Genomic DNA, 121,896 nt, shown 5'->3' on the forward strand with positions numbered 1-121,896 from the left:
CGCTGGGCTGGCCTGTCCCTGCAGAACTGCTCCTGTGCCCTCCTGCCGAGCTGTAAACAGGTTTAGTGTCCACGCTGCCGGTGCCGCTGATCCGTTGGCTCCCAACTGGAGAGCTGCTGCTGAGTCGGCCGCCGCTGCCCACGCTGCTGCTGCGCTTCAACACACCACCAGAGGTCAGTCTACCGCCGGCATTGCTGGGCCTCGGGCCCCTCCCAGTGTAGCTGCCTGGTGGACTGATTACCCCCTTTTCTGAGCCGGCCGGACCACTCAAACGCCCACTTCCTCCGTAGACCCTCCACTCTCCACTGCCACTACCAAACCGCATCGATCCTGGAGGACTCAGTGAGAGCTGCATGGCGGCTGTTGGGTGTTCGCTCCCCTCTGGTCTGCGGGAGTCATCACCACCAGTGCCCCCATAAACAATCCAGTCACTGCTGCTTCTCTTTGCAAACCTGCCTGTTTCTGGGGGGCTCATTGGTCGCAGGTGTTCTTTGCTCCCTGCCTTGGTTAAACCTTCTTTGCTTTTCTGTGCAACACTTCCTCCATAAACCAGCCACTCTTCGCTCCCGCTGCTGCTTCGTCTTCCAAACCTGCCTGTCTCTGGGGGACTCAGTGGTGGCAGGTGTTCTGTGCTCCCAGCTTTAGTCAAACCTTCATTGCTTTTATGTCTAACACGTCCTCCATAAACCAGCCAATCATCACTCCCACCACTGCCCCTTCTTCCGAATCTTCCAGTTTCTGGTGCACTGGTCCCAGGCTTTGACATCTTTTCATCATTTCCCTCATTTGGTGAAGCACCATCCAGGCTACTTTTACGTCGTAGGTTCCCTCCATATACTATCCACTCCCCACTCCCAAATCTCCCTGGCTTTGGTTGGCTGGTTGAAAGTGGAGATCCTCCTGATGGGTTTCCATTGGTTTGTCTCAGACTGCCTCCGTAAACTAGCCACTCCCCGCTGCCTTTCGTAACCCCCCCAGCTGTTACATCTGCAGTTTTGCTGGTCGAAGTCGTTCCTCCTGACACACTAACTCTGTTTGCAATGTCACCTTTACTTTGGTACACTCCTGGAGAGCCTCCAGCTGTTCTCACAGGTTTACGGTACAGACCTCCAAACCCGAGCTGTTTCTCTTTGTCTGCGATGATGTTCTGAATGTTTGATCCTCCAGATTCCAAACCTCCACCACTGCTGCCCTCCTTCAGGCTGCTCTCCCAACTGATTTGTCTTTTGATAACGTTCTGGGTCACTTTACTTCCCTGGCTACCTTCAAATACTTTAAATTTGTCCTCCTCTGCAGTATTTATACGTTTGTCTGTCTCAGGTGTAACTTTGTCCTCGTCTTTAGTAGACAGGACGTATTTCTCAACAGGTCTCACATGCACATGTGCAATCGCCTCAGTTAAACTTTGGCATGCATCATCATCATCTTCCTCATTAACTGGAAGAACTTCTGGACTCAGGCAGGTCTCTGGGTCACTCAGGCTGGGGAACATTTCCAGATATTTTGCATCGTTTTCATCCAGGTCTACAGGAAAAAGCATCGGATCATTCAGACTCATGAGCTCCTCAGCTGGACTCAGACTCATCTCCAAACTGACTGCTTGGTTTTCTGATATCATGGGTTCTGTTGGACTCAAATTGTCTTCTTTGGAGGAGAAACTCAAGGCAATACCAGAGTCTGAGAGACTGGCCAGCCTTTTTGACTCCCGTTGATCTGACAGTTCAACCAACTCATTGTCTGACTCAACTGAGTCTTTCAAACCATCCTTGGAATCAGTGAGCTGCTCTTCCACCACATCCACTTCCACATTCACACTGCCTGCACCTGCACTATGAGTCTCTTTGCCTTCTGAGCCAACAGGCAGATCTTTGTTCTCCATCAGCCTCTCTGGTTCACTGTTGGACTCTTTACGCAAAGTCTGCTCCAAACGGTCAACAAACACATCACTTCCCGTCTCTTCTTCTTCCCTTTTTACTTGTCTTTCTACATCCTTGTTATTCATCTTAGTCTGATCATCAGCGGGGCTGAAATGTGTCTCAGGGAGAGTGAGAGCCTCTGCCGGACTCAGGTCAACCCCAGAATCACATGTACTTGTCGAAATCTTGGACTCTTTCCTGTTTATCAACACGGCCTCCTCTAATGGATCAACAGTCTTATCGTCATCCTCTGCAGGGATTTTCTTTACATCGTATTTCTGAGCAACTTCCTCTTCATCAACCTCTACCTTTGAAATCTCAACACTTTCCGTTTCTTTCTGAACATTATCTTCTCTGTCCAAACTGGGGAAAGAAGCAGCTACAACATCAGACCTGATAACTTCTTCTTGAGTGACTTTGCTTTCTGTTACTGACACATCAGACTCCACTAAACTCTGACCAGGTGTCTGGACACTTTCTCCACTGACTATATCCTTTATGTCTTCATTCGGAAGAGTTTGCGGGATGGAGGAACTCAAAGCAGAATCCATCACAATAGTAGAGGTTTTGGCATCCTCCTGACTTGCCGACTCAGTGTTTGCCTTTGGAGGGTCCTCCACCACCTCAATGATCTCCACTTTGTTTACTTCTACCCTTAAGCTCTCTCCACTTTCAGCTTGACTCTCAGAGTAATCTCTGCTCTCTTGGCTCTCCTCCATGTTTGGTTGACTTTCAGACACTTCGGTCAGAGCTGGACTCTGCTCGGAGCTGAGAACGTCTTCTATCTTTATGCCTACCTGATCATTAATGTCTTGAGCTCTTGTACCTTTGTCATCCAACGGATTGAGCTCATCAGAGACTCCAATTTTAATTGTTGACTCACAGATTTGAGTTTCAGACAGCTTGACTGATTCAGGAAGCATTTTCCCTTCTCTGACCACTTCTTGAGGAGCGACTGACTCTTGGGAAATATTCTGTGTTGGATTTATGTTGGTAGCTTGGGAAAAGATTTCTGTTGAAGCTGAAGTCATAGTATCTGCAGCTGAAGGTTTGACGGTATCGATTTTTGACTTGTCTGTTACTAGGTCAAGTCTTTCCATGACTTTTGGTATTTCATTTGAAACAATTTGTTTAACCTCGGTTTTTGTGAAGGTAGAATTTTGTGGTTTGCTTAGAGGAGCAATGGTCTGGGAAGGTTTGGTATCAGAGAGAATGGAGGAGGATGTTTGTGGTTCAAAAGCTTTTTGGTCTGACTCTTTTGCCTGAGACTGAACAGGTGATGAGTTCTGGGCGCTGATCAGGTTTGTATGACTATTGGATTCCCACCCTGTTCTAGAAAGTGACGTTTGAAAGGAGTGGCTCTGGTTTGAAGAGTTTCTAGATATTATTGCCATTTTCTTTGGTCGCATGTTGTGATCAGCAGCACTGGAGACCATTTGGACCACGTTTGATCTTCTTCCCCAAGCAGCCTTTGGTGTGTGGATTGGGACAGTTTCACGGCTGACAGTAAAACAGGAAGCAGCAGGTTTGGAGTTGAAGTGTACAACTGAAGCCCTGTTGGGACACAAGCAGAAGAATGGCACAAACAAAACAGAAGGCATCAACAACAGTAGGTGTTATTCTGTCCTTTGGATTTGCATGTTCAGTGAGTTGGCGCCGTTGTATCTGTCGGGTTTGATCCTCTCTCCTCTCACCCCTGGTGGCTCAGTGAATCAAGCAGCCTCATGTAGTCCTGGATCTCGGCCTCCAGCCGGCTCTTGACGTCCAACAGGGCCTGATGGTCTGCAGCTTGCTGAGCAGCAGCCTGAAGGACCGAGTCCAGGTCCAGACAGAGATGGTCTGCAGTCTCCTGCAGGACCGTCAGCTGCACCATGAAGTTCTCAGTCTGCTGTCGACCTGAAGCCTCCAACACGGCAGTCTGCAGAAGACAGGACACAGGAAAAGTTACAAATAACAACTTTTATGATAGCTACATTATTCGAAACCCGAAAGTTCAGTCCTTGTTGTTGTACCTTCTAAAATAAAAAGTCTTGCTGCAGAGAGTTAAACTGAAACCTGTGAACCGCTGTGGACTCACAGCTCAGGTTTGGCCTCACCTCTCTCTGTAAATGTTTCAGATCTTCTGTCAGGTTTGTTGAAGTCCTCCTCAGATGCTCCAGCTCAGCCACCTCTGATGATGCAGCCAGGTCAAAGGTCACATCTGGAGCCTGCAGTATGGGCACCTGAAGAGAACACACCTGCTCACATGCAGATCACACTATTTCTGCCTCATGTAAGGAGGCCGATCGAGAAGAGTGAGGCGCACCTCGGTCCAGGATTCAGCAGCACTGATCTGTCTCAGCACGTCCAACTGCTGGATCAGATCTGACGACTCGGCAGTCTGCATCGCCACAGCAACGCCGCCCGACACCTGGTTCAGCAAAGCCTGCTCATCCTGACAGGTGGACGCCACAGAGGGCATCAGTGTGTGTGTCTCTGTGTGTTACCTGTGTGTGTCGTCTGCGTGTGTTACCTGTAGGTGGCGCTCCTGCAGCTCCTGCAGCTCCTGCCTCTGCTCCCTCAGCACCTCCTGGAGCTCCGGCAGCTTGTGGAACTTCAGCACCTCGTGCAGGTACCGCAGGTCACCGAGATCCGCCTCCACTCGGCCACGCTGCTCACGCTCCTGCTCGCACCTGCTCACACAGCAGAGCGTCACGGCACATGTGCGCCTGATCGGGGGTGGGCGGGGCTTAGGCTGCGTGTGGGTCTACCTGCTGTTCAGGTCGAAGATGGCGAGTTCGCAGGCGAGTAACTGAAGGTTCAACAGACCCCGAGCTGTGAGACAGTCCCCGATCTGCACGAGAGGGGCGGGGTTACACTGAGGAGTGTGGCCTCTACCAACATAAACTTTTCAGTGTAGAGATTCAATGAAGGTTCAGAGAGAACATGTTGTTGATGCCAGTGATCCATCTGATCACAACTGACAGGATGTTCTCTCCACCCAGATTACAGGCTTCTCTGGTCAAACTGGATTTTGTCATGAAATTTGGTTTGGTTTGGTTTGGTTTATTTGTTTCTTTCGTTTAAAACAACATAAAGACAAAAAACAAAAAAGATGAAAATACATCAATGTCATCAGTCTAGACACCAAACAAACGAAAGAAAAGGAGCAGAAAGAAGAACAATCTTATTATATCTGCCCCTTTACATACAGTATTTGAACAAATGCAAATTAACAATACTCAAAAACTCATATTCATTAAATCAAAAGATTTTTTCACCCGCAACAACTTAGTTTTCATTTTCATATTTTTCCAGTGTGGAATTTTTTATATGTTTCTTAAATGTCATAATTGTTTTACACTCTTTGATTTCCTGTTTCAGAGCATTCCATAAGTTCACTCCTTTTACCACAGTGTTTCTTTCTTTGATTTTGGTTCTGAATCTGGGTTTTTTGAACACATCTATTCCTTTAAGATTGTATATACTGGTTCTTATTTCGAATATATTCTGAAGGTTTACAGGCAATAAATTCCACTTTGCCTTATACATTATTTTTAGGATGCTTAAATCAACAATATCGGGAAATTTCAAAACTTTCAGTTTAATAAATAATGGGTTAGATGGCTATCGATAGTGATTATTTGTTATTATCCTTATAGCCCTTTTTTGTAGAATGACAATTGCCTGTAAATAAGTTTTACATGTCGTTCCCCACACTTCAACACAATACATGAGATAAGGTAAAATCATAGTGTTATACAATGTTAACAAAGCACAACTATTCAGAAAAAACTTGACTCTATGTAACACAGAAATGGCTTTCCCAATTTTCCCTTTGGTGTAATTAATGTGAGATTTCCACTTTAGATCGTCGTCAATCATCACTCCTAAGAACTTTGTTTCTGTTACACGATGAATTTCAACTCCATCTATTTCGAGTTTTACTTTCACTTTTTCCTTTTTATTATTAAACAACATAAAATTTGTTTTTTTGGCATTTAGGATTAATCCTTTTAAATCAAACCAGTGTTTTATTACTTTCAATTCTTCATTCACTACTTTTGTGACTTCTTGTATGCTTTTACTTGAATGAAATAATGTGGTATCATCTGTGAATAGAATTTTCCCAAGGTTGGACACTTTAGCGAAATCATTCATATACAAAATGAATAACTTTGGCCCAAGTATCGAACCTTGGGGCACACCACATTTAATTTGCCATAGTGCAGATTTAGTGTCATTTATATTGGTTTCTGTTTTCCAAATAACTTGATTTATTTAGAAGTTTAGTGCTGAGTCAGTTTGGAATTTTGAGGCTCCTCCAGCACTGCTCCCTACTGGCTGAGACACTAACGGCTTCTAACTGGCACCAGTGACACACAGATGCAACAGCGTCCGTTTACAAGATGGCAGTGCGACTTCGGACTCAATGAAAACAGAACTTTCTGAAAACAACTCCCGAGGTGGAACTTTTCAACAAAGCTCCATCTCATGGTAAACAGGAAGGAAATGCCCTGCCTGGTGGCCCAACATGCTCACTACGTTGTTTTCAGAATTTCTGCCATTTTCATGAAAATGGGAATTTTCCTTTAATAGTTGCAGTGTGAACACAAATCTTTTCTGAAATAAAAACACAAAAACGGTGTGCTTTCAACTGAAATGTTGCGTAAACAGGGCTTGTTTGTGTGTCTTTGCACTGTCTGAATAAAAAATACGGCCCTCTGCAGTGACAGCTTTTATGGTTGAATCATTTAAATTTGTAGCAGAGTTCCATGTATAAATATAAAGATTTAGATTTAAAAACTGCAGAGTTAGGGTTAGGATTAGTAACCCTAACTCTAACTCTGCAGTTTTTTGGTGATGATTTACGAATTTGAACGTCTGGGTCTCTCTGAACCAGAATCCCTGGACATGTCCATGATCTGAATCTAGTTCTGGACCTGGACCAGAGTCACCTGTTGATGTTTGAGCTTCGGACTGTTTCAGGTACCTGCCGGTTTCAGTTGCACAGAATACTGTATCTGTCATGTGTTTGTGACTTATCTGTAACATATTTGTCATGTATTTGAAATGTATTTTGGATTTTTTTCCCCACATATTTGTGATGAATGTTTCTTGTATATTTGTAATGCATTTTGTGTGCGAACAGTGTTTTGGTGCTGCCTCCAGCCGAGCCCTTCGGATGAGTCACTCTGATTCAGGATTTGAATCCAACTCAACTGTAATTAAAGAGACAAACATACGAGTTTGTTGGTTCAAGGAGGAGGATTTCCGTTTGTTTGTTATTAATGTTGTCAAAGTAAATTGTTTAATTCTTTTGAAACTGGCGCAGCCTGTTTGACCTTTAAAGGTCGCAGAGTCTCTGAGGATCAAACTGTGTTCTCAGCAAGAGAAAAACAAACCACAAGCTCGCTAATGGTTAGTTAGTTAGTAGCAGTGTTTCCTGCAGTCTCTTTTAGACTATTCAAAGATCATCCCATCCCACTTCTAACTCCATTCTACATAAAAAACACTTTTTTCATAAACAACAAAAAAATAGAAACAGGCATTTGCTTGTATTGAATTCGAATTTGATTGATTGTCAGTGTGACTCTTGGTTGTTTTTCTTGTTTTTTTGCAATATTTCGGAATAAAAAAACAAATTCGGATTACTGGTTTCCCAGTTGGAACTTCGGTTTTGTTAACACGGTGTACTACAATCAATGGATCTACTAAAATAAAGTCAAACAAGCTAAGGCAAAAAATAAAAACAGCATGAAATAAAAGAAATGTGCTTGAATTCAAACAAAGTGCAGAGTGAAGCAGACAACTGTTGCCATGGCGGCAGCAGCAACACAGCGCTCTGATTGGCTGTTTCTGACCTGCTCCTGCAGGAAGGAGGCGCTCCTCAGAAGTCCATCCAGCTCCTTCATCTCTGTGGGGGACCTTCTCTTCAGCTCCTCCTGAATCTCACGCTCCAACCTCCGATTGGTCGCCTCCAGAAGCTCCACCTTCATCCAACCAATGACAGCCAGGCGGTTCAGCCAATGAGACTTAAGTTTTAATGAGGTCATAACACACAGACGATAATGTTATCATAACCTAAGACAAAATTAACCATGGAGTTCCACAGGGTTCTGTGTTAGGACCCTTTACTTTTCACACTTTACATGGTTCCTGTAAGGAAGATTATTCTTGTTGCGTCCTTCCATTGCTATGTAGATGATTCTTGAGGAAAGACATCTGGGAATTTTTACTCTAATAATATAGGAGTAGAAAGCACAGCAGAGGGTAAAACAAATCACAGAATTCATTTCCTTTGCTGTGTTCCCGGTATTTCTGTGGCTTAAACATGCCTCAAAACAGTTGTTGCTTTGTTAACCGTAGCCTAAAGTGGTGCAGCGCTGGCAGTCTCTATGCGCTCTTGTTTGTTTCACCCTTTGGAAAGATGGTCGTCAAGGAAGTGACGTCACGCCGTCCTGGAGAACTCACCAATCCATCAAGCTATTAAACTGGATGATACTGGTTAACTTGGCAAACTAGAAGATTGTCTTAAATAACCTGGAATTTTCTGTTCCTGAACTCAAATAAAACAGAAGTTATTACATTTGACTTTTGGAGCAAAAGTGCTGGCAGAAATGAGAAGGAGAGATGACGTTACTTCAATAGCAGCTTCTCTTCAAAGGCTTACGAAATCCCTCTTTTCACCGATAAACCTCTTAGCAACCAGGTTCCATCACATCTCACAGAGCTGTTCGTCCCATTTTATCCTGCAGGTTCCAAGGTTTTCAAAAAGTAGAACATGAGACAGAGCTTCCAGCTATCAGGCTCCTCTCATGAGGAACCAGGTCCCAGTTCCAGTTAGGAAGGCCGACAGTCTCTACTATCGAGCTCAGGATGAAGAGTTTTCTGTTTAATAAAGGTTACAGTTTGGGCTGGTTTGGGCCGCTCTGGACCGTTTTCACTCTTTAACACTCTCTCTCTCTCGCTCTCTCACACACAGTCACCTGGACTAATTCAGCTCTTTGTTTTTGATACATGTAAATAAGGGTGCAGAGGGTTCGGCGGCGCTCCCTGTCAGATCTCACATGTTCTCATTCATCTCAAAGCCATGATCATTCATGTGTTGATCATGTGTGCTGATCGTGCATGTCAGAAGATGTTTGTCTGCTGAACCGTCTGTCCTCGTCGCTTTGTGTGGTTCACTGGGCTCTTTGTCTGACTTCAGGGATTAAAGCTCTGTCACAGTGGTTTTAAGGTGCGGTTAAGAGATGCTTCGTTGTGTTCACATCACCTGCATTGTGGTTGTATTAAGTCAGGCATTTAAACAGTTTTTGTGTTTTGTCCTTTTGTCATATGTGGTGGCAGAGAACCTGAAGATCCAGATGAAATAAAAAGACGTTCTTTAAGTATTTGTACAGTATTGATATCAGCATCAAGAAATTTGATATTGTGTGAACCCCTTGCCTGATAATAGCGAGTGATGTTTGGTTCTGGATGCAGTTTTCCTGGCTGTGGGTGATCTCTGACCATTTTTACAGGATTAGACTCTTTACTTGTTAAGTTGTTCTTCACAAAGGCTGAACTCAGTAAATGCAACATGGTTTACGTGACATCCTCTATGTATTAAATGCAAGGCACTGAAATTATGAGGAATTGTCTAAAACAGCAGATGACTCAGAGGAACTGTGAGCAGCAGGAAACATTGTTCTTAAACTTTAAGATCTATTGGAGGAAGTTTTTCAGGCTTCCTCCTCCTGGACGTCCTACCTGCTGCAGATAAGAAGCCAGCCTCAGGTTCAGCTGCTGCATGGTCTGTTTCTCTGAGGACGGACTCCAGCTCCCGCTGACCGTGCAGCCTCCTGCAGGAGCAGCGGGAGCCGTGCTGTAATGCACCGTGGTGGCGGCTCCACGCTGCAGCTGGTAACCCAGAGCGGCCCGGGGTGACCGGTGAGCACGGAGAAGCCGCCAGGGACTCATTCTGCAGGCCGACCTCACATGTGCACAGAGGAAACACTTCTTCACTGCTTCTTCTTCCTCTTACTTCCTGTCTCTTCTTGTATCTCCTCACTCCTTCCTCCTTCTTCTTGTTCCTTCGGGCATCTCCTTCTCTCTGCTTCCTCCTGCTTCCTGCTGCTTCCTGCAGCCCCTCTGGATGCTTGGGCTCCTGCAGCCGAGACTGCGGCCTCCTCTCCGAGCCTCGGAGCCTCACCTCTCCTCTCTCAGGTGTGCCACACTGGGTTGGGTCTGATGATGACCTTTGAATATAAGAGATTTCGAAACAGGTCTCGGCAGGACGGCGTCCCGGCGTGTACGCCGCAATTAATCCTGAAGGCACTCATGTTCGCACTCGTTCTGCAGGTGTTCAGGATTACAGCGAGCCATCACCCGAGGCCCACACGCTGTCGAGCAGCCAGAGTCGTGAAACAGGAAGCGCGTGGGAAGGAACATCTGTAAAGGTCAGCAGATTATCTGCATGTCACTCTGCGGTTACACCTCTTACACACCTTTTACACACATTTCACACGGTTTGCACATGTGCTCCACTGGCGTTGCGCATGGGCTGCAGTGACGTGTGTTGCACGGTTGTGTGCATGCATCACAGAGATTTTGCACATTTTATAACCGGTTTGCACATCTTTTCAAAAGTTTTGCATGTCTTAACTGATATTGCACCAGTTTTAAAACAGCTTTGCACATTTTTAACACAGTTTGCATAAGCTATATGGTTTTGGCGTCGCTACACAGCGACATTGGTGGATGACACTGTAGAACCGAAGAAATTAGCTTCAAATGTTGTCAAATATATCTCATGTTAGTGCGGTTGTTGATCATTGCATCCACTAGGGTGTGGAGCGCATTGTTGGCTTCATGAGGGACAGACAACCCCAGAGTCAGTACTGGCTCCAGGAAGGTTTCACATCGTGAAATATGAATAAACACTGAACGTATTTTTATTATCATGGCACACCACAGTACTATTCAAAATGATTAATCACTCTTGGCTCAGAAGGGATTCAAAGAAATGTACAAGTAAAATTGGGAACATTAGCTAAAACGACAAAAAAGGGGAAAAAAATTATAAAACAACTTGAAAAACCAGAAATCTGTGGCATTTCTAAAAGAAGATTAAATGTGGCTTTGGAAAGTATAAAAACTGCGTGAAAAAAGTAGTTAAAACAGCTAATATTTTCAAAATTGTTAACAAAAATGCTTAAAAAGAGGAGCAAAACTGTTAAAATAAGGTTAAATATAATAAAATGTTCATCACTCTGAACTGTAGTTAAAACTTCATAATGGTATCTCAAGATATAGGCTTTGTTTGTGCATGTAAACTAAATATGAAACTCCATAAGCCTCATTTTATAGGATAATAATAATAATAATAATAATAATAATAATAATAATAATAATAATAATAATAATAATAATAATAGTACATTAAATTTCCAAGTGTCTTTTAAGACACTCAAGGTCGCTGTACAAAGATGAAACAACAGATAAATAAAGTTAACTTCAGTTAGTTGGTTAAATGTGCTTTACTTCTGGGGGCTGCTGGGGATGTGGGACAACTTTTATTCATCCGAGTATCTATGAAAAAAATAAAAAACAACTGAAATAAGTACTCAAGTCCCTAGTAGTGTTTCCAATTTAATCTTGAGTGATGGATGGTTTGTTTTCAGCTTTGCTCGTGAAGCTTCTGCAGCTTGTTTGAAACGCGCAGGCGTCCACACACACTCACACACACCTTCACCTGCAGGCTGCAGCCAGCGGCTCCTCCGTTCACCTGGCGTGTGTTCGGCCTTTGATGTGCTGCAGGAGAACCAGTTGTCCAGCAGGTGTCGCTGCAGGACCGCCGAGTGTCCTGCAGGGTAAATAAAGCGCTGCAGCTCTTTTATCTCACGCGAAGCAGAAGCGGCAGCCAATCGCGGCGCGGCGTGGCGCGGAGCTCGGAGCAGAGATGTCTGCCGCTGGATGCTGACGGAGCCTCCCGCGGACTCCTGAGGACTCCCTGCGGGCTCCCGCGGGTTCCCGAGCCTCGCAGAGCCCCGGTGTCCCTCCCCGGCCCGGCCCGATGGAGAACCCCAGAGACCTGGTGAGTCCGCCGGCTTCACAGCGCCCGCTGACAGGGAGTCCGAGCCAAACTCCGAAGGGAAATCCGCGGATTTAACCTTCAATTGCTCTCTGACACAAAACGCGATTAATTGAAGCAACAACCAAAGTTTTTCCTGTATCGGACACATGAAGGTTGTCCATCGGCATGCATGTCTTACTTTCTATCTCTCATAAATGAGGTAAAAACTCTATAAATGTCTTCGTTTTGTCTGCTGTCCCCAAAATCTCTGAACGGTACTCCACTGACAAACAAGCGACTTTACACTCAACAGCCTGTTTATAAAGACACACATTATAAAGGACACTGTTATAAAGTATCTATTGCAGTTTGTGATATAACGTTTCAATCGGTGCGTAAACATTCTGATGATCGGGTTTTAATGAAGAGAAAATGCATTTTGTTATTGTATTTCTGTTGTTCCTCTGCATTCGCTGTAAATCGCGGGTATTTATCGGGATAATTAAACGAGGTTTCATTGTTCTTGCTCCGTTATTACGCACCCTGGAGCGTGTTTTTAATGTCAGCCGGGTTCCGCGGTGCTTCCAGCTGAGTGACAGGCAGCAGAAGGCGGTGTACCGCCGGCTTCACCCGGCTGTCGGGACCCGGAGTGACCTGAAGTCACCGGAGTGCTGGAGGTCATCTGCAGCACGCTGCAGTCCGACGGTCCCTGAACGCATCGCGTGCCAGCCAATGAAGACAGAGACAAGTGGTGTCACACCTGGCCGTGTTCTGGTCTCAGACCGGGTTCAGCATTGGTTTTCAGACCTGGATCCACACGTGGGTTCAAGATATGATTCCACACTTTGACCTTTGACCCTCAGGTTGAGCGTCCATCCAGGAAGAGGCGGGACTCGTTCGGGATGATGGACAGTGTGGAGGAGGAGCGCAGCAGCTGCAGCAGTGACTCCAGCGGGGGCAGCGGGGGGTCCAGCCCCGAGGACAGCGAGGACGACGAGTCGGGGGGAGGAGAAGGAGGAGACGGGCTGACGGCGCTCACCCCCTCCTCTTCCTCCTCTTCCTCCTCCTCGCTGACACTCGTCAAAACCAACGGGCAGCTGTACACCTACCCTGACGGGAAGGCCGGCATGGGTCAGTCTGACGGGAACGCCGTGGCGTCCTCCGCTCGCCGCCCACCGTGTGTGATGGTGCGTCTGTATCTGTGTCCTCTCAGCCACCTGCGAGATGTGTGGGATGGTGGGCGTCCGTGACGCCTTCTACAGCAAGACGAAGCGTTTCTGCAGCGTCTCCTGCTCCAGGAGTTACTCCTCCAACTCCAAGAAGGCCAGCATCCTGGCCCGGCTGCAGGTAGGTAGCACCAGGTGTGTCGGGGGGGAGCTGGTGAAGAGGCGTCCTCCTCTTCCTCCTCTGACTTCTTCGTTGGTGCTTTGCAGGGGAAACCTCCCACCAAGAAGGCCAAAGTGCTGCAGAGGCAGCCTCAGGTGACCAAAGTGTCCTACGGCCAGTCGGGCCAGCAGGGCTCCATCAGGAGGAGCGGTGAGTCCGTCAGTATGAGGGTTTGAGGGTTTTCCTGTCCATAAAGTTATGGTTACCTGGTCCCTGAAAAGGGGGCGGAGCCTCATTTCAGTGGCCTCTTCAGTAACGCTGTCTGCGATTGGCTGCAGCTCCCGCGGATGTGTTCGACTGGGGCCGTTACCTTGGAGACGGAGAGGTGGCGGGAGCGCCGGTCAGCTGCTTCAAACACGTGGGTAGACGATACACAACGTACACCGAAAACACACACATTCATGCATACACTGACTTTTTTCCAAGTAGGAGCATCTCAAAGAACTGAATCATGGCTTTGACTTTGGGGGGGGGGGGGAAAGCTAATTTCTCATTTTTTCCACGTTGTGTTGTGTTTTGTTTCCATTGCGAGGTCTGAATGAGTTTTGACGGGTTTTGGTCCGTAGGTCCCGATGGGGAAGTCGTGGAGCGACATCAGCGAAGGCGTCAGAGTCGAAGTCCCGAACACTGACAGTGGTCTGTCTATGAAGGTTTACTGGATCGCTGGGATCATCAAACTGGCTGGTATACACACACACACACACACACACACACACACACACACACACACACACACACACACACACACACTCACAGGCTGGGACAGACCAGACACGGGTGTGTTTGTGTGGCAGGTTTCAAAGCCCTGATGAGGTACGAGGGCTTCGACTCCGACCCCACCAGAGACTTCTGGCTGAACCTGTGCGTCCCCGACATTCATCCTGTGGGCTGGTGTGCAGCTGGTGGGAAACCCCTGGTCCCCCCGCAGAGTAAGGGACACTTCGCATCGGACCGGGAACAGACAGCCGTTGACAGGTTACCATGGTGACCGTGTGTATGTGTCTGTGTATGTGTGTGTTCAGCCATCCTGCACAGGTTCACCAACTGGAAGAATTTCCTCATCAAAAGGCTGACTGGCACCAAAACTCTGCCCCCAGACTTCAACTATAAGGTACACACACACACACACACACACACACACACATGCGCACAGATCTTTTAAAGTGTGTGTTTGTTTAACTATGTGCAGCAGTTTAGAGAAAATCCAGGATCAATGCAGACTAAAAAGTCAGTGAATGTTCAGGATGTCCTACACTCAGCATGGCACCTGAATGCACCCTGTGCATCCCGACACACACACACACACACACACACACACACACACACACACACACACACACACACACACACACACACACACACACACAGGCTCATGCTTTGACCCCCCCAGGTGCAGGAGAGCATGCAGTTCCCCTTCAAGAAGCAGATGAGGGTGGAGGTGGTGGATAAGACTCACCTGTGTCGGACCCGAGTGGCTCTGGTAGAAGAGGTGTGTGTGTGTGTCTGTGTGTGTTTAGGTGTGTAAATGTGTGTCTCACTCTGTTGTGTGTGTGTGTGTGTCCTCGCAGGTGATTGGCGGTCGTCTGAGGCTGGTGTACGAGGAGTGTGACGACGGCTCGGATGATTTCTGGTGTCACATGTACAGTCCGCTGATCCACAGCGTCGGCTGGTCGCGCTCCATCGGACACCGGTTCAAACGCTCCGGTGGGTCCTCGCTCTCCCCCGCACCATCACGCTGTCACCTGACCAGGGTCAGCTCACTGTGTGTGTGTGTGTGTGTGTGTGTGTGTGTGTGTGTGTGTGTGTGTGTGTGTGTGTGTGTCTTCAGATGTGTCAAAGAAGATGGACGGCGGTCACATGGACGCTCCTGGACAGCTGTTTGCTCAGGTGAGGCTCCTCTGACCTCTGACCTCTGTGATGTGGAGTTCTCTACAGCAGTTCTGGCTGTGGCCACAGGGGGCAGTGTCGCCCAGACTCTGTACTCAGATGGTGCGTTCAGGAGTAAGATGTAGGTGGGAAAGTTCCCTCAACCATCTCCATCTGGAAAATAGAAAGCAGGGAAGTGGGAGAACTCCAGGAAAGTCACCTAACAGGGCCTCTGTCTGACCTCCGGGGGTAGCTTCGGTCTGACCTTTGACCTCGGTGTTTGTGCTCAGGTGAAGGAGGTGGATCAGAGCGGGCGCTGGTTTGAAGACGGGATGAAGCTGGAGGCCATCGACCCTCTGAACCTGTCGGCCATCTGCGTGGCCACCGTGAGGAAGGTGAGAATGCCGCTGCAGCGTGCAGGGGGTGGCGGCGGCGGAAGTGGCGGCGGCGGCGTCTCGGTGTCGGTTAACGGCTGTCGCTGCTCTCCTTCAGGTTCTGGCCGACGGTTATCTGATGATCGGCATCGACGGGTCGGAGGCCGCCGACGGCTCCGACTGGTTCTGCTACCACTCCACCTCCCCCTCCATCTTCCCCGCCGGCTTCTGTGAGATCAACAACATCGAGCTGACGCCCCCCAGAGGTCAGGTCATGTGAGCGCGTGTTGTGTGAATTGAAACGCGGCTTTTGAACGCACCGTTTAAAAGTTTTCTCCCCCCTCAGGTTACAAAAGTCTTCCGTTCCGCTGGTTTGAGTATTTGAAGGAGAGTCAGTCTGTAGCTGCTCCAGTGGGCCTCTTCAACAAGGTGACACACACACACACACACACACACACACACACACACACACACACACGATGGCGATGTGGCCTGCCAGTGTTCAGTTAGCGTAGCGTGCTAGCGTTAATGACTCCTCCGTCCTCAGGACGTCCCGGACCACGGCTTCCGTCCCGGGATGAAACTGGAGGCGGTGGACCTCATGGAGCCCCGCCTCGTCTGCGTTGCCACGGTGACGCGCATCGTCCACCGGTTGCTACGGATACACTTCGACGGCTGGGAGGACGAGTACGACCAGTGGGTGGACTGTGAGTCGCCCGACCTTTACCCGGTGGGCTGGTGTCAGCTGACTGGGTACCAGCTGCAGCCGCCAGCAGTCAACACAGGTACACACACACACACACACACACACACACACACACACACACAGCTGTAAACACGCTGAGAGGTGTGTGTGTGTGTGTTTCAGGTTGCAGAGACGTCCACTCAGCAGCAGCCAAACAGAGGAAAAAGTCCCAGCAGTACAAAGGACAGAAGAAAAGTCAGTGTGTCCCTTTAAGATGACATCATCGCCCATCGGGGCGTCTGATTGGCTGATGTGAATCGTGATCTTCGACTGTTGTTGTCCCATCAGAGAGGAAGCTGCCCGTTGCTAAGCGACCGGTCAGTCTGTCCGGCGCCGTGGTAACCGGCGTCCCACGGAGCCTGTCGGGAGACGAGAACGAGACTCTGCCCGATTACCCATCACCCCCTGCTCCCAACATGGCCGCCCAGCCGGCGTCTGTGGACCCGGACAGCAGCCCGCACAGCGAGGAGGGGACAGGTGAGCAAACAAACAACAAAACTGCACAAATAATCAACAAAAGCAAACAGTAAAGAATGACGCCATGTTGTTTCGTCGCAGGTCTTCATGTCGCGCCGGCGAGCGGCGCCGTGACCGACGTGTCGACTCTGAGGAACCAGAGCGCAGCGCTGAGCGGCTCCGAACGTCAGTGAACGCCTCACCAGCCAGATCCAGACTGATCTACCTGAGCCGCAGTGAAAGCGCCCCCTGCAGGCCGGGATGGAAACCACGCCCGGCTCATGCAGTGTGTGTGTGTGTGTGTGTGTGTGTGTGTGTGTGTGTGTGTGTGTGTGTGTGTGTGTGTGTGTGTGTGTGTGGATGATGCTGACAGCAGGGGGCGCCGTCACATTCTGTGTGAACCGTCCCTCACAAACCTCTCCGAGGGCCCGAAATCTGAAACACACCCGAGGCAGATTCTACAGAATTTATTCAAAAGTGTTTATTTAAAGCAGACAGTTTTATCAGACGGACGTTTTACTCACATGTTTTATTTATGAGAGCGGCGGCACATCCGAATGTCACAGACTCTTTCGGGTAAAGTCGAGAAACGACTAAAAAAACAAAGAATGAAGCAAAAAAAAAAAAAATTTTAAAGCATAAAATCACATTTCAGTTTATTAACAAAGAAAAAAAAACACATGAACTTTTTTATCTGAAATGTGGATGTTGTCAGTTTTAAACTCGTGATGCTGTTTTTAAAAAGGTTTGTTGTTGTTTGTCGTCTTTTTATATGTGACTCTTTGTATCGTGGTGCCGTCTGTGGACGATAAACAGATCTGAAAAGCGTTTCTATGGAGGATTTGGACAAACTGTGAAGCAGTGTTTGTGTTTTGTACTCAGGGGAAGTGGAAGCAGCTTCCTGTTGGTTTGTGTCGTGTGTCTGTTTGTGGTTTTTACGTGTCGAACGGACAGAAAAAGGTGTTCGGGGGGGGGGGGACGTTTGGAGCTTTGATGGATTTACTGCATGTGTTTTTGGCCGTCGGGGGACATGAACCTGGTTCGATCCTAACGAAGCACTTACTGCGACGTGCAATTTTCTGGCAGCATGATTGTAAAGACGTTTAAATGTTAAAGAAATCTACTCACTTCACAGTTTTATGCAATAAAATATTCGAAAAAAAAGGTTCTTTGAATCTATTTCATGTAAAATTTTAAACCTTATTTTAATGTGTTCATTTAAAAAAAAAATTCTGCCACTAAGTGGCGTAACTTCAGCTGATTTTAATGAGTGAATCTGTCTAATTAGACCAGTAGATCAGAGAATGAATTCAGATTTTAGATTTCTGTCATCAGTCACAACATATTCTGTAAATCTAAATTTGTATTTCTTGATCCGGGACAACGTGTGAACCTGGATGTTGACAGACGCCGACTTTACTGACAGTTTGGCTCTCAGCGTTAAAAAGCTGTGAGATCAGCTGAGCCGTCATAAACGTCAGAAGTGAGCTGGACGTGGTTCAGGTCTGTTTCTGTCCCCCGGAGGGGGGCGGGGGCTGTAACAGGACCTGGTCCTGGTTCTGGGCCTGAGCCTGATGTGTTCGCCTGCTGGAACCTCTGGACCAGGCCCAGGGTCAGGCGGCGTTTCAGGTGGGGATCAGCTGAGATGGTCTAAAAGCAGCTTGCATACATGAGATCCAGCTAAATGACCCAGTTACGTGACCTACAGGACTTACAGTCACTAACTTAACACCTGACTTTAGACCATGGGAGGAGACACACGTGGAGAATATGCAAACTCCACCCAGAGCCGTCTGGCCCATCATCACCGCTCTGCTGAGCCACATGTCCACCCAGCAGCTCTGTGAGAGTCCTGTTCCTCTCTGTCCAGAAGGTCCAGCCTGAGGACCGACCCGATCAGAGCCTGTCAGGCCTCCAGGACGTCCTGGTCCACAGCAGAACTACCGTCACAAACAGAGTCCTCCAACAAGGACAGTCACCGGAGGTCCCTCCTTCCTGTGGACGTCAAAGTCTTCTGCATCAATACTCTTCATTTCACTGCCACGCCTTCCATATTTACAGAATGTGTGATTTTACATTCTACATTATTATTTCCTTCCTGGAATAATTCTGTATTCTATTATATCAACCGAGATTTCTTTTATTTAACTTCTTTTTTTTTATCTCATTACTCTCAACATGTTCAACACCAATAAATCTATGTGCCAACGTGATTTCTCAAGAATAAAATGAAATAAGTGTACTATATCCACTCAGCAAGGAACCAGAGAAATATGAAAGGAGCCCTCGACTTTGTGGTATTTATGTGTTTGGAGAGAAACCCACTAAAAAAAGGAGAAAGAGGAGAATATGGACATGATCATGTCTCAGAAACTTGATAATTTAACTTGAAAAACAATTTTGCATATTTAGTTGGAAGGAAGTACTAGTGTGGTATTGATTAGTGTTTCATTTCTTACTGCTTTCTATTGGAAAGCTGATGTAGCTCGTAGCAGCAGTCACGATCAGGACAAGCGTCTAAAACTGTCAGAATGTTATGACAGGTTGTTTTCTGTGGTCCCTCGTCCATGACAACAGCCGTTAGTAAACCTGCTTCCTGGTGCGTCCTGTGCGTCCTGGTTCAAAGTACCGTAACTCCCAGGTTCCTCACAGTGTTACTGGAGGTTGAAGTAACACGACCCGGTGTTTCTCTCTCTGATGTTTTGGGTCAAATATTATGTTTTCTATTTTATCTGAGCTCAGAAGCAGCAAATTACAACTTATCCAGGTTTTTATGTCTTTAAGAGAAGTTTGTATCTTGACAAACTGATCAGAATTATCCGGTTTCATAGATAAATAGATTTGTGTATCATCTGCATAACGATGGATGTGAAGTGTTTCCTAATGATATTCTCTTCAGGAAACACGCACAATGTGAAGGAATGTGGAAGTGATCTGTCAGGAGGATCTCTGTCATAATCATCTGAATGAACTCTGACCTTCACTGACAGAACGAAGTAAAAACTGATGGGCAGACTGTTGAATAGCATTTCTGCCATGCTGCTAATGATCCGGCTGCAAACAGTGTGAGGAACTGACAGCAACAGCATGAGGTTACCATGACAACACTTTATTGATCAGTGCGACATGTTGTGGGTTTATTGATGAAGACGAAGTCAGAGGTTCGACTGCAGGGGCGGAACCGAGGGTTGTGGGGGGGGAGTGGGTGGGGCTCCAGCTGGATGTGGTGTTCTGATTGGTTGCTTTACTCGTACAGGAAGGGCTGGAAGACGGGGGTCCAGTTAACGAACTCCTCGGCCTTGAACCACAGGTCGACCTCGGTCTTGGCGTTCTCCAGGGTGTCGCTGCCGTGGATGATGTTCCTGAGGGGGGCGGGGCATACCAAGGAGGATTCCAGTTAATGGGTGACAAAGTACCAAGAGGCGACAGCGCTGCACTGAGCTGATCGCTGCTGTTCATTAGGTATGAGGTGCAGAACAGAGCTGTTAGCTGGTGCTAGCTTGTCCTTCACGGTCAGCTCACCTGCCGATGTTGATGCACAGGTCTCCACGGATGCTGCCGGGCTGGGATGCAGCGGGGTCGGTCTCACCCAGCATCGTCCTGACCAGCTTCACGACGTTCTGACCTTCCCAAACCTGAAACACAGTGCCCACTGTTAGCTGAACGCTCCAATCAGAGGCCGTGTCATCCAACATGATGCAGTCTTTCATCCAGGAACACATCCAACTGTCCAACCAGCAACAAGTAGAAAACAGTCCTGCAACAGACCATCTGAGCCGTCTGGGGTCTCAAGATCACACAGTGAGAAACCAGCCAGAAACCAGGTTCACAACCAGTTCTAAGTCTAGAATCTAGTCCAAACTAAAATCCAGTTTGATTCTCATCCAGAAACAGCTAGAAAACAGGCAGACAACCAGTTCTAAAGTAGTCTTCAGGAATCTGACACTACTGTCTAAATAAGATTAAAGATTTAATCCAGGATAGTCTTGAAAGCAAATGAGTCTAAAACAAATCAACTTATTGTCAAAGTTGTAAACCAGTGTGAACGAATTAAAGCTGATCAGAAACCAGGGAAAACATGTCAGTATTGAACTCATATTGAGAGACAGAGAGGGACGGGTGCGTTACCATGGCGAAGATGGGCCCAGAGGACATGTATTTGCAGAGACCAGCGTAGAAGGGCATGTCCTTCAGGTCCTGGTAGTGCTTCTTCATTTGGTCCTCAGAGGCCTGAAACACATGAAGACCGATTCATTCATCTACCAAAATCAGCTTCTGCTGAAAGATTCTGATTCTTCTATCGGACACTAAGAACCCTTGATCACTTGGCAATGAATAATTGATCTGATTACAAATCTCCCAATAATTCTTTTAATCGAGCAACATTGCTGAAAAAGGAAACCATCAGGGGATCTGCTGGCTCCGCCCACACCGGTTCATTGGCCACTTCACAGCATTAAATTCCCCCCCGATCAGCTGTAGGCCCCGCCCCTGCTAGCGGCAGGAAGTACAGCCAAATTGTGGGCGGAGCTGAGTTCGACTGGTTCTTTCTCTCTGCGGTGAAGGCGTGGTCATCGGTCGTCATGGTTACCTGGATGAACTTGGCAGCAACCAGTTTGAAGCCTCTCTGCTCGAATCGCCTGATGATCTCGCCACTGAGACCACGCTGCACGCCATCGGGCTTCACGGCTACGAAAGTACGCTCCATGTCTTACGAAGAGGCTGCGGCGCAAAACAAACAAACAATAAAGAGTTAAACAAAGGTACCGTCTTTCTCCGTCTCCTGCACCATGTGGCCTGTTGTGGCCTCTGATTGGCTGTTGAAGACGTGCCCCATGGCCGAAAATTCTGGATCTGGTCTCCGGTTTCTGCTGCTCGGAGGAACTTCTCCAACTGTACTTGGACAGCTGCTCGCAGGACACAAAGCTCCGGCTGCTCGGAGGCTAATTTTACAGCTGACAGCTGTCGGCTCACACATGGCCGATCCGCCATGCTCTGCACTGCTAACGCCCCCAAAGATACCCCCAAACTGGAAAAGACTGGAGACACTGCACCGGGATCGGCTTCACTAACACCAAAAAGAAGCTCCTCAGTGACTCTGAGGCAGGTTAGAAACTGATTTGTGTCTAAAATGAGGAGGTGCAGGAGGCAGAGCGAAGGAGATGTAGCATCATCAGGCTAGTTAACGTCAACATTCTTAAACAGTTAAGGAGCTGTTACTCTGTCAGACCACCGTCAATTTATTCAGCTAATTAACAGTTTAGGATGTTTAGTTCAGACCTTTGAGGCCAACTTCAAACCACATTTCAGACGATCACATTAAATAATCAGTTTTAGATTTCGGATGTTTCTCACTGTGTTCATTTTCCGAAACTGTTTTCATTAGTTTGATTTATTTATTTCTCCAAGAAAGCTACAAGTAGATTTTAAGTTTACTGAAAGTTTCCGGTTTGTGAAATTAAAGATAAGAATATATGTTATTTGCAGCAGTTAGGTTATGCTTGGTTTGTTACTTTTTGTTTGACGTGTTTATTAGAAAGTCGGTTTTAAAAGTTGAAATTATAAGAACAGAAGAAAGAAGCAACATTAATGCACACAGCGTGTAGCTCAAAACTGACTGGTGTGAAGTCAGTAAGAAACCTCTGACACACTCTGTTGTCTGATTTCAGTGTGTGTGTCTGTTTGTGTGTATGAGTGTGAGTGTGTGTGAGAGAGCGAGAAAGAGAGCGATATCTACCTTGGTTCGGAGGAGAACGTGTGAAGTTGATGTGCCGGCGGCTGGGAAGCGATCACCGAGGCCGAACAGCCAGAGAGGAGCTCTATTTAAAGGCTGAACTGAGGGGGAGGATCCCTGTGCACGTGTGTGTGTGTGTGTGTGTGTGTGTGTGTGTGTGTGTGTGTGTGTGTGTGTGTGTGTGTGTGTGTGTGTGTGTGTGTGTGTGTGTGTGTGTCTGTCCGAATCTGTCGGTTGCTGACAGATCTGAGGAGCCAAGTTAGTTTTAGACCACGTTCCTGAAGAAGTGTCCTTGGACAGTGAAGCTTATCTCAGTGGAAAGACAAAAGACTTAAACCTGAGACGACATTTAGAATGTAAAAAAACAGAGTCTTAATATATACAATCTGCATTTAGTTCAAACACCTGACAGTCTCATTGTCTGTGAACACTTCTGTAAACCATCGTCTAAGAATACTTTAAAAAACCAATGTCTGTGAGCACTGCAAGAAAGCCACTGTCAGAGCAGACCTTTCAATACCATCCATCGTCTATGGACACTTTATGAATCTATCATCAGTGAACACTTGTTTGCAAACAATTAAAAAAAAAAAACCATCACCTCTGCACACTTGTGAAAACCACTGTCTGTGAACACTTTATAAAACCATTGTCCCTGAACACCCTGGGAAGACTGTGAAGATGCGAGCAGGTCTCTGAGACATCACATGTCAAAACTAAACAAAACTAACTGTTTCCACACTGACCAATCCTATTTCTAGGCTGGGGATGTGCCCTGGTGACCTGACGGGGGTCAAAGGTCATGGTTAGGGACCTACAATGGTGACAAATCACCTGTGGGATTCAAACCTGTGAACTCAAGGTGCCAAGTCCACTGCTCTGATCCCCAGGCCACCACGGTGCCCATGTCTCTGAATACTACACTACCCATGAGCCCCTGCTCTCTGTTGCCATGGAGACAGTCAGCTGTGTGTTGGATGAAATGCAGATCCATATGGCTGAAGGGACAGTGTGTGATAACATGATTACGCTTCTGTTACAAACGTGTCAGCAGGTTAAACTTAGACTGAACTCAGTGACTGCTGCACACATCTCCTGCTGTTTCACCGAGTCATCCCTCACTGAGTAAGCATTAATAGAATTCACTCAGTCATCATCTATTGAATCAGAATTCATTTTATCATTCCTTCAATTCATTTCAAATTCTGTTCTATTTCTATTGTGCCAAATCAACACAGCCATCTAAAGACACTTTCACAGAGTAAAACCCGGCAAATATACATGAAGAGGTAAAGGCAGCGATGGAAAGGAAACCTGCAGAGCCAGTGGGGGGAACCAGAGTCTGAGCTGCAGACGTCCTGCAGAACCAGACATGGAGGGTGCATTTTTGTGCAGAACCAGACTCAGAGCTGCAGATTGCTGCAGAACCAGACTCAGAAGTGCTTACATTCTGCAGAACCAAACTCAGATCTGCAGATTTTTGCAGAACCATGCAAACTCAGAACTGCAAACCTCCTGCAGAACCAGACCCAGTGGTGGAGACTTTCTGCAGAGCCAGACATGAATGGTGGAGATTTTCTGCAGAACCAGACTCAGAACTGCAGACTTCCTGCAGAACCAGACATGGAGTGTGCAGATTTTGTGCAGAACCGCACTCAGAGTTTCAGACTTTCTCCAGAACCAGACATGGAGGGTGCAGGTTTTGTGCAGAACCAGTGTCAGAGCTGCAGATTGCTGCAGAACCAGACATGGATTGTGCAGACTTTGTGTGTGTGTGTGTGTGTGTGAGAGAGAGAGAGAGAGAGAGAGAGAGAGAGAGAGAGAGAGAGAGAGAGAGAGAGAGAGAGAGAGAGAGAGTTCGCATAATGTTTTCCACATGCAGCTCAGTGCAGTAAAGCACCAGGTGTCCTAACTCAGCTTCAACTGTAAGCTTTACTCAATAGAAAGGTCTTCATCCTAACATTGGAAGCAGAGACCGTGTTGGCCTCCATAACTGAGACATGACAGGAGCCTGATAGCTGAAAGCTCTGCCTCCTTTTCTACTGATGGGAAACATAGGAACAGCCAATAAGCAGCACTCTGGGAACCAAGTGTCCTGCTGGGTAATGTAGAACTAACAGCTCTTCAAGATATGATGGAGTCTGGTTGTTCGGAGGAGATGGATTTTTAGAAAGATTTTGTGAACGGTGAAGAGAAGCCAATACTGGGGTGATGTGATCTCTGTCAGTTCTCTCACTGCTGCATTTTGAAACAAATGAAGACTCCTCAAACAGTTGTTGGACACTGATAATTTCATCAGTATCATCTGGTTCCATAGATAAACAAAAGTGTGTATCATCCGCAAAACAATGGATGTGAATGGCGTGTTTCCTCGTAATGTTCCCTACAGGAAGCATGCACAATGTGAAAAGTCCTAAGACAGAATCCTGTGGAACTCCATGTTTAACTTTAGTCTGATCTGAAGGAACATAAAGGAGGTGGAGAAAGTTCAGTGTAGTAAGTGAAGTTTATCGTATCAAATGCAGCACTGAGCTCTGCTGCAGAGGCCTCTCCTGTCTGCTCCTCTCATGGTGGAGAACATGCTCGTGTTGTGGTTCCAGGTTCTCGCTCTGGGCTGCAGGTGTGTGTTGGGCTGATGGCATCGCGATGGTGGACCTGCTGACCCGAGGTCACCGGTGGTTCTGCTATGACTGGATCCCTGAGAGCAGCAGGTCTGCGGTGTGTTTAGGGGCCTGCTGTGTTTTCCATCACTGTCAGAGGAACTGGTGTGATATACTTATATCGGAGCAGCTGTTAATTTAAGATATGAAACCCCACCAAAAGCTGCAGCTGAGACTTCCACCCTCCCCGAGATTGACCCTAAATATAAACCTTCTCCGTATGAGGGATGGAAACAGTGCTCCCACGGGAGGAGGGGGGGCGCCGCCCCACACCTCAGTCCTTGGGGGAGATACCAGGACCCTATCAGCCAAAGTCACTGGAAACACACCCCCAATCGCACAATCTCACACATCAACAGGTGTAGAGCTGCTGATCCCCAACTGTGAGACGGCTGCTGGAGCAGAGCCTGAAAATACACAAAGCTGTTTTAATTTACACAATAACCACACAAACCCACACCAGTTAACAAAACAACCTGCATAAACCTGCACCAGTTTACACAAAACTACACAAACCTGCACCAGTTTACACAAAACCTGCACAAACCTGCACGGGTTTACAAAAACAACATAAATCTGCACTAATAACTTCTCCAGTGGAGTATACTGTTATTGTGTTATTTTATAGCTACATTTTTCTGTTGCTTCAAACGATACATTGTTGCACTCCAGCGTTGTGTCGCAAAATAATGACTTCAGTACAGCGAGATAAAGTTACATTGTTACTGTGTTTCAATCACACACACACACAGTTGTGTAGATGTTGTTCAGAGGTTTATTAGTGTTGGGTTTGTGCAATCGGATGGAGCAGAGGCCTGCAGACACACACGCACATGCACACGCACACGCACACACACACACACTTTCGGGATGGATATGAAGCAGAAACACAGAATTAAGTTTTGGATTTAAAGAAATCAGCATGAAACTGTTTCGACAATTTAAAAACAAAGAAAACTTTCAGGACTTTCAGAAAGCTCTCAACTTTTTGAATTTTTAACAAAGCTCCAATTCATTTTTTGACATAATCTCAGATTTTCTGTTGAATTTTTTAACCTGGTAAAAATTTGAATTTCGTGTCACAGTTGGAATTTGTCAGATTCAACTCAATAAGACACTTTTATTATTTGTATTCTTTTTTTCCCTCCTGTGTTTCTGCCACTTGTAATCTGGCACCACCTCAGGAGGCCCCGCCCCCTCCAGACCTCTGCTCCAGTCAGATCGTCAGCTTACAGAAAATTAGGAAACAACCACATCTGTACAAAATAAACAAAAAGCAAACTAGTTTGAGCTTCCAAACGAAAATACAAACACCAAACTGAAGAGATTCAACTGTACAATTCCTCCATCGCCTCCTTCTCCGCCTCCCACACACATAGAAACCACCGACCAGAGGTTCCTCCTGCACTCCCAGTACTTGTACATAAAATAGAGTCTCCGTTAGTATTTATTTATGTACACAATTGCACTATTTACACACAGTGGGCCCAGAACTGTGGATCCATCAGGACCAGAACCCGATGCTCAGGCCAGAATCCGGTCAGGGGATCAGTCTGACGCCACACGGTCCTGACGGATCCAGAGTCCGTCTCCTGGTGGTCTGAAGAATTCCTGGTACCCAGCAGAGCCGCGATCATCTCCGCCTGGACCGGACCTCCCAGTTCAGAGCCAGAATCCTCCAGAACCAACATGTCCCACTCTGAAGGTTTGAGACGTTCAACCTTTTTCCTTCTATCGGAGTCGGACTCTGAACTGAAGAAGGCCTTGCCAAAATGGACAAGATGGAAATGAAGTGTCCGTCCAAATCATGAAACTCAGATTTCAAGAGCCAAGAGAAAACAAATCTTCAATCTGTTCAAACTCAAATTCAAAGGAAGGTGTGACGACCCGTTAATGTGAATGGCTCCAGCTGTGTGTGTGAGGACTGGACGGACCTGAGCTGCGACTGAATGCCGTGGAAGCAGCTGAAAACCGTCAGACCACCGGAGCTGAGCTCAGAGAACTTTTCAGTTTCACAAACTTTGTACAAAAACTGAAGCTGAGCCAAAGAGCCGAAACAAAACCACCAAAAGCCTCCTTCACACCTGCCGCCAATTTACAGTTCACCAGTAAATTGTCCTTTACCCCCAAAACTTTCACTGTAGATATTCAGATAATCTGATTAAACACATGAAGTTTGAGTTAGAATCAGAGTTTTGCTGATATTTTGATCACTTTCACTTGTTTGTGAATCAGGTGTTTGTCTACGGAAGCCTGCAGAGGTCATGAGCCTGAAATAAAACTGCAAAATCTCAACAAAAATAAAACATTTAAATAAATAAACTCTTTTTTCACCAGTTATAAACAAGCAGTGGAATGCCTTCCTCCTGATTTTTACATTTTTACATTTAACTGATAATCAAGGAGTTTGAAACCTGTGATCAGCCACCAGGGGGCGACTCAAATCTTCCCGATGGGTTTTCACAATGTGTTCGCATGAAACCTGAAACCGGTTCAGGTCGTATCTACTCTGACCGGTCCTTTAAAAACAGACAGAAGTGAGTTTTTAGTGGTTTTCTGGCATCAGCGGCTCAACTCCTCAACCCCAAAACACAGAGTAAAACCATGATTCAGTGCAGACACCTGGACCTGGACCGAGACCTGGACCCAGTTCTGGATCCGGACCTGGTGTTAGACCTGGACTTATTCCTGAACCAGATCTGGTCTTCGATCTGGACTCAGGCAGCGATCACAGCAGAAAAACAAACACCGCATAGATTTCTATAAATATGGTAAATATGGCCGCTTGGTGATTGGCGGTACAAACACAGACCCGACCAATCAAAACACGAGTAAATCCACAAAAAAGAGTAAACTAAACCTCTCCGTGTCTCTGAGCCCTGAGGTTTGGCAAAAGTGCTTCGCCGACCAATCGGCTTTCTCCCTCCCATTATTGCCTCAGGCCTCCACCCGCCCCCACGCCGAGCCGGCCAATGGGACGGCGGCGCGGTCGGTCGGTGGGGTCCCTCCTCGAAGCCGATTGGTCGTTGGGATGTGACAGCAGTTAGATCCACACGCAGAGAAAAGAACAGAAGAATAAAGTTTCCAGTCGACTCGTTGGAGTTCACCCGTGTGATGATGTCATCCTGTAAACACAGCTGATTGGCTGTCGTGTGATTGTCAGTTCAATCAGCCAATCGTCACTTTTTTTTTTTTTTTTTTTTTTTTTGCCGCTTTTCCTAAAGGCCCGCCGCCGAGTGACGATCCGCGTGTCGATATCAGTCCCATCGATATGAGGAAACACAGACCCCCTCCTCCGACTGCAGAGCGGATGTCTCCCTCTAGTGGTGGTGGGAATGAACACAGCAGCAATGTAGGGAAGCAAGAGAGGAAGTCTGGAGGAGGAGAGAGTCTGTGTCAGGGGGGGGCAGAATTTTCACCCAGGAGAGTCGAGACCAAATTGTAAACATTTTTTTTTAAAGTTGCACAGAGATCCAACATGTTGTGATTATGTTTTTGTTAGAAATAAAAGTACTGTATCGTCCTAAAACTAACAAAATAGTGACTGACCTGGTGTTTATTACTGTCACCATGGTAACCAGTCACAAATACTTTAGCTGTGCAGCTAACCAAAGAGGGCCTGGGACTGATAAAGGCCTTCTGGGTCCAGAAGGGGGGAGTGTGTCTGATAGAGCCATATCTATGGGACTGACGAAGAACGGCAGCCGGGTCCTTTAGAGCGAGCAACGTGCAAAAAGTCTATTAGATCGTGAAATACTTATGCGAAGTTTAATGTTCGACGAGAACACTGAAGCGTCGTTTGGTAGAAAACCAGCATCTACACTCATCCACTCGCCCTCGAACGCACCATCACCCACAGTCGGTGCGGACCGGTCCATCGCAACGTGTCCTTTAAAACTGGTTTTTACTGTGATGGAAAAATAGAAAAGCTTGCTCCAGAGATGAAGCTCCGTCGTGCTCTGCGACTCTCTGCGAATTCGTCCTCGAGTTAATATTTACAGCTGTGTCATTTGACACCCGTCAGAATCCAGCGTCCGTCCTCATTCATTCCCACGTTTCCTCTAAGTGAAAAAGTCGTAAACGGGTTATCGGCCTCAGATCAGACGGCGTCGGGCTGCTGACAGATCCAGCTCTGAGGAGCTGATGGAGACGTCCGCCGGATGTGCTCGATGTTGGATGTGTTGGGTTTGTCTGATGTGCTTGATGCGTTCGGTCTGTTCGATGTTTGGTTTTTCCAGTGTCCTTGATGTGTCTGATAGATTTGATATTCGACGTGACAAAATTCAGCCTTCGACAGGTCGTCTCAAACAGGTGAAAAGATTTCCCACAAGCCAATCTCTGCTCTCCTGGCCTCTCTTCTTCTTCCTCCTCCTCTTCTTCATCCTCCTTCTCCTCCTCCTCTTCCTCCTCTACGTGTCTCTGGGCTCCAGCTTGCAGGACATGTCGAACAGCAGGTTCTGGTTGTCGATGACCTGAAGCTGACGCACGTACGCCTTCGTCTGCAGGTGAGAGGGGGACGTCTCCGTATCCATGGCTACAACAAACAAAAACAAACAAACAGGGATGCAGTTAAAGGGCTGCAGTAACACACAGTCACCAGCAGGAGGAGACAAACACACTGATGTTACTTGTTCAATGAGAACATGATGTTTTTCCACAGTGTGTGTGTGTGTGTGTGTGTGTGTGTGTGTGTGTTACCTAGCTGTGTGCTCCTGTACCGTCTGATGGTTCTCACCATCTCAGCGACTTTATGCTGCAGAAAAAACACGATCAGAACGTTGAAATAAAGGTTTGCAGCTCGTCTCCTGTTAAGTTTAACCTGAGACTGAAAACGACTCACCATCTTCTCAAAGTTCACGAGTTCCCCGTGAAACGTTTTACAACTCTCGTGAAGAAAGGTCAGATCTGTCAGGAAAAACAAGCAAAGATCAAAACACCAGGCAGACAGTTAACAACAGATTCGATCATTCATCACTGCAGCAAAGAGGAGGCGCAGGGAGGAGCGAGGCCTTCCTACAGAGAAGCGCATGTTGATTTTCATGATGCTGCAGCACCCCCATGTGGACAGAGAGGGGAAGAGAACATGGATGCACAGGTTACTGCAGTGAGGAGGAGGAAGGAGCTCACCTTTGAGCAGCAGAGGAGTGAAGGGGATCAGTGGAGGTCTGAGGCTGGTGATCAGGTCTCTGTAGGACTTATGGTTCCTGGACGGGTCCTGCAGGAGAAGGAGAGGGGGCGTCACCAGGGAGGAGGAGGAGGAGGAGGTGTTAGTGAGGGAAGAGGAAGAGAAGGAGGTTTGGGGAGGTAGAAGAAAAAGGAAGTCGGGCAAAGAGGAAGAGGTGTCAGTGGAGTGAGCGGTTGTTAAGGCCTTTGTATGCTTCTCCGTCGCAGCGACGTCGTTCCTACACCGCGGCTACGCTAGGGCTTGACGCGCACCTCCCAAAAATCCCCTTTCGCGTTGTTTATAGAATGAAGTAAAACAGTATACTCACCCCGAATGCTTTTCTCATCTGAACAGTGCTTCTGGAGAAATTTAGATCCAAAATCGAGCGGCGGACATCCGTATACGGCTAGCAGACGGGGCATGGGTAATGGCACCGCTCCTAAAACGGCTTAAATCGTCCAAATCGTCCATCATGGTCCGCTCACGCCTCTCCTCCGTGACAGCCCGGTGTCGCCAGATATGTCATATATGCAGATATATGTTCGGTAAGAAGTGCACGCGTGTCTAGATATCTATGTCTATAGATCTATGTCTAGGTAAAGCCGGAGCTACAGAAGCCGCATTGTTGTTGTGACTGCCGATTGCGAAACAAAGACACCGCCACGCCCCCCTAGCGGCTTGGTGGTGAAATTGCAGAGGAGGGCGTTCCCTTGACGCAGAAGCAAGATATGTTCAGTGACGGCGCAGGGTTGGAGGCGTATGAACGACGTCGCTGCGACGGAGAAGCACACAAAAGCCTTTAGGGGAGAAGGAGGAGGAGGAGGAGGTGTCAGAAGGTGGGGGCGTCAGTCGGGGGAGGAGGTGTCAATTGGAGGGTATCAGTTGGGGGAAGAAGAGGAGGTGTCAGACGGTGGTGTCAGTCGGAGGAGGAGGAGGAACAGCAGGAGGTGACCGTTGAGGCGGTGGTGGTCAGTCTGGGTGGGAGGTGTTGGCTGGTGGGAGTCAGTCGGGGGGAGGAGGAGTGGAAAAAGGTGATACTCACTGCGACGCTCTCAAACTGCTGGAACTGTTTCCGGAACTTTCCAGGCAGACCCTGAAGGCAGCACAACAGCGTCACCATGACAACAGAGATGAGTCAGCAGATATTGTTCCTCTAATCATTCTTCTGACAGGAACTAATGACGGTTCATATGAATGAAACTGACACAAATAGAAATAACTGTCTGGAATTAAAGTTTGACGATTCCGACTCCAGTTTAACTAATGTCTCATTGATCCAGAGGAAAAAAGACGGACTGCTGTACCTCCCAGGTGAGTCGCAGCCTGCTGACGGCCGGGTTGTCCAGACCCAGGACCACGGCGAGGAAGGAGAGCAGGTCCTGCTGCTGCTTGCAGCTGAAACACACACAGACGCCGGTCAGCTCCGAACCGGAGGCTCAGGCTGGCGGCGTGCGGGAAACACTCACAGCGCGGCGATCTTGATGAACTTGCGCAGCAGCTGGATCCTCTTCGGCAGCGACTGACACTGCAGGATCTCCGTGGCGACCCAGTGCTGCACCTCGCTGCAGCGCTGCAGCACCAGCTCCAGGTTGAGGGGGCGCCAGCGGGACTGCTCGCCGTGAAACACGTAGCACACGAACTCCACCTGTGAGGAAGACAGAGGGCGCTTAGCAACAACTCCGGTGAAGACAAAATGATCCATCGGGAGATGCGTATCACACACGTGCACATTAAGTAACCACCAACCTCGTGCACGCAGCTGAAGAGTTCCCAGTCGAACACCACCAGCTGGTTGGCGACCTCCTCGGCCGACATGTCGTGGAGTTTGCTGTCGCCCGGCGTCCAGTGGATCTCCTCCGGCAGGGGAAGCTGAAAGAACCCGGATCGGGTCAGAAACGGACTGTAAGCCCCCACACCAGCAGGGGGCGCTGCTGCGGCCTCAGTCACAGCGAAGCCAGCTGCTGTGTGTCGGTCCAGTTTCTCGCTCCTCACCAGAGATTCCAGCTCGGACGGCTCGCAGGCGAACAGGTGTGTGTTGACTCCCAGCGTGGTGAAGACGGCCTCGTCGCTGGGCCGGAACACGGCTTTCTCTGAACACACAAACACACACACACACACGGTGTCAGTGTGGCTCTTGTGTGTGTTGCGGTTGTGTTTGCTGTGTGCCCTGACCTCCGGCGGACGTGACGGCCACCAGGATGAGGTTCCCCGGCAGAACCGGCTGGTCCTCGCTGTACTGCAGCTTCTCCCGGACCAGAGCCAGAATCTCCCCGACCCGGCAGGACAGGCGACTCCTGATGGTGACGTACGAGTGGTCCGGAGTGTACACCCTGCAGAAGACTACACACACAAGAGGTGAGCTTTAATGCATTCAGCCTCTCTGCTTTCTTCTTCTTCTTCTCTCCAGAAGAGTTTTTTTCTATCATTACACATCACTAACACTGTCTCCCTACAGGAGTTAAAATGTGTGTGTGTGTGTGTGTGTGTGTGTGTGTGTGTGTGTGTGTGTGTGTGTGTGTGTGTGTGTGTGAGCGTGTGTGTGTGTGTGTGTGTGTGTGTGTGTGTGTGTGTTCTTGTATTTCTATCCTTGTTGGGGCCAAATGTCCCCACAAGGATAGCAAAACGTGAAACGACGTGCCTTGTGGGACCTTTTTCCGGTCCTAAGTAGGAGAAACAGTGTTTTCTTGACCATGTTGTTGTTACTGAAAAAAGTAAAAGTGCAAAAACATTTCTTTAGGGTTAGGCTTTGTTGTGGTGTGGGTTAGGGTTAGGGTAAGGGTCAGGGTTAGGGGCTAGACATGAATGGGAGTCAATGGACGGTCCCCACAAGGATAGAAATACAAGACTGAGCGTGTGTGTGTGTGTGTGTGTGTGTGTGTGTGTGTGTGTGTGTTGTATTTCTTACTTTCGTCAGAGCCCCTGAACGCCTCGCGGGGCTGCAGGCAGGCGTCGATGCGTCTGAAGTGTCTGAACAGAGGCCGGACCTGCTTCTTCCTGCTCTCTTTCTCCTCATCAGAGCTGCACACACACACACACACACACCAATACACACACGCTCAGAATACAATGACAAAAGGCCTCTGACCTCATTTGGAATGTGTGTGTGTGTGAGTTTCTTACGGGCAGTGTAGGATCTCGGTCCATCTCTGCAGTTTGAGGACGTCTTCGACCAGTTCGGGATATCGGGTCAGCTCCTGCACTGCACACAGGTACAGCTCCTGCGAAACACAACAACCACAGCAGTTGCAGCTTTTTCTGTAGCCCTGTGTAGATTTTCGGTGTTGTGTGGTGAATTTTGGCGAGGCTGTGTTACCTTGGGGAAGTTGTTGCTCCTCTCTCCTTCCTCCTGCAGCAGCTCTCTGTACGTGTCCAGATACCGAAACGCCACGTTCAGGACGGCTTGTTTTCTCTCTGCGGCATCCATCGCTCCGTCGCTCTCCCCCTCCATCTCTCCATCCCTCCCTCCTCCTCCTCCGCCATCCCTCCGGTCTACCCGGTCTCCTTCCAGTGAGAATCTGAAGACGCGGAGTTAAAGAAGCTCACCGTTGCCTTGAGTGCACGGCACCGACTCAGGGTTCTGAGCTCGTCTTGCAGGAGCTGTGATCAAGAACAGATTTATTCTGATCCAGTCATCAGAGCCTCCCGGCCTGCTGCTCATTATCTTCATTCATCCTCGGTATAAATCACTGTTAGGTGGTTTGTGTGATACAAATGAAAACATCTGACCTAATTAACAGTTTCATTCATGGTGATCGGCGAACCGCTGCACACACACGTACACACACACACACACACACACGCACACACAGGGTAAGGATACTGCTGCAGCAGGACTTGTTGGAGCCTGTCGGCCGTCAGGAAGATGGGATGCGTCAACATGAAGTCGTCCAGCAGAGTTTCTGTAGGGAGCAGAGCAGAAGTTCAGATTTACGGACTGTCTTGAAGGCACCGTGGCATTCACCTGCAGTCAGAGACGTTTCTATAAGCCGAGAATCACTGAGACCCTCCAGCATCAACCTATTTTTAATCAATCCTGCACGCTGAGCTGGCATGGCCTCCGGCGCCCGGTGACCCTGAACGGGATGAAGCGGTACAGAAGACGGATCCATGTGTGACCTACTTAACGGAGGAGAAAACATCGAGACGCTGCGATGCTGCGCTGAGCTGCTCGCAGCTGTTCTCCAGATATGAGGAGGGGAGCAGAGGAACCGGGCTGCTGTGTGTGAAACAACTTTTTCTTGACTCACCATCGATCTTTCTTTTCTCTCACTTCCTCCAACCTCTCTGCTTCTGTTTCTCTCTCTCTCTGCCCCCCCCCTCCATCTTTCTTCCACCCACCAGTCCCCCCCCCCTCCATTCTCCCACCTCCTCTCATCCAAATGTCGTGTTGAGAGCTGGTTGCCATGTGAACAGGTGCTAAAGAGCCTCTTATGTGTACACACACACACACAAACACACACACACACACACACACACACGCACACACGCACGAGGAAGAGAGGAAGGATGATGATGAAGAGGAGGATGAGGAGGAGGATGAAAATGGTGAAGAGGAGGAGGAGGGGAGGATGAAGGTCGTAGTGAGTGGGCAGATTTCCGATCAAAGCAACAAGGGAAAAAAAAGTTCCTTTCAGTGTGAGTGTGTGTGTGTGTGTGTGTGTGTGTGTGTGTGTGCGGATGAAAAACCAAATAGGAAGTACTGAAACATCCCATCTCTCAGCTCACAACACACACTCTGCTCTCAGACAGACAGAAACTAAAACAACACACCTGAACACACCTGAACACACCTGCCTCGACACGTCCGCACCTCAGTGTATGAGTGTGTGTGCGTGTGTTATGTAAGGGGATTTTGTAGGTTTGTTCCTTTTCTCAAACTGCCAGGGAACTTACCGCCCATTAGTGCACACACACACACACACACACACACACACACACACACACACACACGCACGCACACAGACACACACGCACGCACACAGACACACACGCACACACACCATTATCAGATGGGCCCCAGCTGTTTGACATAGTGACCGCTGAAGCTCAGGTCAGAGTGTGTGTACGTGCGTGTATGTGCGTGTACGTGTGTGTACGTGTGGGTGTGTGTGTGTACCTGTGTTATGGCAGCCAGTCACAAAAGATTAAGAACATTTTTTCCAGGTGACGTTCTGTTCTCGGGAAGGAGGAAACGCCCTCAGCCAATCACAGTGCGTGATGTCATCAGTGACGGCTGGGGGCGCGGCGCGCCGCACGCTAATCATTTTTGTGAAATCTCCTCACACGCGCACACACACACACACACAGACACTCGGAACACACAAAGACACCAGTAACACACACACACAATCGGACGATAATCCAGCAATCATTGTCACTGTGAATGAAGTGAGATTGAACTTTAAACCTGGATTATCCAGATAAGCTCTACCTCTGTAACACACACACACACACACACACACACACACACACTGTCACACACACACACGGGCTGGTTGTATACGCAGCATGATATCAGTTCATTTGTTTCCCTGGAACTGCAGATGAAAGCGAACATCTCTTTGATCACACTTCGGTCTGCGCGGATCCCTGAACACTCTCCACCACTGCAGCCAAACCCGAAGCCACTGCTGCCTTGCTCAAACCACACTCTGTGAGGAGTCTCTTCAAACATCAAGAAGCAGTCCAGAAACTGGTCCATGAGTAGTCAAATACAAACAATGAACTAGTCCATAGCCGGTCAAATATAAACCAGGATGAACTAATCCGTGAGTTCAACCAATCTGATGAAAGATAAACCACAAACCAGTCGACAACTGGCCACATACAAACTGTGAACTAGTCCAGAAGAGGTCAATTACAAACCAGAGTCCTGTTCATAACTGATTCAATAATAATCATAAACCAGTCATTAGTGGAATTTCAACAATAAACCAGTCCATAAGTGGTCAAATATAAACCTTGAACCAGCTCCTAGATGATCCACCTTCTTCTGTCCCTCCGTGATGCTCTGACTCCACACAGAGTCAGGGGTCATAATGTTGTGGCTGATTACCGAGCGGCTGGTTTGATGATACAGATTCACACTTTCAGTTTGTTTTTGCTGATGAGCCCGGAGGTTCTGGTTACAGCTTTATTCATGAGATATTTGTTACTTCTGTATTTCTATTTCATTTTTACAGTTTGGACAAAAAATGGTTTTATGTTTCTGGATAAGGAAATACACACACACACACAGACACACACAGACACACACACACACACACACGCTCACACACACACACACACACACACACACACACACACACACACACACACACACACACCCACACACAAATTCCTGCACTCCCACTTCAACTGTAATAAGCAGGCTGTGTTTCTGAAAGAGGACGGCAGTGATTATGTAACTACTGAATCACACACACACACACACACACACACACACACACACAGCTGAGGCTGCAGTGGAGTGTGAAATGAAATGAAAGCAGCAGTGAGGACAGATTTTCTCTCAGAGAGCCGAAGCTTCTAACATCAGAAACGGTTTTTTAATAAATCACTCATTTATCGTCATATATATCATCCACAGAAGTGCTGTAAACTACTGTAACGTCCATCCCTCCATCCCTCCATCCCTCCATCCCTCCATCCCTCCATCTGGTTTGGTATTATATTGGTATTACAGGTGAATCTCTCACTGATCTCTGACTCACTGTGAGATGTTCGGTCTCACCTGTGCAGTGTGTGAAGCGCTTCCCGGCCACGCTGTAAAGGATGGCAAGCGTCAGGTTGTCGGGTGTGTCGGGGTGGAGCGGCGTCCCCGCCCCGCCTCCCCCTCCGGCGGGGGGGTCAGTGATGAGGCTGGCCTCGGAGCTCTGCTCGTCGCTGGACAGAGACGGGCTGCGGACGTCGCCCCCTCCCGATCCGGACCCCGACCCCGACCCGGATCCGGATCCCGATCCGGAGCCGGACCCGTTGGCGCTGCTGGGCACCGTCACCAGGGGGGGCCCGGTGGCGGACGGCCACGGGGGCGGGTCCTCACTGTCGGGGCTGCAGGGTCAAAGGGCAACAGTCACACAGTTTGAAAAGGAAAATCTTTAAAAAGACACAAAAAACAACCAGAAAACTACTTTGTGTTCCTCATTAAACCTGAGAATGTGAAGCTTTAAATGTATTCAGTCGTGTCTATGGGAGCGTCACCCTGCTGGTCAAAACAGCCAATCAGAAGGCTCAGTTCCGACAGATGACCAGCACGTCTATTATTCATGAACCTCCTGAATACAAACAATAGCAGCGAGGAGATAATACTAAGCTAACAGCCAGCGACACGACCTCCCCTTCAGGACCAGTCACACTGCAGGCTCAGTCACCTCTGCCGCTCCGGCCACGAGAGAGAGCTGGAAAATACCAGAGACGGGTCCGTCCGCAAGCTCTGAGAACAGCCTCCCCAGGCCGGGAGGGGGGACTCGTCCGAGACCAGTCCAGAACCAGTCCAGATTCATTCCACTAACCAGTCCAGAACTATTTGTTTAACCGGTCCAGACCCAGTCCCAAAACCAGTAGAAAAGTCACGTTTGAAAGCACCATCTAGTGGCCGACGTGAATATAACAGGAACAATGAAGAATCATTCCAGGCGTTGTGATGAAGATGACCTCTGGTCTTCGTCCTGCCGGTAATTCAGTAGAAACCTGGAAGTAACGCGGTTATCTGGGGGTCGGAAACATCAGCTTTCAGCATGAGAAACCATAACAGCTCGTTCACACTTCCTCTATAGTTTAATCTATAAACCTTGCGTTCCGTTCCGTAAACCTCATTTGAAATATTCGGACCAGACTTCATCCCGAAGTCCAGATGAACCTGAACCGAAACCAAAACCAGAATCTGAACCCAAACCAGAACCAGACCAGTGACCTCCATCTATCGGACCACATATCAGACCAGCGCCCGGTTCTGACCAGGTGAGAGGCTTCGGGGAAACGTGTCTCAGATGTTTTGGTGACTCTGAGCAGCAGCTGGACCCGGCGTTGCCATGACGACGGTTCAACTTTAAATAGATTTTTCAGCTGGAACAGAGTGACGTGCGGCTCGAGGACTGTCAGTCCACTGCTCCACTGCGCCATACCTGCTGTATAACCCTCCTGACCGCCAGCAGACCCCCCCCCCCCCCCCCCCCCCCCCCCCGCCCCCCCTCCTCCGGCCCTGTAGGGCTCCTCCTCACCTGAACACCTCCCGGGCCTGGCCGCTCTCCGGGGACGTCTCCCTGAAGAACGGGACCACCCGGGACAGGCTGGCGCGGCGGCGGGACGCCCCGGTCCCCCCCACGGCCTTGTCCGTCACCCCGCCGAAGCCCCCGGCCCGGCTGAGCGCGGTGGTCTGCTTCTTCAGGAACTTCTCCAGCGGCTTCATCCCCGCCGGCATGGTGGGCCGCTGGGTGGGAGGAGGGGGCGCGAGGCTGGGCGGAGGCGGCGGAGGAGGCGGCGGCGGCGGCGGCGGTCTGACGGGATGCGGAGGCGGAGGGCGCAGCGGCTCCTACATCATCCGGCCCCGGCGGGCCGGGGCGGTGCGGGGGGGCAGGTGTGCGCAGGTGAGAGCGGACCCTCCGAGGCTCTTCTGCACGCGGCTGTGGAGCAGCAGCAGCCCGCTCCTACCCCATGGAGGAGGAGGAGGCGCGCGAGGCTCCGTCTGCGTCCCACCCCCCTCCTCCTTCGGGTCTCCGAGTGTCGGCCGCGGCCCCCCCGACCCTCCGCGGCTGCTGCAGCTCAGACAGGGAGAGTCTGAGTCCCGCCGTCCGGAGCCGCTCCTCGACGCCGCCGCTGCTGCTGCTGCTCCTCCCTGCTCCTCCACACCTGGAGGAGGAAGCTCCGCGCCGCGGCGGCGGGCGGCGGGCTGCGGGCTGCGTGCGGCCGCTGCGGGTTTCCTCACGCTCGCTCTCTGCAGAGGCTCGGCGGCTGCTGGCGCTCCGTCCCCCCGGCTCTGTCCCCCTCTGTCCTCCCCTCTGTCCCCCCTCCTGCTCGAGCGGAGCGCGGAGAAGTGACTGGGAACATGCGCGCTCCCTTCCAGCCGTTCTGCTGCAGTTGCGCGCTCACGGCACTGGCGGCGGGCGCGCGCGGGCACGTTCACGTCAGCCAGGCTCGCACGTCCCTGCCTGCCTCCACGAAACACCGCGAGACTTCTCTGCAGTACTGAAATAGTACTCTGATTACATGTTGTAACGGTAACACTGGCTGCTGGAAGCCAAATATCGATCTTTTTTTAGTTTTATTCTGTTTCTCTTTCATTCTTTCTCTGTGATTTCATTGTTGTTTTGATAATTTCTCTTCCTGACTGGTCTGAGCAGAAAGGTGATTTCATCATGTGTCTCCTCCCATCGATCTGACCTGCTGAAACCTGAACAGGTGAGTCACAGCTTCAATACCGAGAAACTCCACCACACACAAACACACACACACACACACACACGCCCACTGCTCCTCCCGAAGGAGTAACCTGACCCGGAGATCCCGCTTAAAGTTATTGTAAACTGACACTGCTCCGACGGCCACCGCGGGTTTCCTGTTTCTTCAGATCGGATCCCCCTTGTCCGTATGTCAAAGTGTCCAGGAGGAAAACGCTGACCTCCTAACTGGTACTGACTGATGGATGAGGTCTTGAACTGTGTCGCCATGACGACGACGCGGCAGGTGGAGGCGGTCCCGACTTCTCCACATCGGAAATTGATCATATCGAAAAGGCCTCATCACCGATTCGATTGGACGGGGAGAGCGGTCCTCGTCAGCTGCCAGTCACAGCCAGTGAACCCGTTGCCGTGGTTACAGAGGCACACAGCCCCCTTTCTCCGTCAGTGTTCAGATGCAGGAGGAGAAGTGGGTGAATAGAGCATCTGCTCCTCTTCATGCTTCAGCCTCATTAATATTCATGAGCACCTTCCCCCGGCGGCCTGAGTGGCTGCCGCCGCCTGTCAGTCACACTTTACATAAGACCGCCCCACCCACCTGCAGCTGATGAATATTCATGTTCTGGGGTACTTCCTGTCCCCGAACAGACACGCCGAAATGTGAGAGCAGAGCTTCCCACTGCACCACCACCACACATGCTCCGGTGTGGAGGCTCAGTCTCTCAGAAAATCAGACAGAAATGGATTATTGTGTTGCTCCTCGGTGCCGAGCTGTGATTGGCCAAAGCGTCAGAACCCTGCAGAAGAGGAACACCGAGTACTGAAACGCAAAGAAATCTCACGGCCACCAGGGGGGAGAGCACACAAACACCACAGCCACTCAAACATCTGTCTCCATAGAAACCAGGCACTGAGTTCAACAGAAAAGAAAAAACAACTCAACTTTAATTTGACTCCAATTTCTCATTAGAAACTTTAAACGAAACGAAGTGAAAAAGAAAAACCCAGAAAGGTCCAAACAGCTTCCTGTTTAAATGTTTATGCACAACAGAAACGGCTTTAGTTCAGGACAACAAAGGAAACGAGTTAAGAAAGAAAAAAACAGGTCAAAATAAACCATTTAATCTCTGTTACAGTCAAACTCCTGCTTCGTATACTCATGTTCCTAAAACTCTGCTCTCAGTAACAGTTATATATGACTGTATATATAAACAGCTTTCAGCACTTTCTTCTCATAATAGGAGAGTTTGTGTTTCCTAACTTTCGTGAAACGTCTCAATGACAAACACTTTGCATCTGCGGCCGATTTCCGACCGGCTCGCCGCTCTCAGCCGCTCTCGGGCTGCCGCCGCTCACGGAGGCGGAGCTTCACAGACGAACAGGAAGTGACGTCGACAGTTCAGTCACGGAATTCGATCCAGAAGCTCTGAACTGCAGCACACGCCGAGATGCGGTGAGGGAATCGAACCGTTGACAGAAATCGATGTGCAAAGTCCAAACAAAGAAAGTTAAACAAGGAAAAAAAAAAAAAGTCTTTCAGCAGGGAAGCTCCACCGTCTGACTCCATCCTCTGTGGCTGTTGTTGGGGACTGCAGCACCTCACCGCCCCCCCACCTGCTACTACAAAGAGGAAAACACACATAAAAACCTGTGTGTGTCACTGGGAGTGTGTGTGTGTGTGTGCGTGTGTGTGTGTGTTTAGACTCACCTGTGCTGCTGGGGTCGCAAAGGGGCTGGTACTGGGTGTTGGTGGTGGGGGGGCCGAGGGGGTGGGGTCACTCGGAGGCATAGGGCACCTCTGGAGGGGGGGGTTTTACAGTGACGGGCTGGGAGGTGCGTCGGGGGGGGCGACGGTTTGGGCTGGGCCTGCTGCTGCACCGTGTCGTAGTACGTCACGCCACCGTACGTCACCTGGCCGGACTGACCCTGAGGCACAGCAGGGGGGCGGGGGGGGGGGGGGGGGGGGGGGGGGGGGGGCTGTTACACCGTCACGCTACACACGCCGCCGCACAACAACCGGACGGACGGAATACCTGGGGGTTGGGGTACATCGTGGGGTACGGGAAGGTCATGACCCCTGGCGGAGGGTAGAACGGCGGCGGTAGCAGCTGCTGTGGTTGCCCCGGCGACAGGGACACCGGAGGGCCTCCGTAGAGGGCGGGGTTAGCGATGGGGCCGGCCGGTGATTGGTGGGGATGCAGACCTGCAGCAGGGGAAGCAGGTGAGCGGCGGGTCGCCGAGGCTCTCAATCAGCACACAGACGGTGTACTGACCTGGGTGGGGCAGGTGCATCTCAGGCTGGACCAGCATGCCCTGCGGCGGGAGGGGGGCGGGGCCTTCGCCGTGAGTGTAGATTGGTCCCTGATATGACACTGGAGAGGAGGGACGGGTTAGTCAGGCTCGCCATGACGCAGCAGCAGCAGCTTTATGTGATGGATGGATTTAATGGAGCTCAGCCACACGCTGCTGCCCTCTGCTGGTCGGCCTCAGCACCTGCGACACACGACTCACTGGGTTCGTAGTAGTGCCCCTCCATCACTCCCAGGTGGAGGGGCGGAGCAGGCTCCGGAACCGTGCGCTGCCGCTGGGAGGAGTACCTCTTGGCCCGACCGGACGCCACATTCATCTCCTCCATGCTGGAGAACTGCGGCGGGGCCCCGGGGAGGTGCAGCGGGTTGGGCAGGCCTGCAGAGACACACCGTCAGTCTCTCCTCAGCTCAGATGGAAGACGCTGCAGCCGCCGCCGTGCGTCACACTGACCTCTGAGCTCAGACCGCATGAAGTTTGTCGGATTTGGACTCCAGTTCTGTCCCCCGCTCAGACTGAGCCGAGCCACGTCCTGGTCCAGATCCGTGAGGGCGCCGCCACTGCCACTGCCGTTGCTCCCTCCCCCCCCTCCTCCTCCTCCTCCTGGCTGACTCCCCCCGTCTCCTGCTGGCCAGTTCTTGCCTCCCGAGCTGCTGGGGGCTGCAGACTCCTCCACGGACGCCTGTTTGCTGCCCAGGTCTGCAGGTCGGGATCGAGTCCTGCGAGCGAGTGAGTACGACTTCCTCTCCACGGGGCGTTCAGTGGGAGGAGACGCCTCGCGGTTGGTTGCAGAAGGCTGTGGGGCGGAGTCAGAGGAGGCGGGACGCTCTCCTCGCTGATCCTGCTGCCGCCTCGGCGAGGCCGACGAGTACCCGCCCGGCTGGGGAGCCGCCGTCTGCTCCGGTTCGACGGCTCCTCCCGGACTCACCGAAATGTCCTCAATGACCACCGGGGGGCCCCCTCTGCCGGCCGCACCGCCGCGCCCTCCTCTGCCCGACACGCCCCTGTCGGGCTCCGGCGGACCTTTGGGGCCGGGGCGCTCTCGGGAATGCATGTGAGGTGCGTTTGTTTCGACGTTCCTGTACTGAGAGGCGGGCGGGAGGTGCACCTGGCCCTGGTGGGGGGGTCTGCTGCGGGTCGGAGGAGGTCTGGAGGGGTTACCGCTGCGCTGGGGGGCTGCAGGAGGGAGGGAGGACGAGGGGGGGATGGAGGAAGGAGGCGGAGCTCCTCCTCGGTTGAAACCGCCCCCTCCGGAGCTGTGCCAGGACCGGACAGGCCGCTCCCCTCCTCCCCCTCCTCCATCCCTCCATCGCTTGTCTCTCCCGGGAGATGAGCTCTGCCTGCGCACACACACACACACACACACACACACAGCTGCTGCAGTCTCCTGGAAATTGATATTGCTCATATCGAACAGTCGTATCAACAACTGGCGCATCTGTCCGCCGTCTGTATTTTGGTGTGTAACATTTCAAACTGTCAGTCTGCTGCTGTCATCTTCTCCACCACCAGAGGGCATCGTTTCCTACCTGGGCCTGCGCTGCCGGTAAGTCCGCTCGCCCGGGCCGCCGCCGTTCCGGATGTCATAGCCATAGATGGCGATGAGCTCCTCGCGGCTTTTCGGCGCCTGCTCCTCCTCCCTGAACTTGTCATGCTCCCAGCGACCTTCGTCCTTCCACAACTTCCTGTTCCTGCCTTTGGGCCTGAAGAGATGATCAAATTCATCAATCACACAACCAAAGGCGTGTTGAATCAATGCAGAAGCGCTGCGTGGCGTGCCGCAGTACCTCTCCTCCTCCTGCGGGTGGCCCCTCACGTCGTGCTCAAAGAACAGACCCTTCCTGGGGATGTAGGCCGGGTTCTTGCGGTCCTCGTCGTCGTCCAGCTGCTGTCTCCCTCCTGCTTTGGTCTCTGGGTCGTCGGTGGACTCCTGCAGGAGGACAGATCACGTCACCCCTCTGCGGAGACTTCCGGAGAGTCAGCACGATGTTTCCTGGGGGTGCCTCACCTGTCCGTCTCCACTCTGCCGCTCACCGGCCAGGTTTCCTTTCTCCTCTGCTTTGCCCTCCTCTTTGTGCCCTCCTTCTTCTTCTTCCCCTCCTCCTCCTCCTTCTTCTTCTTCTTCTTCTTCTTCCTCTCCTCCTCCATCCTGCTGCTCCTCCGGTTGCTCCGTCAGTTCATCAGCGGCAGGCTGTGCCGGCTGGTCGGCTGCAGCTGGAACTTCTTCATCGGCGTACCGCTCGGCCTCTTCCTCCTCCTCCTCTTCCTCTCCTCCCTGAGGAACACACACACACACGGTATGTCACTAAGGAGACCATGTATTTATGTTTCTCTGAAAGCAACCATGTCTTCACCAAAAAATTAATTGATCTTCACGAGAACTTCCATAGAGTTAGGACTGCAAGATGAGAAAAAAAAAAAAGCCATTTTTTTCTACCCCTGCAATATCAAAAAAATACAGTAATTCAACAAATGACCTGAATAGCATTTTAAGTTATGCGGCAGTCCAGCCACCTCGTTGACGATTAACCCATCCGTTGCTCATTTCTTAATGTTGTTACCAGCAACTCACTCCATGTGCAGGGGCGTGGCCTGCTGGATAACTGAATAAGATCCACTGCGATTGGTGGATCGCTCCACACACTGTGTTTCTCAGGAATCTTGAGTTAATCTGTTTCCAGCGCTGCAGCGACCTGCGATGTGACGACTGCAGACGTGTACGTAACGATGGCAATGCTCAAACAATACACTGCACAGCGATCACACTCCTTTTTTTTCCCTCACACACACGTGCACGCTTACCTCTGAGTGAGAAGCATTTTCCTCGGGATCGGCACTGTCGTAGTCCGAGAGCACAGCTGCAGAGAGAGAGAAACGTTAGCATACTGAACAATGTGAAGGGTTTTATCATCGAATGTTTGTTAAAAGGTTCAACTATTCGAGTGATTCTTTACCCTGATTATCAAAACCATCTTTGAAAGTTCACTCTGAGGTTCACTGCTGTGTTTACTCTGTTAATTCTTTCTGTAAATAAACTGAAGCTCTTCATTCCAGTGAGTTATTTATTTGGTCTAAATGGATCTGACTGGTCGTGATTTATTTGGATTAGCTTCCATTTACTTTGTTTATTTTAGATACAAGCATCTTTTAATGATGTCTAAAATATTAACTCATGTGCCAAAACAAGAAAGAAAGCTTAGTTTAGCTCACCTTCTCCTACGCCGTCTTCACTCTCCTGCAACAGACACACAGAGATTAGAAACACAAACCCACCAGTCAGTTTATCAGGGTCGATGAGAGCTGCTCTCGTCGAACAGGTCCTCTCTGAGAGGGAACTGATGATCGACAACAGGTCAATACTCAAACTGCTGACTGTTATCCTGTCAGCTGGAGTCAGTTCTCATAACTGAAGCAAAACCAGAACAATCAAACATCCCCAGATGACCCACTGATCACTGATTTATTACATTCCAGTCCTGGCTAATGACTTAAACATAAGTAACGACAGGTTCATTACAAACACAAAACAGTTTCGACTTGACCCGGATCAGGCTGGGTTTAATCGACTCGGGTCACATCGGTTTACCGTGTCGCCTTTTACTCGGGTCAGGCTGGAATAACGAGGCTGAGAACCGCGCTAACGATTAACTTGTTGAACACAACCCGATGGATCGCTCTCGTTTGTGCGGAGAAAGAAATACATCCACCGCACGTTCTCAGAAACTTTCCGCGGCGGGGACGGAGACCCCCCGCCGAAGACGTGCGAAGCCGCGGGAAGAAACGCGGCTCCCGGCCGGGACACGAAGCCCGGAGTCCGTGGAGCTAACGCTAGCCTGACCCCTCTTAGCCACTCACACACTCGGACTCCACGTCGCTCTTGGCTTCGGTCCGGGCCCGATCCACGGGCTCCACCGGGTCCGGCTCTCGGCCCCGGGCCTTGGTAGAGGGAGAGCCGGACCGCCCGCTGTCCGAACCCGAGCCGGACTCGTCGTCGTCCTCGCTGTCCTGGGACGCGCGCCTCCTCCTTCGCCGCCGGTCCGCCATCTTAGAATGCCAGTGGTGGAGGCGGAAGTGGCGGGCTTCTTCCTCGTGCTGTCGTTTCAGCGCCGCCAGACGCAGCGCCGCTCACTACCGCCACCTGCTGGAAGTTATTCCAAGCGGTGGATTATAAATCCACTCACGACCTTTCTCCCGTTCATTCACCCATGGCCAAACAAATGTTCATATTTGTACACGAACGCATGAGCTTTGCATTTTCTGAGCGTTGATGTTTATAGACAGTTTATTATAAGTCCTCACTCCCAAGAGAAACTGTAGTGCATTTCAGTATTTGATCACACATTTAAAATTAACCACTCCTGATTCTAAAAAAAAATCAAAATAAAACTGAAAAAGCAGAAAGTGGAGAAAGGAATTCTAAAAAAATATTATATCTGCAGCTAAATATCACTCCTGCAGGGTGCTGATGTCTCAGGACCACACAGGACCTGGCACATCAACACCCTGGTAAAGAAACCTCGACAGTCTCTCCACCACCTCAGACAGCTCAGGGACTTGAAGCTCCCTCTCAAGGTGCTCAGGAACATTTACACCTGCACCACAGAGTGTTTTTGCTGGGAGTTTTTCCACCTTGATGGGCAGCAGCACCCTGCAGGACTTCAGCAATGAAGATGTTAAACTAACATCTGTGTTTTTTTCCATGTGATGAAGCTCACCACAGATCACTGGTTCCTACGGGATGTGTTGTGGGAATCAAAACGAATAGTCACAAAAACGTTCTTGGCTAATCAGCCTAAACTCGGATTGGGACATTTATTTCACACTTTCACAGCACAAATACACACTTCATAAAAACCAGCAGTGCAGTTTGTCTCTCCCTGTGGCAGGTTTGTGACAAAGATCAAGCTGAAACACAGCAGCAGCAAAATGCTCCAATCCTATCAGTCTGTCCTCATATAACATATACATATATATAAAAACTTTATATAAATAAACTGAAACAGACCCAACAGTGGCTGAATGTAAACATGATTATTCATATATTATGAATATTAACATGTATGTTTAATAATAAAATAAATCTCCTCTATATGTGACAATAACTTGGCTTATTTACCATCACCATGGTAACTGCTACCAAACTACATGAACTCTTCTCCCAAAGTTAATGAAGAACGTAACTCTGCCTGTCCACTGTTGCCATGCTGATAAAAACACAGGCAGCCTCCAGTGTCCATGGGGTTGATTCGGAGCTCCCGAGGCGAGCAGCTCCTTGCAAGAAACGACAAACAAACATTCAAGAGATGGACTGGAAGTGATGCACTTCCTGTTTCAGTGGTCCGTCCTCAGACTGATCACCATCATCTGCACGCTGTGGCGTCCCGGCAGGTTGGAGCCGGCCAGCTCCGGCTCGTCGGCACCGAAGCCGCTCAGCGGGACGTGGACGCAGCGCAGCTTCCAGCGGTGCAGCAGCGCCTCCAACGACCAGTCTGCACTGAAACACCACAGAGGAAGAAGAAGCCGAGGATGAGCATGGAGCTGCTGTTCCTCTCTTCACCTACAGGAGGCAACAAACCTCCTCAGTGGTCTGCAGCCTGTGAACCACTGAGAGGAGCGCCCCCTGCAGGAGGAGCAGATTTCAACCACACAGCACAGAAACAGTGAAACCTGCGCAGCTGGTAGGAGGTCCAGAACTCAGCGTGGGGGCTTCTCCTCAGCAGGAAGGAGACCGTCAGCAGGACATCCTCAAAATCTGAAACACAACAGCAGCGCAACACAGATCTCAGTTATTCCTCCATGTGAGTCTTCATAATGTATTCACAGTTGCATTTGTTGTGGAAGGATTCTTGGTTCAAGCATAAATCACCACAGCAAATCACCATGGTAACAGATGCTGCAGAGCTTATGACGCATTCATGGAGATGGAAAATACACCATTTGAAAAAAAAATCTCAAACATTGAAAAATTGTGCCAATCAACAAGAAAACACACCACAAAACCTCAGAACAGAGTCAATATTCTGCTGCTCAATGTAGTCTGCCAATCAAGCATGCATTTGACCTCTGACCCACCTTCAGGCTCGTAGAAGACGTCTGACCCCAGGATGACATCCACCGCAGGAAGCAGGAGGAGGTCCGGGGAGACCTCCCCCCATGTCAGGCCCAACACCCCCACCCCCTGCAGGCCGTTAGCCTCACAGCTCCGTCTGCAGTTCTGCAGGCACAGCGGCCAATCCGAGTCGTCCGTCAGGGTCACGCGAGCACCGCAGCGAGCCGCTACCACACCTGGAAGGCTCACACCTGCACCCAGCTGAACACACAGAGAACCATGATGTCGCACCAACACAGAAATGACATGCAGAAAAATAACTGTGCAGGAGACCGCTGGTACAGAGTGACCACCGGTACCACGCCCCTGTGGTGCAGCGTTCACTCACCTCCAGCACCGTGCGGCCCCTCAGCTCCTCCCTGTGGGTCCACACATACTGAGCCAGCACCACTGCAGAGGGCCACACATACATGCCAAACTGAGGGTCCAAAACCTGAACACAAGTACACACACACACTCAGTGAAATGCAAACTACACTGACTCACTGCTGCCACCGAGTGTCCAGGAGAGGCACTGCTGACATATTCCAGACTGCAGCTTTAATCATACATTAAATTTCAGGTGTGTCTGAGACTGCGTTTCAGGCTTGTGTGCTGCACCTTTAGTGACTTTTCGATGTGCTACACTGATATAAGGTTAGGGAACATTCCATCCATATACATTTAACCAAAATGCGCATGATTGTGGGTTTGCCCAATTTTAAACCAAGGTGTGTTCACTGCATGCTTATTTATATTGATAAAATACACAGCGCAATAAATTGATCTTTGTGCAAAGAGCGGATCCACTATTTGCGCAGTGCAGTCGGTACATCGCGCAAATCTCCCAAAACCGCTTCATATGTCACGAGTGTGTGTGCAGCTGTAGTGTGTGTTGTTGAGAATAATCACACCTCTGGGATGGTCACGGACAGGCTTTCCTGGCTGTTGTCATCTTTGAAGGTGAACAGTTTGTAAGTTCTACTCTGCTCCATTGTACGGCCTCACTCTTTCACGATCTCCTCATCGCGTCGTCCTCTATATAACAATAAAAGTGAATCACGAGTTTGCACAGCTCACTGTGGACTGACATGCCGCCTTTTAAAGCGTGTCGCACAACTTCCGCATCATGCGCAAGAAGGACACTTCGACAGCCAATGAATTCCCTGGGCGGGAAGGTTCAGAGAGCGTTCAGCCAATCAGCGTTTGGGTTGCGTAAACGCTTCAGCCAATGAAATACTGATACCACCTTGAGGGGCGGGCCCTCTGTGTGTCAGTCATTCACAGAAGCATTGTGTTCACTGCTGCTAGCTAGCGGCTCCGGTTGTCCTCGTCGGCGTTTACCGCAGTTCCCCGGGCAGGAAGCCGCTCACGGAACCATCGGTTGGATCACCCCACCGCAGCGGGAGTGCGTGGAGCCGCGGACAAGCGGGGGACGCAGCGTGGGAGCGGAGCGGGGCCGTTGGATGTGTCCGCGCGGCAGCCCCGGGTTAGCTGGAAGCTAGCAGAGCAGAAGCCGGGGGGAGGAATGAACCATAAGAGCAAGAAGAGGATCAAAGAGGCGAAACGCAGCGCCAGGCCGGAGCTCAAAGACTCGGTGGACTGGACCAAACACGGATACCATGACGCCTTCGACGTGTCACACTCCACCGTCAAGGTGAGCAATAGCGACCCGCTGCTGTCGCCTGGCTGCCAGGCCGTGCTGCTGGTCACGTACACCGCGGAGGAGGCGGGTCGGGGCTGGTTCTTACCGGAGACCCGGTACAGAAGCAGCACGGAGTGACACGTTCTCGAAACTTCCTCTCCATACGGCCCGGGCTCTTCGGCACCCGGTACTGGGATGTACGACTTCTGTCTCGGGGACAGCAACAAGTAACCCGGTTCAACACTAAACAATGTGTCTTTAAAGCACTTTTGGACGATCCAACGATTGCGCTGCGCAAACAGTGGATCCACTAGTTGCGCAAAGACTTATTTTTCCAATTTAGGATGTATTGATAGAAATCTTTCCATCACACTTATTAAGGATCCATCAGTTGCGCAGCGTACTTGGTAGCTTGGTTGAGCCCATCTCCCAATAACACTTGAAACGTCTCAATCCAGCCAGGGCTCATTAACACCCAGTACTGTACTCTGACTTCAGTCCAGGAGTGTGTTTCTCATCTCCCGCAGGAGTGTGAAAGGCTCATTAGAGAATGTGGTTCTGCAGGTTGACAGTAAGGAGGAGCTGCTTCTAAGAAATTCAGGTTTCGAGTGTTCTCCCTTTTTTAAAGTGTATTGTTAGAAAGTTTCAGGTTGTTGTTTTCTCTCTCCTGATTGAAGTGATCAGGATCAGAGTTATGAAACCTGTCTCTTCCTGTTTCAGGACAATGTGGAGCGGGTGGACGCCGTCCTGCTCAGTCCAGAGGACTTCATCAAGCGCTTTGAGCGCCCGTACCGGCCCGTGGTGCTCCAGGGCTGTCAGGACACCTGGCCCGCCCGTGAAAAATGGACTCTGGAGCGCCTTAAACGCAAATATCGCAACCAGAAGTTCAAGTGCGGGGAGGACAACGACGGCTACTCGGTGAAGATGAAGATGAAGTACTATGTGGAGTACCTGGAGTCCACGCGCGACGACAGTCCACTGTACATCTTCGATAGCAGCTACGGTGAGCACGCCAAACGCCGCAAGCTGCTGGAGGACTACCAGGTGCCCGTCTTCTTCAGGGACGACCTGTTCCAGTTCGCCGGGGAGAAGCGTCGCCCGCCGTACAGGTGAGGCCTCATTAACCCTCCACCTGCTGATGGAGCGAGCAACTCCTTGGAGGCTCTGATGGGCAGAATCTCAAAATCTGACTGCAGATCGAATAGTTACAGTCCATCTGCTTTTCATGGACTCATACGATTCAACATTTTAAGGCTCCGTTTAGATGACAGTGCTTCAAGTGCAAACACATAGTTTTTGATTTTCCATTCCAGACAAGTTTTGCATTTACAGCCTCTGAAAACGAAGCTGCTGAAGGTGATGTAGGGCCACTAGGGGGTGCTGATGTGTTCTCTTGTAATGAAACCACGTTTACTCAGAGAACAACAGCTATAAATATTAACAATAGGAGACATTCACATATACAGACAGTAAAGTTGGATTACTATCCTGGGAGACATTTCTGGGACTAGGAATCATGATCTCTGGACACTGTCGCTGTTGTTATTGTCCATCTACTGATCATGTACAGAAGAACTTAGTACAGCTGTGGTGTGCATGGCCAGTAGCAAAGTTGTACTTTCCCCTGTTTACACAGATGAAATCTAAACATTGTCAACAAGTTATTGAAAGCTGCCGTCCCATCAGCAGTTTTAACCATGATCATACACAAACACAGATTTAGAGCAACAGATTTAGCTTCACAAACTGTCTGCCTCTGTCGTTGGATAGTTGCTTTGTCAGTTATTTGATTGATTGGTTTGTTAGTTGATCACTTACAATGCATTTCACATTTTTGTAAATCTCAGATGTGCATTGAGAAGGAGTAATGATGAACGTGTGTGTTTATGAAAACGTGTTAATGGTACAGGCCATTTGTAGTGCCAGGTGTGACCAGCAGATGGAGCCCTTCAGTGGTAAATCATGCACTCTGAGGGTCAAAAGTCAAACTGCAGCTCTTATAAATGTTGTCCTTTCGGCTCTGCCCCCTCTCCAGGTGGTTCGTGATGGGCCCGGCCCGCTCTGGAACCGGGATCCACATCGACCCTCTGGGTACCAGTGCCTGGAATGCCCTGGTTCAGGGCCACAAGAGGTGGTGCCTGTTCCCCACCAACACTCCGCGGGAGCTCATCAAGGTGAGCCGGGAAGAAGGAGGCAACCAGCAGGACGAGGCCATCACCTGGTTCAGCGTGGTGTACCCCCGCACGCAGCAGCCCACCTGGCCCGCCGAGTTCAGACCCCTGGAGATCCTGCAGAGGCCCGGGGAGACCGTGTTTGTGCCTGGTGAGTCTGCACGCCGTTCCTCAGACCTGCGAGGCCTTCAGGGTCTCTGTCCAGGGAGAACGAAGCATCATCTGCGTGTGTCTGTGCTTCAGCGGTACATGTGAGGACGAGTGTGTGTGAGCAGGCGGTCCAGGTGACCTACATGCTCACGCAGGGCGGATTAATGCCTCAGCTGCTCTCCTGGCAGCACTCCAGGGTTTATACCTGAGAGACACACACACACACGAACCAGTAGGACAACTACAGGCATGTAAACAACAACAAACTGTTACAATTGTGTGCGTGTTTGTGTTGTGTGTGTGTGTAGGTGGTTGGTGGCACGTGGTCTTGAACCTGGACACCACCATCGCAGTCACTCAGAACTTTGCCAGCTCCACCAACTTTCCCATCGTGTGGCACAAAACGGTGCGCGGGCGGCCCAAACTGTCCAGGAAGTGGTACCGGTAAGAAGTCACACAGCCACACACACACGCAGACACACTCACTGTGTTCAGAAGCTGAGAGTGTCCCTGTGTGTGTGTGTGTGTGTGTGTGTTGCAGCATCTTGAAGCAGGAGCGTCCTGACCTGGCAGCGCTGGCGGACAAAGTGGACCTGCAGGAGTCCACAGGCATCGCCTCAGACAGCTCCAGTGACTCTTCATCATCATCATCCTCCTCCTCGTCGGACTCCGACTCTGACTCGGAGGTACGGGACACACACACACACACACACACACACACACACGCACTCACACACACGCTCGTGTAGAAAAACGTGACCCGGTCCGTTTGGCTTGATTCAGTTGTTTTGTGCAGCATTGTGCTGAATTTGTTTCCTGCTCTAACGACGTCCTATTCTTCCTCCTCCTCCTCCTCCTCCTCCAGGCTGGCTCGGGCTCCGAGGGCGACGCCGTCTCCCACCGCAGGAAGAAGCGGCGGACGTGCGGCATGTCGGCGAACGGAGACACGAGCGGCCAGGACGACTGCGTCAGTAAGGAGAGGAGCTCGTCTCGGTGACGTCCGCACGCCGCACCTCCTCCCTCAGACGTCTGAACCCGGAGGGGGAGACCAGTCATCACTGTGCTCGCCACGAGGCGGCGGGACTCCTCCAGACTCGCCTCCCGCTGCAGCTGTCCAGCGTTCCGATTAGTTCTTCTTTTAACAAACTGTTAATATCCTGTCCGATTGCTGAGCGCACACACAGGAAGTGACATCACAGTGAGGAGGAAGTGCACAAATTTTCTTGTTAATTCAGCTTTAACAGGTTTTCTGGCTTTTGGGTCTCCTCCGAGAGGAGGTGCAGCGTGAGGAGGAGGAGGTGCAGCTGCTGCTGCCGCTGCTGCTGCTGCTGCCGCTCGGTGCACGCCACGCTTTTCACCACTTCCTGAAATGGCAGTAAGTGAGCGGGTGTCCACCTGAGCTTTCAGAATAAAGTGCCTCCAAAAAGCCCAGTGTCTGCGCGTGTGGGCGGTGCCTTCCGGTGGTGGGAGGGGCCTTTTGGGTTGTGGGAGGAGCCTCTGACTGTGATGTAATGACTGTGTTTGTGTTGTTGAATAAAACCTTTTTTTCCACATTTCTGCTCTTCCTGTCTTTTTCCGAAGACTCGCCTCAGGAAGTTAACCGGGAGTAGTTATGGTAGTCAGGGAGCGGTCAGTCAGCGGTGGATCGCAAGTCAAGGAGGACAAAGAAAAGTGGGTTAAAAAGATTAAAGTCAAACAGGATTAATGAAGTCTGATAGTTAATCCTCACATGAACACCTGTGGCATGTCAGGATTGCATGTGTTTCCCTGTGTGTGTGTGTGTGTGTGTGTGTGGGTGTTTGTCCTTGTGTGGGTGGCATGTCCGGACCATGTGTTTAATTTTTTGTGTTTCTCTGCATGCCTTCCCTGGGTGTGTGTGAGAGAGAGTGTGCGTAAAGGAATTTCTCTCTGGGATTAATAAAATATTTCTGTTACCGTGTGTTCCAGTGTGTGTATAACGTGTGCATTCGTGTCCCTGTGTGTATGTATTCCATCCTCTCAATGGGCGTGTCTTCAGCTGTGCATGTGTGCGTGTGTGTGTGTTGATCTGCCTGCGGCTCAGAGTGTGTGTGACCGCAGCCTGATAAACACACTCCGTCCTGCTCCTCCTGCCGCCCCGCCATGGACCTGGACCCCGCCGTGCTGCTGCCGGCCCTGCTCTTCACCGTGGTGGCCATCTACTTCGCCTCCTCCTTCCTCAACAAGAAGCCCGACGCCTCCTCCGCCTCCGCCGCCGCCAGCAAGAAGCCTAAAGTCGGCTATGGAGACGAGATCCCCCCGTCCAGAGCCCTGGCTCCCCCCAGGACGGAGCCCCCGGCCCCGGCTGTCCAGGTCCCGGAGGTCCCGAAGCCCGCAGTGAGTTCCCGGAAAATTCACAACTTTCAGTGCACGCTCACGCAAATATATTTAAAAAAAAAAAAAGTGCATATTGCATTTTGATTTTCTAACATTTTTAGGATAAATACATCATTAGGCGCACTAACAGGGAATAAATGACATTTTACTGAAGCACTGTATTGTTGTATGCAGTCCTATCACCTGACTGATTCCAAGGAATTTACAAGAAATTGATTTTTTCTTCACTTTTTTGCTGAAGATGGTCAAAAAAAAGTTGATTTTCCTAAATAACATTTTCATACACAATCACGACTTAATGAATAGCAGCTATGTTAGAGTGAATAAAACCTGTTGGAGTTGCAGCTGACAATGAAATGCTGAATATCTCTGAGGACGTGTTGTGCCTCAGAGGACTCCTGCTGGTGATTTCTTGATGATGATTGGCTGAACTGTGCAGGACAGATTGATCAGGACCAAGGCTGAAACGTGCTGCTGTAGTTCTGCGTCCCGCCACCAGGGGGCGGGTCATCTGCTTTGAGCAGGTTTTTTTTTTTTTTTTTTTTTTTTTTTTTTTTACATTTAGCAATAAAACTTTTGTTTTTGCGGCTTCATGGGGTGAGAGGGAGAGAGAATGTTTATGACGGGTGATGGTGGAATGTGTCTGTAACGAATGAACTTCAGTTCATCAAAAATCTCCCAGCAGTCTCGACCTACAGCAGCTTCACTTGAAAATGTTCCAAGAACCAGTTCTAATCTCACAATTTATTAAATATTGAGGTTGGAGACCTGATTTTGAAAGTAGAGACTGTGTCGGCCATCCTAACTGGAACTGGGAGCTTGTTCCACATGAGAGGATCCTGATAGCTGAAAGCTCTGCCTCCCATTCTACTTTTAGAAAACCCAGGAACCCCCAGCAAGCGGCACTCTGGGAACAAAGTGTTCTGTTGGTTAACATGGCTCTCTTTAAGATATAACAAAGCCTGGTTGTTGAAATCTTTATACTTTAAAATAAGGAAGAGAAGTTGATATTGGAGTGACGTGATCCTGTCAGTTCTCGTATTGAATACACACTCTGATAATAGTGAATTACAAGACTCTAGTCCAGAAGTAACACGCATGGATTACTTCGTTAGCATCGCTTTAGTCAACATGAGACAGGTCTGAGACCTATCAGGACCAGAACAGAGACCAGTCCTTTGTCTGAGGCCAAGAAAAGATCATGGGCAAATCTGATTAGAGCTGTCTCTGCGCTCTGACGAACTCACTGACCGAAAGACAATGAGACAGTTTGCGTGTAAATGTTCACACAGCTGACTTAACCTTTTCCAGGATTTCAGAAATAGAGGGAATGTTGTATATTGGTCTGTAATGTATTCGAACACCTGGATCAAGACTGGTCTTTTGCTACCAGAAACCTTTATGGCCTGTTGTTCATCTTCTGTTACTAAAGATAAATTGATCTGATCTGGCATTCAAGCACCAATTATGGGGAAAATGCGTTTAAAGCGTCCAGCCGAGATTGGATCTAACAGTCACATTATTGGTTTAGACGACGCCACAGCTGAGGAGAACTCAGAGAGCTGGACAGGACTGAAGCTGCATAGCTGCAAATCGGATTCTGTCAAATCTGCAGATGTGGTTGATCAGTCAGTGACAACATGTCTTCATTCTCTGTATATCTAATAGAATTTGGTGGTTGTAGAAGTTTCTGCACTCGTTGAACGGATCGAGTGATCGATGAAGCAGACTTCCTCGTGATGCTGATTGCTTGGATCTGCCTGTTTTCTCGTTGACGGCATCTGGTTACGTTGGTGTCGGACGCACACAGAGCATAGCTTTGTGTTCGGCGTTCGCGGGAGGAGATGTTACGCAGGTTGGCGAGCGGTGCCGAGCGTCTCGGCGACCTTTAAGCGGTCTGAAGAATGTACAGCAGCAACATGCGACGACTATATTTGGTACCATGTATGAATCCTATATTTACACCTGTGTTCATGGTGTCACATGTCTGAAACACGGTCTGGGACAGCAGAAGGGGGTGCAGGAGGAGCCGTGGTCCCTGTGAACCTTGACACCTACTGTGATATTTCTGCTGACTCGTCCAGCAGCATGAAGAACGGTTCAACGCCTGGCTTGTCCGAAACACACGAAAACCTTGACGAGATGAAATTGTTTGCTTCTGAACTCAGATCGCAGAGAAGTTATTAAATTCCACTCGAAATATCTGAGAGACAAATGATACAATATAATAACACTTGATGGTTTTACTTTGAGCTCCTGTCTCACTGTCGGGGACCCGGGAGTTATTTTTGACCAGAACTTGAAAGTAACCGAGTTAACGCTTCAGCCGAGGCAGGATGAACGTTTGACTTGTGACTTTGTTTCTTGTGAAATCTGGAATAGAATGTAAAGTTCTTGTTTTAACTTATAAAGCTTTCAACAACCAGGCTTCATGATATCTTCGGGAGCTGTTAGTCCAACATCAGAACACTTTGTTCTCAGAGTTCTGCTCACTGGAGGTTCCTGCGTTCCTCATGTGGAATCAGCTCCCAGCTTCATTCAGTCAGACTGACTTCAGACTTTTCTATTAAATAAAGCCACAGTTATGGCTGCTTCAGGCCACCTGGGACCATTTTCAAATGAAGCTGCTGTAGGTTTAGACTGCTGGGAGACCTTTACTCCCTCTTTCTCTCTCTCTCTCTCTCTGTACTCCTTTTCTCTGTTTCTATCTAATCTCCAAACAGAGTCGAATCTGGATAGTGTGTACCTATGGACGGCTGTCTGCAGCCCCGTGTAAACACTTTTGTGGTTCCAGCCTTCCTTTGATCTCGGTTTGGGCAGACGGAGTGTTTTGGTGTGTGTGTCGCCTCGTGTGCTGATGTGACGTCACACTCTGACATAAACACTATCAGTACAGTTAGTGTATGTTGTGTGTCTGATAACGAGCTCTCTGAGAGCTGCGCTGCATGGCCTCCGCTGGCTGCAGTGCATAATGGGAGCAGAGACAGATACACAAAGGGCATCTGTTCACGCACACAAAATGTTTCTTGTTGTTTTTTTTAAAAAAAAAGGAAAATCACAAAGATGTTTAGTTTGTGTTAGACTTTGAGCTGTTTGTTGGGAACAATGAGACAGTGTCAGGAATCAAACCCACAACCTTTCTGTCACTGTCCTCCCGCTCAAGACTGAAACATCAATCAGAAAAAGCTTTTGCTTGCATTCAAGATTCCACTTCAGTGCCATTCAGCTTTTTTCGTCAGTGTGGTTAGCTTCAACGCCATTTAGCTTTACAGTTAGTCTGTTAGCCTCCTTAGCACTGTGTTAGCTTCAGTATGAGTATCGGCTGCTCTGTGTTCTGTGCTGTGCTGAAAAGTTCAGACATGACTCAGCAGCGAACACCCAGCCCACCTCTTGGCCCCCTGCGGTGCAGCATGTGCCGTCCCATGTGTGTTCTAACGTGTTTAACCCCCCGACCTGCTGCCATTAAAGAGGAGCTGAAGCAGCTGCTGACGTTGGCACAACATCCGTCTCACACACTGATCTCCTTATAAAGAGACCGGGAGCGTTTACAACTCCCTCAGCTCACCCTGACATCACATCCTGTTGACCCTTACGCTGATCAGGAGCTGCAAGAAGCAAGCAAATCCAGTTCAATACAGCCCTGATCCGATCAGGCCTGATGTGGTCCGATCTGGACCAGCAGCGATGGTGACTGTCCGTGGTCGGTGTTCACCCTGCTCCTCCTCTGAGGACAGTCACTATCGCTGCTGGTCCAGATCGGACCTCAATTCTGGTTCAGACATCCACCGCCGGGTGAAAACAGGACCAGGAAGACCATGAGTACCAGGGGTGCCAAGAGGACCTCAAGGACATAGAGAACTGATGATCAAAAGGGCCAAAAGGGTCAAGAATATCTATAGTACCTAGCAAACCAAGATGATCAAAAGGGCCAAGAGGGCCAAGAATATCTAGGGGGCCAAAAGGCCAAGAGAACCAAAGCTATCTAGAGGGCCAAGAGGACCAAGAAGGCCAAAAGATCCATGACCGCAAAGGACAGACGATCTGCATTGAACCATATTGAACAAGGAGTCTGTCTGTCACAGAGTCTGAAGTAACAGCCGATAGTTCAGCTTGCTCGAACTCAGTATAAGTTATTCAACATCATCCAGATGTACCAAATTTTAGTGGAGCTAAGAAATCGGTGAGAAAAACTGAAGTTGAATGAATGTTTACCATCATCACCATGGCAACCAGTAGGTAATGATAACCACTCAAATGTTTTCCTGAAGCTAACAACCGTATCATCATCTGTTTGTGTTTACCACATAACTGAGCTGCTGAGGCTGAAGTCACAAAACTGTCAACGCAACTTTACCCCAATCAGATTCGAACACGAGCTGACACCTGAGGGCGTCCATCGTCTGAGGGAGGCGGGTCTTCTGCTAGGTGTCAGTGGGTGGCGCTCACGTGTCCGCCCAGGTCCGAGGCGTCCTCCAGTCGCGGGTCGGCATGTCCTGTGTGGCAGCTTTACGAGGGAGGAACGTCCTCACGTTACAGGGAGAGATAAATTTACCTAAAGCTTCTGGGAGGATAAATCAAACATTCATCCTGCCTCAGCTGAAGCCTTTACTCAGTTACTTTCAGGCCTCTACAGTACTCAACACCTATATATTTACCCTTTATTGGGTACAGCCCTTCACAGGACAGGAGACCATATTTGGCAACTTCCCGTTTCCTCCAAACCAACATTAGTTTCTTTACAATGACAACACTCTGTATTCATTCACGTTTTTATTTTGAAATACGAACAGAAAAAAACCCCACAATAGATCTTGAACATCAGAGCCAACAACCAGTTTTTCAACTTTCACTCAGTCTCTCATCTTAAAGACGACTTTATTGTTCCAGGTATTTCTCTTCAGGAAACTACAATGGTTCTAGTGTCCGTTCTTAGCCTGAAATTCCTTGAGTCCAGAAAGAAAAGACATGACTGTAAAAGTACTGCACCTCCAATCCAGGAGGGAGCGATAAGAAAAACCAGTGAAACAACAACAAGGCCATAAAGTGAAGCGGAAGTGGACTTCCTGCTACATGGAGGTTTCCGATGGAGCTTTATTGAAAACAGTTGATTTTGAGACGACAGTGCAAAGGAGACAAAGAAGACGGATCCAAAAAGCAGAAATGTTCCAGTTCTTCATCCGATCAAAGCCAAGGATGGAAAAAAAAAAAGCCAAAATGTAAAACACACTAAAACCTAGTGGCTGAAATGTGATAAGTCATCCAAGCAGACCACACCCTCATAGTTTATGCACTTTTCACAGTTTATCCCCCAGACAGGGGCTTTTTTAGCCTTAAAAATGATCTCAGGATTAAATTTAGACTCTGGGTCCAGCAGGAGGAATGCACTGAGTTGCTGTGATGGTTCCTGGTATTTGGGAGAAGTTCCTGCTGTAGGGATATTTTTCCAAATAATAATAAAAAAAAAACACACACCGTAATGGAAGACAGTAGGACTCAGTAGTACCCAGTGGTAAGTTAGTCCTTGGAAATGCTCAGAACAACTTGGAAGTACCCAGTATTTCCAACTACTTCGCATTTTAATGTATCTTAGGAGTATATTTCTTTATTGTTCCCGCCCTGACAGGCCTGAAACTGCTCACTGCATGCCGTTCACGTTCTATCAGTCCAGTTAAAGGGGCTGTATCATGCTTTTTTAGCTAGTCCAAACCCTAGAAATGGCATTAACATGGTAATAGTTTATTTTTGTCGCTAAGGAAAAGTCATTTTGTGTGAAATAAAAGATTTTCTGGGGCTAATTCTGAAACCTGGAAGAGAAAATGCTCTGATTCCCTGAAAATCCCGCCTCTCCCCCTGTGGACTTTGACTGACAGCGTACTTCAACCAATCAGCGCTTCAAAACAAATACGCTGGCTAGCTTTAGCTCTAGCTTCTCTACACGCAAAGACACGCGAAAACGGCTTTTCCTGTTAGAAACTCACCAAGCACAGACCCTTCAGACCCTTCAGACACTTGCTCTTGCTTGACTGTTGCTTTCAGACGATGGTTAAAGTTTATCTCTGTAATCGAAGTTACAAAAAGCGGCAACGCTGATTGCCGATGGCCTGCGGGAGGGGGGCTCAGGGGAGCCATCTTCTCTGTGTGACGTCAACGTGGGAAACAGAGCGTTTTCACGGGTGCGGGAGGGGCTGCCTCTCTGAGCAGCAGAAACACGAGGAAAGCTCAAACACACAGGCACGAAGGGAAAAAAAATGCTTTGGGGGTGTTTTTGGTGAGAACATAACTATATAACAAGGTTAAAATGTACAAAAAGTGAATTTTGCATGATACAGCCCCTTAAAAGTAACTCTGGTCTGATTCCTGTGTTTCAGGGTGTACTCCACCTCCTGGTGGCCCCAAACACATCCTCAGTGCGATGTCAACAAACTGCCGCTCCATCAGAATCTGAGAGGACTGTAAAAGAGGGACGGCCCAAACAGCTGTTAGGAGACGAATCACAGGGTGGGATGGACTTTAAGCTCCGCCCACTCACCTCCCAGGCGTTAATTGAGACATCTGACTCTTGTCCACATCTTAGCTTTGAGAACTCCTCTGATATGTCACTGATTTCAGATTCAGTAGTTTCAACAGGCTGATGTTAGAACTTATCATCCATGTTGGTTCATAATCTGAAAGTTCTCTGTAATCACTGCGTACGTGTTGCTGTAGGCCCACGATGCAGTTGAACGTTTGCGCGTACGGGTGATGGTGTGGTTGTCACGGCAACAGGAAAGCGATTTCAAGGGCCGGTCTGGTCTTTTGGGGTTGCGCTGCTGGTCTCTCAGAAGGAAAGCTGCTGCGGAGACTCGGCCCAGCAGGTGCTTCGAGAGGCACTTTTATTTAGACCTGCTCGCGGACAACGTGTCGGAGCCGTCAGGCGTCGGACGACACGAGGAGGCTTTCATTTGTCCTGCTGTCAGAGGCAGGAGGCCGCCGGTCCTCCACCAGCTGCTGCAGGAGACAGGCGGCCTCCAGACCTCCCACAAAACCCCCAACAAAGCCTCCAGTTTACCTTTGCTGTGGACAGTTTGGGTGTTCCTGAGCACCAGCAGAAGAAGTGAAAATGACAGTAACTCTGACTGTAGAGGACAATGACAGGAACACTAAAACAATCACTGAAACCCTAACAGGTCTGCTCCTGTCACATCGTCACGTCGATTAACTGTTTTCAAACTTTCTGACTCTTCCAGGTCGTTTCACAGCCAGAACCAGAACCTGTCCTTGAATGTATGAGAAAACCAGAACCTGTCCCAGAGCCAGTGAAAGAACCCGAACCGGAACCAGTGAAAGAACCTGAACCAGCACCAGAGCCTGTGAAAGAACCAGAGCCAGAACCAGAACCTGTTGTACAACCAGTTGAAGTACTGGAAGTAGCTGCAGAACCGGAACCTGTCCCAGAACCCGAGCCTGTTCCAGAACCAGTTGTAGTCCCAGAGCCGGAGCCAGAACCCGAACCTGTCCCAGAACCTGTGGCGGAGCCTGAACCCGAGCCTGTGGAGATCCTGGAGTCGCAACCTGAGCCTGTACCGGTGGAGGAGTCCTTACCTGAGCTGGTCCCCGGATCAGCTGAGGATGCTGAAGAGGTGCTGGAACCAGAACCAGAACTGGAACCGGAAACCATCCTGAATGATGGTGAGACCTGGAACGGGCCTTTATTGTGTTATTGTCAGACCTGTGAGGCTCGGTGAGCTTCTGGTCTCGGTGTTCTGGATCTTAACTCACCACAGGTTCACTTGATGTGATGACCTGTCAAACTGTAGCAGGAGAAATGGATCGTGTGTGTGTGTGGGGGGGGGGGGGCAGATGAAGTGTTTAGCTTCTGCACACATTCGGCGTGTTGCTGTCAGCGACATGTTTGACTTGTTGCAAGAAGGTTAAAAACGGCAGAACAACATGAGTGAGACAGGAGCTGGAACGTGTGTGAGAGTTCCTGACTTGTTTTGGGAATGCTTCTCACACGGTTTTCCAACACGTGCCGTTTCAGACGTGGCTGCGGCTGAAGAACAAGTGACATTCGTCCCCGGTAAGAAACAGAGCAAGTTCGAGGCCATGATGACGAAGGAGGAGATCGAGGAGGAGCAGAGGTGAGACGCGCTGAGACGAGACGATGTCGCCGCATGTTGGGCTGAGCTTCTGTTTTCCTGCATGAGTGTTTCAGACTTCCTCGGCCTCGTGTCCAACTCCAGCAGTCTGCACACAAACGCTCTGTAGCTGTTGATTTACGCAGCAGGTGGCGCTAATGCGAGCAGAGAGGGTTTGTTTTAAGCACTGAGGGCTTGTTTTCAGCACACACCGTGTGTGTGTGTGTGTGTGTGTGTGTGTGTGTGTGTGTGTGTGTGTGTGTGTGTGTGTGTGTGTGTGTGTGTGTGTGTGTGTGTGTGTGTGTGTGTGTGTGTGTGTGTGTGTGTGTGTGTGTGTGTGTGTGTGTGTGTGTGTGTGTGTGTGTGTGTGTGTGTGTGTGTGTGTGTGTGTGTGTGTGTGTCTGACGTGCTCCTCCTGTATGTGTCTGCAGGATAGAGTTTACTTCTGACGTTACGTCTGTGTAAAAATCTCAATCCAGTCAGACGGTAAGGAACCCCCCCTGTCCCACAACCCTAAGCTGAGCTCTCTGTGGCCCTCTAGTGGTGGTAGCAGTGATGACAGAAACAACGTAGTGAGGCTGGTGGTGAAGTACAGGGATGGAGAAAGAGTGTGTCAGGGGACGGCAAAATACTCTGTTCGATTCCCAATTGACACCAACAGGACACAAGCTTTTTTAACCAATAACCTGCATTATTTCATTGCAATCTTTCTTTTCTCAGCTTCCGCCCTAAAATTGCATCAGATTGAGGTGAAGTGAAGACAGACCTCTTCGGGTATTTGTTGGACAGTTGAGTGAACTAAAAGTATCAAATATTTCTTAAATAAAGCAAAAAACTGTGTAACTATGACAGGTGTGTTTGACACTGTCGCCACGGTAAACGGCGGGTGGCGAGTTTTTCACCCGTAGCGGTTTTACACGGGTTTTAAAAACTGAACTCAGAATATCTCGGTGCAAACTGAGTCAGATCTCCGGGGTTTGTTCACGTGCTGTCAGAAGTTTCTCTCCTCATCCAAAAGGCTTCATCGGCTCATGATGTTCACAAGACTTGAGATAAGGAGAGAAACAACTGAGAACTGGAACACATGTGACCAGCGCCGGCTGACCTCTTGGACTTGCCTCCTAACTGGACCGGCGGGACGGGGCCTCAGAATGATTCAAGGAAGTTTCACAGTCTCAAATGAGACATGTGAGAAACATATTTTCTCTCAAGTGCAGATCATGAACGCTCCCCAGCACCTGTTGGGAGGTTCATCTTCATCTTCTTCTGCTTCTTCGTCTTCGTCGCTGCACTAACTGCGTGCCTAACAGAGTGTGATCTCCCTCTGCTGGTCAAACCCTGCTACTGCACACAATAACACCTAACAGCCCAAATCCATCGATCGATCCTGGACTGGGATCAGGTCCTGGATCAGATTTGGAGCTGCTCTCCCTGCATGCTGCCCTCTAACACCTGAATGTACCCTGAGGTGAGTCTCTCAGCTGAGTGTGTTCAGCCGCAACACTCAGTTTGTTTGTTTATTACAGTGAATAAAGTTTAGATGTGATGTAACATGACTTGAACCCATTTCTTCTTGCTTCTCTTACAGCTGATCAGTGAGGATGAAGATGTGTAGTTCGGAGATCGAACCGGCGTCTCTGTGTTTTCAGAATTATTGTTATTTTTTTTTTTTTAATGTCTGACTGCAGAGGAGCAGTGTGTTTTTACTCTGATTACTCCAGTGATTACTCTGAAGCCATTAAACTGTCTTGAGGTTCACACACACATCACATGTCACACTCAGGGCACGCCTCACCCAGCCTGTCCACTGTCGCCCCGTGCTCAGGTGTGACCTGTGTGTGTATTCGTGTGTGTGTGTGTGCGTGTTTGTTGCGTGCTGACGCATCTGTGTGTCTGTGTGTGTGTGTTTTGGAATTACAGCGTGGAGCCGTTTGCATGTTTTTTGTTTTTCTGCTCCACTCAGATTTTCCTGTTCTGATCATTAAAGAGACGTTTATCACACCAGCAGCCTCCCTTCGTTATTCACAACACAAAGTTTCACTCTGAACGTCCTCATTGTCGAAGGACTTCATCCAGAGACCGTCCTCAGTCTGAGTCCTGGGACAGGAAACAGGCCTGACTGATGAATCCACACCAGACTGTCACGTGACGGAGAGATCCAGAGTTGGGGTTAAGTTTGTAGAGTTTCTGTTTTACTGACAGAAACATGACTGCGCCACAGTTTCACTTCTCTCTCATCGTCTTCAACCTTCACCTGGAGGAAGGAGAGAGGAGGCCACAGCACGCCTGTGGACCAGCCTGAGGAACACAGCAAGAAACGTGGAGTTTTCTGGAACATCCAGAACGTCCAGATCACATTCGACTCTCGGCGTCTACCGGGATTCAAACCCGACGTCTGAATCGGTGAAGCGGTTTGGCTTTTAGTGAAACAGGGAGAAAACATGGAGACGGCAGTGGATCATGTTCTCTGTGTGGTGGTGACACATCTGAAGGGTTCAGCAAGACTTTGTCCAAACTGATAAACCTCCTGGTGCCTGGAGGCTGATCCAGAAGACCAGAGGGACATGGTGATGATGATGATGTGATGATGATGATGTGATGATGATGATGATGATGATGGTGGTGATGATGATGATGGTGAAGATGACGATGATGATGGCGGTGGTGATGATGATGATGATGGTGGTGGTGATGATGGTGATGATGATGATGGGGATAATGATGGTGGTGATGATGATGATGATGATGATGGTGAAGATGATGATGGTGGTGGTGGTGATGATGATGATGATGGGGATAATGATGGTGGTGATGATGACGGTGATGATGATGGGGATAATGGTGATGATGATGATGGTGGTGGTCGTGATGATGGTGAAGATGATGATGGTGATGATGTGGTGATGGTGATGATGATGGCGAAGATGATGATGGTGGTGGTGACGATGATGATGTGAATGATGATGATGGTGGGTATCTGCTATAAGGAACACCACAAAAAACTTGCTTCAAACTTCTCCTCCATCCTGGTCAGGATTGTTTACATCCCAATCACAAGTATCTTCACTTGTGTGTGTTATTCTCTGTGTGTTATGTGGATCTAGGTGTGTATATGTGTGTATAACTTTGTTTGTGCGTTTATTCTCCCTGTTTGTGTGAATCATTTTGCTTTTGACTGTTATTCTGTGAATGTTATTATGTGTGTGTATTATTTGTGTGTATAACTTTTTGTTATTCTGTATGCTTGTTTATAACTGTGTGTGTGTGTGTGTGTGTGTGTGTGTGTGTGTGTGTGTGTGTGTGTGTGTGTGTGTGTGTGTGTGTGTGTGTGTGTGTGTGTGTGTGTTCACCTCTCAGGGTGCAGCAGGAGCAGCTGGCGGCCATCTTTCTCCTCCTGAGGGAGAACCAGGAGGCTCTCGGGGAGGTGACAGAAGGAGAGATGGAGGAGCAGATGAAGCTTTACTCACTGTGAGAGTCCCGGCAGCTCAGAGCCTTCCTCCCGCCATCATCATCATCATCATCATCAACACCGTTACCATAGATACGGACTAACAGTGACCTGCTGGAGCTCTCACGCAGATCAGTAGCGTTCAACAGTGTAATGTCTCCCTCTAGTGGTGGTAGAATGAAGCAGGACTTTAACTCAGACGACGCCGGTTCGATTCCCGAGTGTCACTGCGTTTTTTAAATAAGCTGTAAATAAATAAATAAATAAATACATAAATACATAAGATTAATTGAAAAAGGAAAAACTCCTGAGGAAATGCTGACACTTTCAAAATGTTAAAATTTAACCCCTTGTTTTGTGAATTTATGAGTAAAATTTCTAAGTTTTGTAGTAAATCACTTTTTCGATGAATTAAAAAACATGTCTCTTTGTTGTGATTCGTTTTTCCAGAACTAGACACGTTTTTTGTCGCTATTATTTGTTTTGGAATATTCACTCACTTTTGTTATTCAAAAAGACACTTTTTATAATTTTTTAAAAAGGTGCTGCATTCTGGGTAATGTAGTGTTTCCTCACTGTTGTTTATTGTAGCTAAAGTTGTATTTATGTACATTTTTCCATTTCCTCTGTAATTTCTATCAGTATATTAAATTACTGAAGAGAAAAGTGGAGATTGTTGTCATGGTTTAGAATAAAAATCTGAACAACAGAAAAGTTTTTTTTTTCTATTTTTTTTCTATTTTCTATTTTTTTTCTATTTTAGAAATGTTTTTAATGTATTTGCATACAAATCAGGGTTGTCAAAGAAATCCAAGACCATAACGCAGCAATATAGTCTTCCACACCAGAGGCCTCTCAAGAAAAAAGACTGTCTTGTGAACTTAATAAAGTGGGTGAAACTTTTTTGTAATGTATGCAAGAACAAAATTTGGAAAATAAAAAAATAAGAAAACTTTAACTTTATACTTAAGAGATAAGTGGGGAAAAGAATGAAAGAAAGGAATATTTAAAAAGTATGGGGTATAACATATGTAAATGTGACAGGAATTTTGTGTAAAAACCCGAACCCTCCTTTCGGGTGCATTATGGGATTCATTTTGAACTGTTGGTTTCCTAAATATCCAACAAAAAAGTCAAAGTGAAGTTTTTAATCTTTCACCCGTCAGGCAGTGAGAGGGCTGGTCGAGGCTTTGTGGGGAACAAAATGTGGATCACACGTGTTTCTGACACTGTATTAACATTACCAAACCCTGGGAAGATGTGTGGAAAGAAATTAAAAAGATATTAGACTATGAAATACCCAAAACCGGCACAAAACTTCAGAAAGCATCCCAGAGACAAAAAGACTCCCTGATGCACATAATGGAGAGACTCAGTCATATTCTGAAGCTACAAACAATATGTGAAAACAGATCAAGAGAGGCCGTCAACACTGGAAATCGGTTCACAGAGACTGTTCTGTGTACGGAGTCTGTATGTAATACTGCTGTCAGCCTGCAAACGGCAGCATTCACCTTCAGCAGAAGTAAAGGCAAAAGTTTCCCTGGAGGCGTTCAGACATAGAGAAAAATCACATTGCTTTGCAAAGAATCATCCCCCCCCCCCAAAAAAAAAGCATTAAAACAAGGTGATTAAGAATACGAAAAACATTCAAACTGTAGGATTAAGAAGGCCATGATAAAGTCAAATATCTACTAAGAAAAAAAGGATAAAATAAATCTACAGTTTAATGGAAGTCCTGAGCAGATAATATTGTTTTAAATCTTGATTTAAAAGAAGTGAGTGTGTCGGAAGGAAGTTTGCTCCACAGGCGAGGAACTAAGATCTGCTTCACCTTGTTTCTTCTGACTGTGGAACAGAGCTCAGGTTAACCAGCTGTTTAGTGATGACCAGAAAACATGTTCAAAACGTTTGAATTAGTTGAAGATCATAATTTTTACTTATTGCTTTGAGCTGAGACTTCTATTCAAACGTCCTCGACGTTTTACACAGAAATACTTTATTTGAAGAAAATAATTTCTGAGGCTTTTATTTTCCTAGTTAAACGTTTATTTTGGAGAATCAACCCTCATTTCCTGTTTGCTCCGCGGTGCGTTCACGGAACTTGACGCCGCTCGGAGAGAATCCAGCGGAGGGAATGAGGCATTCAGGGAGAGGAGGGAGAAACCGGAGGGAGAAAACGGAGGACCCGCACCGAGCACGGAGCCCCTCAAAGTCACAAAGTGCGGGGAAATACATGGAATCTGCGTGACCGTCCCGCGCGGGGGACCCAAAGTGTCGCGACACGCCTGCGGGGGGGGGGGCGTTTAAAGTCGTCTGGAAAAGAGACTTTTTGGGAATCTTCACTCCGGGAAAAACGTCACTTTCCCTTCGACGGTGAAGTTGCCACCGTGGTCCGTTAAAACCAAGTGGCCGAGGCCCGGACAGACTCCCCCCGGGACAGGTGAGTCCTCCCCGGCCTGAGTTCAGAGGATTAAGATGGACTTAGAACGAGGAAAAAAAGAGTTTATTGTTTCACATGAAGTTAAAAGTGTGTTGGAGCTCCGCGCTGTGTTCACGGACCAGAGTGCAGCCGGAAAAAAGAAACGTCTCTTGACATTAAAAAAAAAAAAAAAAAACTACTCTTCATCACAAAACACACACACACACACACACACACACACACACACACACACACACACACACACACACACACACACATAGATTAAATGTAGAGAGCTCTTCTCGTGTGGTTCTTTTACTTCATGTGAAGTTTAACGTCGTCCATAAAACATTAAATGCTTTCAGGGTTTAAAGCGAAACCGTCTCCCTTTTCTTCTGTATTTTATTGCGTAAAGTCGTGCTTTTATCTGGTGCCATGAAAACATCAGAAACAGTTTCTGAAAGTATACAGAAGATTCAAAGTTTTCAAACTTTTTTCTTTATCATTTTTATTTAAACACATACAGACTGCAGCACTGCTCTTCTGTGATTTTTCAGTGTGTAGAACTCTGTGTGTGTGTGTGTGTGTGTGTGTGTACACTCTGGCGTGTTTGTGTGTTAGTCTGTCTGTTGCATTCTGTGTCTGTTATTCTATGGGTAACACTGTGTGTGTGTGTGTGTGTGTGTGTGTGTGTGTGTGTGTGTGTGTGTGTGTGTGTATATCAGTGTGTGTGTTTCTTCTCCTGTGTAAAACTGTGAGTGTATTTCTCTGTTATTGTGTGTGTGTGTGCGTGTGTGTGTGTGTGTGTTCTTAATTTCCGTTATATTCTGTGTATAACTGTGTGTGCGTGTTTTCCCCCTCTATGTATAACTTTGTGTGTGTGTGTGTGTGTGTGTGTGTGCGTGCGTGCGTGTGTGTTCTTAATTTGCGTTATATTCTGTGTATAACTGTGTGTGCGTGTTTTCCCCCTCTATGTATAACTTTGTGTGTGTGTGTGTGTGTGTGTGTGTGTGTGTGTGTGTGTGTGTGTGTGTGTGTGTGTGTGTGTGTGTGCGTGCTGTCATGAAAGCGGTGAGGACGGATGGAGAGGGCCTGAGGCTCGGGCCGGTTGAGATGGGGGCTGACAGCTCTGTCGGTTACATAACGGAGGGAAACGGAGGCGCGCGCTTTGTGTGTGTCGGGATGAGCGACTCGCGGAGTTCACGAAGTGAGTTTGTGACCCGGTGGAGTCAGTCACTGTTAAACCGGCTTCACGTTTCTGGGTCAAAGTGGCACTTTAGTAAGTTTTACATGGATGGATTTCAGTTTTCTGGATGCACTTGAACGCAGCACTAAAGAAAAGCGTGATATTTTTCTCAAACGTTCTTATCGATGCACGCATGAGGAGGAACTGTTTACTTAATATTTTCCAATCCTGTTTCCACTCTATTTGTATGTATGTTGTGAATTTTATGAACATTTCTCTCTGCTTGTTGTTTTCACATTTTAAAAGCCAGGAGCTTCAGTGATCTTCCACCTGCTTCATAGTATTTCTGTTTTGTGAAGAGAAGTTTCTTTTGTATGTCTTGTGTGTTTAATTCATCTAATTCCCGTTTTAGTACCTTAATTCTAGTTCTTGTTGCCTCTTGGAGTGTTTTGGAGTGTTTTTTTTGAAGCTTCTTTAATTCTTCTTCCAAGTTCTTTTGTTTTTGTTGTCTGATTTTCTTTTCATTGGAAGAGATAGTGATTATTTTCCCTCTAATTACTGCTTTCAGAGCATCCCAAAGTATTGTTGGCCCCACCTCTCTGTTGTCATTCTCTACCAAATATCTATTGATCTCATTTTTCATATTTTCTTTAATAATTGTATTGTTTAATACGTTTGTATTCAAACTCCACAAAGTGGATCTCCTATTTTCATTCAGAAGAAGATAAATATATATTGGGCTGTGGTCTGAGATGGAGCTTGAGCCAATTTCACAACGTTGCATTCTATGGACATCCTTTTTAAGCATAAAAAAGAAATAGGAACTATTTACTGCAGCTGTGCATTTTCAAAAACTTGTGCCATCAGTGGCTCCGAGCCCGGTTGTCATGTAAACGGACACCCGAAACGCAGCGGAAGTTTTCCGGTTGTTCGAGTGGAAAAAGTTGTGGTGTAAACAGGATCAGGTCTGCAGTGGTGCTGGAGGCTCTCTGTCCCGCTGCCTGTCTGTCAGCTGGGATCTTGTATGTGAAGAAACTGGAGCAGAGATGAAGCTCAGAGGGTCCTGGTCCTCCTCCTCCTCCTCCTCCTCCTCCTCCTCCTCCTCCTCCTGTAGTCCTGCGCTCTGATTGGTCACTGAGCTGGAAGAGTTTAAGTAGTGGTGCTGAGTGAGGATGTGATCTCACAGAGCTGTCACTGAGCACGCTCAGGTGAAGCGCTCAGCCCTGTTGCACCTCCTGCATCTTATCCTCCTCTTCCTCCTCTTCCTCTTCCTCTTCCTCCTCCTCCTCCAGATCTATATGAGTGCATTGACCCGTGTGATGCAGTCTACTGTTTACTCCTTTAACAAGTCGTATTTTTACTTTAATAGCTGCTGCAGAGAGCAACTGTTGACCTTTAATCCTCTTGGCGTATGCTCGGTTATGCACGTGCGCACGCACGCACGTACGCGCTTGTCCATATTTTCTTGGAGCCAAAACAAAACGCTGTGTTGACTGAAAACAGAAGTTGAGAACATGACAGAATATAAACACCGTAAAAGCGCCAGAAACAGGAGCGCGGTGCGGTGGAGCAGTGGGTCGGTGGTGTTCCAGACTAATCGTTGGTGGTTCGATTCCCACCTCCTCCGACCTCCTAAGGAGGGAGGGAGGAAGTGGAAGTGTCTTTTGAATTGAGCAAAACGCTGAACTGCAGCCGACTCCTGGCGAACAAGCTTCGTACAGTGTGTGTGTGTGTGTGTGTGTGTGTGTGTGTGAGAGACGGAGCGATCCTGATTGTGTGCAGCACTGTGAGGCCACTGAAGCTGAAGTAACGTCCGTATAAGTGAAGTCCATTTACCATGTGCACGGCTGTAGTGCACGTGCACGTAGTAGCTGAGGCTGAAGTGAGCGCCGGTGTGTTTTCTGATCTGCGTTTGTCCTTTCTGCTGCTCTCAGGCCTTCACACCTCCTGCTCCTGCTCCTCCTGCTCCTCCTCCGGCGCCTCCTCAGACCTGAACCCCTCAAGCCAACCGTGGAGACATCACCAGGCTCAGAGGAACTTCAGTCTGAACTCCCGCAGAGGAGGAGGAGGAGGAGGAGGAGGAAGAGTGTCTCTGCCTCTTACGGCTCGAGGGAGAAGCTCTGCATCGCCTGAGGAGGAGGTGGATCGTCTCACCTGAGGGAGGTCCATGCCGCGGCGTTCAGGATGAGCCTCTGAGGCGGCGCCGGGTTTCAGTGACGCTGAGGAGGAGGCGAGGGAGGAGGCGAAGAGGCGAAGGATGGGGAAGGAGCAGGAGCTCCTGCAGGCGGTGAAGAGCGGAGACCTGCCGTCCACCCAGAAGCTGCTGTCCAAACTGAAGACCAACAGGAACAGTGAGTAGAGCTGGAGGCCGACACCGAGGCGTGTGTGTGCGTGTGTGTGTGTGTGTGTGTGTGTGTGTGTGTGTGTCAGCGCCAGGAGGCTCCCCCCCCCCCCAAGGTTTAATCAGTAGATTGGGTTTAGAGCTGATCATCTCTCTGAGGAACTTCTCTCTTTAGTAAAAATGGTTGAATCCACTGCTGGTTTCACTTCCTGTCACTTTCATAACAGCATTAGCGCGAAGCATTAGCATCAGTGGTAGTTCTGGTGGCCGTGCACGCTTTGCACGCCTCTGGTAAAACAGGTGACGCCCTGCAGGAAGCCAGCTTGCTGGTTTGCACCTGAAGCTGAAATTTCCAGCACTGTTGTCAATCGTTTTGCGAAACTGGCCACTGTGACTGGAAAAATCCCAGATTTTCGTGCAGTTTCACACCCGATGGTTCTACGTACGCCCCCTAGCGTGACGGCGGCGAACTGCTTCGCCGTGGACACAGAGCTTCCAGGTGAGAAGGCGTCTCTCTGCAGACTGTGGACACAGCGGCAGCAGCAGGACCGTTAGCCGCAGCGTTAGCAGCAAACGCGCTCAGAGAAGAATAGAGGCCATGATGTCATGGCTGTGGTATGTGCAGCACAACGCTTCACTCGTCTCCCCGGGGCAGGAATTCAGCTCCTGGGGGGCGGCGGGGGCGGCGGGGGGAGTGGGAGGGGGGAGTGGGGGGGAGGGGGGATCTGTACGTCTGAATCCCTGAATGGGTCTTAGCGTCTCTTTAGTCACGCTGCCGAGTCCAGGGAGCCGCAGCCAGGAAGGGAGGAGGAAGAGGTCCATCATGAGGAGGAAGAGGTGTGGAGCTCGGCTCCGCTCAGAGGATTGTTGTTGTGGAGAAACAGGAAGTCGCCGCCCTGAAACCCAGAGTTCCAACAATAAGGACCAATTCATTACGTAAAGTAGGCTGTTAGATCAAAGAAGAAGAAAGCATGACCTCAGTGTGTGTGTGTGTGTGTGTGTGTGTGTGTGTGTGTGTGTGATGGAAAATATCTGAATGAGATCCACGTGCACGTCTCCCCCACATCCGTGCATGTGAATCTCATTTATGCTGGAGGGTTTGTTTGTTTTTTGTTTTTTTTGTTTTCTGGGAGGATTTGACAACATGGCCGTCTGGCCCGAACTAAAGCAGGTGAATAATAACCGGGTTCAGACCCGGGCTCGGATCCAGACACGGACCCGGGTTCAGACCCGGGTTCAGACCCGGAATCAGACCCGGGTTCAGACCCAGGTTCAGACCCCGGGCTCAGATCCAGACATGGACCTGGGTTCAGACCCGTGTTCAGACCCGGGTTCTCAGCAGCAGCTCCTGGTTCGTTGACAGCCTGAGGAAACTCGGCTCTCATTAGCAGGCCGGCGTTGTCGCTGAATGTTTACCAACACACAGACGCCTGTCAGCCAATCACAGTACAGCTGGATCAACATGCGCGCCTCCTCATGACGAGCTGCTGACTCCCCGCATCAGGAGGAGGAAGAGTGCTTCCTGTTTGCACAGGAAGTAGGGCTGCTCCTCTGGCGTGCCCAGGCTGTGCGGGGTTAACCTCTCCGTGCCCTCCGCACATTCGCCGTCTGAGTGATGTTTACATTCCTGTGGAGGTTCAGCTCCAGCAGGAAAGGGGCGGGGCCCAGCGGCCGAGGACACGCCGGGAGCGAGGAGCAGCTGGAGGACGGGCTCAGATTTCACATCAGGAGATTTGGAAACTCTCCACGAACACATCTTTTAAAAAAAAAAAATCAAAAGTGTGAAAAGCAGCATTCAGGTGGTCGGAATAATGATTCCATCCTGCAAGAAGGAAATAATGAGACGATGATGTAAGGCAGCAGAAACACAACATCCTCAAATCCTCCGCTTCATTAGAAACTCTGCAAACTGGAAGTGGAAGTTCCATAATGAGCTCATTTGAATAAGCGTGTGTGTATGTGTGTGTGTGTGTGTGTGTGTGTGTGTGTGTGTGTGTGTGTGTGTGTGTGTTCCAGTGATCCGTTTCTGACTCTTAGATCACCTGAATCTCAATCTTTAATGCAGATCGCTCCTTCAACCTCCTCCTCTTCCTCCTCCTCCTCTTCCTTCTCCTCTTCCTCCTCCTCCTCCTCTTCCTCCTCATCTTCCTCCTCCTCCTCCTCCTCTTCCTCCTCTTCCTCCTCCTCTTCCTCCTCCTCCTCGTCCTCCTCCTCCTCCTCCTCTTCCTCCTCCTCCTCCTCCTCCTCCTCCTCCTCTTCCTCCTCTTCCTCCTCCTCCTCCTCCTCCTCTTCCTCCTCCTCCTCCTCCTCCTCTTCCTCCTCCTCCTCCTCCTCCTCTTCCTCCTTCTCCTCCTCTTCCTCGTCCTCCTCCTCCTCCTCTTCCTCCTCCTTCTCTTCCTCCTCCTCCTCCTCCTCCTCCTCTTCCTCCTCGTCCTCTTCCTCCTCGTCCTCGTCCTCCTCCTCCTCTTCCTCCTCCTCCTCTTCCTCCTCCTACTCCTCCTCCTCCTCCTCCTCCTCCTCCTCCTCTTCCTCCCTCCACTTCCTCCTCCTCCTCTTCCTCCTCCTCCTCCTCCTCCTCCTCGTCCTCCTCCTCCTCGTCCTCCTCCTCCTCGTCCTCCTCCTCCTCTTCCTCCTCCTCCTCCTCCTCCTCCTCCTCCTCCTCTTCCTCTCCTCCACTTCCTCCTCCTCCTCTTCCTCCTCCTCCTCCTCCTCCTCCTCTTCCTCTTCCTCCTCCTCGTCCTCCTCCTCCTCCTCCTCCTCCTCCTCCTCCTCCTCTTCCTCCTCCTCCTCCTCCTCCTCCTCTTCCTCCTCCTCCTCCTCCTCTTCCTCCTCTTCCTCCTCCTCCTCCTCCTACTGGGGCATTTTTGTGGCAGCAGAACTTCTAACTTTCAGCTCGGAGTATAAAAAGAGCTGCTGTGGTCGAGCCGGTCGGGGCGGCGGCCTCTCTCTCTCTCGCTCTCTCTCTCGCTCGCTCTCTCGCTCTCTCTCTGTTTGAGTTCCTCAGACAAACTTTACTTAGCTGGCCTCACAAACTAAACATGGCCGAGCTTTGACGAGAGTCCACAGAGCGAGTGTAGAAAGGGAAACGACTCACACCACCATGGGGGTGGGGGGGTGGGGGGGGTGGGGGGTTGATGGCCGTGACCCCCCCACAGTGACCCCCTGGTGTTGGATCAGACTCTCTCTCTCTCTCCATTTCCTGCTCGGAGACTTCCCGGCTTTGAGGAGCGCTTCATTTATTCTCCTTCATTATGAAATCAGGTCATTATCAAAGCGGCGCCTCGTCCCCGTAGGGCCGCCTCCACACTTCAAACACTCTTATTGTGGCGGGGGAGGGAAGCGGGGTGAGACGGGGTGAGACAGGGTGAGGCGAGGGGAGGCCCGCATCTGCTGTTTGACCTTTGACCCGGCCAGTGCCGCCGATCAGAAACGGCAAGACGTTGATTTTTGGGGTTTTTTACGTGACCGACTTCAAAACTGCTTAATCAGCATTTTCTTCCTTCAAAATAAAAGTCCAAATGATGTCGTGTTCTCTGTTTCAGAGCTGCTGGGCTCCACCAAGAGACTCAACGTCAACTACCAGGACTCAGACGGGTGAGAGCGCACACACACACACACACACACACACACACACACACACACACACACACACACACACACACACACTAGGAGATAGTTCATCAACTTCTCCAGTACAGATAGTGACATAAATCTGATGATCAGCAGCAGCTAAAAGGAACTGACATGTTTACATCCTGCAGTTGCTCCATCTAGTGGCCTGACAGGCAACTGCAGCCTCTTCAGTCCTTCACAGCAGTGATTTTTAGTTTCCCTCCGTTGGTTTGGCTCATTTCTTGAAACAGAAATGACATTCTCTAAACAACATGGACAAATCTCCAAACTGCTCTGTAACTGCTCACAACAGAACCGTGTTTCTCATTCATTTATGGTGGATGTCTCAATGTCTGAGAACATCTTTGCAAATGATTAGGCACAGTAAGGCGAGATTTAGCTCGATTTCTAAGTGAATATATCATGATGATCTAAACTGATCGATTGATTCTCAGTCTAATGGTTGTTCTCTCCAAAATATATCGGCATCATTTCATTACATCAGTCATCACCTGCAAAATCATCTGTTCAGCTGTGAAAATTAGTCAAGAATTTCTGTACCGTGAAGACCAGACAAGGATCTGTTTACATGAGGGGGAGGAGGAGAGTGGCCAGTGAGAATCCAGCTTCATTTACAGCACCGTGGGCTACATACAATTTTATTTATTTATTTTTTTTGTTTTGTTTCTTTGTGTTCATTTTATAGTATGTTGAGCTCTGATGGGTGGAAGTTACTTTGTGTGTGAATAAAAATGATAAATGATAACAATTTCCTTGGAAGCATGAGTGCAATATGTGAGCGAAAACTTGAAGGTTCTTCTTACTGTAAATTTTTTTTTTTTCATTTTCTTATACAGTATCTTTTCTGTTAGCCAAACAAACCAAAAAAGAAAAAAAAAAGACTATCACAGTCACCGTTGTGAATGAAGGACTGGACTCAGACTGAAAGGTAGAGGAGGAATATTTCAATGTTCCTCTGCCTTAATGAAAAAACATCGGAACATTTTGACCTGCAGTGCCACACGATGCCAAAAAGACGAAGCATTTTGAGGACACTTGAGAAAGAAATGTAGTTTTGCCACCTGAGTGAACAGTTTTGGAAGAGATGTGATCTCTGACAGGTGAACCGTGTGGTTCTGCTGAACCGTCCAGGCTGTTTTTTGTTTAGCGACCCGGTAGTGTTGCGAACATCCGGTCTGTTTGGAGAAATGAGCCAAAGCTGTTGAGAAGGATCTTTGAGAAATGTAGCTTTGAAACATGAGTGAACCGTTTTGGGAGAGATGTGAGGTGTAAAAGTGAACTACGGTGTTGAGCTGAACTGTGAGACCGTTTTGCCAAATGATCTTAAGAGTTTTGAAAATGTGATTTCTGTTTCAAGAAATGAGCCAAACCAATGGAGGGAAACTAAAACACTGGTGTCTGCACGTCAAACGTTTCTGGGCCAGAATTGATTCCAGCAGATGAGTTTTGATATAACAGAACCTCAGTCTCTCTCTCTCTCTCTCTCTCTCTCTCTCTCTCTCTCTCTCTCTCTCTCTCTCCCTCCCTCATTACACAACAGTGCTCTAAAAGCCGCCCCTCCTCCTTTGTCCTCCTCTTTTCTCCTCCCCTCTCGCGCCTCCTCCTCGCGCTGCACTCTCCTCTGCAGCCTGCAGCTCCGTTTGCTCTCAGCTCGCGACGCAGCCGTCAATTTAGGTTCTGTAAATGCACTCTCGGCCGCGGCGTTCCCATTGGCCGACGGGGGCGGGCGGGCGGGCGGGGCCTCGGCCTCGGCCCACGGCCTCACCCTCTGCTGTGACCTCTGACCCGGCAGGTTCTCGGCGCTGCACCATGCCGCTCTGACCGGAACCACGGAGCTGCTGTCGGCTCTGCTGGAGGCTCAGGCCACCGTGGACATCAAGGACAGCAACGGTGAGCCTCGTCTTCATCACCCTCGTCTTCATCAAACTCATCTTCCTCAGTTATCTTCTTGTACATCCTAATCTTCATCCTCGTCATCCTCATTTCCTTCTTCTTCTTCATCACCATCCTTGACTTCGTCTTCATCCCTGCCTGTCTGAATCCTCTTCATCTTGACCTTTATCGTCTTCATCATCGTCGGTTGGTCCTCAGCAGCTGCGGGTTGAACCGCAGCTCGTTGTGCAGTTCCTGGATTTGCGCGGTTGCGTTGGGCCGTTCTGAGGAAGAGTCGGTCGTGTGTCTGCAGGAATGCGGCCGCTGCACTACGCCGCCTGGCAGGGGAAGTCGGAGTCGGTCCTGACGCTGCTCCGCTCCGGGGCGTCGGTGAACGGCGTCTCTCAGGACGGACACATCCCACTGCACCTCGCCGCCCAGTACGGACACTACCAAGTGGTGAGAGACGCACGGCACCGCTCGCGGCACCGCACACACCTCACTCCGACACATCTGGCCTGCTCGGCGGTCCTGGTACCACAACCAGAACTCCTCCTCTGGCTTCACCAGTGCGTTGTTGGGTTGTCACCTTCACAGATACCTTGGCCGTCAGTCCTCCACCACCTCTGGTCCCTGGGAGAACTTGACATGGGGGTTGAAGGTCACATACTTCCAAACAGGGTCCTCTGAAAGACTTTCCAATCACATGGTCTCATTGTGCCCTGGGGCCTCATTTATAAACCACGGTCTAGGAAACTTATACTTAAAGGTTTATAAAGGAGGCCCCTGGTCTGGAGAGTCTGACCCACAGTCTTCCCACCGTTTGATCCAACTCGCCTCAAGACTGTGATCAGTCCAAACCTTTCCTCCCCCCCCCCCCCCCCCCCCCCCCGGGTCCAGAACAGCTGGTCTCAGGTCAGATGATTCAAGGCGATCATCAGACTTTGTCCAAACCAGCTCTGGTACCCAAGTACCTTCACCAGCATCCTCACGTCTGATGGTGTTTGTTATGGACAGACAGGCTGTTCCTCCCTGTCTCCTCCAGGATAACGCTGTGTGTGTGTGCGTGTGTGCGTGCGTGCGTGCGTGTGTGTGCGTGTTTCAGTCGGAGATGTTGCTGCAGCACCAGTCCAACCCGTGCGTGTTGAACAAAGCCAAGAAAACTCCGCTGGACCTCGCCTGTGAGTTCGGACGAGTGAAGGTCAGTGATCGAACAAGAGGATGAGAAAGACGAGTAGAACGAGAAACCCTACAAACAGAGAGAAAACACAAAGCCGCGTGTGTGTGTGTGAATGTGTGTGTGTTGCAGGTGTCCCAGCTGCTGCTCAGCAGCAACATGGCAGCGTCTCTGTTGGAGGGAGACAGGAAGGAGCCGTCCGACTCCGCCTTCACCACCCCGCTGCACCTCGCCGCCCGCAACGGCCACAAGGACATCATCCGGTGAGGGCGAGGCCGTGCTTTACACTGCTCCACCGCGCACGATACGTACAGCATGTGCAGGCTTTAGTTCGGCTTCGATCTGGTTTCAGGACGGCAGTGTGAACGGTGTGTTGGTTTCAGGCTGCTGCTGAAGGCCGGCATCGACATCAACAAAACCACCAAGTCCGGCACTGCGCTGCACGAAGCGTCGCTGTACGGGAAAACCGAGGTGGTCCGACTGCTGCTGGATGTGAGTTCACTCTCAGGAGGAACAGCGTGTTCAGTTTAGCTAAGAAACGTTTTGTTTGGTTCTGTTTGTGCGACTTTACTGCCAGGAAACTGATTTATGTCTTTATGTCTGTGGACAGTCATCAGCCTGGTTCACATATAAAAACAGACTGAACTGAAAGTGGATTCAGAAAATGACCCTCCACCTGGTTTCAGGCCGGCGTGGACGTGAACATCCGGAACACTTACAATCAGACGGCGCTGGACATCGTCAACCAGTTCACCACGTCACACGCCAGCCGGGACATCAAGCAGCTGCTCAGAGGTCGGACATGTTCACCGGTTCCACCGGTGTTTCTCGTTTTACCCGTCTTGACCTGTTGGTCGTCTGTTCAGACGCCACTGGCGTCCTGCAGGTCCGAGCGCTGAAGGATTACTGGAACCTGCACGACCCCACGGCCCTCAACATCCGGGCCGGAGACGTGATCACGGTGAGACGCCGCCGGGTGGACGCGTCGGCAGTTTGAGAGGCAGCGTTGCATTCTGGTTCTCCTTTCCGTCTCGTCCTGCAGGTGATGGAGCAGCATGTGGACGGCCGGTGGAAAGGACACATCCACGACAGCCAGTCGGGGACAGACAGAGTTGGGTTCTTCCCTCCGTCCATCGTGGAGGTGATCAGCAGGAGAAACGGTCAGTCCCCCTCAGACCCACACCGAAGACAGACTGAGGACAGACTGGACATTTCACACTGAACGTGACACGTCGACAGTTTCTCCTCATCATGTAGCGTCCAGTCTGTCCTCTTCAGGGTGAGACAGTCAGGAGGGCTGCTCTGGTGTCTCTGCTGCCCCCTGCTGTTCAGGACTGGAATGCTGCATTCAAAGACCTTTGTTGATTCAGGAACTAACTGCCTGCAGGCGTTCCATCCCATGCTGCCCCTCCCTCCTCCTGCCTCCATCTGTCCTCCACACCACATAACCATTGACCCCCCCCTCTCTAACCATCGGCTTGCTAACCTCCCCCCTCCTCCCCCTCTCACCCTGTAGGGGGCACTCTGTCCCGGCACGCCTCCCTGCCCACCCAGCGCCAGCAGCTCCTTTCCAGAGCCCCCCTGTCCTCCAGCCTGAGCTCCGCCCCCCACACAGACGACTCCTACACCCTGTATGCCCCGCCCCCTCCCGGGCTCTCCGCCGGGCTCTCCGCCTCCTCAGGTACTCGCTCACACGCCGTGGCGTCCGATCTGTTCTCTAACTGGGCGGGACTTCAGCCAGACGTAGAGCAGAGTAACTCCACTCACCCACTCACCCAGAGCCACGGACTCACACCCAGAGATAGAACCCGACCTGCAGCCGCACCCGGGACCGCACCCGGGACCGCACCCGGGACCGCACCCGGGGCCGCACCCGGGACCGCACCCGGGACCGCACCCGGGGCCGCACCCGGGACCGCACCCGGGACCGCACCGGAGCTGCACCCACAGTGCGGACCACGGTCAGAACGAGACCTACATGCACAACCGGGCCCATCAGAGTGTTTGTGTCCGATAGGTCTGTCTCCCGGCGGCCTGTCTCAGTCCGGCTGTCCCTTTGAGGACATCTGGGTCCTCAGGGACTCGTGTCATGGTAAGAGACCCCCAGCATTAGCTCCTCCTGCCTCGGCTGTTCTGAAGCTGCACCGCTGGCCCGCTCAACGCTCTGCACCTGACCACACACACCGAGACCACCAGAGACCAGAAGAACACACAAAGACCACCGAAGACCAGAGGCACTCAGACCGCCAAAGCCAGAACCAGAACCAGAACCACAAGGACCGTCACTTAAATACAATCTCACTTCCTGTCGCAGCTCTTCCTGCCCCATCAGCTTCCTCCAGGAAGTGATGTCAGGAGGGAGGAAGTGAGGTAGGAGGGGCGAGGGGAAGCGATGTCGGCTTGGTTTTTGTTGACTCAGCAGACAGGAGCTCGGGTGAGGATGAAGGACGGTGGTCTCGGTGTGTCAGGTTCGAACACCGCTAAAGCCTGACCTCCAGGTCAGAGGCTGTCCTGCTCTCTGCTGCCACGCGTCGGGTCGGGTCGGGGTGGGCGTGGTTTTGGAGGGGGGGTCGGTCTCCGTCGGGAGGCAGCAGGTTGCGTTCGACCCGAGCCGTGTTGTTGTTGTTGTAGAGATTTTAGAGGAACTAGTTTCACAGCCTGTCTGCTGGATAATTGTTGATCCAGACTTTCCTTTCTGCTCGCTGAGCTGCAGCTGTGCTCCTGTGCATCATCCTCCACCTGTGGCCCCGCCCCCCACCCCCGCCCTGCCCCCCACAGGGGCTCAGAGGCTGATGTTTGTGTGTGTGTTGCAGCTGGAGACAGGAACAGCGTGGGCAGCACCGGCAGCGTGGGCAGCACCCGCAGCGCCGGCAGTGGACAGAGCACCGAGAGCAACAGCGCCACCAACGGGCTGCAACACCACACCGGTCACCATGACAACAAGGTGCCAGAGAGGGAAAACACGACTGTCCCCCCTCAGCAGCATCGGGCAGTATTAATGTATTTACCGGTGAATGTGGTCCGTGACTCCCTGCTGGCTCTGTGCACAGGTGGCGCCCCCTGCTGTCGAGCCCGGGACGTCAGCAGAGCTCAACGCTGCCGATCATCCTGCAGGTACGACTCAGACTCAGACTGTCAGCACTCAGACAACAAGCTCAGATCAGATCAGCCAGAGAATCGTTTAGGTTTGACACTGAGCTTAAATAAAAATTCAGAAGTCCAGATGCTGTCGAGTGGCTCTGGGTTGGTTCTGGGTTGGTTCTGGGTTGGTTCTGGGTTGGTTCTGGGTTGCTTCTGGGTTCATGGTCTGTGCTCTGGCTGAACAGGTGTGGCGGTGCGCCGGCAGACGGTGACGGTGCAGAGGCCCACCGAGCAGAGCTTCTCTCAGCAGTTCGTTCATCCTCAGCAGCTGCTGGAGGGGAAGGTAACGCTCCGCTCCCTCCCAGTAAGCACCTGCGACAGTGCGCTTGCCTCGGAGCCGGCCTCCACCTCTGACCTCCTGTCGTGTGCCCGCCACAGGACGCGGAGGCCATCTACGAGTGGCTGAGCGACTTCCAGCTGGAGCAGTACACCGGCAACTTCCTGAACAACGGATACGACGTTCCCACCATCAGCAGGATGACGCCAGAGGTGACCACAGACCCCCAGACTCACTCAACTCAGGCCTGAAGCTGGTATTTCCACAGTCAGCGGGGTACCTGAACGCCTCGTGTGTCTGATCTGTCGTCGGCGGTCTGTCTTTCATCTGGCCTGAGCCTGAGGAAGAGAACAGAGAGCCTGTGTTTCCAGTAGATTTGACTCTTCACTGTCACCATGTGACCAAACGCGTGAAATCTTATTATCAAACCTCACAAGTTTAGAGCCGAACCAGTCGGACTGATTTAGGTCAGACCTTCAGAACAGACCTGCAGTGTGTCACAGTTGAGTCTTCACGACAAAATCATGAAGAGGTTCAGAATCCAAGGCTTTGAAGAGTAAAACTATGAAGGGTGCAGCACCACCCTCTGGTGGACGTAGGGTGCTTTAACATCTTCAGCTTTGATGAATAAAACTTCAGAACATAATAATGTATAATAATAATGTTTGCCTGGTGAGATATCAATCTTGACTCGTCTGTTATTAGCTTTTTTGGTTCCTTACAGAAGAGCTAACAGTTACAAGCTAACAGCACTTTTATTGCATTGCAGCACATTTTTTTGACAAAACAAAAAGTTGTTTATATTTTCCGGGGATTTTTCCTGTTAAGCTCCAGATTCAGCTTTATTTTGGTCACTGGGAAGAACTTTTGATGTCAAAATAGACTCCTCGATAAAATTTGAAATGCAAAAATGACAGAATTTCAAATGAATTAAAAATACGGTCATTCACTATTCATGACTTGAAAACATTTATTCGATTAATCTTCTATTAAAATCAGTTCTTTTTACATTAAATCTCAGCAAACTGAAACTCACAGCACCCCTCAAGTGACATACATTTCCAATGTTGTTGTCTATGCGATTGAGACTGCTTCAGCCCTGATGTTTTTCTGGGTCTGACTCGTGTCTGTCGCTGTGCTTCAGATTATTCGAGTGTTTGTATTGTGATGGCCTGCACTGTAAAGCATCTCTGACCTGTGAGCATCTGGCGTCTGCAGGATCTGACGGCCATCGGCGTGACTAAACCAGGGCACCGCAAAAAGATCTCCCTGGAGATCAACAACCTGAACATTCCTGAGTGGCTGCCAGAATACATCCCGGTAAGAGCCGCGCCGGTTCCTGCTGCTGCAGGTACCGATATAGATACCGATCTGACTGCCGTCTGGTTTACCTCTCAGTCGGACCTCAGTGAGTGGCTGTGTGCCATCGGCCTCCCTCAGTACCACAAGAAACTGTCTGAGAACGGCTACGACTCCATCAGCATCGTCAAAGACCTGACCTGGGAGGACCTGCAGGAGATCGGCATCACCAAGCTGGGTGAGGAGGCCCTCGATCTTCAGACCGTTCATGAGTTGGCGTTCAGATTTAGAGTGACGATGTTTTTTTTTCCCTTCAGGACATCAGAAGAAGCTGATGCTGGCGGTGAAGAAGCTGAGTGACATCCAGAGAGCCATCCTTCAGGCCGAATCAGGCCAGGGGACCCTGCGCCGCAGAGCTCCCGCCGCCCTCCACCTGGTCGCCATCGAGCAGTCAGACGCCAGCGGCGAGTGCTCCTCGCCACTCACCCCCAAGATGCTGACTTTCCAAGACAGCGATCTGAGCGCCGAGCTGCAGACGGCCATGTCCGGCCACGACGGCGGCTGCGAGGACGGCTTGGCCATCAAGAACGCGGTCGGGATGTCCCAAAGCCAAGAGAGCATCGACGCCCGGTCCAGAGGGTCTGGACGCTCGCAAGAACCGCCCACGGCCTCCATCACCCCTCACAGCTGGTCCCAGGAGAGCCTGGAGGGCAGCCCGGCCAGGGAGAGGAACCTCCCTGAAGGCTGGGACCAGAGCAGGGCCAAGCAGGTGCCTCTGGGTACAGCGACGGTGTTCAAGTACCCAGCAATCCCCGCCAAGCCCAAACTGCCCGGACATCCCGGGACGCCTCCTCACGGCTCGCCGGCGCTGAAAGGTTTCAGCTACCTGCACTCTCACTGCGGCTCTGCCGATCCCAACTCATCCCCCCGCCACGAGAACCACTCCACAACCCTGGCCCCGCCCACAAAACGCTCGCAGACCCGTTACGCCCTGTCAGACGGGGAGCCGGACGAGGACGACGACGAGCCCAGCGTTTCCTCGGGGAACGTCCCGTCCTACGCCACCCTGACCCGCAAACCGGGCCGCGGCCAGCTGGCCCGGCTACAGTCCAGCCCGGAGAAGAACGTGGGGCGCAGCCAGTCGTTTGCAGTGCGCGCCAGGAAAAAGGGTCCGCCGCCGCCACCCCCCAAAAGACTGAGCTCGGTGAGCAGCACCAACAGCGGAGAGCTGAGCGACAGCAGCTCCACGTCCTCCGGCGGCGTGGTCACCGACAGCCCGGGCAGCGTGAGGAGCATCGCAGCCTCTCTGGAGGGCGGCGCCGAGGGGAAGAACCAACCGGGGTCAAAACCCGAAGCCGCTCAACCGGAGTCGCCGCCGCTGACTCTCACTTCCACGGAGCCTCACGAGGCTGCGGTCGCAAGAAAGAAGGTTCAGAGCGAATACGTCAACGGTCGGAGCGGCAGCAACACCGAGCTGGACCGAGGGGTGAAGTCCGACTCGGAGGAGGAGGAATCTAAAGGCGGAGGACTGGACGGGTCCTCGTCCCCTCAGAACAGCTCCAGCGAGTGCATCCCCTTCGCCGAGGAGGGCAACCTGACCATCAAGCAGAGGCCCAAGGCCCCGGGTCCGCCGAGGGCCGAGGCCGTGCTGGAGCCTCCGGACAAAGCCAAGAACTCAGACGTGCCCGAGTTCAATCTGAAGGAGTCGGACACGGTGAAGCGCAGACACAAGCCCAAAGACAAGGAGGGCTCCCCCTGCAGGGAGGGAGCAGAGTCCCAGTCTCCCCGGACCAGCCGGCCGTCGTCTCTGAACCACGACGCGGCCGGTCTGAGGGTCAGCGAGGCGGCTCTGGAGAGGCCGGCCAGTCCGGCTACAGGGTCGCCCGTCAGACCTCCTCTCTCCCCAAAGCCTCCGGCTGTCGCCCCAAAGCCAGTCCGCCACAGTCTGCTGGCTGCGCAGGGTGAGCAGCTCAGACCGTTTCTCGTGTCTGCTCGCCTTTGGACTTGTCGGTTTGGACTCTGGGCTGGTGGTTTGACTCTGGACCAGCCCGGTCTCACTTGTCCGTTTCGTGTCTCTTCACAGGGCTGTCCTCTCCCACCGTGACCGTCAGCGTGGTTCAGAGCGTGGCCTTCGGCTCTCAGTCTCCGCCCGCCCATTGCCCCTCGCCTCCACCCCCAGCGACCCCGCCCCCCCCGGCCGCTCGCAGCCCCTCCCTCTCAGCGCACCGGACTCAGGCGTCCACGATGGGTCCCCCCCCGACTCCTCCTCCTCCGGAGTCGTCTTGTGACACCGAGGTGGTTCAGCAGAGACTGGATCAGACCAGCACTTCTCTGGCAGCAGCCCTGAAGGCCGTGGAGACCAAACTGAACCAGCAGGATCCCTCTGAGGGGTGAGGCAGAGGTCGAAGGTCACGGTCGGGTTCATTTCCTGTCAGCTCGTTGCTCATATCGTCGATGTGTGTCCCGTTTTGTCTCTCAGCAGAGCGAGCTCAGTGAAGTCCGCCGGAACCATCCTGGACGACATCGGCAACATGTTCGACGACCTGGCCGACCAGCTGGACGCCATGTTGGACTGAAGCCACACAACGCTATTCATGCTCAGGAAGTGAAGGAGAAAGAGTCCGACAGTCTCTGAATCCTTTTTCACGTTTGTTCGGCACAAACGGGGGTCAATGAAAACAAAGACAGTGGAGAGGCGAGGCTCTCGTACCCGATGTGGAACACAATGAACATATACGGAGTAGCAGAGCCTCAAACTCACTCGTTCTGACGGTGTAACTTACACATCATGGGACCTTCGTGCTAACGCCGTGACGTACGGACCGTTGGACCCTCATTCTGACGGAGTGGCCTACGCTACATCAGAGCCTGGCTCTCACTGTGACGTACAGAACTCCAACCCCTCGGGCTGATGGAGGGACGTATCGAGCCGAAGTTCGTGTTCCTGCAGCTTTTCACCCGCAGATTCGTCTCCAGGCTGCAGGCTTCAGCGTTCTTCACTCTCAGTCGTCACGGCGCCAACATGCCGACCAATCAAACGTTCCTACAGAGGAAAAGCACAAACTGTCGATGTCCCATTTTCAGATCTGAATCGTCAGGATCTGAACTGCTTCTGTTCTCCTTTAAACTTTGTTTATAACTCTGAAACCAACTCTTTTCAGACTTGGAAATATTTAAAGAAAAGTTATTTTCTACCTGTGTGTCCGTCTTCCTGCTCGGAAGTAAATCAGCCAATCAGAGCTCTCCGATATTCTTATGAAGGGAAGAGATGCACACTTATATACAAAGTTATTTTTTCATGCTAGCCAGATGAGTATTTAAGTGAGAGTAATCTAAGTATGTATCTGAGTATTTCCTGTAGCATGTTCCTCTCTGTGAATGTGTGAATGTTTGTCTCAGGAAAATCCCACACAACCTGAACACATCACATAAAAAACAGGTTTTCAGACACTTTTTTTTTTTTTTTTTTACATGAAACTATTTGTTCAGCTTCAAATCGACCAAATCGTTATGAATTCTAACTTTGAAGTAGAGCTTATCTGAAGAATATCGACTCTGCTCTCTGTCAGTGTTGTCCTGAGGGAGGCGCCAACAGGACGTAAAATATTGTTCTGAAATGTTTTTACTGGAGTTGACTGAAAAAGGACTGAAAAAGAAGACTGAAATGTAAGATGAGGTTTATGGAAAAAAACTGACACGAAAAACCATAAATGTTCATTTTTATTAGTGATTCAATTCATGAAAATACTTTTATTTATCTTTTAAGGGTCCACATTTCAAAATCTATCAAATTGCACGTTTTGTCTTCTGTTTTCCTGAAGTCAGACAAGCTGAATATTCGAAATAAAAACTTGTTTTTTTTTTAAATAGTAAATTTGCAGAGAGATTGGATGAAATGTCTGTGCTGTTTTCTCTCCTGCTTCTTTGTTGTTGTTCGTCTCCTGTTTATAACCAATAAATATTCATCCAGTTTTCTCCGCTGTTCTCAGTCATGTCTGCACAGAAAGTCGAAATACACGCTAAAAGGGAGTGTGTGAGTGTGTGTGTGTGTGCGTGTGTGTGAGCGTGTGTGTGTGAGCGTTCTCGTATTTCTATCCTTGTTGGGGCCAAATGTCCCCATAAGGATAGCAAAACGTGGAACGACGTGCCTTGTGGGGACCTTTTTCCGGTTAGGGGCAAGACATGAATGGGAGTCAATGGACGGTCCCCACGAGGATAGAAATACGAGACTGTGCGTGTGTGTGTGTGTGTGTGTGTGTGTGTGTGTGTGGTGGGCAGGGCCGGCGCGGGCTTCTCAGGCACCCTGGGCAAGCCTGACGCCTCGTGGTAGTGTCGCGGAGAGTCGCGCCGCGATAGTTGTTGAAGGGGGGGGGGAGTCGGCAATATTTGTCGAGGGGCGCGAGCAAGCGAACCAAGCAGTGCGCTGCTTAAACAGCCGTCACAGCAGCGCAACTTGGGCGGTGCGCCTCACGGCCACATCAAGCGCCCCCCTATGGCTCGGCGCCCTGGGCAAGTGCCCAGCCTAATCGCCGGCCCTGGTGGTGGGAGAGGCTGACTGAGCGTGTGAACGAAAGAGCAGCTGATAAGGTGCGTGGCCTACAGCGGCTCTGCATCAGTCAAGTTTGGTAAACCACGTGACTTCTGGTCGGTGTCTTCCGGGATCAGTTCCCGGCAGTGACGTGCCGAGCTGGTTCTGCCTGCCTGTCAGTCCTGGTCCGGATAAGAGTCCTGCAGCTTCAGCCGGAGACGACCAGAGCGAACCGACCCGAACTGGACCGAGCCGGACCGAGCAGAGCAGAGCAGACCGGAAAGCAGGTGGGAGTCCCGGATCGTCTATCAGTCGCTTCCGGACTTTAACTCAAACAGACGCGACTGAACTTCAACTGCATGCTTTGATCGGCTGCAGCTGGACCTGTCAGAGGGAGGGGGGGTCCGGGGGGGTCTGGCGGTCCTGATCAGAGGTGCACCAGATGTGTGAGCTTCCTGCTCCTCCCCCTGCAGGACCCCCCCTGCTCCCCCCTGCTCCTCTGTTCAGGTTATTTCAGGTCAGACTCGCCAGACTACAGTAGTGGGCTCACATGCTTTCTGCTGGTTCTGTTTGTCTTCAGAGAGGCTTCAGAAATCAGCACTTGACTCAGTTTAAACTCTTCCTTCCATCCATTCTTTCAGTGACTCAGCCTCATCCAGAGCTAGTGCCTCCTCCTTCTCTTCCTCCTCTATCCCTCCTCTTCCTCGTTTGTGACTCAGCTTGCCAAAAGATCTCCTCTTTAATGGCTGCTCTGCAGTTTTTAAGGTGAATTATCGATCTGAGAAGGTTTCAGACATATCAGAGTGCGTCACTGCTTTTCTTATCCGGAGGAAGAGAAAGAGGACAATCTCATGAAAGTGAAAACCATTCCTCCAATCAAGAAGGTGTTTTGTTCAGTCTGTTTACATTTAGTGGTTATTTCCATGACATGGTGTCAAGTGACTCCCCCTCCCTTTGTGCTCCCCATGTGTTTCAGGTAGTTTAATTACAGGAGAGAGGAGGGTTTCTGCAGCTGCATTATGATATTTGTAGTTCGGTATTGCTGCAAAACAGCGTCTGGGAGGCGGAGCTCTCTGTCATCACATTATGTCTCTGATGATAAACTCCTCCTGTGATATGAAGGCGGCCTGCTCCTCGCTGACCCCCCCCTCTCTTGCTCGCAGAGCTGCCATCATGAGTAAGCTTGGACAGCAGGGGTCGGAGGTGATCCAGGAGGCGTCCATCATCCGGATCCCGCCTCACTTCTACATCCACGTCCTGGACCAGAACACCAACATCGCCCGCGTGGAGATCGGCCCGCTCACCTACATCCGGCAGGACAATGAGAGGTCAGGACCCCCCCCCCCCCTCAACACACATACACACACACATCACTGACCGCATGACCACTCCGTCCCTGACCTCTGACCTCTGGTTTCTTTCCTCAGGGTGCTCTTCAGACCGATGAAGATGATCATGGTGCCGCCGCGGCACTACTGCGTGATCAAGAACCCCGCTGCCCGCGACGACAACGGCCAGGTGCTCTTCGACCAATCGGGGCAGGCCAAGCTGCGGCACGCCGACCTGGAGATCCGGCTGACGCAGGAGCCGTTCCCCCTCTACCCCGGGGAGGAGGTGCAGGAGGTGAGAGAGGCGCACCGAGGGGTGTGTGCGGTTGTACTTGTAGAGTGTGTGTGTGTGTGTGTGTGTGTGTGTGTGACATGGTACTTCCTGTGTGGCTGCAGGGGGTGACCCCGCTGCAAATCGTGTATCCGGACACGGCGCTGCGGCTCTTCTGGATTTCGAGGAGGAAGGAGGAGAGCGTCGAGTAGCCGGAGACGAGTGGCTGTTTGAAGGACCAGGTACAACACACACACACGCGCACACACACACACACCCGAGACACTGTGAAGGCTGGGAGCCGCTGACCTGGACCGGCTGTCTGCTGGTTTCAGGGACCTACATCCCCAGGAAGGAGGTGGTGGTGGTGGAAACCATCAAAGCCACGGTGATCCGGGAGAACCAGGCGATCAGGCTGAGGGCCCGCAAGGAGGGCGAGGACCGGGGAGGAGTCCACCGGGTCACAGGTGGGTCTCTCACTCACACACACACACACACACACACACACACACACACACACACACACACACACACTCTGAAGTCAGACCACAGACCGTTTCTGAGCTGGAACACCTTCAAACACCTGAGGATCATTTCTGTTTTCTGTTAATGATCTAGTCAACATGTCACGGTGGTGCAGTGGTTTGTTCATCCCTTTTGTGTGTGTGTGTGTGTGTGTGTGTGTGTGTGTGTGTGTGTGTCTGTCTCAGGTGAGGAGTGGCTGGTCAGTAAGGTCGGAGCGTATCTTCCCGGCGCTCATGAAGAGGTCATCGACATCGTGAATGCCTTCATCCTCACCGATAAAGTGAGTCTTCTTCCTGAAGATCCGACCTTCTTCTTCCGTGATGATCCTGTCCTCACCTCCTCTTCCTCCTCCTCTTCCTCCTCCGCCCTCAGAAAGCTCTCCACGTCCGCGCCCTGCGACCGTTCAAGGACGCGGGCCGGCGGGACCGCCGTACGGGGGAGGAGTGGCTGGTGACCAAGGCGGACCGCGAGGCGCACATCCCTTCGGTGGCGGAGGAGGTGGTGGGCGTGGTGGAGGTGACCACACTGAGCAGCCGGCAGTACTGCGTGGTCCTGGACCCAGTCGGGGCCGACGGGAAGCCCCAGCTGGGCCAGAAGAGGGTGGTGAAGGTGAGGACGGATGCAGAAGCCACTTCTTCATATACAGAGGAAGAAACAGTCTAAACCTACAGCAGCTCACTGGAAAATGGTCCAGGGAGGTGTGATTTCTTTGTTCTGGGTTGTTAAGGTTTAATTCGTGAATGTGATTCGAACGTTTCTCTGCTCCTCCTCTGTCAGGGCGAGTGCTCCTTCTTCCTGCAGCCGGGCGAGCAGCTGGAACAGGGCATCCAGGACGTGTACGTGCTGTCTGAGGAGGAGGGGCTGGTGCTGCGAGCGGTGGAGGCGTTCACCGACACCGAGGTGAGGCGCCGCCGAGGACTCTGCCCACGCGCTCACCTCTTGTTCTTCTTTTTTCAATTACTTCCTCATGGTCACCAGCAGCTGCTGCTAAGATCTTGATAAGAGAATTAATAAAAAAAAAACAACTTCAATTTCACTCAGGTGCTGACCTCCATCTACACAACATTATTTAAATACGACCGTCCTGTTAAACTGTCCCATCCAATAATTTAATTTAACCACTTTTAACTCTTTTTCACTGCAATAGTTTTAGTTAAATCTGATTTAGTGAAGAATCCTGTGCACATTTGCGAGCTTTGCTCTGATTGGTTCCCTCTGAGGCTCCTGTCTGAGCTTATCTGGATCGGAGATCAAATAAAGCCCTCCTTCGTGGACCTGCTGCGCCTTGGACCTCCACCCAGCTCCTCCTCCTCAGACTTTGTGTCTGAGCGGGGAGGAATGAGGTCCGGGGGCGTTGGTGCCACGAGTGCAGATGTGAGTGTGGGACACTTGGAGCTCATCACACAGCGGTGTGTGAACAACAAAATAATCTTCAGCTTTTGCACCGATGTGATTCTGTTGTATATTTCTTCAGAAGCACAGATCGGCTGTTTTCTTCTTCATCCTCCCTCCTGACCGGCTGACCCATCTGACCCCGCTCTCCTTCTCTTCCTCCTCCTCCTCCTCCTCCTCTTTCATTGAATCGACCACTCCCCTCTCCGCTTAATTTTTTCTGTTGATCTTCCTCTCATGTTATCATTGGTTTTATTTAGCGGCTCCCTCCCGCCCCCCCGCCCCCCTCTCCTCCCTCTCCTCCCCCGCTCTCTCTGCCAGCGTGACGAGGAGGAGGAGGAGGCGGAGCTCGGGGAGGAGCAGGAGCGGGCCAAGCGCTCCCGCAGGAGCGGCGTGCTCCGTCGCCCCGGAGACCGCTGGATGCTGCGAGGCCCCATCGAGTACGTCCCGCCGGCCACCGTGGAGGTGGTGCTGCGCCGCCAGGCCATCCCGCTGGACGAGAACGAGGGCATCTACGTCCGCGACATGAAGACCGGCAAGGTGCTGTGAATTCCGCCGTGGCTCCTCGTGGTACCGAGTTCCTGGTACGGCGGTGACTCCTAACCCGGGGGGTCCTGGTGGGGTCTGCAGGTGCGAGCGGTCATCGGTCACACCTACATGCTGACGCAGGACGAGGAGCTGTGGCAGAAGGAGCTCCCTCCCAACGTCGAGGCGCTGCTGACGTCTCGCCGCGACCCGCTGGCCGACCGCTCGGACCGCGGCCAGGGCGGGGGGGCGGAGCAAAGGGACAAGACCCGGGTGGTGTCCTACAGGGTCCCCCACAACGCCGCCGTGCAGGTGTACGACTACAGGGAGAAGAAAGCCAGGTGGGCGGAGCCGTGAGAGCACGGGGCTGGGTGGAGGGGGAGCGTACCGCTGACCGGTGGCGTCTCGTCCGCAGGGTGGCGTTCGGACCGGAGATGGTGATGCTGGGACCTGACGAGCAGTTCACGGTGCTCTCTCTGTCCGGGAGCAAACCCAAGAGGCCCAACGTGATCAAAGCCATCTGCCTGCTGCTGGGACCCGACTTCTTCACGGACATCATCACCATCGAGACCGCCGACCACGCCCGCCTGCAGCTGCAGCTCTCCTACAACTGGTAACCAGCTCCTCGCCGACCTTCAGCGCACCGTCAGAAAACACTGAGAATCGAACTCCTCTTCCTCCACAGGCACTTTGAAGTGAAGTCTCGAACTGACCTCGCCGAGGCAGCTGTTCTGTTTTCCGTTCCGGACTTCGTGGGTGATGCCTGTAAAGCGATCGCCTCGAGAATCAGAGGAGCCGTGGCCTCCGTGCAGTTCGATGATTTCCACAAGGTTTGTTTGTCAGCTGTCGAAAGAAAAAATCCGACAGTGTTCAGTGAAAGCAGAAACTTTTCTTTCTGTAAGCAGTGAACACACAGAAGGTCACATCTCAGAAAATATCGCCTTGGGCCGAGCCAGGCATAATCTCTGAACAGTTTTCCGATCAGAGGGTAGTCTTTTTCATAGAGCTGATGAAAACAGCTTCCTGTCTAATGCTGACTCTCCCTCTTGCTGATGTGAAGGTGTTCTGATCGTTCATCCTGCGTCTGCAGAACTCAAACCGCATCATTTGCTCGGCCGTGTTCGGCTTTGATGAGAAGCTGGCGGTGCGCTCCAGTCTTCGCTTCAGCCAGAACAACCTGGTGATCAGCAGCGTGAACATCCAGTCGGTGGAGCCCGTGGACCAGAGGACCAAAGACGCCCTGCAGAAGAGCGTGCAGCTCGCCATCGAGATCACCACCAACTCCCAGGAGGCCGCCGCTCGGTCGCTACCACACGGACACGCAACCGGCAAACTACTGCCTCACACACACTCTCTCTCACTCAGATGATTGTGTGTCTGCAGACACGAGGCGGAGCGCCTGGAGCAGGAGGCTCGGGGGAAGCTGGAGCGTCAGAGGATCACGGATCAGGCCGAGGCGGAGAGAGCGAGGAAGGAGCTGCTGGAGCTGGAGGCCCTGAGGTCGGTGACACACACCCACTTGTTTCAGACACACCTTGTTGCGTTGAAGTGCTTTGTGGGTCTGAGGGAGCGTGTCGTGTTGCAGTGCGGCGGTGGAGAGCACCGGAGCCGCCAAAGCCGAGGCTCAGTCCCGCGCCGAGGCGGCCCGCATCCAGGGCGAGGCGGCGGTCAACGAGGCCACGCTGAAGGCCGAGGCTCAGAAGATCGAGGCCGTGAGTCCGACGCTCACAAATACCCGGGATGTTCGAGCTCTGTGCTCTGATTGGCTGATTCAATGTTCAAATGGTGTACGGACGCTGTGTGTGTGTAGGAGGCGGAGCTGCAGCGTCTGATGAAAGCCCGCGAGCAGGAGCTGAACTACAAGAAGGAGATGGACCGTCTGGACATCGAGAAGCAGGAGCGTCTGGCGCAGATCGAGAGTGAGCGCTTCGCTCAGCTGGTCAAGATTCTGGGCAGCGACACGCTGACCGAGATGGCCCGGGCCGGCCCCGAGCTCCAGGTACGCCCAGAACCCTATACCCCCCCAGAATCCTGCATCAGCTCTTCAAACCTTCACTCACTGACTTCCTGTCTCTGCTCTGTCCTGCAGGTGAAGATGCTCCAGGCGCTCGGTCTTAAATCGACCCTCATCACGGACGGCTCGTCGCCCATCAACCTCTTCACCACCGCTAACGGCCTGCTGGGGGCGCTGCCGGGTCAGGGCCAGTGAGGGGGAGAAGACGGGGCAGGAGTAAACCTCAGCAGGCTCTCATTTTTCTGATGTCAAAAGATTTCTCTGCTCAGATTTGAGCAAATGAAGGAAAATCTGACAGTTAGTCTGAAAAACAACTTTCGAATGTTTATTTTTGTTGTTGCTGAAGGAATAGAGAAAGTTTTTGTTTTGTTTTTCCTCTAAAAAAGAAAAAAAGACTTGTCACTGTGTTCCAGAGCTTTAGTTGCTGTGGTAACAGTAAAAAAGATGCTATCGCGCTGCTCTGATGGTTCCCGCGGCCACTAGGGGGCGCCTCCTGCATCGTGTGGCCTTCACTGGTGCTTCATTGGAAATGAGACGCTGAGGTTTATTTCTGGCTCGATCGAAGCTTTGTGCCTACAAACGACGTCTGTTTGTTTAGTCGTGAGAGTTTGCGTTTCTGCTTCGCTCGACTGTTTACATTAATAATCACACCACCTCTGAAGGGTCGGACCGCCTTTCTTTGCCTTACTTCATGAAATGCGTGCTTGGAGATTCTGTTGAAGGCTGTAACTGTTATCCTCGTGTAGCAGTGTCGGTGTGTGCTCTGTGCAGGGTGCTGCTGATTGGCCACCTGATAAGGTGGACCAGTATAAAAGCAGCCCTCCTCCCAGCAATCGTCCTTTTGCACTTCAGCTGGTCTTGGCATGTCATATCCAGGTCAGAGGCTGCCCGACTGAGAGGTGCGGCTGCACGCTGCTTCAGCTTATTTCCCTCATTGTGCTTACAGCATGGGTGCTTGTTTGCAGGCAACTGTTTGTGTGCAGTTGGGTGCTCCGTTTTGAGGCTTCGCTGCATTGTTCAGCTTTGGTAGGTGTCCTCTATTCACAGTGTAGTAGATGCTAGCACAGGTGGCTGATGCTAGTGTGGTCACAGGTAAAGCGTTGGTGGCTGGAGTCCTCTCTCTCTCCCTCCTCTGAGTGTGCGTGTGTGCATCTGCTGAAATCCCAGGTATGCATGTGTATAGTTGCAGCTCGTCGGCATGAGTTCGTCTAGCTGTTTTAATAGTATTTCATTGATCCAGGTGCCACTGTGACTGGCTGGGAGTGTCGCTGCTGCTTTGTCTACAGCTGATTGTCTCCAGCTGCTGGAGTTGAGCTGCTTGGTCACAAGTCTTTGTTTTTGGTACCTCCAACCTGCATAACATGGTCTGCCTGTGCCACGGAGGAGATCCGACGACGACCGCGCAGCAGTTACGACTGAGCCAAATCCCCCGTTGCCTTGTGCTGGCCGGGGCACCATCTTAACTGGGGCTCTCCGCCCCCACTTTTAGCATGAATGAGTCCATGAGTGTGTGAATGTGTGGGTTGTGTATGTGACGGTGTTTTGTGCTACGTGCATCTTTTGTTAATTTTGATTTCTTTTTGATTGCAACCCCACTGTTTTATTCCCTTCCCCTTCTTGCAGTGGCTGGAGGCCAGTGGTGGTGGTGGTTGGTGATCCGGTGGTGGCGTCCCTCCATTTTCTTCGTGTGTTCCCGGTGGTGGAAGTATTTTTTTTGTGTGTGCCACTGGTTGGGTGATTTTGATTGATTTATTTTTCTTTGGACGGTCCCTCCACCTCACGAACCCGGGCCCACCAACTAGGCCTCAGCCAGGGTAAATTCTTCCTTTCACCTCCCCCGAGTTTTACGGTGTGATTTTCTTTTTTTTTACCAATTTGTCAAAATTTGTATCTTATCAGTGCAACCACGTCTCAAGCCATTCTGCCGGGCAGCGAACCAGTGTGCCTTTGTATTTTGAATAATTCCCTGGGTGAAATTCCCAGGGTGGCGTTGTCGGGTTCATTAATATATCTTCATTCCATTTTCCATTTCAACGTTGCCACACTAGCAATAAAATCTGAGGTCTTCACTCCTGAGTTCCCGTCTCTTCTACTTAATGATTATGAAAGTGTCCAGACCACACAGAGACAGCTGAACGGATCTTTGTCTTATTCTGTCACGTTAGCAGTTTCTTGCTTTGTGAATCTACTCACTGGCTTTCATAGCAACACCCTTCTTTCTGCAGGTCAGAACTGGTCAACTGATGCTCACGGGGCCATGGTGCCACCGAGGGTTCCAACATTACTTTTTTTTTTTTTTTTTTAATAAACAGAGTGGGTTGGAGGTCAACCAGAAAAGTTGGAACTGCTGTAGGAACTGGCAGCAACTCTCAAGGCTTCATCCATGAAAGAAGGTGGAGGAAATCCAAGTTGACTGTACATCACCAGACTCTACGTCAACAACTCAAAATCTACAATAATGCAGTCACACAGGCCCGAACTTCCCACTTCTCTAAACTTATTTCAGACAATAAAGACAACCCCCGGTTCCTCTTCTCCACCTTCAACATTTTAACTGGAACTAATTTTAATAAAGCTTTTAAGGAGCCAACAGATGCTCTCTGTGAAGACTTTGCAGACCACTTCAGAACTAAAATCATGGACATCAGGTCCAGTCTTTTACCCCAACAGGTTTTATCAGTGAACACAGCTGAACCGTTGTCCATGCCTGAGGAAACACTGGACAGTTTTGACCTGGTTGACGCGAGGACCCTTGGTCGAGTTTTCTCCCAAGTAAAATCAACAACCTGCCTTTTAGATCCCATTCCCACCACTTTTTAAATCACTTTATGGATTCCTTGAGGAACAGATTTTAAATATGAACTGCTCTCTTCAGACGGGTGTCTTCCCCACTGCCTTTAAAACGGTGGTGGTGAAGCCCCTTCTGAAGAAGAGCAATTTAGACCCAGATGTTTTTAATAACTACAGACCAGGATCCAACTTACCATTTTTAAGTAAAGTTTTAGAAAGATTGGTTTTTAACCAAGTCAATGACTTTTTAATGACATTTTAGAAAGACATGAGTCTGGTTTTAGAGTGAACCGCAGTACCGAGACGGCCCTTTTAAAGATTTTAAATGATATCAGGTGGAATTTAGATAATAAAAAGCTCACAGTGTTGGTTCTACTGGACCTGAGTGCCGCCTTCGACACAGCAGACCACCACATTTTAATAAAAAGATTAAGTCACCTGGTGGGCCTCTCTGGTACTGTTCTTAACTGGTTCAGTTCTTGTCTCACAGATCGATGTTCTGATGTAAGTTTGGATACTTGTTCCTTAGGAACCCATGAAATTAGGTGTGGAGTTCCCCAAGGTTCAATTTTAGGTCCCATACTTTTTAATCTCTACATGCTTCCACTTGGGGACGTCATCAGGAGACACAGCATCAGTTTCCATAGCTACGCTGACGATACTCAGCTGTACATCGCCGTGTCTCCTGATGACTCAGGGCCAATAGAAAACCTTTTTAACTGTATTTCAGACATCAAGTCATGGATGCAGTGAATTTCCTACAGCTCAACCAGGACAAGACTGAGGTTTTAGTTATCGGTCCTGAAGGTCAGAGAGAGAAGATTTTACTAAAATTACGGGATTTTAAACCAGCACAATCGGTTAAAAACCTGGGCGTGATTTTTGACTCTGAGCTAAGTTTTATTCCACACATTAAAAACATAACTAAGATTGGATTTTATCATCTTAAGAACATAGCCAGTGTCCGCCCGTTTCTCTGTCAGGCCAGTACAGAGGTGCTAATGCAGCTTTTATCTTCTGTAGATTAGACTACTGTAATGCCTTGCTCTCTGGTCTTCCCAAAAAGAATATTTCAAACCTACAGCTATTACAAAACGCAGCCGCACGCGTGCTGACGAGGACCAGTGGGCGGAGCCACATTACACCGGTTTTACAGTCGCTGCATTGGCTCCCTGTCCGCTTCAGGATCGATTTTAAAGTTCTCTTATTAGTTTTTAAATGTCTTAATGGCCTGGAACCTTCTTATTTAGCTGATCTGTTTTTACCCTATCGACCCTCGCGGGCCCTGAGGTCCTCTGGCAGCCTTATTATGTGTTCCTAAAGCCAGAACCATGACTCATGGTGAGGCGGCTTTTGGCCATTACGGCCCCCGCCTTTGGAACAGCCTGCCGGAGAACCTCAGGACCGCAGAGACCGTTGATATTTTTAAAGGGAGGTTGAAAACACACCTTTTTAATCAGGCTTTTAACTGACCTTTTATAGTCCTGTTATTCCATTCTTATTTATGTAATTTTATTCTATTTTATGATGCACTTTCAACTTGTTTTACTTTTTTACTTTATAATCCTATCTTATTATCTTATTTTAATTTCGTGTCATATTTCATCATGTTTTAGCTGTTTAATTCCAGTGTTTCCTCAGGGGGGTCCTTCACACCGGGAGTCGGTCCTGGTCCAACACTGGGGTTACTGTGCCCGGGTCCTCTGGTCCTGGCTGGCCTGGGGGGGCTCCACACTTTGGTGTGTGAGTTCCCTTGGTCTGTCGGGGTCGGGGGTCAGGCGCTGGAGCCCCAGTTTTAATTGACCCTCGATTTCCCTTGGTGTGGGGGGCCCCACTGGTGGCGTTTTCCCTAAGATGCTCAGTGCCATGCCATGTCTCCTCTGTTCTGTGCAAATTAATGGGAGAGTGTGTGTGTGTGTGTGTGTGTGTGTGTGTGTGTGTTGTCGTATAATGCATTTACATTCTAACCACTATGCTGTGATCACTCATTAATCCACCATATATAACCACATTCTAAATCATTATGCTGAGATTCACTTATTTATACACAGTTTTAATCACATTCTAATGAATATGTACTGATTCAACTGTTCACTATATTTTTACCTCATATATACGTATTCTGTGATTGTTTCATGATTTTGAGGCCTTCAGTATAACAGGCTGTAACTGAAAGCTCATTCTGTGTGCATTCTGACGGTCCCAGGCCGGTTTCAAGGTTAGGAGCAGGGAGTAGATCGACTCCCTGTTCTCTCCCCACATGAGAAAAAAGCTTCTGTGTCTCATGAAACAATTGCTGTCTGTATTGGTCTCTGGGAAAAACAACCTGTGACGGTCAGTGTTATCAAAATGTAACCATCAATCCGCTAGAGTCATGCAAACTGAAGGTTTAACTTCCCAAGCAAAGGAGAGCTCGATGCCATTTTCTGCTGGAGACTCTGATGCTGTCAGATCCCACGGACGTGGTCCAGGACTCCTGTTTTTCTTTTATTGCTAGCATTTAGGTTATCTCCCTGTCTGATCAACTTTCTACTGAATTAAAGATCCTGTGCAAGAGACTTCAATGTTTCGAGCATTTTTAATTACTTTGTTCTTCAGTTTTCTGCTCAAGTCTCAACAATTGGCGTCACGACACAGGATTCAAGGACGTTTATCAGACAGGACCGGTGTGTCCGATCCGGTCAACCAGGACCAGAGTGACTTGAGCCGCGGCAGTATTAACAGAAGGTAAGGCAGGCCTGTTTCTGAAAAAGATAAATTTGCCATATTGAACATATCCAAATTTTGGTCACTCCTGTTTCTGTATTGACTGGTGTCTTGGAGAAAACCGACATTTGGCCCATGTAGTTCCAGGCTGTGTGCGGGTGAAGTTTTAGGAGTATAACTACATGGAAGACGCGGTGCTAGATTGTGTGTGTGAAAAGCGATCGCGTAGCCTGGAGGATTTCCTTGTCTGTGTGCTGGCGTTCAAATTTGGGAAATTTATAGTATAAATCCTCCAGTGCAGTGGTATTATAGTCTATGATCTTCGTGGCTGTGTGCGGGGTTTTGAAAGGTGTTTTAAGATCATAATTGGCTTATCGGAGTAGTGGTCAGGCTGTATGCGGGGTTAACTTAAATCATAGACCATGATTCGGAATCACTGTGTTATATTTTGTGTAGGAGGAGAGAGGCGTAAAAATAGATGGCGAATTTGACAGTGAATTGGAACATTTTGATTGAAAGACGTGCTGGATGATGATGGGCACATCCAAGTGCAATTGGAATCTGTTAAAAAAGGCATTCAAAAACATGACAAAATAAGAAAAAAATGGGTAACTTGTTGTAAAAAGAAAGGAAAATTAGAGGGAGATGCTAAATATTTGGTAAAAGCATAACCTGGGTCAACCCATAAATTGAAGAGATGGGAAAAGTAAATATGAGTTTGGAAAAAAAAAAAAAAAAGAGCCCTGCCTGCAGTCACAGCGAGGCTGTTGGGAGGGGTGAGTGAGTCTGTCTCTGAGCTCGGCTCAGAGACAGACCAAGTAAATCAGCTTGGAATTCGTTAAAATGCCAAATTCTAAACTCTTAACTATAATTTAGTAATATGAAGAAAGAAAACGTTTTATGAGAAACCACAGCCGACATTTGATTAATCTATCTAAAAAAAAAAAAAAAAAAAAAAAAAAAATCATTTGAGTTCACATGCACTGTTGAATGCACATGCATTCTTGACCGTCAAGAAACAACTGAAAGTGAATTTGTGGAACTCGCCGCCCAACCCAAGGGGGAGGAGCCACGAGCTCCACCCATTGGCATGTCAACTCCCATCTCCGAACAAGACAACCCCTATGGAAGGGGGGGCAAGAGTTCTTTACAACTCTTAAAGACTCACAGGCTCCATCTGCTGGAGACAACCGATCACTACAACATCAACCTGAAGATCTGGAAATGAACCAGCGTTGCCTGATGCCATTCAGCACTCACCCTCACCCCTGTGGATCTTCGAACCTACCACAGAATAGGATCTACATACTGGGACAACTCAGCAAGAAGCTTTTGTCATTGACTGCTGGCAGTGCCCTGGCATTGGGTGATGTAAGAGCTTTAATCAGTACTGCCACCTCCACCTCCACTCTGGCAGACATTGAGAAATTAGCTGGTACGATCCAGAACCCAGACACATTCGATTACTGCAGTGTTGGTGAAGCTCTTAATAATGCCATTCGACAGACATTCCCTCCCCCTCTGGGAGTCAGGTCATCCCTCAGCTTCGACTGGGACATTAACACCAGCCCGGCTACCTATCTTGATGAAGTCACCACTAAGTGGACCACAATCACAGGACTTTCCATACTTTCCTCTGCAGGGAACATGCAACTTTTCAGGCATCAAGTGCTTCAGAGAGTGCCACAGCAGATTAAAGACACTATGACAGCAACACCCTCCATTCTTAACGCCAGCTCTACTGAGTGGCGAGACAGTTTCACTTTTTACTGCCGCAAATACGCAGACGATAAGAAGAAAGACTCAGACAACACTGCTAAACTGCAGAAGGAGTTACTTCATCTGCAGTTACAACAGGTGGAACACAACTCATCAGAGTCACACAAAGCATCAAAAAAGAACACACAGATGGGAGTCACAGACATTCCAACACCACAACCACCATCTCAACCACAACCATTACCTCATGTACCAAACCCCCAATACCACATGCAGCCTGGACACCCATCTTGGGGCCCTCCACCACCGAGTCAGCCTATCCCCCAGCAATATTTTGCCCGCCGAGGAAGAGGTCGGGGCAGGGGACAGCGTGGTAGGTATTAGGGTCCACCACCTAGCCAACACCAGTGCCCACCTCCACAATACTCAGGAGAATGCTTCAACTGCGGTGCTCTGGACCACCGGGCTGCCAGATGCCCACTCGGGAGGACGGCTGCGCCACCAACAGGCCCGCCGCAACACCAGCAGCAGCCTCCTCAACAGGCACCAGCACCACACAACCAGTTCCCACCGAATCAAGGTGCACTGCAATGCCCCACCTTTTCGTGGGCATCCGGAAACCAGTACTACTCTGCCCAGGAGGAGCTGATCACGGGACCCAGTCAGAGCCCATGATGAACATTGAGGTGAACGGCCACACTATTCCTATGATGGTGGACACTGGCACTCGCTATTCCACCCTCACTGGTCTCCCTGATGGAGCACTACTGTCAGGTGACAGCGTCACACTCACCGGCTTCTCTGGGGAACCCATGATCGTACCTCTGACTAATCTGCTTCCCACACAACTGGGAACCACCTGCTGTGATCATCAATTTGTTCTACAATCCTCCTGCCCAGTGAACCTCCTGGGAAGAGACTTACTCGTCAAAGCCAAAGCCTCGATCCTCTGCTCACCAGACGGACTGGAAATAACGTGTTTCCCTCAGGACAGATGCTACAAGTGTCTGCCCCTCTGGGACATGGAACTGATCTCTGTCACATCCCGGATGAGCCCAACCCAGCCGATCTTCGCCAAGGAGCCAACATCTACTGGCTGCTCCTGCCTGAAGCTGAAACTCCCGGTGAACTCTCGGTACTTAAGGTGTTTCGCGACTGGTGGCCCTGGATCTCAACATTGCACCCCTACCACCCCCCGATTGATTCTCCGCATTGTACTCTATTCTTTGACAGGGAAGGTGATGAAGTCTATCAAGACGCCTTTCAAAAGGACTTGGCAGGGACCTGCCATGTCGTTCAGTCTGACTACGTTGTGTTGGCCCTCAGGACGTCGGTTCAGCTGTCACACTCACACCTGATACACTCAGTTGGTACATGACGTCACCCACAGCTTACCCACACATCTCGCTTGCACTCAGTCCCAACCACCAAGCCAGAGATTTGGACCATATGGTGAAACGAGCAGTAGAGGCCACTGATATGGCTCCAATGGGAACCTCTGGTCTGCCCTACTCTGCATCAACCGAACTGTACAAAATTCAGCAGTCTGCCACTGATTCTGCGGTGGCAGAAGAAGAGTGGTTTACCCGCTCTCACGGTTGTGAAAAGTCTGACTCTGATGGGGCTGCGGCGCTTCTGCAATCCATTCCTAACTCTCTGTGGTCACAAGGTCCGACAGATGTTGGAGTGTATAAAATTACACCTGTAACTATAACTGCTGACTATTCACATTCACATTCATATGCATTCCACAGTATCCTCGCCCACAACATGAATGCTTAGGAATTGCTGACACAATCACAGGTCTCTTGTACTCAGGAGTCCTGGAACCCGCATCTGACTATGTGTGGATGTTACGGCCCTGGAGCCGTCTTGGTTCTGAGTGCTCTCCTGCTCTGCACCTCGCCTCCCTTGTTGGAAGCAGCCATGCCAGGTGGAGCCAATCAGCTAATCACCGGCAGCATAAGAAGCTGCTGCCTGTAGAGAGAGGTGTCCAGTGGCTCCTGGCCTCCTGCACCGTCACGTCCTGAGCCAGCTTGTTTGTTACTTTGCTCATTGTTTTCTTTGGTCCTTTTGCCTTTGTTGGATACCTCACCATTATTTTCTTTGTAAATAAACCACTACCTTTTTGAGCACTTCAACACCCAGCTCCGCTGTCTATCCTTTCGCAACCTCCTGACCCGGCACTGACAACAGCCGATCGTGCCCTCGGCACGTAACATTTGGGGGCTCGTCCGGGAAACCATGGTTGTTGCTGTGGGTCGCACGAGCTGGTGTGTTTGGAACTGTGCATTTTTGGGTGAGTTGGGTGTTCCTTTTGCAGTTTGCACTTTTTGTTAAACATTGCGTACCCAGACGAGACTAGAGGTGTTCAGCTTGGCTGTCACACAGCCATTCCATCGGCACCTGTTTGTTTTTTTAGTTTGTTGTTTTTGGGGTGTATCCCGGGTGGGGTGAAAACTCGAGCCTGGTAAACCCCAGAAGACAGAATAGGTGAGTTTTGGGTGGCTAGGATTCTGGGTGTTGCTTTGTTTTGTGCACTGCTTTGTTGGTTTTTTTCTTCCCCTCCCCCAAGCGGGCTCATGTGTATGGCGGGTTTTTGTGTGTGACGTGTGTGTGCGGGTAGGTCGTTGTCTGCACTCCTTAGCTTTCTCCATTGGGAGTGTGCGCTGTGTGTGGCTTGATTGGAGTCAGGTGCTAATGAGCTGACTGTGGATGACAGTCAGCTGTGGTTTTGTTCAGGCCTTGACGTGATCTGTCAGGGGGTGAGTCATGGTGTTTGACTTGCAGGCGTTTGTGGCTAACCCCACCTTTGAAGTTTTCTATGATTGCCGGAAATGTGATTTGCTGGACATTGCTCGACATTATGGCATTGTGATACCCTCGGCCCTGCGGGTGAATGAGGTGAGGGATGCTGTGCTGTCCGGTCTAGTTGGCAAGGGTGTACTTGTTTTGCCTGAGTATGACGAGGCGGTGACGGTACCGGGAGATGCAGGGGCGTCCTCGGTGCTTCTTGGCGTGGTTGCGGAGGGGGCCGTGGCGCGCGACGATTCCCAGCCTAAGTTAGCGGGTGACGCTGAGGAGAAGCCCGGAGCCCGATCGTCTGCGAGCTCCAGTTCTTCTTCCTCCCCGCGTACCGGAATTTCCCGGGTGGAGGTGGGAGTCCGAGTTGCTCGACTCAAGAGAGAGGAGAAGGAGAGAGAGCGGGAGTTTCAGCTCAGGCGTGAGCTGGAACTTAAGAGGCTGGAGTTGGATGCTGCCACCACTAGAGAGGTGGAGATCAAGAAAGTGGAAGCTGAAGCTGCCACCGCTAGAGAGGTGGAGATCAAGAAAGTGGAAGCTGAATCTGCTCTCAAAATACGTCAGCTGGAGCTACAAGCGGCACGGGTTAGAGGCGCAGAGCAGCCAATTACTGCGTCCCGCGATACGTTCGATGTTTCCAAAAATATTCAGTTGGTCCCTGCATTTAGAGAAGCCGAAGTGGAGTCTTACTTCGGGGCCTTCGAGCGTATTGCGTGCGCGCTGCACTGGCCACCGGATGTTTGGGCAATTTTGCTACAGTGCAAACTGGCTGGTAAAGCTTTGGAAGCTTGTGCATCCCTGTCAGTCTCGGACAGTCTTAATTACGACATCTTAAAAGGCGCTATTCTCAGGGCGTACGAACTTGTCCCGGAAGCTTACAGGCAGAGATTCAGAGGCCTCAAGAAATCCTTTGCCCAGAGTTTCGTGGATTTTGCCCGAGAAAAGTCCTTGTTGTTCGACAGGTGGTGCTCAGCTACCAAAACTACAAGTTTTGATGCTCTGCGTGAGTTAGTCCTGCTCGAAGATTTCAAGAACTGTCTTCCTGAGCGTATACTCATCTATCTAAATGAGCAGAGAGTATGTACGCTCCAGCAGGCTGCCATTTCCGCAGATGAGTTTGCCCTGACTCATAAATCCGTCTTCAAACGTGATCATGTGTCAACCACCAATCAAGACGAAGAGCCTGTGCAGCCAGAGTTATCCACCAGTCCGAAATCAAGTAGGCCGAAGCAATGCTTCTACTGTCATAAGACTGGTCACCTGATTTCAGATTGTGATGTGCTCCGTCGATGCAGGTCGACCGAGCCAAAACCCAAAGGTGTTGCTCTGGTTAAAACTTGCCCAGCTGGTCCCACTGCCGTGTCTCCTCTGCCTGCCACTTCTCCTGATGAGTGCTTCAAGCCATTCATCTTTGAAGCATTCGTTTCAGTCCCAGGAGAATCCAAGCTTCCAGTCAGAGTCCTGCGTGACACAGGTGGTTCGCAGTCATTCATTCTCTCTGGTGTCCTGCCTCTCGGCCATAAGACGGACTGTAAAGCGAGCACGGTAGTGAGAGGTATTGGGCTGGACTGCGTGCCAGCCCCTCTGCATAACATCCACTTCGAATCTGACCTGGTGAGTGGAGTGTTTCCGGTGGCTGTAAGGGACCGGTTTCCGATTGATGGAGTGGATGTCATTTTAGGAAATGACATTGCTGATGGGAAGGTCTATCCTTCTCCTGAGGTGGGCTCCCAGCCAATCGTTGGTCCACATGATGATCTGGCTAGTCAACATCCTGATGTTTCCTCCGTGAGTGTCCTGTCTCGAGCACAGGCTAAGAAAGTGACTCAGGAGAGTGTTGTTGACTTGGGTGACCCTGTCTGTGGTCCCGTTTTCCCCGGGGATTGTGTGCCCCCTTCTGGTCTCGTGGAAAATGGTGTCAAAGTGAAGCCCAAAGCTGAAAAACCGGAGGGTGTTCCTGTTGTTCCCCCACCTCTAACTCGTGGCCCCCTGAAGGAGTTAAAGGGCCGATTTTTGTCTTCGAGTCTGTCTGGAGGTGGTGCACCGGACTTTGTTTCAAAGCGTAGGAAACGGCGGCAGCAGGGCACCGTATTAGCTCGGAAGGCGCTGTCTTCTTCCCAAGCTAAGAAGAAGCGATTTGATGGAAAAGCCGCCATGAACCTGGACAACCGCCGGACCAAGCAGAGGATTGGTGCGTCGGGTGCTGCGCCTGGTACAGCCCCGCTGCGTGATATTTCGGCACATCGATGGGCACGTCCCATCGGTGTTGAGGTAACTGCTTCCGCTCAGGGGGTGTTTGCTCCTCTGATCCTGGCCCCCCTGCTCGCTGCGCCTCCTCTTCTCCCTGTGTCCAGGTGTCCCGTCCCAGTGGTGGTTCCTGGTGGTCCGTATCCGTCGGTGGTTCCTTTCTTCTGCCCTGGACCGGTCGTTCATGCTGTCCTGGTCATCAAGCCCATCGGACAACCGCAGCTGCCCATTTCCTGCGTTATTGGCTAAAGGACTTATGCATCACAAGAAGAAAACAAGGCGGTCAACCGGTGGTGCTGATAGACATTTTTATTTTATTTTTGGGAGGTGTTGGTGATGATTTTAAGTGGGGGGGTGTTACGGCCCTGGAGCCGTCTTGGTTCTGAGTGCTCTCCTGCTCTGCACCTCGCCTCCCTTGTTGGAAGCAGCCATGCCAGGTGGAGCCAATCAGCTAATCACCGGCAGCATAAGAAGCTGCTGCCTGTAGAGAGAGGTGTCCAGTGGCTCCTGGCCTCCTGCACCGTCACGTCCTGAGCCAGCTTGTTTGTTACTTTGCTCATTGTTTTCTTTGGTCCTTTTGCCTTTGTTGGATACCTCACCATTATTTTCTTTGTAAATAAACCACTACCTTTTTGAGCACTTCAACACCCAGCTCCGCTGTCTATCCTTTCGCAACCTCCTGACCCGGCACTGACAACAGCCGATCGTGCCCTCGGCACGTAACAGTGGAACACACCACTTCTACCAGTCTGTAAGTCGACATATGAATATGGTACATGACCTCCAACTTATTAATCATGTGATTAAAGACTGGACAAGGGTTGCATAATTTGAATGCAAAACTAAATTTTGTTCCTTTGGCTGACTGCGCTTTTTCTGCTGTAAAACAGGCTCTAGCCTAAGCTGCCTCATTGGCACGACCTGACAATTCTAGACCATTCTTTATGGATGTTTCTGAAAAATCCGGCTCCATTGCTGCCGTTCTTTTTCAGAAAAGAGAGGGGACAGGAGACAGACAAATTTTAACATATGTAAGCTTTTCTCTTGACCCAGTGGAGGCTAAACAGCCGCCCTGTGCCAGGTATGCTGCAGGTCTGACAAAAGTCATACTCAAAATCAATCACATTGTAATGGACACCCATACAGAACCCAGACTACTCCTCAGATCTGCTTACGCAGTCGTGGCAGACGTTGGCCAACGGACTTATTATGTTCAGGAAGCAGACCTCATCGGAGGTACACAGTCAGCCCAGCGGGCTGAACTCATTGCTCTCACTAGGGTTCTAGAGAGGGCGGATGGTTAAAGAGTCAAAATGTACACTGACTCAGCATACGCTGCAGGCGTAGCGCATGTGGAACTCCCATGTTGGCTAAGAAATGGGTTCGTAACATCAACCGGAACCCCCATTAAACAACAAGACGACATTACCAATCTGCATGCTGCCCTACTGCTCCCAAAACAGGTAGCGGTCATTAAATGCAAAGCACACACAGGAGGGACCTCCTATGTGGATTTAGGCAACCGTGCAGCTGACGCTGCAGCTAAGGAGGCTGCAGGCTACAAAACTTCAAATCAACTGGTCACTACAGAAGAAAAACCAGAAGAAATCACTACTGACCTCATCCTGAAAGACCAAGCAAAAGCCTCACCTGAAGAGAAAGCCGGCTGGTGCACTCTAGGGAAGGCAGTGAAAGACGACGACGCAGGTAAGTACAGACATGATCAACACGGTAGGAGGAAAAAGATATCTTGTGGTCATGGTGGATGCATACACCAGATGGCCAGAAGCATATCTCACTAGAAAAGAGGACGCTTTGTCTGTGATCAAAGCATTGGCTAATCACTAAATTCCAACACATGGTTTTCCAAAAAGAATTCGATCAGATAATGGTTCACATTTCAAAAACAAACATCTGAACTGGGTTGACGCACTGCCTATGGTTCTGTTATTAATTCGTTGTTCAGTCTCGTCCACCACAGGTTCCACCCCATTCGAGCTGGAACACGGACGACCTCTTCCGGGACCAGGAACAGACCTGTCTCCGTTACACGACCAGGTGAGTGTACTCCCAAAAACTTATCTCCAGTCTCTCCATGCTCTAGCACCAGGATTCCAGATCCAGAGAAAAAACAACCCAGGCCCACCAATCCAACCTGAGCCGTGGGAGACGACTTGACGGTCCCCACCAGCATTGGTGGTCCTGAAGCGGAAGTGGGCGGAGCCCAGATGGATGGGTCCATTCAGGGTGACGAAGAGGACGTTTCATGCGATCCAGCTGGAGGGGACGGGTTCGACATGGTTCTACTTATCCCAGTGTGCCCCAGCACCGGACCTGGAGGAGCCGAGCCACCCAGCAGCCACGGAGGACCGCCAGACCAGGGAGCCAACCCCAGAGCCGGAGATGATGAGGCCCTTTGGACCTACCCAGGATCACTCGTCCAGGGGAGACACGGTGCAAGACCGATCTTCCCCGACGGCAGGAGACGGCGCTACAGGCGGAACCCGCCGGGTGTCCTCTGTTGCGGCCTTCTTCTGCTAGCAGCAATCCCACCCCTACTGATATGGGCATTGTATGTGCCACGCACCACACATGCAGTCCTGACAGCCACTCACAACGACCCCCGATGCCACACACTACACGCCCAACCCCATTCCTATCTCCTGATGAACCCACACTGCATGACTTTGAACTGACACCCCAAACCCCACATCAAGCTCACTCAGTCAGGAGATGAAGAAGTTCCCCCATGGACCTGAACTCCATCGCACTGAATGTCAGCTGTGCACCTGGACAACCTGGACCGTGCATTATGCAACCTGGTAATCGGCATGTCACATTCTTTATTGACCTGTGCTTTACCTTTCTTTGTCTGATGAGAGACGATGCAGAGTACTATCTGACCATCACCAACCACTCCTGGGACGAAGTGGTGGCTTACACAGGATCGGACTGGGCCCCCACGTGCGACGGCGCTAGGTCAACCAGAAACTGTCGTAAGCTTCTACCCTATTCAAACTATCGAAAGCTGTAACAGAAATTGAAGGGTTTGGTTTGTCTGTTTCTGTTGATACCTGTCATCACAGCATCACGGACTGGGAGTCGGATGACCACTGGAGTAAAACTAGAATTTTTGACGCCCTTGATCCTGTGACCACTCAGGAGCCACCAGAGAGCTCGTGGTTGGGAGACCTGTTTGGTCGATGGTTTGGGAAATTCAAAGGGTTCTTCCTGGCAGCTGTCACATTGATCTGTGTTTTTCTTGCTCTTCTCATTACCTGTTGTTGTTGCTGTGTTCCTTTGCTCAGATCTCTCATTGCTCGAATGATTGCGTCCATGATTGAGAAGAACTCACCCCTGTCCTATCAGATGTTGGTCACTGATGATGCTCCACCTTATGCCACATTGCCTGTTAATGATGTACCGCTTCCGCTGTATCCTGAGAGTGAGGTGGGACACACTGCTGTAAAAACGTATGAGTGTAGTGAACCCAGCTTAACTGGGTTCAAGAGAGGGAGTATCATTTTTCCTACTACTGTGTGATCGCAGGTTGGCTGCGATCAAGAGAGGGGATTGTAGTATAATGCATTTACATTCTAACCACTATGCTGTGATCACTCATTAATCTACCATATTAATCACATTCTAAATCATTATGCTGAGATTCACTTGTTTATATACAGTTTTAATCACATTCTAATGAATATGTACTGATTCAACTGTTCACTATATTTTTACCTCATATATACGTATTCTGTGATTGTTTCATGAGTTTGAGGCCTTCGGTATAACAGGCTGTAACTGAAAGCTCATTCTGTGTGCATTCTGACGGTCCCAGGCCGGTTTCAAGGTTAGGAGCAGGGAGTAGATCTACTCCCTGTTCTCTCCCCACATGAGAAAAAAGCTTCTGTGTCTCATGAAACAATTGGTCTCCGGGAAAAACAACCTGTGACGGCCAGTGTTATCAAAATGTAACCATCAATCCGCTTGAATCATGCAAACTGAAGGTTTAACTTCCCGAGCAAAGGAGAGCTCGATGCCATTTTCTGCTGGAGACTCTGATGCTGTCAGATCTCACGGACGTGGTCCAGGACTCCAGTTTTTCTTTTATTGCTATTAGGTTATCTCCCTGTCTGATCAACGTTCTACTGAATTAAAGATCCTGTGCAAGAGACTTCAATGTTTCAAGCATTTTTAATCACTCTTTTTTCAGTTTTTTGCTCAAGTCTCAACATATGGCAGGTGGACAAAGATGCTGGTGGGATGAAGGATGAGGAAACCTTGTCAAAGTCTCTTCCTCATTCTGGAGCCGTGTGGAGGTCATCTTTACACTTTCTGCTCTTGTTCAGTTTCATGCAGTTTTATTTTCATGACAACCTCTTGTCAGTTCCTGAATAATTTTATTGTAGAATATCATTGTCAACAAAGATTCTATTTTTGTGTTATACGGTTTCAAATTCAAGCCAGTTTTTCGTAATGTCTTCCAGTTAAATAATTTTGGTTCCTATCTATGATTGTATGAATCACAGCTGTGCTCCTGAGCCCACATGGGTGTCATGCATGAGGACATTGTCACAAATATTTGAGTACATTCAGCCTCCATTTCAGGGTATAAATGCATATATAAGAACAATTAAACAGTCTTTTCTGGTCAGTTTTGTCTTTATAAAGAGATATTCTTCATAAAAACTGACTGACTTAACAAATCAGTCGAAACAAGAGATTCAATTCACACAAATTTATAGATCTTAACTGAAATGTGGCCGTGGTGTAGATTTGGCTGTACCATAAACTGAAATGCCTGGTTTTAGGTTTCAAGTTAACCATTTGTTCCGTCACACAGGTGTAAGATTCAGATAAACCAGCTGACATCATCCTTTATAAGGCTACATGTCTGGCATCTTGGTTGCTTTGATGTGAAAATCAAAATATCTACAAAAATGATTAACATTCAAGCATTTTTTTGAGACCGTCCTATAAAAATAAATTATTTAACATGACCTGATGATGGTTTGACCTTTCAAAATAAACAAGCACACATGGATCTCGAGTGTTACTTCAGTATTAAAGAACGCCACAGCTGAGCACAGCAGTGTAAGTTAAGCATATACAATGGATTTTTTCTTTAAGAAACTGGAAATTTGTGAAGCATAGTTGGACCTACAGGACATGCAAACATCCCACATTAAAATTGAACACATTTATTTGTTTCAGTGCATCCATATGTTTCATACAAACTAACACTGTAAAAAAAGAAAAAAAAAATCAGAAAACAGGTGTGTATAAAACACTGGAAATGGAAGTGTGCTCAAAGCAGTAGGCTAAAGTTTTTAATATTGGCTGTTGTGGCAACAGTTTTGGTAGGTGGGGGTTAATCTGACTGACAGCTGTGTTCTCATTAAGACTTCGGCTGTCTGTACAGTCTGGCTGCCTCAGCAGCATCATGACCTGCCTCAAGATTCAGTTTGTTCATGACCACAAGGCAGAGCTGGTGAAGATCTGGATCACAGACAAAGTCAGTTTTCCAAAGACAGATGTCCTCTTCCAAGACAATGTTCCCTCTGTCCACTGGCTGGAGGTCGTCCTATGCTTGGTAAAGTTCTGGTACACGATACAGAGGAAATGTTTTCCATGGAACGGATCGTATCTTTTAGTGCCTGGCTGGATCCCGGTGTTCCACATTGTCATCACGACGTCCAGCTCCTTCTGTAAAATAAAACAGACACAAGGCGTCGGTCAATAAAAGTGAATATGTGAGTAAATGAAAGTGAGTTAGTGAGCATGTGAGTGAGTTAATGAAAGGAGATGTTACAGCAGAATTAGTAGTTACTGGATGTAACTCCAGTTCTACGAGTAAGTGCGTGCCCGCCTACGGGCTTCGCTAGTGGCACACCTCCAATCTCTGTCCAATCCACTGAGACTATACAAAGCTCGACGCACCAATCCCCCGCACGCGATGGCGCAGCGCCACGCCCCACACCGAGGGTACATAACCTCGGATGGCGCTAAGCAAACCCTTCTTCTGACGTAGCAAAAACAAGGGAAGCAGACAGCTGGGCCAGCAGGTAGGCGGGCACGCACTTACTCGTAGAACTGGAGTTACATCCAGTAACTACTAATTCTACTTCGTAAGTGCTTAGCCCGCCTACGGGCTTCGCTAGTGGTACTCACCAAGGCGAAGGCCGTAGGTCGATGAATGTACTCCCAGCTGGCCTGCTGACGGGATTGGTGCATAAGACGGAAGTAAACAAACCGTACGTCCAGAACGGCCGTAGAACTCCCGAAGGACGAGGCGGGCACCTAGCGATGTAGCGCGGCCCACGACGTACAAAGCATCGCCACAGCGACACACACACACGCCGGCCGGGAAACCACAGCGGCAGGCGGTGAAGGGGGGGACCCCTGGCCCGCGTCCCACGCACGGGGAGCGGCAGCGAACCCAAAAACAGCAAGCGGCAGAACTCCTGCCCCTGCAACACCGTAAACAACATCCGCAGACCGCGGCAGAGCCGAGCGGCAGGTGGGGAACCCCTGGTCCGCGAGCCCACCCGGGACGCGGCAGCCAGGCCAGAAGGACCGAAACGGTTAGACGACTGAACTCCTGTTCTCGCCGAAAACCGACATGGCCACAGAGTCAGTGCACATATCCAACAGATACGAACGCACGAAGGTGGACGCAGAGGCCCAGGAGGCAGCCTGGCAGATGTCACTCACCGTGACCCCTCTGCACAGGGCCGCAGAGGCAGCCACACGTCGTGTGGAATGAGCACGAATCACTGCTGGTGGCGAGAGATTCTGTGCCTCGTAGGCAGCTGCAATAGCGCCCCCCCACCCAGTGGGCGAGACGCTGAGAGGTCAGCGGGGAACCACGCCCCCGGGCTCCAAACCTCACAAACAGCTGGTCCGTGGTGCGAAAGCCAGCTGTGCGCTGGACATAAAGACGCAGAGCCCTGACCGGGCACAGTGACCGCAGGCGTGGGTCGTCCCCAGACGAACCAGGCATGGAGTCAAACGTCCTGACCCGGATCACTCGCGACCGGAAGTCCGAAGTGATCACCTTGGGATGAAAGGCCGGGTTAGGCCAGAGGTGCACGAGTCCCCCATCCTGGCTGAACACCATGCAGGATGGGTGGACTGACAATGCGCAGAGATCCCCAACTCTCTTGGCGGATGCTAGCGCCAACAAGATGGCGGCCTTAAAGGAGAGAAAGCGGTCCTCCGCCTGCTCCAAAGGCTCGAAAGGAGGTCCCTTAAGGCCCTCCAACACCACATGGAGGTCCCATGGAGAGACCACATGCCTGGGGGGCGGTCGCAACCGACACGCCCCGCGCAGAAACCGCTTCACAAGCGGGTGGCTGCGTGCAGAAAAGCGGCCGAAACCGCCGTGGCCCGCTGTGATGGCCGATGCAAACACCGCCAGGGTGGATGCAGCGCGACCGCTGTCCAGCAGGGCCTGGAGGAACTCCAAAACTCCACCAACGGTGCAGGAGACCGGGTCCAAGCCCCTCTCCGAGCACCATGATGTGAAGAGCTTCCACCGAGACCTGTAGGCCTTGACAGTAGAGGGGGCCCTGGCACTCTGGATGGTGGACACCACCGCTGGGGGGAGGTCTAGTTCCACCAGCCTCACCCGCTCAGCCTCCAAGCCAGGAGCCTCCCGCCCAGGAAGGGGCGGGACCGAAGGGCGCCTCCTGCCTGCTGCAGTGCGTCGGGCCCGTCGGGAATCGGCCACGGGTCCCCGACTGCCAACTGAACCAGGTCCGGGAACCACCGCGCACTCGGGGTGTCCGGAGCCACCACGATCACGTGAAGATTGTGCAACCTCACCCTGCGCAGCAGCGGGGTCAAGAGGTGGACTGGAGGGAACGCGTACAGGATGCCCGACGGCCAGCTCCTGTGTGCGAAGGCATCTACCCCTAGAGGGGGGGCGTCTGACAACCTGAGCGAGAACCAGAGTGGGCACTGTGCGTTCTCTGCACTGGCGAAAAGGTCTGCCACTGGGCATCCGAACCTGCGCCAGAGTCAGGCTGCGACCCACGGGGACAGGCCCCACTCGTCGTGGAGTGGGCCTCCCCGGGACATTCTGTCTGCACCGACGTTGAGGACTCCGGGCACGTGACGCGCCCTGAGAGACGCGAGGTGCCGGTCCGCCCACCGGAGGATCTCCGCCGCTATGCGATGAAGAGGGGGAGACCGGGTCCCCCCCTGCCTGTTCAGGTACGCGACCACCGTAGTGTTGTCCGTCCTGATGAGCACATGGCTGTCCTTCAGCCTGGCTTGGAAATGGAGCAGGACCCTCTGCACCGCCGTCATTTCCAGCACATTGATGTGAGTGGGAGTCAAATCCCAAGCACCGCCCACCGCGTGGTGGTCTAGGGTGCCTCCCCATCCCGCGAGAGACGCATCGGTGAACACTTCGACGTGATGCGACACGCAGCCCAGGGGAACTCCTTGCATTAGGAGAGCAGGATCCATCCAATAAAGGAGATCCTGGCGTGCTTGGGGCGGGATCGGGAACCGTTTGCATCCGTCCCACTTTCCCACGCAGCGGAGGCGTGCAAACCACCGTTGCAGCCTGCGCATGTGTAGAAGGCCCAGCCGGACCACTGGGTGGGCCGCGGCCATTAAACCCAGGACGGTCCTGATCAAACGAACCCCGACCAGGGGTGTGGTCACTGCAGACCTCAGGGTCGAGAGAAGGGAGGTCCGTCTCTCCTCGGAGAGGCGGGCAGTCATAGAGAGCGAGTCCAGCTCCAACCCCAGATAAGCCATGCTCTGAGCTGGGGTGAATGCGCTCTTGTGTCGGTTCACCGTGAACCCCAGGAGCTCGATGTGGTGCAGGACCTGGGTCGTGTGCAGCACAGCCTCCTGATGAGAGGACGCCAGTATGAGCCAGTCGTCGATGTAAGTGAGGATCCTCAGACCATGACGACGGAGGGGCTCCAACGCTGCTTCGACACACTTGGTAAAGGTGCGAGGGGCGAGAGAGTAGCCGAAGGGGAGCCGGTTGTATTGAAAATACCTGGTCCCCACGGCAAAGCGGAGGAAGGCTCTGTGCCTTCTGAGAATGGGGATGTGGAAGTAGGCGTCCGTCAGGTCGATCGAAGTCATCCAGTCCCCAGGTCGAATGCTCTCCAGGAGGTGTTTGACCGTCAGCATGCGGAACCTCCTGGTGGCTATGTGAGTGTTGAGGACCCTCAGGTCCAGAATGGGTCTTACACCCCCGCTTTTCTTGGGGACCAAGAAGTAGGGGGAATAAAAACCCGAGTGCGCCTCTGTCGCGGTCAGCTCCGTGACTGCACCCCGGCGGAGGAGTGAGGCTACTTCTGCCTCGAGAGCGGCCGTCCCCGCAGGGCATGCGAGCCGCGTACGAAGGATGCCGTTGAAGAGAGGCGGACGACAGGCGAACTGCAGGGCATAACCGTTTCTCAGCGTCCTGGACAGCCAGGGAGAAAGCGGTCCCAACATAACACGCCACGTGTGAAACCGGAGCGTGAGTGGCTGTACCACGGCCAGCGGGGACGGCCCACCCGTCCTCCCGGCCTCGGGAGACGGGGGCCCCCGGCGAAAGGGCTGTGGAGCAGGCGTCCCCTGAATGAGAGCGGGCGGCCGCCAGGCGGCCGCGGACCGGCGCTTTGCTGGGGACAACCCGAGCAGAGGCAGCGCGATCCCGGAGTTTTCCGGGTCGCTGTCCTCGGTGCTGATGTCGGAGCCTTCCGGATCGCTGGCCGTGATGCTGAAGCCGGAGCCGGGACGCTCAATAGCGGGAGCCCGGGACGGCAGAGCTCCGCTGCTCCGAGGCTCCGCTGTGACAACACACGGGGAAGCCGAGGGAGCGCTGCCGGGAGCAACACCAATAAGGCCGGGATCGGGGCGCTTTACGGCGGACACCCGGGCCGGCGTGAGTCCGCCGCTCGGCGGAGAAACTCCGCTGGGAGCGGCATGAGTGGCGCCGGGGCTGGGGCGCTGCACGTCGGCAGCCCGGGGCGTAACGGCACCGCTGCTCTGACGCCTCGTCATGCTAACACGAGCGGAGGTCGGCGGACAGACGCTGCTGAGAGCGCTATGGGTGCGGCCGGGGCCGGGATACCCCACGGCGGGGATCCGGGCCGGGCCGGAGCCGTCGCTCTGACGTTTCGAAATGCTCACTCGAGCCGAAGCCGGTGGAGAGTGCAGCCTGAAGCGTTTGCGGGGCGCTGAAAAGACATCAGCAGCGCACCGCTTGCGTGACGCACACAGCGGGAAAGCTAGCGGCTCCAGCGCGCTGCTATGCCCCGCGTCCGCAGCCGCATTGCGGCCAGAGCGCGAAGAAAGCGCCGGTGAAGAGGCGGTTCCGTGCGCATTCCGCTCACCATCCTCAGCCGCCTTATCGCGGAGCGGGAGGAGGGAGGGAGAAGGGCCCAGCCGGGTTTTGCACTTTTCGATCATGCTAACACGGGGAGAGGAGGGACTGCTGCTCTTTGGAAGATGTAACGGGCCTGACGGCCTTTATTTGCATGTTTGCTGGCAGGTGCGGGTCGAGCGGACGGGGCGCTCCGTGTCTCGGGAGCGCGGGACCGTCTGGGCTGATCGGCGCCCCGGGAGGATCGGCGGGAAGACGGTCCGGTCTGCCCAGGTGCCGAGGTGCTCCAAGGAGCGGGACGCCGCTGGTCCGCGGAGCGGCGGCGGCTCACGGCGGGGCTGGAGGTGCGGGGCGAGCTGCTGCGAGCCTCGTGCTGCTGCCTCCAGGCGCTCGATGATCACCTGTATATCGGGCCCAAAAAGAGAAGAGGTGAACAAGGGGAGTCCCAGGACGCCCCGCTGGTCCCGCTCAGATAAAGAAGACAGACCAAGCCACAGGTGCCTCATGGCGAGCTGTGCGTTGGCCATGACGCGGCCTCCACTGACGGCGATGGCTCTGCACATGCGCATCAGGACTTCGGCCGTATTTTGGACTTCCACGATGTCTTCGGGGGAAAGCTGGGACTTCTCGTGGCAGATCTTGTCCACAGAGCCCAGGAGGAAGGTCATGTTATTGGCTTGGGCGAACGTCAGGTTGCCGCTAGCGTAGCCACGATCCAGGAAGCTCGCCATGCGCCTGTCCCTTTCAGACGGCAGCACGGGCTTTCCGCCGGGCCAGGCGGAGGATCGGGGGAGGAGGCACAGCCGAACGGAGTCCTCAATGGCAGGCACTCCGGAGACCGGCGGCCAGCCCTCCACACAAGAATACTCTCGGTAGCCCTTCACCGTACCCTTGGCGGCAAGTGGCGTACCCCAGTCCCGCTGCACGTGAGCTTGAAACGACGGCACGGCGGGACATAGGACCGCAGTCCGGGACCGAGCCCGTGACTGGGTTGCCAGCCCGAGTGCAAAATCACGCTGCACCGGCTCCGGAGGCTGCGGCGGCAGCGCGAGGCCGGTGCGCTCGGCGGCTGAAGTGAAGAGCCCCGCGAGGTGCTCCACAGGCTCACGGGGGAGACGGGATGCGGTGGAGGCGGAGTCGAACCGAGTCGAACTCCGTGACACAGACACGCTGCTGCTGCTGCTGCTGCTGACGCTGCCGCGGATCTCGGCCCAGTCGTAGGCGGCGGCGGTGGTCTCCTCGGCGTCGTCCTCACCGGCAGGAGCCGGGGAGTTTGTGCCCATGAAGGCTGCTCGCCGCTGGCTCTCTTCGAGCGGCAGCGCGAGGCAGGCCGGGCAGGAGGTCCGCTGGCGGTGATGCTGCCAGCCAAGGCAGAGGAAGCAGAGCTCGTGACAGTCCTGTACGATGAGCGGAATGCCGCAGGAGCGGCAGGAGAACGGCCCGACGCCCGATGGCGACTGGTCCCTGGCTGCAGAATCCATTCAAGTCGAATCTTGATCCGTAGAAGAGGCTTCTAAGTCTCATGGAGATGCTGAGAAAGAAGAAAGGGTTTGCTTAGCGCCATCCGAGGTTATGTACCCTCGGTGTGGGGCGTGGCGCTGCGCCATCGCGTGCGGGGGATTGGTGCGTCGAGCTTTGTATAGTCTCAGTGGATTGGACAGAGATTGGAGGTGTGCCACTAGCGAAGCCCGTAGGCGGGCTAAGCACTTACGAAGTAGAACTGGACATGACATTCAAACTACTACTATTTTCCTTCTTGCCATTATCAGTGTTCAGTGCATGCCACTTGGTTTTGTGTGTGTGTGTGTGTGTGTGTGTGTGTGTGTGTGTGTGTGTGTGTGTGTGTACATGTATGTGCATATATGAGTCATTGGTGCAGGTCTACCAGGTGCGAATGGGTGTGTCTGTGTTTTGAGCTTTGTTCTTATGCTATCTTTTGTTTATCTTTCACTATAAAACTTGAAAATCAATAAAAGTATTGGGGGGAAAAAATGAAACAAAGCAGAAAAGAATGAGACCCTGACTCTGACTGCCGTCTGGTTTACCTCTCAGTCGGACTTCAGTGAGTGGCTGTGTGCCATCGGCCTCCCTCAGTACCACAAGAAACTGTCTGAGAACGGCTACGACTCCATCAGCATCGTCAAAGACCTGACCTGGGAGGACCTGCAGGAGATCGGAATCACCAAGCTGGGTGAGGAGGCCCTCGATCTTCAGACCGTTCATGAGTTGGTGTTCAGATTTAGAGTGACGATGTGTTTTTTTCCCTTCAGGACATCAGAAGAAGCTGATGTTGGCGGTGAAGAAGCTGAGTGACATCCAGAGAGCCATCCTTCAGGCCGAATCAGGCCAGGGGACCCTGCGCCGCAGAGCTCCCGCCGCCCTCCACCTGGTCGCCATCGAGCAGTCAGACGCCAGCGGCGAGTGCTCCTCGCCACTCACCCCCAAGATGCTGACTTTCCAAGACAGCGATCTGAGCGCCGAGCTGCAGACGGCCATGTCCGGCCACGACGGCGGCTGCGAGGACGGCTTGGCCATCAAGAACGTGGTCAGGATGTCCCAAAGCCAAGAGAGCATCGACGCCCGGTCCAGAGGGTCTGGACGCTCGCAAGAACCGCCCACGGCCTCCATCACCCCTCACAGCTGGTCCCAGGAGAGCCTGGAGGGCAGCCCGGCCAGGGAGAGGAACCTCCCTGAAGGCTGGGACCAGAGCAGGGCCAAACAGGTGCCTCTGGGTACAGCGACGGTGTTCAAGTACCCAGCAATCCCCGCCAAGCCCAAACTGCCCGGACATCCCGGGACGCCTCCTCACGGCTCGCCGGTGCTGAAAGGTTTCAGCTACCTGCACTCTCACTGCGGCTCCGCCGACCCCAACTCATCCCCCCGCCACGAGAACCACTCCACAACCCTGGCCCCGCCCACAAAACGCTCGCAGACCCGTTACGCCCTGTCGGACGGGGAGCCGGATGAGGACGACGAAGAGCCCAGCGTTTCCTCGGGGAACGTCCCGTCCTACGCCACCCTGACCCGCAAACCGGGCTGTGGCCAGCTGGCCCGGCTACAGTCCAGCCCGGAGAAGAACGTGGGGCGCAGCCAGTCGTTTGCAGTGCGTGCCAGGAAAAAGGGTCCGCCGCCGCCACCCCCCAAAAGACTGAGCTCGGTGAGCAGCACCACCAGCGGAGAGCTGAGCGACAGCAGCTCCACGTCCTCCGGCGGCGTGGTCACCGACAGCCCGGGCAGCGTGAGGAGCATCGCAGCCTCTCTGGAGGGCGGCGCCGAGGGGAAGAACCAACCGGGGTCGAAACCCAAAGCCGCTCAACCGGAGTCGCCGCCGCTGCCTCTCACTTCCACGGAGTCTCACGAGGCTGCGGTCGCAAGAAAGAAGGTTCAGAGCGAATACGTCAACGGTCGGAGCGGCAGCAGCACCGAGCTGGACCGAGGGGTGAAGTCTGACTCGGAGGAGGAGGAATCTAAAGGCGGTGGACTGGACGGGTCCTCGTCCCCTCAGAACAGCTCCAGCGAGTGCATCCCCTTCGCCGAGGAGGGCAACCTGACCATCAAGCAGAGGCCCAAGGCCCCGGGTCCGCCGAGGGCCGAGGCCGTGCTGGAGCCTCCGGACAAAGCCAAGAACTCAGGCGTGCCCGAGTTCAATCTGAAGGAGTCGGACACGGTGAAGCGCAGACACAAGCCCAAAGACAAGGAGGGCTCCCCCTGCAGGGAGGGAGCAGAGTCCCAGTCTCCCCGGACCAGCCGGCCGTCGTCTCTGAACCACGACGCGGCCGGTCTGAGGGTCAGCGAGGCGGCTCTGGAGAGGCCGGCCAGTCCGGCTACAGGGTCGCCCGTCAGACCTCCTCTCTCCCCAAAGCCTCCGGCTGTCGCCCCAAAGCCAGTCCGCCACAGTCTGCTGGCTGCGCAGGGTGAGCAGCTCAGACCGTTTCTCGTGTCCGCTCGCCTTTGGACTTGTCGGTTTGGACTCTGGGCTGGTGGTTTGACTCTGGACCAGCCCGGTCTCACTTGTCCGTTTCGTGTCTCTTCACAGGGCTGTCCTCTCCCACCGTGACCGTCAGCGTGGTTCAGAGCGTGGCCTTCGGCTCTCAGTCTCCGCCCGCCCATTGCCCCTCGCCTCACCCCCAGCGACCCCGCCCCCCCCGGCCGCTCGCAGCCCCTCCCTCTCAGCGCACCGGACTCAGGCGTCCACGATGGGTCCCCCCTCCAACTCCTCCTCCTCCGGAGTCGTCTTGTGACACCGAGGTGGTTCAGCAGAGACTGGATCAGACCAGCACTTCTCTGGCAGCAGCCCTGAAGGCCGTGGAGACCAAACTGAACCAGCAGGATCCCTCTGAGGGGTGAGGCAGAGGTCGAAGGTCACGGTCGGGTTCATTTCCTGTCAGCTCGTTGCTCATATCGTCGATGTGTGTCCCGTTTTGTCTCTCAGCAGAGCGAGCTCAGTGAAGTCCGCCGGAACCATCCTGGACGACATCGGCAACATGTTCGACGACCTGGCCGACCAGCTGGACGCCATGTTGGACTGAAGCCACACAACGCTATTCATGCTCAGGAAGTGAACGAGAAAGAGTCCGACAGTCTCTGAATCCTTTTTCACGTTTGTTCGGCACAAACGGGGTCAATGAAAACAAAGACAGTGGAGAGGCGAGGCTCTCGTACCCGATGTGGAACACAATGAACATATACGGAGTAGCAGAGCCTCAGACTCACTCGTTCTGACGGTGTAACTTACACATCATGGGACCTTCGTGCTCACGTCGTGACGTTGGACCCTCATTCTGACGGAGTGGCCTACGCTACATCAGAGCCTGGCTCTCACTGTGACGTACAGAACTCCAACCCCTCGGGCTGATGGAGGGACGTATCGAGCCGAAGTTCGTGTTCCTGCAGCTTTTCACCCGCAGATTCGTCTCCAGGCTGCAGGCTTCAGCGTTCTTCACTCTCAGTCGTCACGGCGCCAACATGCCGACCAATCAAACGTTCCTACAGAGGAAAAGCACAAACTGTCGATGTCCCATTTTCAGATCTGAATCGTCAGGATCTGAACTGCTTCTGTTCTCCTTTAAACTTTGTTTATAACTCTGAAACCAACTCTTTTCAGACTTGGAAATATTTAAAGAAAAGTTATTTTCTACCTGTGTGTCCGTCTTCCTGCTCGGAAGTAAATCAGCCAATCAGAGCTCTCCGATATTCTTATGAAGGGAAGAGATGCACACTTATATACAAAGTTATTTTTTCATGCTAGCCAGATGAGTATTTAAGTGAGAGTAATCTAAGTATGTATCTGAGTATTTCCTGCAGCATGTTCCTCTCTGTGAATGTGTGAATGTTTGTCTCAGGAAA

At 50.8% G+C, this 121,896-nt stretch overlaps 11 protein-coding genes across 20 annotated transcripts; 6 read left to right on the forward strand and 5 right to left on the reverse strand.

Moving 5' to 3' along the window:
• Positions 1-3,606: 3,606 nt before the first annotated feature.
• On the reverse strand, positions 3,607-7,894 carry LOC115386901 (keratin, type I cytoskeletal 16-like). Its single transcript, XM_030089357.1, has 6 exons — positions 7,760-7,894; positions 4,667-4,749; positions 4,429-4,588; positions 4,222-4,350; positions 4,013-4,138; positions 3,607-3,834 (listed from the first exon to the last, which is right to left on the reverse strand). The coding sequence occupies exons 1-6, from the start codon at positions 7,892-7,894 to the stop codon at positions 3,607-3,609; spliced, it is 861 nt and encodes a 286-aa protein (XP_029945217.1).
• A 3,900-nt stretch (positions 7,895-11,794) lies between these two features.
• On the forward strand, positions 11,795-17,944 carry LOC115386580 (MBT domain-containing protein 1-like). Its single transcript, XM_030088962.1, has 18 exons — positions 11,795-11,973; positions 12,816-13,083; positions 13,166-13,299; positions 13,386-13,488; positions 13,617-13,696; positions 13,905-14,022; positions 14,133-14,267; positions 14,361-14,449; positions 14,729-14,827; positions 14,907-15,042; positions 15,167-15,225; positions 15,495-15,599; positions 15,697-15,844; positions 15,925-16,007; positions 16,126-16,363; positions 16,447-16,518; positions 16,612-16,800; positions 16,882-17,944. The coding sequence occupies exons 1-18, from the start codon at positions 11,953-11,955 to the stop codon at positions 16,971-16,973; spliced, it is 2,169 nt and encodes a 722-aa protein (XP_029944822.1). The 5' UTR covers positions 11,795-11,952; the 3' UTR covers positions 16,974-17,944.
• A 1,929-nt stretch (positions 17,945-19,873) lies between these two features.
• On the reverse strand, positions 19,874-22,635 carry LOC115386625 (nucleoside diphosphate kinase A 2-like). Its single transcript, XM_030089028.1, has 5 exons — positions 22,517-22,635; positions 21,371-21,501; positions 20,908-21,009; positions 20,302-20,414; positions 19,874-20,141 (listed from the first exon to the last, which is right to left on the reverse strand). Exons 2-5 carry the CDS (start codon positions 21,485-21,487, stop codon positions 20,024-20,026), a joined length of 450 nt encoding a protein of 149 aa, XP_029944888.1. The 5' UTR covers positions 21,488-21,501; positions 22,517-22,635; the 3' UTR covers positions 19,874-20,023.
• Positions 22,636-28,356: 5,721 nt separating this feature from the next.
• rapgefl1 (Rap guanine nucleotide exchange factor (GEF)-like 1) lies at positions 28,357-39,410 on the reverse strand. The gene is made up of 16 exons (XM_030088963.1): positions 38,557-39,410; positions 37,071-37,387; positions 34,158-34,236; positions 33,651-33,852; positions 33,458-33,555; positions 33,243-33,355; positions 32,510-32,677; positions 32,330-32,427; positions 32,084-32,206; positions 31,804-31,982; positions 31,642-31,732; positions 31,380-31,430; positions 30,301-30,388; positions 30,014-30,078; positions 29,872-29,926; positions 28,357-29,707 (listed from the first exon to the last, which is right to left on the reverse strand). The coding sequence occupies exons 1-16, from the start codon at positions 38,754-38,756 to the stop codon at positions 29,583-29,585; spliced, it is 2,052 nt and encodes a 683-aa protein (XP_029944823.1). The 5' UTR covers positions 38,757-39,410; the 3' UTR covers positions 28,357-29,582.
• A 1,237-nt stretch (positions 39,411-40,647) lies between these two features.
• Positions 40,648-46,093, reverse strand: casc3 (casc3 exon junction complex subunit). Its single transcript, XM_030088961.1, is given in 13 exon segments — positions 40,648-41,352; positions 41,441-41,579; positions 41,581-41,658; positions 41,766-41,935; positions 42,006-42,104; positions 42,244-42,417; positions 42,493-43,379; positions 43,569-43,742; positions 43,827-43,969; positions 44,048-44,314; positions 44,842-44,897; positions 45,250-45,274; positions 45,895-46,093. Coding segments are annotated over 12 exon segments (2,334 nt in total). The 5' UTR covers positions 46,084-46,093; the 3' UTR covers positions 40,648-41,352; positions 41,441-41,507.
• Positions 46,094-46,888: 795 nt separating this feature from the next.
• On the reverse strand, positions 46,889-49,210 carry mettl23 (methyltransferase 23, arginine). Its single transcript, XM_030089023.1, has 5 exons — positions 49,042-49,210; positions 48,477-48,581; positions 48,112-48,349; positions 47,707-47,791; positions 46,889-47,533 (listed from the first exon to the last, which is right to left on the reverse strand). The coding sequence occupies exons 1-5, from the start codon at positions 49,120-49,122 to the stop codon at positions 47,371-47,373; spliced, it is 672 nt and encodes a 223-aa protein (XP_029944883.1). The 5' UTR covers positions 49,123-49,210; the 3' UTR covers positions 46,889-47,370.
• A 213-nt stretch (positions 49,211-49,423) lies between these two features.
• jmjd6 (jumonji domain containing 6, arginine demethylase and lysine hydroxylase) lies at positions 49,424-53,636 on the forward strand. The gene is made up of 6 exons (XM_030088990.1): positions 49,424-49,784; positions 50,493-50,881; positions 51,808-52,094; positions 52,402-52,537; positions 52,635-52,779; positions 52,959-53,636. The coding sequence occupies exons 1-6, from the start codon at positions 49,656-49,658 to the stop codon at positions 53,088-53,090; spliced, it is 1,218 nt and encodes a 405-aa protein (XP_029944850.1). The 5' UTR covers positions 49,424-49,655; the 3' UTR covers positions 53,091-53,636.
• A 511-nt stretch (positions 53,637-54,147) lies between these two features.
• Positions 54,148-66,074, forward strand: si:ch73-366l1.5 (FILIA-N KH-like domain-containing protein). 3 transcript variants are annotated; one of them, XM_030089014.1, is made up of 4 exons: positions 54,148-54,448; positions 61,675-62,116; positions 62,469-62,568; positions 65,923-66,074. In XM_030089014.1, the coding sequence occupies exons 1-4, from the start codon at positions 54,215-54,217 to the stop codon at positions 66,035-66,037; spliced, it is 891 nt and encodes a 296-aa protein (XP_029944874.1). In that variant the 5' UTR covers positions 54,148-54,214; the 3' UTR covers positions 66,038-66,074. The 3 variants fall into 3 exon arrangements, with proteins under 3 accessions (XP_029944874.1, XP_029944877.1, XP_029944875.1); XM_030089017.1 differs by lacking the exon at positions 65,923-66,074 and adding an exon at positions 64,154-64,559; XM_030089015.1 differs by lacking the exon at positions 65,923-66,074 and adding an exon at positions 62,997-63,051.
• A 2,064-nt stretch (positions 66,075-68,138) lies between these two features.
• On the forward strand, positions 68,139-87,335 carry LOC115386570 (CASK interacting protein 2). Of its 8 annotated transcripts, none has more exons than XM_030088938.1 (22): positions 68,139-68,456; positions 71,556-71,972; positions 75,505-75,556; positions 77,388-77,485; positions 77,781-77,926; positions 78,573-78,668; positions 78,777-78,907; positions 79,028-79,136; positions 79,331-79,439; positions 79,511-79,605; positions 79,687-79,804; positions 80,161-80,325; positions 80,662-80,736; positions 81,458-81,588; positions 81,695-81,758; positions 81,971-82,089; positions 82,164-82,274; positions 83,281-83,382; positions 83,461-83,599; positions 83,679-85,322; positions 85,445-85,751; positions 85,841-87,335. In XM_030088938.1, the coding sequence occupies exons 2-22, from the start codon at positions 71,879-71,881 to the stop codon at positions 85,935-85,937; spliced, it is 4,002 nt and encodes a 1,333-aa protein (XP_029944798.1). In that variant the 5' UTR covers positions 68,139-68,456; positions 71,556-71,878; the 3' UTR covers positions 85,938-87,335. The 8 variants fall into 8 exon arrangements, with proteins under 8 accessions (XP_029944798.1, XP_029944799.1, XP_029944806.1 ...); XM_030088939.1 differs by having other exon boundaries at positions 85,844-87,335; XM_030088946.1 differs by having other exon boundaries at positions 81,971-82,068; positions 85,844-87,335.
• Positions 87,336-88,003: 668 nt separating this feature from the next.
• Positions 88,004-94,434, forward strand: LOC115386577 (major vault protein-like). The gene is given in 18 exon segments (XM_030088957.1): positions 88,004-88,176; positions 89,053-89,217; positions 89,317-89,512; positions 89,614-89,653; positions 89,656-89,730; positions 89,824-89,955; positions 90,199-90,293; positions 90,386-90,622; positions 90,791-90,913; positions 91,727-91,945; positions 92,036-92,271; positions 92,346-92,543; positions 92,616-92,760; positions 93,021-93,232; positions 93,314-93,430; positions 93,516-93,642; positions 93,741-93,929; positions 94,020-94,434. Coding segments are annotated over 17 exon segments (2,616 nt in total). The 5' UTR covers positions 88,004-88,176; positions 89,053-89,062; the 3' UTR covers positions 94,140-94,434.
• LOC115386902 (uncharacterized) lies at positions 94,224-121,163 on the forward strand. Its single transcript, XM_030089358.1, has 9 exons — positions 94,224-94,241; positions 94,428-94,550; positions 104,907-106,173; positions 106,316-106,344; positions 111,631-111,723; positions 118,603-118,741; positions 118,821-120,464; positions 120,587-120,893; positions 120,983-121,163. Exons 1-9 carry the CDS (start codon positions 94,224-94,226, stop codon positions 121,077-121,079), a joined length of 3,717 nt encoding a protein of 1,238 aa, XP_029945218.1. The 3' UTR covers positions 121,080-121,163.
• Positions 121,164-121,896: the final 733 nt, after the last annotated feature.

Source organism: Salarias fasciatus, chromosome 4 (assembly GCF_902148845.1).
Source record: "Salarias fasciatus chromosome 4, fSalaFa1.1, whole genome shotgun sequence".
Classification (NCBI taxonomy): domain Eukaryota; kingdom Metazoa; phylum Chordata; class Actinopteri; order Blenniiformes; family Blenniidae; genus Salarias; species Salarias fasciatus.

Bases quoted from the DNA above. Each gene is read 5' to 3' on its own strand.
- LOC115386570 (XM_030088938.1), top strand. From the start codon at position 71,879: ATGGGGAAGGAGCAGGAGCTCCTGCAGGCGGTGAAGAGCGGAGACCTG. The intron at 78,669-78,776 runs GTCAGTGATCGA...TGTGTGTTGCAG, and splicing joins GTGAGTTCGGACGAGTGAAG to GTGTCCCAGCTGCTGCTCAG. The intron at 79,137-79,330 runs GTGAGTTCACTC...ACCTGGTTTCAG, and splicing joins TGGTCCGACTGCTGCTGGAT to GCCGGCGTGGACGTGAACAT.
- LOC115386625 (XM_030089028.1), bottom strand. From the start codon at position 21,487: ATGGAGCGTACTTTCGTAGCCGTGAAGCCCGATGGCGTGCAGCGTGGT. The intron at 20,415-20,907 runs GTAACGCACCCG...ACTGTGTTTCAG, and splicing joins CTGGGCCCATCTTCGCCATG to GTTTGGGAAGGTCAGAACGT. The intron at 20,142-20,301 runs GTGAGCTGACCG...CGCCCCCCTCAG, and splicing joins CTGTGCATCAACATCGGCAG to GAACATCATCCACGGCAGCG.
- LOC115386901 (XM_030089357.1), bottom strand. From the start codon at position 7,894: ATGAAGGTGGAGCTTCTGGAGGCGACCAATCGGAGGTTGGAGCGTGAG. The intron at 4,589-4,666 runs GTAGACCCACAC...CTGTGTGAGCAG, and splicing joins ATCTTCGACCTGAACAGCAG to GTGCGAGCAGGAGCGTGAGC. The intron at 3,835-4,012 runs GTGAGGCCAAAC...TGTCTTCTGCAG, and splicing joins TGAAACATTTACAGAGAGAG to ACTGCCGTGTTGGAGGCTTC.
- LOC115386580 (XM_030088962.1), top strand. From the start codon at position 11,953: ATGGAGAACCCCAGAGACCTG. The intron at 15,845-15,924 runs GTCAGGTCATGT...CTCCCCCCTCAG, and splicing joins CGAGCTGACGCCCCCCAGAG to GTTACAAAAGTCTTCCGTTC. The intron at 16,008-16,125 runs GTGACACACACA...CTCCGTCCTCAG, and splicing joins CAGTGGGCCTCTTCAACAAG to GACGTCCCGGACCACGGCTT.
- jmjd6 (XM_030088990.1), top strand. From the start codon at position 49,656: ATGAACCATAAGAGCAAGAAGAGGATCAAAGAGGCGAAACGCAGCGCC. The intron at 52,538-52,634 runs GTAAGAAGTCAC...TGTGTGTTGCAG, and splicing joins CTGTCCAGGAAGTGGTACCG to CATCTTGAAGCAGGAGCGTC. The intron at 52,780-52,958 runs GTACGGGACACA...CTCCTCCTCCAG, and splicing joins ACTCCGACTCTGACTCGGAG to GCTGGCTCGGGCTCCGAGGG.
- si:ch73-366l1.5 (XM_030089014.1), top strand. From the start codon at position 54,215: ATGGACCTGGACCCCGCCGTGCTGCTGCCGGCCCTGCTCTTCACCGTG. The intron at 54,449-61,674 runs GTGAGTTCCCGG...TGACTCTTCCAG, and splicing joins CGGAGGTCCCGAAGCCCGCA to GTCGTTTCACAGCCAGAACC. The intron at 62,117-62,468 runs GTGAGACCTGGA...GTGCCGTTTCAG, and splicing joins GGAAACCATCCTGAATGATG to ACGTGGCTGCGGCTGAAGAA.
- mettl23 (XM_030089023.1), bottom strand. From the start codon at position 49,122: ATGGAGCAGAGTAGAACTTACAAACTGTTCACCTTCAAAGATGACAAC. The intron at 48,582-49,041 runs GTGTGATTATTC...ACTTGTGTTCAG, and splicing joins TGTCCGTGACCATCCCAGAG to GTTTTGGACCCTCAGTTTGG. The intron at 47,792-48,111 runs GTGGGTCAGAGG...GTTGTGTTTCAG, and splicing joins CGTCTTCTACGAGCCTGAAG to ATTTTGAGGATGTCCTGCTG.
- LOC115386902 (XM_030089358.1), top strand. The intron at 106,345-111,630 runs GTCCGTATCCGT...CTGTCTGTACAG, and splicing joins CCCAGTGGTGGTTCCTGGTG to TCTGGCTGCCTCAGCAGCAT. The intron at 118,742-118,820 runs GTGAGGAGGCCC...TTTTCCCTTCAG, and splicing joins GATCGGAATCACCAAGCTGG to GACATCAGAAGAAGCTGATG.
- rapgefl1 (XM_030088963.1), bottom strand. From the start codon at position 38,756: ATGCCGGCGGGGATGAAGCCGCTGGAGAAGTTCCTGAAGAAGCAGACC. The intron at 32,428-32,509 runs GTCAGGGCACAC...TTGTGTGTTCAG, and splicing joins GGCCGTCACGTCCGCCGGAG to AGAAAGCCGTGTTCCGGCCC. The intron at 30,079-30,300 runs GTGAGCTCCTTC...TTTTCCTGACAG, and splicing joins CACTCCTCTGCTGCTCAAAG to ATCTGACCTTTCTTCACGAG.